We start from the raw sequence: 111,771 nt of genomic DNA on the forward strand, positions 1-111,771 counted from the left end.
GCCCACCTTGCCCTTGGAAGGGTCCCCAAGTGTAAGGGGTTGATTGAATGGGAAAGAGCAGGAACCCCAGGATCTCCAAGGAAGACGGGGGATGGGGAGGAGGGGGAGTTAAGGAAATCTGCGAGCCCCTGCATAAGGTTGAATCTTGGAACTTTGAGGGTCTAAAAATCAGTAGGGATGGGGGGTGGGGAGTGAAAAGAAAGGGCTGGTTCTAAGCGGCGGATAAGGCCTGCGCCGGCACTCCCGGACGCTGCCGTGACCACCCAGAACAAGTGCAGACAAAAGCCTCAGCAAAAACGCCTGAGGAAGGCGCAGAAAGGCGCTTGCCAGCCAGAGGGAGAGAGCGAGGCTGGCGGAGTCCGCGGGGGGGGGGGGGGGTGAGGGGATTCAAAAGCGACGCGAGCTCTCTGGCCAATCAGAGCCGAGGATAGCGGCTCGCGTCGCGGAACAAGAAGTGGGCAGGACTCTAACCAATCGCTGCCGGGTTCCCTACAAACCGGAAGTCTCGCTCCCTCCACCTTACGCAGAAGTTGATTGGTCGGTTTTCAGAACTAACCTGTCAATTTTGGAGGCTGAGTAAAGGGCATTTCCTTAGCGACATAAGGTCCCGCCTCCTTTCTTTTAGCGCTGCGGGGGCATGGGATCGGGGCCGGGGCCGGGGCCTGAGTAGAAAGAGCCTTAAAGGGGGAAGTGCGTGGTGAGCAAAGAGGTCAGACCCTTGGTTTCCAGGTGGAGTCAGACCCTGATCTCAGTAATAGGAGACGCAATAAAAGAACAAGCTAGAACAATCCCATGACGCTGGACTTGAGCAGTGAGCGCCATCTGCCTCTTTGGGATCTAAAGTAACTGGAGCGATAGACCCAGACTTGAAATCTGGAAATCCAGGTTCTCATCCGTCTCCAGGAAAGAAAAGTAAGCCAGCTCTCTTGGCAAAAATTCTATTCCAACCAGTCGGTGCCAGCAACATCGTCCAGCATAGGGCAGTCCTGGTGCTAGGGATTTCTCCTCCTCAAAATGCAATGTTGTGGGCCAGGCACGGTGGCCCACCCCTGTAATCCCAGCACTCAAGGCGGCAGGATCACTTAAGGCCAGGAGTTCGAGACCAGCCTGGCCAACATGGGGAAACGCCATCTGTACTAAAAATACAAAAATTAGCTGGACATGGTGGTGCGTGCCTATAATCCCAGCTATCCGGGAGGCTGAGGCAGGAGAATTGCTTAAGCCAGGGAGGCGGAGGTTGCAGTGAACTGAAATTGTGCTACCGCACTCCAGCCTTGGCGACAGAACGAGACTATCTCTAAATAAGTAAATAAAAATTTAAAAATAGCCTGTAATCCTAGCACTTTGAAAGGCCGAGGTGGGAAGATTGCTTGAGGTCAGGAGTTTTAGAACAACCTAGTCAACACTGACAGACCTCTATTAAAATAAATAAATAATTCTTCTAAATGCGGGTTAAATGAGTTCAGATTATTCATTAAAATAGACATCCAGTCTGGTCAACATTGTGAAAGCCCGTCTTTACCAAAAATACAAAAATTAGCTGGACGTGGTGGGGGGCTTCTGTAATCCCAGCTACTAAGGGAGCTGAGGCAGAAGAATCACTTGAACTGGGGAGGTGGAGGTTGCAGTGAGCTAGCTGAGATAGTGCCACTGCACTCTAGCCTAGGTGACAGAGGGAGACCCTGTCTTAAAAAATAAAAACCCCTCCAGTTTACAAAATAACTTACATTCCCCAACACTCGAGGTTGTGAAAAACAAGGAAAGACTTAGAGAGGGCTGCAGATAGGAGGAGTCTGAGGAGAGAGGATGACTAAATCCAGTGTGGTAGTCCAGATTGGATGCAGGACCAGAAACAAAGGGCATTAGTGTAAAAACTGGTAAAATCCAAATAAAGCCTGCAGTTTGCCTAATAGTCCTGTCAGTTTCTTAGTTGTAATGTACCATGACAATGTAAGATGGCAACATTAGGGGAAGCTGAGTCAGGAGTAAATGGGAACTCTGTATTATCTTTGTAACTTTTCTGTAAATATAAAAGTATTCCAGGCCAAGCATGGTGGCTCATGCCTGTAATCCCTTGGCACTTTGGGAGGCCAAAGCAGGAGGATGTTTTGAACCCAGGAGTTTGAGACCAGCCTAAATAAGGCATCCCATGTGGTGGTGTGTGCCTGTGGTCCCAGCTACTTGGGAGGCTGAGGCAGGAGGATGGTTTGGGCCTGGGAGGTTGGGGCTGCAGTGAACCATGATCACGCCACTGTACTCCAATCTGCCTGGGTGACAGAGGAAGACCCTGTCTCAAAAAAAAACAAAAAAAACACAAAAGTATTACAAAATAAAGCATTTATTTAAAAATGTAAAGACCTATCCCTCTCCACTTAGCTGAATTTTTCCAGTCACTGAATCACTATGCTTGTTTTACTTTCAGAAGCTGTTCCCTCCCCAGGAATATTCAACTTCCAGTCTTCCTGTAACAGCCTTTCCTAAGCACCTTATCTACTTTTTTCTTTCTTTCTTTCTTTCTTTTTTGACACGAAGACTTGCTTTGTAGCCCAGGCTGCTTTGTAGTGCAATGGTGCGATCTCAGCTCACTACACCCTCTGCTTCCCAGGCTCCAGTGATTCTCCTGTCTCAGTCTCCCAAGTAGCTGGGACTACAGGCACTTGCCACCATGCCCGGCTAATTTTTGTATTTTTATTTATTTTATTTTATTATTATTATTATTTAGATGGGGTATCACTCTCTTGCCCAGGCTGGAGTACAATGGTGCGATCTCAGCTCACTACAACCTCTGCCTCCCGGGTTCAAGTGATTCTTCTGCCTCAACATCCAGAGTAGCTGGGATTACAGGCATGCACCACCACACCCAGCTAAGTTTTGTATTTTTAGTACAGATGGGGTTTCACCATATTGGCCAGGCTGGTCTCTAACTCCTGACCTCAAGTGATCCACCCACCTCGGCCTCCCAGAATGCTGGGATCACAGGTGTGAGCCACCGGGTCCCGCCCCTAACCACCTTATCTTCTGTATCTCCCTGCCTTGCTGCCTCTATGCCCCCTTGCCCTAATTTGACATCTTCAGGTACTTATTCGTCTTTCTTTCTTTTTTTTTTTTTTGAGACAGAGTTTCGCTCGTTACCCAGGCTGGAGTGCAATGGCGCAATCTCGGCTCACCGCAACCTCCGCCTCCTGGGTTCAGGCAATTCTCCTGCCTCAGCCTCCTGAGTAGCTGGGATTACAGGCACGCACTACCATGCCCAGCAAATTTTTTGTATTTTTAGTAGAGACGAGGTTTCACCATGTTGACCAGAATGGTCTCGATCTCTTGACCTTGTGATCCACCCGCCTCGGCCTCCCAAAGTGCTGGGATTACAGGCGTGAGCCACCGCGCCCGGCCCCCAGGTACTTATTCTTACAGAATATATGCTACAGATGTCTTCTATATCTCCCTTACAAGCATGCAAGTTTCCTAAGGGTAGGGACTGTATCTATTCTGTCCCCAGTGGGCAGCTTGGAGCCCTGAGCATGGCAGGCATTGAACAACTCTTTCTTAAAATGAATGCATGTAAGAATTATAGCTTCTCAGCAAAATACTGTCACAACTACCAGCAGTAACAGTTAAGTCTCATTTGTTCAGACTAATTGTCCAGATTCTGTGTTTACTAATTGACACATAATATCACAATAACCTGGACAGTAATATTAGCCCCATTTCTCAGATGGAGAAACTGAGGCATAGTGACTAGAAGGACCTAGAGTTACAAAGCAAGTTAGTGACATGGCACCTCGAATGGCTAAGACTCCCAGACCATCTACCATGCCCTCTGCCCTGGGGAGTGTCCACATGTCCAGATTTCCCTACCTAAAATGTCCCTTGAGTCCTAAAGAATGTGTCTTGAAGATATGGCAGGAATAAACAGAAACAGAGAGAGAGAGAGAGAGAGAGAGAGAGAGAGAGAGGAGGCGGCAGGGGTCTCAGGACTACTGGATCTGAGAGAGGAAGGGGGCTGAGGACCCAGAGTCCGGTGTCTGAGGGAAGAGGTGCTGGAGGAGCCTGGGCTCCCGGGTCTGACGGAGGAGGAGCTAGGGATCTGGACTCTGGGGTCTGAGGGGGGAGGAGCTGGGGATCTGGACTCCGGGTCTGAGTGGGGAGGAGCTGGGGATCTGGACTCCAGGGTCTGAGGGGGGAGGAGCTGGGGATCTGGACTCCCGGGTCTGAGGGAGGAGGAGCTGGGGATCTGGACTCCCGGGTCTGAGGGAGGAGGAGCTGGGGATCTGGACTCCCGGGTCTGAGGGAGGAGGAGCTGGGGATCTGGACTCCCGGGTCTTAGGAGGAGGAGCTGGGGATCTGGACTCCGGGGTCTTAGGAGGAGGAGCTGGGGATCAGGACTCCCGGGTCTTAGGAGGAGGAGCTGGGGATCTGGACTCCCGGGTCTGAGGGAGGAGGAGCTGGGATCTGGACTCAGGTCTGAGGGGGGAGGAGCTGGGATCTGGACACCCGGGTCTGAGCGGGGAGGAGCTGGGATCTGGACTCCCGGGTCTCAAGAGGAGGAGCTGGGGATCTGGACTCCCGGGTCTCAAGAGGAGGAGCTGGTATCTGGACTCCCGGGTCTCAAGAGGAGGAGCTGGGGATCTGGACTCCGGGGTCTGAGGAGGAGGAGCTGGGGATCTGGACTCCGGGGTCTGAGGAGGAGGGGCTGAGGAGGGCCTGCAGGCCTGATGTAGCGGTCCTGAGGAACTAGATCCAGGCCCCGGCCTGCGCTCTTTCTTTCGGGGTTCCGGAGCACTCCGCGAGCCACGCCCCATTTCGAACCGGGCCAAGCCCCGCCTCTCTCGGCCTGGGCCCCTCCCCAACCTTCCCGGGCCCTGGAAGGATCTCGGAGGCGAAGTTGCTAGAAGAGACTTCAGAGGACCGCAGTGGAGATGGAACAGCCAAAGGACGGGGCTGGGCCCGAAGGGTGAGACAAACGAAGACCTGAGAGGGGGACAGAGACCCAGAGAGAGGAGGAGACAGGGAAAACCCGAGAGAAATGGCGCGCTGAGCAGACCCGCGTAGAGAATCAGAAAAAACAAAAGGTCCAAGTACCGTCTCGTACAAACAGAATCTTAGAGGATCTTGGTGAAAGAGTTGAGCGAGATATTTAGAAACTGGCGGAGAGCTAGAAACGGATACTCATCGCACAGAAAAGTATTTTTGTTTATTTTGTTCCACGCCCCCGCAAGACGGAGTCTTGCACCCAGGCTGGAGGGCAGTGGCCTGATCTTGGCTCACTGCAACCTCCCGGGTTCAAGAGATTCTTCTGCCTCAGCCTGCCGAGTAGCTGGGATTACAGGCATGTGACACCAGGCCCGGCTGATTTTTCTATTTTGAGTAGAGACAGGGTTTCACCATCTTGGCCAGGCTGGTCTCGAACTCCTGACTTCAGGTGATCCTCCCACTTCGGCCTCCCAAAGTGCTAGGATTACAGGCGTGAGCCACTGCACCTGGCCCAGACAGACATTTTAAAGAATAAACCAAGAAATGTGAAGACTCCAGGGATCACCAGAGGGCTAGAGAAATCGTAGCTGTCCACTGTTTTAGCGCTTACCAGACCCAGCCCTGTCATACGCGCCTCTGATACCACCCAAAGCCATCTGTGGTGATAAACAAGGTTTGGAATAGGAAAACGACTTGTCCAAAGATACACCACCATAGCGAGGTGACCAGAAATTGGAACTGAGTTGTCTGATGCTGAAGTTAATGGCAGAGCTGTTAGTTTCTCTATAGAGAGACACGGATTAGAAACGAAAAGACAGAAGCGGGTGGGGAAGTCACAGGGGGACACTGAGGGTGGAGAGAGATGGATACTCTCAGCAGAGGTCCAGAGACAGCCCAGCAGCAAGAAGGAAGGAAGGAAGGAGATGCTGAGTCCCACTGACGTGTCTTTTTGTCGTTCTAGGAACAACCTGTCCCTGCCATCATCTGGGACTGAGCCATGGACCCCTTCGACTGTCCCAGCCCTGCCACCCTGGCTCCTGGGCGTCACAGACCCCACCCATCTGGGGCTCCCGGAGAGCGTGGCCTCTGTCACCGTGCCCATACGCCTGGACACCCTCTCCTGCCTCCTGCACAGTGCCCTGCTTGGGGTCTACACCCTCCAACAGTCCTTGCCCTCATGCCCCTGCTATCCCCAGCCAGGCCACACCCAGCCAGGCACAGTCAGGAGGCCTCCAAGGGGACGTGGGGGCTGGGAAGTCAGGCACAGGCCAGGCTGGGGCCGGGGCCCACATCGATGGGGTCCCGGGAGAGCTGAGCAGCCAGAGAGGGGCTGGGCGGGGGGCCTTGGGGCTGGCCCCAGGACCCCACCAATGACGCTGCCCTCACCACCAACACTACCTGCCCAGGATGGGAAGAAGGAAGCTAAAGGTCCGGAGCCACCCCTGGAAACACCACCGGCTGCTGAGGACTGGGAGACAGAGTACTAGGATCCCGGAGGGTCCAGCACCTGGGATCACAGTCACCCAGGAGGCTTTCCCTGGGGCCCGGAGTGACCTCAGCTCTGTCAAAAGAACCCCAAGAAACATCTTGTTCCCATCCTCCCCTGTCCCCCAAACCATGGTCCCAGGAGTAGTTCCTGTGAGCCACTTGGTGAACCTGACCTAAGTCACTTGACTTAGAATCCCAAGCCAGAAGAAAACCCTGAACGCCATGCCAGGCCTGTCTCCTTCATGGCCTCAACCCCATGCCCCACGCCATCCCCAACCACCATCACAATCCTTGCCTGATTCTCGACCCCCAGGGCTCCTCCAACCCGTCCCCTACCCTCTTCCTAAGCCCAAAGTCACTCTCTGCCTCTCTTCCCCACTCTCAACGCCCTATTCCCAAGGCCATTCATTCCCATCCCTGCCCCCGATCCCAGCTCCACTTCTGCGCCTCAACCCTAACCCACCCTCTTTACCAACCCCTTTCTCATCAGCCCATCTTTAATGTCCTCTGAAACTACAGCCCCAAAGAGCCCCATCCTCAATCTCAACCACAGCTCTGTGTCCATCCTCACCTTCCTTCCTGTCCCACCCCCCAACTGTGATAGCCCCATGATGCCACCCCACAAAGAAGCCCACTGGTCCAACACATCCAGACACCTGTGACTCCCCGCACCCCACTGCCTGCTCTTCAGGTGGGAAGCCCTGGTTTAACAATAAACACGTGATTCTCCCTGTATCTTGTGTGTCTGTGTCTGTGTGTGCATGCGCACTTAACACAGCTCGGCCAAAGCCAGGATTGCTATGAGCAAGGCTGGTGGTAATGTAGTGTGTCGAGGGGAGGGTCACAGAGGTCAGTGAGCGGTGGTTGGGGGCAGGGAACCCCCTGGATGCCTGCTTCAGCGAATTCCATTTGAGGCCTCTGCCACCGCTGCATTTCTGCCTGCTGGAAGCTGCTGGGTCGTGGGACCATTGTGTAGGGAGGCTTAAGGGATTTGGAGAACCTAAGGGGGCCAAGAGGCCAGTGCCCAGGCTCAGCTCAGTCTGCACAGAGGGGCTGTGGCAGAAGGAGGGCTCGGCAGGCTCTGCCACTCAGGTAGGCACCAGGCATGGGACCTGTAGCTCCCTCTTCCCCAAGTCCCAGGAGTCCCAGCTCTTTCTCCCAGGACCTGATGTCCCACCCGCTATCCCCTAGCTCCTTCCTTAACCAGCACCCAGGAACCCAGGCCCCTGGGCCCCTCCTCCCCTAGGACTCAGGAATCTAGGCCTCCAGCCTATTCCTTGCTCAGAACCTGGAAGTCCAGGCCCCCGCCCTCTCCTTCCCAGGATGCAAGGCTCCAAGAATCCAGCCCCTCCTCCCTCGCGTCTTTCCAGGATCCCTACCATCCTCCTCCCTCAGACCCAGGAGTCCAGGACCCCAGTCCCCTCCTCCCCCAGGACCCAGGCGTCCAGGTATCCATGTCTTTCTCCCAGGCACCCGGCATTCCACCCCCGAGCCCTCTCTTCCCCCAGTTCCTTCCTCCATCAAGTCCCGGGAATCCAGCTCCCAACCCCATCTCTCCCTTTCCCCACAGATCACCATGTACAGCTTCATGGGTGGTGGCCTGTTCTGTGCCTGGGTGGGGACCATCCTCCTGGTGGTGGCCACGGCAACAGACCACTGGATGCAGTACCGGCTGTCAGGCTCCTTCGGCCACCAGGGCCTGTGGCGCTACTGCCTGGGCAGCAAGTGCTACGCGCAGACAGAGAGCATCGGTGAGCCCCCCGGCCAGGGTCCGGGCCGCGCCTGGGTAAAGAGCAGGGCGAGCCTCGGGGCCCAAGGACACCTGTATTCCAGATGGCGAACTCTGCGGCTCAAAGAGGGAAAGGGAGCAGTCCAAGGTCACTCAGCATGGAGGGGGGCAGGACTGGGACTTCAGGGTTGCTTTCTAGCTGCTGTTATAGGGGTGCTGGTTTAGAGGTTAAGTTGGGAGAGGTGGAATTTTTTGACGCCTCAAAGGTGTCATGTACAGCAGTTGGGGTTACTGTCACGGAACAGCATTTTCTAAGTATCTACTATGGACCAAGAACTATGTTAGGTACTGGGGGATACAGAAGAAATATGGGCCCCGAATTTGCTAAATACCGCATAAAGTGTTTTTTCCTACTTACAGTGCGCCAGACCATAGAGAGAGATACATAGAGATATATAGTATATTACATGCCAAATAGCATCTATAATATATTAATAAGTGAATATATACTACATTATGTATAATATATGCAATTTATATTATTACATATAACAATGTATAATATATGCAATATATTATGTAATTAATATATAATGTAGAGCATATTATATTGCACACTTATTACATATTATGTACATTAACAAATTAATATACAATATAGCATATTATGCATGCACCTATATTATATAATAAATTATAATACATAATATATTGTATATAATATGCTACATGTTATATAATAATGCATATATAATATATTGGGTATAATGTATAATGTAGAATCCATTATATTACACATTCATTAGCTGATAAATAGCATATATTATGCTATGTCCTGTATAATAAATTAATATGTATATATTATACAATATATTATATAATAAATTAATATATAATGTAGAGCATATTATATTGCACACTTGTTATATGATATGTTAATAAATTTGGCCGGGTGTGGTGGCTCACACCTATAATCCCAGCGCTCTGGGAGGCCAAGGTAGGCAGATCACCTGAGGTCAGGAGTTTGAAATCAGCCTGGCAAAAAAGGTGAAACTCTGTCTCTACTAAAAGCACAAAAATTAGCTGGGCATGGTGGTGCGCACCTGTAATCCCAGGAGAATTACAGGAGGCTGAGGCAGGAGAATTGATTGAACCTGGGAGGCGGAGGTTGCAGTGGGTTCAGTTGGCATCAAGAGAATTGCTTGATCCTGGCCGAGGCAGGAGAGAATTGCTTCAACCTGGGAGGCAGAGGCTGTGTGAGCTGAGATCTTGCCACTGCACTCTAACCTGGGCCACAGAGTGAGACTCTAACTCAGAATACATACATACATACATACATACATACCAGCAACTAATTCAGAAACTTTAAAAACACCAAGCAGACCCAATAAAACCCATCTGCACTTGGGTTTGGTCCCTGGGAAGCAAGTTAAGTCTCCTGCTCTGATTTTGGTGAGTGAATTACAGTTGGTGAGCAAATTAAGCCAGCTATTTTGACAAATACCCAAGAATCTATAGGACTGAGGCATGTTCCTGAAGTTTTCAGTTTTGTGGTTGTGATATTGTCAAACGGAAGGCCTTCATGGTGACTCATGCCTGTAATCCCAGCACTTTGGGAGGCCAAGGTGGGGATCACCTGAGTTCAGGAGTTCAAGACCAACCTGGCCAACGTGGTGAAACCCCGTCTCTATTAAAAATACAAAAATCAGCCGGGTGTGGTAGTGGGCGCCTGTTATCCCAGCTACTCGGGAGGGTGAGGCAGGGAGAATTGCTTGAACCCAGAAGGCAGAGATTGCAGTGAGCCGAGATCGCACCATTGCACTCTAGCCTGGACAATAGAGCAAGACTCTGTCGAAAGAAAGAGAGAAAGAGAGAAAGAAAGGAGGGAAGGAGGGAAGGAAGAAAGGAAGGAAGGGAGGGAGGGAGGGAAAGAAAGAACGAACAAACAAAAGAAAGAAAGAGAAAGAAAGAAAACAAAAAATGGAAGACCTTCACCAAGGCTCCCTGTCTCTGCATCCTGGGGAGAGAGAAGACAGGTGACTCAGGGCTGTCCCTCAGGGAATTCCCAGTGTGAGGCAGGAGAAATGCAGAAGTGTCACGAGTGAGACAGCCAGAAATGAAAAGGAAGTGTGCAGTCAGACCGGACTCTGAAGCTTGTGGCCCCAGGCAAGCCTTTCCACTTCTCCCTGCCTCAGTCTACCCCTCCAGGAAACAGGCATCATACTGCCTCTCTCTCAGGGCTTGCTTGGTGAGATGTGTGGGTGAAGTCTCCCGTGCCTGTCACATCCAGCACAGTGGGACTCAGCTCTTCCCCTCAACTACTCAAGAGGATGTGTGAGTTTTGAGGTCAAATCTCATGTCTCATTCTTTTTTCTTTTTTTTTTTGAGACAAAGTCTCACTCTGTCACCCAGGCTGGGGTGCAATGGCACAATCTCGGCTCATTGCAACCTCCACCTCCTGGGTTCAAGCGATTCTCCTGCCTCAGCCTCCTGAGTAATTGGGATTACATGTGCGTGTCACTGCGCCTGGCTAATTTTTGTATTTTTAGTAGAGATGGGGTTTCACCATCTTGGTCAGGCTGGTCTTAAACTCCCGACCTCGTGATCCACCTGCCTCGGCCTCCCAAAGTACTGGAATTACAGGCATGAGCCACGGTGCCTGGCCTCGTGTCTCATTCTTACATACAATTGAACTGCCCTTAGTATTGTTAGGAGATGGGGGGCCAGGCACGGTGGCTCATGCCTGTAATCCCAGCACTTTGGGAGGCTGAGGCGGGTGGATCACGAGGTCAAGAGATCGAGACCATACTGGTCAACATGGTGAAACCCCGTCTCTACTAAAAATACAAAAAATTAGCTGGGCATGGTGGCGCGTGCCTGTAATCCCAGCTACTCAGGAGGCTGAGGCAGGAGAATTGCCTGAACCCAGGAGTTGGAGGTTGCAGTGAGCCGAGATCGCGCCATTGCACTCCAGCCTGGGTAACAAGAGCAAAGCTCGGTCTCAAAAAAAAAAAAAAAGGAGATGGGAGGGAGATTATCCATGTAAAGTGCTTAGAATAGCACATAGGGCATAGTAAGCACTCAGTAAATGTAAATGCCAGTTATTATTATTACTAGTACTAGTGGTAATACTCAATGTATTATATATTATTAATTAATGAATGAATTAATATTTTTTATTTATTTATTTTTGAGACAGAGTCTTTCTCTGTCGTCCAGGCTGGAGTGCAGTGGCACGATCTCGGCTCACTGCAACCTCTGCCTCCCAGGTTCAAGCAATTCTCTCCTGCCTCGGCCTCCCAAGTAGCTGGAATTACAGGCGCTTCCCACCACTCCCAGCTAATTTCTGTATTTTTAGCAGAGACAGGGTTTCACCATGTTGGCCAAGATGATCTTGAACTCCTGACCTCAAGTGATCCACCCACCTCAGCCTCCCAAAGTGCTTGGATTGATTTTAGGAGTGAGCCACCATGCCTGGCCAGTTGCTGGTATTTAAAAATCTGGAGTTTTTAACCTAAAAATCTGGATTTGCAGCTCTTTTCGGAAAGAAAAAATCCAAACTTTCATGCCACCAGGACCACAAGTCAACTGGGTATGAGCAGCAGCTACGCCTTTAAATGACCAGTCATAGTTCCTTCAAGAAACAGAAACCGGGCCGGGCGTGGTGGCTCAAGCCTGTAATCCCAGCACTTTGGGAGGCCGAGGCGGGTGGATCACAAGGTCAAGAGATCGAGACCATCCTGGTCAACATGGTGAAACCCCGTCTCTACTAATACAAAAAATTAGCTGGGCACGGTGGCGCGTGCCTGTAATCCCAGCTACTCAGGAGGCTGAGGCAGGAGGATTGCCTGAACCCAGGAGGCAGAGGTTGCGGTGAGCCAAGATCACGCCATTGCACTCCAGCCTGGGTAACAAGAGTGAAACTCTGCCTCAAAAAAAAAAAAAGAAAAAAGAAACAGAAACCACATGACAATGTGAACAGGAAAGGTTTTCTGTGATGATTGACTGACAGGCAATACACTGGAAATCAATATATGAGGCACACATGGCCAGTTCATCCCACCCTCCACCCCAGCTGGTTGTGACCCCCAAGATCCCCTGCCCTGATGGCAACTGAAGCCCGGCCTCAAAGCCGTTTGCATTTTCCACTCTTAGCATAACTATGGGAAACAAATAATGTGTGATGTGCCCCATACGTCCCCAGACTCTTCAATACCCAGAGATATCTGTATTCAGTATTTCTTTTTCTGTTTGTTTTGAGATGGAGTTTCACTATTGTCACCCTGGCTGGAGTGCAATGGTGTGATTTTGGCTCACCGCAACCTCTGCCTCCTGGGTTCAAGCGATTTTCCTGCCTCCGCCTCCTGAGTAGCTGGGACTATAGGCACGTGCCACCGTGCCCAGCTAATTTTTATATTTTTAGTAGAGATGAGGTTTCACCATGTTGTCCACGATGGTCTCGATCTCTTTACCTCGTGATCGCCCCGCCTTGGCCTCCCAAAGTGCTGGGATTACAGGCATGAGCCACTGTGCCCAGCCTCTTTTTTTTTGTTAATTTAGATGGAATTTCGCTATTGTCATCCAGGCTGGAGTGCAATGGTGCAATTCTGGCTCACTGCAACCTCCTCCTTCTGGGTTTAAGTGATTCTCCTGCCTCAGCATCTTGAGTAGCTGGGACTACAGACATGTGCCACCTCACCCAGCTAATTTTTGTATTTTTAGTAAAGACAGGGTTTCATCATGTTAGCCAGGCTGGTCTTGAACTGCTGACCTCAGGTGATCTGCCTGCCTCAGCCTTCCAAAGTGCTGGGATTTCAGGCGTGGGCCACCACACTCGGCCTCATTATTTCATTTGATTTGATTTTTGTAGGGACAGCATCTCGCCGTATTGCCAATCTTGTTTCAAACTCCTGGCTTTGGGTGGACATGGTGGCTCAGCCTGTAATGCCAGCACGTCGGGAGGCTGAGGTAGGAGGATCACTTGAGCCCGGGAGTTTGAGATCGAGACCATCGTGGCCAACATGGTGAAACCTCATCCTGGCCTCAAGCAATCCTCCTGCCTCGGCCTCCCACAGTGCTGGGATTCCAGGCCTCAACCACCATGACCAGCCTGAATTAGTGTGCTAGGGCTGCCATTACAAAGCCCCACAGACTGGGTGGCTTGAAAACAGAAATGTGTTGTCCCACAGTTCTGGAGGCCAAAAGTCCAAGATGAAGATGTGGGCAGAATCAGTTCCTTCTGAGGGTTGCGAGGGACCATCTGTTCCATGTCCCTCCCTCCCTGGCTACTGGTGGTTTTCTGGGAATCTTTGGTGTTCCTTGGTTTGGAATGCACCATCCCGATTCCAACCTTCCTCACACATGGCATTTTTCCTGAGAGCACGTCTGTGTCCAAATTCCCCTTTTTATAAGGACATCAGTCTTTGTTTTATGTTTTGTTTTTTTTTTTTTTTTGAGACGGAGTCTTTCTCTGTTGCCCAGGCTGGAGTGTAGTGGCACAATCTTGACTCACTGCAACCTCCACCTCATGGGTTCAAGTGATTCTCCTGCCTCAGCTTCCCTAGTAGCTGGGATTACAGGTGCCTGCCATCACACCTGGCTAATTTTGTATTTTTAGTAGAGACAAGGTTTCACCATGTTGGCCAGGCTGGTCTTGAACTCCTGACCTCAGGTGATCCGCCTGACCAGAGGTGAAACCCTGTCTCTACTAAAAACACAAAAAATATCCGGGCATGGTGGCACACACCTGTACTCCCAGCTACTTGGGACCTGAGGCAGGAGAATCGCTTGAACTCCAGAGGCGGAGGCTGCAGTGAGCAGAGATTGTGCCGCTGCATTTCAGCTTGGGTGACAGAGGGAGACTCAGTCTCTCTTTTATTTTTATTTATTTGTTTATTTTATTTTTTTAATTTAAAAAATTTTTTTTAAAAATATGGAACACTTCACGAATTTGCATGTCATCCTTGCGCAGGGGCCATGCTAATCTTGTCTGTATCATTCCAATTTTAGTATATGTGCTACCCAAGCGAGCACAAGACTCAGTCTCTAAAAAACAAAAAACAAAAAACAAAAAAAAGAGAGAAATGTGAGAGAGAATAGTAATTAGCAGGAAAACATAGGGAATCAGCATTCATGCATTCATTCAACAAACATTTCCTGAGGCCAGAATGCAAACCAAATGTGTGGTGGGTTGTTTGTGACACAGAACCAACCCAGTACCTGTCCTCAAGGAACAATCAGGCTGGAGGGAGAGACAGACAGACAGAGTCACAACCCTTAGCCGTGGGTGAAGATAATGACTGATGGGTGGGCAGATCCTTCCTAGAGGAGGGGTCTTGGCAGCTGGGCTTTGGAGTATGAGTAGGAGTTTGCCAGGTGAAGAAGAGGGCATTTGCAAAGAAGGAATATAAAAAGGGGCAAGGCATTTTCATCTTAGAGGTAGCAGCAGATCTCACTTAGAGCAGGGGAGGCATGGGAGTGACCATGGGGTGCCCTCACAGCATACTGGAATGCCACCCGGGCCTTCATGATCCTGTCCGCCCTATGCGCCACCTCTGGCATCATCATAGGCATCATGGCCTTCGCTCAGCAGCCCACCTTCTCCCGAATCTCCCGGCCCTTCTCTGCTGGCATCGTGTTTTTTGCCTCAAGTAAGTAAGCCCGCCCTCTCCCTACCCCTCTCCTCACTCTCATCTCAAACCCCAATCTGTCCCCACCTCCAACACCATTCTCACCCCTGACTCCTCCTCACACTCAGTCCCACCCCACCCTAATCCCAACCCCACACCCAAAACCAACTTCATGACTATTCCTAGTTCCAGTCTATTCCGACACCAGCTGGTGTACTACAGTTCAGTTCTGGCACTATTCACCTAAAATTAGTGTCAGACTCCACAAGTTAAGAGCACAGTCCCTAGCCAGACTCCCCCACCTCAGATACAAGCTGCCAGTGGGGTCCCTGGGCCGCCTATGTTTTTGATCCATTGGCTACAAACTAGGAGGCTCCCAAGACTCACTCAGATTCGAAAATTTGCTGGAATAACTCATAGAATGCAGTCAAGTGCTATACTTACAATGATAGTTTCATTATAGAGGACACAACTCAGGCCCAGGCAGATGAAGAGACACAGAGGGCAGAGTCCAGGAAAGCCCAAAATGCAGAACTTCCAAGTCCTCTTCCTGTGGAACCAGGGGTCACCCTCCCAGCACACAGATGGTTTCACCAATAGGGAGCTCCACTGAGCTTCAGTATCCAGAGGCTTTTATTGGAGTCTTGTTAAACAGGCATGACTGATTGAATCATTAGCCATTGACTGAACGCAGTTTCCAGCTTCCTTTCTTCCCCGATATCAAGTGATTCAGAGTCCCAACCCTCTGATATCATGGCTGGCCTCCCTCCCTCCCTGCCTCCTTCCTTCCCTTCCCCTTCCTTCCTTTCTTCCTTCCTGCCTGCCTTCCTGCCTCCCTCCCTCCCCCACTCCCTCCCACCCTCCTTCCTTCCCTTCCCCTTCCCTCCTTTCTTCTTTCCTGCCTGCCTTCCTTTTCTTTTTTTGAGATGGGGTCTCGATCTGTCACCCAGGCCGGAGTGCAGTGCCATGATCTCAGCTCACTGAAACATCCACCTCCCAGGTTCAAGTGATTCTCCTGCCTCGGTCTCCCAAATAGCTGGGACTACAGGCACCTGCCACCACTCAAGGCCAATTTTTGTATTTTTGGTAGAGATGGGGTTTCACCATGTTGGCCAGGCTGGTCTCGAACTCCTGACCTTGGGATCCGCCCGACTCAGCCTCCCAGAGTGCTGGGATTACAGGTATTAGCCACTGTGCCCGGCCTGGTTGGTCTTTCTGAAGACCACACCCAATGCTGAGTCATCTTGTTCATTACATAAATTCAGGTTGGGCCCAAGAGGCTCAAGAATAACAAAGACGCTCCTATTATTCAGGAAGTTCCAAATATGGATTCTCCCTCCCAGGAACCGGAGACAATGGCCAGTTATAATACAAAGCAGAACCATGTCCAACCCCATCCCAACCCTATCCCCCAATCATCTTTACCCCTACTTTCAACTCAACCCCCATCCTCACTCTTATCCCCACCCACAACCTACTTTGACCCCTTTCCCCAATCTTACTCCCCACCGCCATCATCAGCTCCCTGCCCATCTCCAAAACCACACCCAGCCTTAGTCCCACCTGCGTCCTACCGCCCTCTCTCCCCAGCCCTTTTTGTCTTGTTGGCCTTGGGCATCTACACTGGAGTCACCGTCAGCTTCCTGGGCCGCCGCTTTGGGGACTGGCGCTTTTCCTGGTCCTACATCCTGGGCTGGGTGGCAGTGCTCATGACCTTCTTTGCAGGTACTGGGGACAAGGGGCAGGAGGGTCAGCGTCCGGGGCAGGGTGGGCAGCAGATCCAGTAGCAAGATGATAGGGTGTCTCACCTGGGTCCCACGGCACTGGGTCAGGAGGGAGGCTCCAGGCCTCTGGAGTCTGGGGGCTGTGGATACCCAGGGAGAAAGGGAGTAGACTGTTGGGCTCTCTTGGGGTGGAAATGGGGCTGGGAGGAGTTTTGGGGGTCAACTGTAGCTTCTTCTCATGCAGGGATTTTCTACATGTGCGCCTACCGGATGCATGAATGTCGGCGCCTGTCCACACCCCACTAAGCCCAAATGTGTCCCCCAGCTTCATCTGGAAGTTAAAGTGAGGCCACTGAAGAGGAGGAGGAGGGTCTAGAGGCCTGAAATCCTGGTTCCTAGGGGAATGAGGGGGGTCAGTTCTGGACTCTGGGTTGGGTGGGAGGCTGACTCCTGGTCCTAAGCTAGAAGGAGGAGGAAAGGGGCCTGTGGGAGGGGGCTGAGAAGACTCAAGTCCCCACCTGCCTGGCAGGTTGTTAGAAACATGGAATATCCATTAGAGCAACTTTCTGGGGTCTAATAAAACTGATGTGAAACTACTGAAGTGTTCATCCTTGAGGGGCTGGGATGGGGAGGAGCAGCTGTGAGAGTGGTGGGTGTGGGCAGGGGCGCTGTTTTTTTGTGTGTTGTTGTCTTCATTGTTTTGAGACAGAGTTTTACTCTTGTCGCCCAGGCTGGAGTCCAATGCTGTGATCTCAGCTCACTGCAACCTCCGCCTCCTGGGTTCAAGTGATTCTCCTGCCTCAGCCTCCCAAGTAGCTGGGATTACAGGGGCCTACGCCTACACCTGGCTAATTTTTGTATTTTTAGTAGAGATGGGATTTAACCATGTTGGCCGGGATGGTCTCGAATTCCTGACCTCAGGTGACCCACCCACCTCGGCCTCCCAAAGTGCTGGGTTTACAGGCGTGAGCCACCGTGCCCAGCCAAGGGGTGCCGTATTATGGAGGTCTGACCTTCTCAGTTTCTCCAGGGAGGGAAACAGAGAGAATTCACACAGTCCCTGCCCAGACGCTAACCACACTTCAACTTCAGGAAATGAATGTGTAAGATAATTGGACAAATGAAAAGATCTCTGAAAAAAACTCCCTGCCTACCCCACCTCCAGTTGGCTCTCCCCAGCCTCCTCTCTCCTCCCCGCATGGGCCCCCCAAAGGAAACACCAGAACCCTGAGCCTTCGCCTCCTGCACCTACTCTTCACACACTATTCCTTACCGTGATCTTCTCTTCATTCACTCATTAGTGGTTCATTCTATTGATTGATGCTGGCTGGGTTCGGTGTCTCACACCTGTAATCCCAGCACTTTGGAAAACCATGGCAGGCGGATTAATCAAGCCGAGAAGTTCCCCAGGCAACGTGACAAAACCCCATCTCTATGAAAAAAAAAATTAGCTGGGCATGTTGGTGTGTGCCTGTCCCAGCTACTCAGGAAGCTGAGGTGGGAGGGTTGCTTGAGCCGAGAAGGTTGAGGTTGCAGTGAGCTGTGATTGCGCCATTGCACTCCAGCCTGAGTGAGAGTAAAACTGTCTCAAAATAAAAAAATTAAAAAGCAAAGTAAAATAAATGGTTGCCAACTGCCATGAGATTTACTGATATCTATCATAAAATAAGACTGTTTCACAAGGCCGATTCTAATAATGACTATTTACTACAGCTATGCTAATAAATGTTATATTTATAGAGGCTTATTCCCTAAAAATATTTACTGGAGCATCCTCAAATAAAAATATTACCGTATTTATAGAAGCTTTCTCTAATAATAAAGGTATTGAGGCCTATTTAAATAGAAATATTTACTGAGCCTTATTCTAGTAATCATATTTATAGGGGCTTACTCTAGCAATAATGATATAATTATAACTCCAGACTCAGGTTTCCAACTTACCTACTCAACATTTCCACTTGAAAAGAAGAGGCATCTCAAATCTCACATATCCAAAAATAGGTTCTGATGTCACGCACACCCCGTGTGCACCTCCCACGGTCTTCCCCATCTTAGGAAATGACAACCCATTTTTATCCAGCTGCTCAAGCCACCAACTTTGGGATTCAATGTCAGCTCTTTTTTTTTTTCTTTTGAAACAGGTTTTCACTCTCACCCAGGCTACAGTGCAGTGGTGTAATCACAGCTCACTGCAGCCTCCACCTCCCAGGCTCAAGGGAGCCTCCCACCTTAGCCTCCTGAGCAGCTGGGACTATAGGCATGCACCACTATGCTTGGGTAACTTTTTTACTTTTTTGTAGAGACGAGTATCCTTATGTTGCCCAGACTGGTCTTGATCTTCTGGTCTCAAGTGATCCTCCCACCTCAGCCTCCCAAAGTGCTGGGACCACAGGCATGAGCCACCCCAGCCAAACTGTGTCTGCTTTTGCTTTCCTGTAGATCCTCAGAGACAGCACCTGGCACAGGGGAATCACTCAAAAGGACATTTGTGGAACAACAAATATTTATTCAGGCCAATTGATAGTGCTGTTTGTTGGCTTACATAAAGTATTATTCATTGGGATGTACTCTAGTGATACTGAGATTTAATATCTTTTTATCATTATAGTAATAGCCACTAAATATTATGACTAGAGTGGGCCTCAATAGAAATGATGATGCCTTCCGTAATAACTGCTTACCATTATCATTCATTTCTTCAATAGAATGTAGGTTAATTGAGAATTAGTCTTTTATTTTTTTGAGCTGGAGTCTTGCTCTGTCACCCAGGCTTGAATACAGTGGTGCAATCTCGGCTCACTACAACCTCCACCTCCTGGGTTCAAGCAATTCTCCTGCCTCAGCCTCCTGAGTAACTGGGATTACAGGTGCATGCCACCACACCCAGCTAATTTTTTTTTTTTTTTTTTGTATTTTTGGTAGAGATAGGGTTTCACCATGTTGGTCAGGCTGGTCTCGAACTCCTGACCTCAAGTGATCCACCCACCTCGACCTCCCAAAGTGGTGGGATTACAGGTGTGAACCACCACACCTGGCTGAGGATGAACGTCTTATCTGATTTGTGTAATGCTCTATACTCAGATTTGGGGGGACCCAAATTAATCAGATCTTGTTTCTGCCTTAAAGTTCTTGAGGTCAGAAAGAACACAAGGGAAGTGGTAGAAGGAGAGAAAGTTTGGATCAGGCCAAGAAAAGGAGGGCCTAAGAAATAATCATTGGGGTACAGGTGTGGACAGAGGGTCAAAGACTGGTGTGGAGTCCTGGGACTGCAGGGTGAAGACAGCAACACTGAAGACAGAACCAGCAGCAACAGAATGTAGACCTGCTCTCTGGGTGTTCAGGGTGGGCCTCAGGGCCCGGCAGATCCTCAGAAGCGGCAGAGTCCCTTGGAGTGACCCCCACAGGGGTCTTCCGTGGCTGACGGGGACTACTAAGGAGCTTTCAAGCCCAGGAGAGGTTGGAAGGGGCTGGAGAAAGTTGGAAGAGACCTGGGGTGATTCAAAAAAACTGACAGTGCTTAGACAAGACTGATAGAGACCTAAGAAAACCAACATTTTGAACTGTGTGGCCAAGCAGGTGACATGAGCTGTGAACCCCAAAAATCTGAGGCAGGTCTCAGTTAATTAGAAAGCTTAGGCTGGGTGGGGTGGCTCACATCTGTAATCCCAATACTTTGGGAAGGTGAGGCTGGCGGATCACGAGGTCAAGAGATCAAGACCATCCTGGCCAAGATGGTGAAACCCCGTCTCTACTAAAAATACAAAAATTAGCCGGGCGTGGCGGCATGCACCTGTAATCCCAGCTACTCAGGAGGCTGAGGCAGGAGAATTGCTTGAACCCAGGAGGCGGAGGTTGCAGTGGGCTGAGATCGAGCCACTCCACTCCAGCCTGGCAACAGAGTGAGACTCTGTAAAAAAAAAAAAAAAAGAAAGTTTATTTTGCCAAGGTTGAAGACTTTCGTCCATGACACAGCCTCAGGAGGTCCTGATGACATGTGCCCAATGTGGTCGGGGCATAGCTTGGTTTTATACATTTTAGGGAGACATGAGACATCAATCAATATATGTAAGAAGTACATTGCTTTGTCCAAAAAGGCAAGGACAACTCCAAGCAGGGAGGGGCTTCCAGGTCACAGGTAGGTGAGAGACAAATACTTGCATTCTTTTGAGTTTTTCTTTCTTTCTTTCTTTCTTTCTTTTGTTTTTTTAGATGGAGTCTAACTCTGTTGCCCAGGCTGGAGTGCAGTGGTGTGATCTCAGCTCACTGCAACTGCCACCTCCTGGGTTCAACTGATTCTCCTGCCTCAGCCTTCTGAGTAGCTGGGATTATAGGCATGTGCCGCCAGGCCCAGCTAATTTTTGTATTTTTAATAGAGAGGGGGTTTTCACTATGTTGGCCAGGCTGGTCTTGAACTCATGACCTCAGGTGATCCACCTGCCTAGGCCTCCCAAAGTGTTGAATTTGGAGTAGGGGCTGGGGTTAATAATGGAGAGGGGTTGGGTTTGGAGATGGGGTGGGGTTTGAGAATGAGAATGGAGTTAGATTTGAGGGTGGGAAGGGCTTAAGGGTTGGAGCTGGGATTAAGGATGGTGTTGAGTTTTGGAATTAGAATGGCATCAGGTTTGGGAATGGGGACAAATTGGGGGATGGGGTTGAGTGTGTAGTTGGGACTGAGAATGGAGTTCTATTTGAGGATGGGGATGGGCTTAAATTAGGGGTTAAAGCTGGGGTGGAGATTACAAATAGGGATGGGATTGGGTTTGGAGTTGTGTTCGGGAATGGGAATAGGGTTAACTTTGGGAATAGGGATGGTTTGAATTTGTGCTTGGAACTGAGCTTGAGACTGAGTTTGGGGATGGAGTTGGGTTTGGGGTTAAAGCTGGGGTTAAGGATGGCTTTGGGTTTGGGAGGGGGTCAGGGTCACAGATGAGCTGTGTGCTCTGACCCACTACTCACTGCATACCATGGGAGATTTCTGGAAGGCTTTCCAGAGACCTGGCCTGCTCATGGCCTCTGCCACCTCTGGGAGTTTGTGCTCATTAATATGTTCTCAGAGTGGTGCAGATCTGAGTGAGGGATGGAGGCTGCCAATTGGAGTCTCTCTAATAAGGGAGAGGGCCCGGCCTCCCAGGTCATTTCCCATTCTCCTCATTTGCCGGCTGTCCTGGGACTGCTGGCCCAGTTCATCTTCACCACAGAGGTCTTCCTCCAGGCTACTCCCTGTATTAGTCCATTCTCACACTGATATCAAGAACTGCCTGGGTGGGTGCGGTGGCTCACGCCTGTAATCCCAGCACTTTGGGAGGCCAAGGCGGGCAGATCACGAGGTCAGGAGTTCAAGACCAGACTAGCCAACATGGTGAAACCCTGTCTCTACTAAAAAATACAAAAATTAGCTGGGCATGGTGGCTTGTGCCTGTAATCCCAGCTACCTGGGAGGCTGAGGTAGGAGAATTGCTTGAACCGGGACCCAGGAGGCAGAGGTTGCAGTGAGCCAAGATTGTGCCACTGCACTCTAGCCTGGGCTACAGAGCAAGACTCCATCCCCGCCTCAAAAAAAAAGAACTGCCAACATGGAGAAACCCCGTCTCTACTAAAAATACAAAATTAGCCGGGCATGGTGGCACACACAAAAAAACCTGCCTGAGACTGGATAATTTGTAAAGGAAAGAGGTTTAATTGATTCACAGTTCTACATGGCTGGGGAGGCCTCAGGAAACTTACAGTCATGGTGGGAGGCGAAGGGGAAGCAAGGCACCTTCTTCATAGGGTGGCAGGAAGACGTGCCAAGCGAAGGCAGGAGGAGCCCCTTATAAAACCATCATAGCCTGTGAGAACTCACTCACTAGCACGAGAACAGCATGGGGAAAGTGGTCCCCATGATTCAATTACCTCCACGTGGTCTCCACCTAGACACACATGAATTATGGGGATACAATTCAAGATGAGATTTGGGTATGCACACAAAGCCTGACCGTATCACCCTGTTTCACAGACGTCAGGTCTTCCTGGGCCTTCTTCCTGGGCTGAGGCACCTTCACCTTATACCTGCTCACAGGTCAAGTGTTGCCAGGACCTGATGTTGGTGTGGATGAAAGAAGCTAGCGTTTCGAGGGGTGGAGATCCTTGGACTGAAGTCCTTATGTCCCCCAACACCCCCTAAGCCCCCAGTCCTGGTGATAAAGGCCACCAGGCTGGAGCCGCCACCCAAGCAGAGATGCCACTGAATTCATTAATCAGATGAGGATGTGGGCGTGTCTGCATCTCTGCAAACCTTTCAGAATTGTGATTCTCTGCTGTTTACCTGCCCTTAGCATATGTTCCAAACTGGGGCCCAGGATTCTGAGCTTCTGCCCGCCCCTTCCTCTCTCAGGACCTGGAGTTCAGGTCCCCAGTTCCTTCCTCCTTAAGCCCCAGGAGTTCTAACCCCCAAGCCCCCTCCTTTAGCAGAGACCCTAGACTTGGGGCCTTCCCCTCCCAGAATGGAAGACTGCAGAACCCACAGGAAAGCATGACACATCCCCAACTGTCCCCTCTGGCCACATCTCCCCACCCACTTAATGCACACCCTAGCCTGGCTGGCTTCCTTCCACCTCAGGGCCCCCAAGCCTCTCTCTCTCTCTCACCTCTTCCTGGAAGCCCCCACTTGGTGTTGAGGGCTCCGCGGGTGGGAGCCATAGAACCTGTGACAGAGGCAAGTTCTAAACCACCACCCAAACCACTGACACCCTCCGTGTCCTCCCCCACCACACATGAAGGAGGGAACCGGACCCCGGGGAGGGGAGGGAGGACGTTGCCTGTGCAATCCAGGAAGGGAGGGTATGTGAAAAGAGTCAGCTACCGGGAACTGTGTGAAACCAAACCAGCCTCATTTGACAAAGCACAGGACCCTCGCTGCCCCAAGACTGCTTCCTGGTCTCTCTTTCTTGAGCTCAGAGGACCCAGGAGTCCAGGTGCACAGCCTCCAGGGGCACAGCCTTCTCCTCTCTTAGATTCAAGAGTCTGATCAGCAGCCTCTTCCTCCCCCAGGACCCAGAAGCCCCGAGCTTACCCCCATGGAGCCCTTCCGGTCCCTGGCCCTGCTTACGGGCTCCCTGGGCCTGATTTTCTGCCTGATTGCTTTGAGCACCGATTTCTGGTTTGTGGCTGAGGGTCCCACCTCCTCAGCTCACTCGGGCCTCTGGCCAAATGAGCATGGGTATCCCATAGCAGGTAAGGGGAGTGGGTGTCCTGGGGTGGGGGAGGGTTGCCAGAGGAGATGGGTGCTCAGTGGTCTCTCCTGATCAGGCTACATCCACGTGACGCAGAGCTTCAGCATCCTGGCTGCCCTGTGGGCCCTGGTGTCCGTGAGCTTCCTGGTCCTGTCCTGCATCCCCTCATTGTCTGCCCCCGGCCGAGGCCCCCTTATCTCAACCATCACAGCGTTTGTTGCAGGTAAGGACTCTGAAGTGCACTGGGGCATCGGGAGCCAGCGAATTCCTGCTGAGGGACTGAGCCATCTTCCTTGTCCTTGTCTCCAGCCCTCTCCATGGCGGTGGCCATGGCGGTGTATACCAGCGAGCGGTGGGGTCAGCCTCCAAACCCCCAGATCCAGACCTTCTTCTCCTGGTCCTTCTACCTGGGCTGGGTCTCAACTATCTTTTTGCTCTGCACAGGTGACTATCCTGCCCACTGCCCTGGGGAGCTTGGGAGGGCCCAGTTGGGGGCACTGCGGACGGAGGGCAGGGGGCAAGTGCTTAAACTCTTTCTGACCACCCAGGTTCCCTGAGTCTAAGTGCTCACTGTGGCGGCCCCAGGCCTGGCTATGAAACCCTGTGAGTGGAAGGCAAGAACAGCAAGATGAGTTTTGAGCGCTGTATTCCAAAGGCCTCATCTGGAGCCTCGGCAAAGTCTGGTCCCACATCCGTCCCACCCTTCCCCAGCCACTCCTCCTGTTTCTTCATTCATTCAACAAAATTTGGCTGGACAAAATTTGGCTGGAATCTGGTTATTCTGAGATTAATTCTGCTAAGTTATAAGCCAACCGTCTGCCAGTCCATGGTGGGTGATGCCAGGCACCCAGGGAAGGTGAGGGCCCACCAGGCTGACCACCTGCCAGGGTGCTCCTGCCCAGCAAGAGGGCCGGGCCTGTGTGGACACAGGCTCTGACCCGTGTCTGTCTCCCCTTCTCCAGCGCTTTTCTTTCTCCCTTTAGCCGGCTCTCTTTCCTTCTCTCTCCCTCTCTGATTTCATCCCCCTTGCCAGAACTTGGTCCTTCCTTGCACTCAGTTCTCTGTGCATTTCCCCACGCTGGGGACACTGGCACGGGCCAGACCCAGACCCTGCCCACCACGGGCTCAGTCTGTGAGGCGGTGGGGAGGAGGCACTTACAGACCAGAAGCAGCTGATACAGGCCAGACAGCAGGCCCAGTGCAGGCAGGACGCTGGAACAAGACTGACCATATTGTGGAGGGATGGAGATGACTTTTCTGGAGAGAGAATGTTTAGGGGCTTCTTAAGGGCCAGGAAAAGGAAATATCCAGGCAGAGGGACCCAAAGATGGATGCACAGAAAGATCAAGAATCTTGTGGGGATGAAGAATGGTAATTTATGGCCAGGATATAGAATGTAGGGGGCACGGGATGGAAAAGGAAGAGGGAGAGGCAGGTGGGGGCTGTGTCCTCTAATGTCACACTGGACTGTCTCCTGAGCGTGATGGGGAGTTCGGAGAAAACTGGGCAGGGGAGAGACAGTGTCAGCTCTGGGTGCCAGAAAGACCCCCCTGTAGACATGGAGGGGAGGCCAGAAGGCCAGGGAGGAACCTGGCAATGTAGTAGGTGAGACCGGACAAGGCCTGACCTGGGACCAGGAAAGGAGGGAATGAGCCAGAGAGATTCAAGGGCAGGAGGAGCAGGACTTGGGGACCCAAGTCTTTTCAGGGTGAGAGGCAAGAAGAGGGCAAGGACAGTGCCCAAGGGTCTGGCTCGATGAACTGGATGGGACGGCCAGGCCGTCGTATGGTGGAAGACACCAAGCTCAGTTGGGATATGGTTGACTGTTAAGGCCCTGAGGGGCAGCCAGGAGCAGAACTTGAGTCTGGGGCTCAGGGGAGAGACCTTGGGTTGGAGATGGAGTTTGGGAGGCTGTGAGAGCATCAAGCAGCACTGAAGCTTTGGCGGTGAGGAGGCTTCCCTGGCAAGGGAGTGCAGGGTGGAGCTTCAAGGCATACCCAGATTTACAAGTGAAGGGGAGAAGGCAGAGGAACAGAAGTCTGCAGTGAGACAGCTGGGGACCTGGAGAGCTTCTGGGGTGCCTGGTATGCCAAGGGAAGAGAAGTTTCTTTTTTTTGTTGTTGTTGTTGGAGTTCAGTGGTGTGATCTCAGCTCACTGCAACCTCCGTCTCCTGGGTTCAAGCAAATCTCCTGCCTCAGCCTGCTGAGTAGCTGAGATTACAGACATGTGCCACCATGCTGGCTAATTTTATTTTGTTTTAGTATTTTTGAGATGGAGTCTTGCTCTGTCACCCAGGCTGGAATGCAATGGCGCAATCTCGGCTAACTGCAACCTCCACCTCCTGGGTTCAAGTGATTCTCCTGCCTCGGCTTCCCAAGTAGCTGGGATTACAGGCACCCGCCATCATGCCTGGCTAGCCTGACTAATTTTTGTATATTTTTTCTTTTTTTTGAAACAGAGTCTCACTCTTGTTGCCCAGGCTGGAGTGCAATGGCATGATCTTGGCTCGCCGCAACCTCTGCCTCCCAGGTTCAAGCAATTCTCCTGCCTCAGCCTCCCAAGTAGCTGGGATTGTAGGCATATACCACCACGCCTGGCTAATTTTGTAATTTTAGTAGAGACAGGGTTTTACCATGTTGGTCAGGCTGGTCTTGAATTCCCAACCTCAGGTGATCTGCCCGCCTTGTCCTCCCAAAGTGCTGGGATTACAGGCGTGAGCCACAGTGTGCCTGACCAAGGGAAGAGAAGTTTCTAAGAAAGGGCTGGGAGTGGTGGCTCAAACCCATAATGTCAGCATTTTGGGAGGCTGAGGTAGGAGGATTGCTTGAGCCCAGGACTTTGAGACCAGCTTGGTCAACATAGCAAGACCCTATCTATCTCAACAAAAAATCTTAAGAAAATTAGCCAGGTGTGGTGGCACATGTCTGAAGTCCCAGCTACTCATGAGGCTGAGGCAGGAGGATTCCTTGAACCCAGGAGTTCAAAGCTGCAGTGAGCTGTAATGGTGCCACTGTACTCCAGCCTGGGAGAGAGAGACACTCTCTCTAAAAAAAATAATAAAGGAAGACTTGGCCTACCATGTAAGGGCCCTCAAGCTGCCCCCAGAGCTGCTGTCTGATTCTGAGCTGTCACTCAGCTGAGAGTTGCTGGGGTGTATGTGTACTGATGGTGGGGGGAGTGATTATCCCTTTAAACAATCACTGGGGGAGGGAGTTTTGGAATCCCCTGCCTCACAGAGACCCAGCCTCCCTCCCCCCCATCTCTCGGGGCTCTGTTTGTCTAAGGAGCCCTGGGGCCCTCGGTGTGAGTCACTTAGGTGGGTGTATGTGGAGGGGTGTCTGGGGAGGGTACTGAACAGGCTGAAGGGGCATTCTGCTGTGTGGGAGGGTCTCTGGGAAGACAGGTTGCTCACAGCAAAGCCTGTGGTGAAGGTCTCAGAGGTCTCTCAAGGTAAGTCTCAGGGTCCCCAGTAAGGAGAACAAGGGAGGAGGTTGTGGGTCCCCAGGCAGGGTTGTTGAGGGAGGGGCCTGGGGCACCCGTGGAACTGAAGGAGGGGGTCTTCACGTCCCCAGAAGCAGGGGCCTCAGGCAGGAGTGCTAGAGGAGAAGCGTGGAGAAGGCGGGCTCCTAAGCTGGGGGCCTGGGGTGGGAAGGGCCTCGGCCCATCCTGCCCTTGTGGCCCCCGGCTGCAGCCTCAGTGGCATGGGGGTGAAGCGGAGCCTCCAGAGCGGGGGCATTCTGCTCAGCCTCTTGGCGGACGTCCTCATGGTGCTCTCCACGGCCACCAACTACTGGACTCGCCAACACGAGGGCCACAGTGGCCTGTGGCAGGAATGCAACCACGGCATTTGCTCCAACATCCCCTCCCAGAGTGAGGAGGCTCGGCCCTCCCTGATGTCAGGCGGCACTTCAGACCCCCAGGGCTCAGGACACAGAGCTGGGCCCACGGCAAGGCGCCCGCCCCTTCCACCTCATGCTCAGATGCAGCTGTCCCTCCTCGACCGAGGCAGCCACGAACCCCTCCCCCAGGCTTGTGGGCTTATCCCCGAACCCCGCCCCGTCCAAACACCTGACTCCAGGTCGGGGAAGCCATACTCCTGGCAAAGTACCGGGTTGGGGGAGGAGCCAAGAGAGCTTCCGGTTGCGGCCGAAGCCGTCGCGGCTGGGGGCGATGCCCGCGGGGGCTGAGGCGCCCGCTCTCCTCAGCCACGCTAGCCATGACAGCGGCGTGCATGGTGCTGGCGGCGGGCTTCGGCGTCGTGGGCATGGTGTTGGGACTGTGGATTCGGTGCCACGAGGGCGAGTCGCGGCGGGGCCAGACCACGAGCGCCTTCCTCTTCCTCGGCGGTGAGGGGGCAGCCCGCCCCAGGCCTGCAGGCAGGGGTGGGCCCGGGGTGATGGAGGGGCCTGGGTACCAGGGGCGGGGCTTGAGGAATGCGGCCGGGATTCAAGGGGCGGGGCTGGAAGAAGCCGGGCGATGGGGGCGGGGCGGGAGATGGAGTTCAGAAGCGGGAGGCGCCGGAAGGGGCCGGGGCCAGAGGCGGGGCTGACAGGGAATAGGCGTGGCCTGACAGAAGGGGGTGGGTCTGAATGGGAATGGCTTGGGTGCAGCCCCACTTGGCCCAGCTCACACGGCGGCTGGGCGGGGCCCAGGTCTGCTACTGCTGACAGCCTTGATAGGCTACACTGTGAAGAACGCGTGGAAGAACAACGTCTTCTTCTTCTGGTCCTATTTTTCTGGGTGGCTGGCCTTACCCTTCTCAATTCTCGCGGGTAACCTGGACAGCGGGAAGAGGGTGGAGGAGACTACCTAGAAGGCTCCCCAGCTGCCCTTCCAGGAAACCCCGGGGACCTCTCAGGGACTCCCCAACACACTCCCGACTCCCACAGACCCGGCAGAGACCCCCTTGGAGCCCCAAAACCCCAGTTCCCGGGGCCCGCCTGGCCATCCGCCCCAGGGCCCACCTTCCTCTCCCCGCCCCGCGCTCCCGTCCTCCCAGGCGTCTGCTTTCTACTGGCAGACATGATCATGCAGAGCACCGACACCGTCAGTGGATTCCCCGTGTGTCTGTGACCGCAGCCTGCCTGGGGCAGAATAAAGGAACGGCTTTTTTTGTGTTTTAGTGCCGCGGTTCCGCCTGCTTTTCTGGGAGTCGTGGGGACGCAGGCACGGAGTTGCGTAGAGGCTCAGGGAGGACTCAAGGACATGAACCTATAGGGAACGTGTTGACACGAGTGACGTGGATTGGGATGGGAACAGGGACATCGGGGAGGGGAGGGGCCAGGAGGGGACGTGGGCTTTTGGAGAGGTTGTGGAGAGGCTGTGGGGACGACATGAAGATGAAGTGGAGACACGAACAGGGAAGGATACGGATATGGAAGGGACAAGGAACACGGGGATGGAGAGTGGAGAGACCGACACGAGAGGATTCAGAGGAGTGGGAACACGAGCACCGCGACTTGGAGAGGTCGGGAAGAAGTGGGGGATCTAGAGGGAGACAGTAGATCCGGGGACACTGGGAAACGTTTATAGGACCAGGAGGATCCCCACTCCGGGCGCGCTTCCCTCCAGTGCACGACCTTTGCCCTAGTTCCCTGCCCCGCCCCCTCCGCCGGGCCTTTCCCTCCCGCTCCGGGTCCCGTGGACTCCCTAAGATCCGCTTCCCATTGGTTTACGTTGCTTGCCACACCGCCCTTCCTTCCGGCCTCTCGATTGGTCCTCTGTCGGGGGACGGGCTCTGCAGCGGTTGACTGGCTGACCGTGATGCGCGCAGGCGCAGAGAGGGGCAGGGGGCGGGGCGTCTGGACCGAGCGGCGGAGGGTGCGGGTTAACCCTGCAGGTGGCTGTGGCTGGAAGATGGCGGAGCTGCGCGCGCTTGTTGCTGTCAAGAGGGTCATCGACTACGCTGTGAAGGTGACCGGGACCCCCTCTCCCACATCCCTGAGTCCCGCAGCCGTGTGCTTCCGGGGCCACGAGCGCACACTGGGTGGGGGTCTTCTCGTAACCTCCGACTTCTGCCACTCTAACCCCCAAACGCCAAAGTCACACCTAGGGGCAAAGATCAAAGACTGAAGTTCCCTCCGGGGTCACGGCCCTGTTCTCTTTTCCCTAGTTCTGGACTCACTTTCTTGATAACTGTTCAGAGCGAGTTGCTTTCTCCATTTCTTACCCACTGGAAGAAGTCATGGTCCCTGTTTAACGCACGGAGAAACTGAGGCACAGAGCGGTCAGCCAGCTAAAGTAGGGCAGAGCCGAGAGTTCTATCCAGGTTTCTCTTACTGCTTTCACCACCCACTGGGCTGCATTGCCTACCATTGAGCTATTACCCGAAGTGTTCTATAGTGGGAGTCAGAGAAGGCACTGTGGGGTGGGGCCCCAGAAGCTGCCTTCCACCCTCCATACCCACAGCGTGAGCCAGGAGGCTCTAGCTAGGGAGAGAGAAGTGTGTTTGCTAGAGATGAAAGTTCAAAGAGCCAACCTGACTGAGCTGAGGGAGTAGCGCACATTCTCCATGAAAGAGGTGGGGAAGGGCACCTTCTGAGCGCCTGGCTTGTCCCCAGAGGGAAGCTGGTGTGGGCAGAGGTGAATCAGACACGGTCTCTCGGTCCCGTTTCTCTCAATGCTTGGCCTGAACTGGGCTGAAGGTGGTGACCATCCGTCCATGTCTGTCCTTCCCGTAATCCTGGGCACTTACCTCCGTGTTCCCAGCATTGCCTAGTACTGGGCCTGGCACCCTGGAGGCCTCAGGGTGGGTGAAACCAGGGTCACAAAGTTGACACTGATACTTCCTCTGCCTGTCTGGGGAGTGGGCTGGGGAAGAGGGTACAGGAGCCAGACTTGGACGTGAAAGCGTCAGTGATCATAGCAGATAGCATTTAGTGGGTACTTATGTGCCAGGCATCGTTCCAGGTCCTTTGCAGAGATTAACTCATTCAGTCCTTTCAGCACCCTCTGCATTATTAATCCCATTGGATAGATGAGGAAACAGCCCTGTGGAGGTTGTTACTTGCCAGATCTCCCAGCCAGTAAGTGGCAGTTAGGATCAAAACCTGGGTAAGTCTGGCTCTAGACTGCTCTCCCATCTCCACTCAATGCCCCCTGTCCTAATACACCTCTGGCAGCACATGACAGGGATGTCACCTTCAGCCCTTTTGAGACACATTCCTCTTGGGGTCCTGGGACCCGACACTTGGTTTCCTCCCCGCTCTGACTGTTCATTACTGTCACATCTTTGGACTCCCACAGCTCCCTGGGCCTCCTCTCTCTATCCCAGCCCTGGCCTTCCCTGCCTGGCATGTCTGGGATTGGATCTGTCTCCCCTACCATGCAGGCCCACGTTTGATTCAGCTCTGGTCCCAGTGTCACTCAGCACAGAGCCTGGCACATGGCTGTCTCTGGTGTACTCAGGGAAGCATGAAGGCAGCGTTGAATCAGCTCCTGTCCTTTCCAGAGTGGGGTGCTGCCTTCTTCTCTCGCAGTGCCCCAGGGCTCCGTGACTCGCTGGATGTGTCTGTTGATGTCCTTTTCAGAACAAATAAATGATTCAGACCCTGCCAGCTTCCTCAACACCAGATTCGAACTGGGCATTGTCCCATCCCCTTTCCCTTCTCCTCCCAAAGCTGTCAGTTCTCCACCCCCGACCCTTCCGGCCCTATAGTCTCTTGGTCTCATTGTCTCGCTGGTTCTCCCTGGCTCCCAGTCTCTCCCTCTCAGCCCACCTCTACCCAGCCGTAGGGGTCTTTCTGCACCTAGAGCTGACCTTGCCCTCCCCTGATCCCAGCTTGCCCCCAGCACGCTCAGGACAGAGTCCCAGCCCCTCTGCCTGGCATTTGGGACCCTTTGTGGTTTGGCCTCCTAATCATAGTCTGCTTCAGCCATCCATGTCCCTCCTTGGACCCTCCCTTACCCCTTGTGTTTCCGCCACTGCGACATGCTCCTCCTGTCTTGACAGAGGAGTCTGTGGCTCACCCATTCCATGCCTTATTCCAGCACCACCCTCCTATCTCTGCTGCCTGTCCTTTGTCCTGCCCAACTCCAACTCATGGATTATATCAAAATCTAGTGATTCTCGGCTGGGCATGGTGGCTTATACCTGTAATCCCTGCATTTTGGGAGGCCGAGGTGAGTGGATCAGTAGAGGTCAGGAGTTCAAGACCAGCCTGGCCAACATGGTGAAACCCTCTCTCTACTAAAAATAAAAAAATTAGCCAGGCATGGTAGTGTACCTGTGATCCCAGCTACTCGGGAGTCTGAGGCAGGAGAATCGCTTGAACCTACTCTTATACTGCAGTGGCATTTGTGAAACAGGTCAAGGTCACTGGTCATGTTGTCTAAGGTGTTATCTGAGTTCATTATCTCACAACCAAGAGAATTAAAGAGCCTGAACCACCCAAAGCATGAGTTTGGAGCGAAAGTTTAATAAGCAAAAGAAGAACGGAGGGTAGCCCAAGCGGGTTGCAGTTTTTACAGTTGAATCCAAAAGCTTTTGTAAGAAACTCCTCTCATCTCTGCAGCTGTTTGAGTATCTCATCTGTAAAGCTGTCTGTATAGACAGCAGATCCTGCCTGCTTATCTGTGCGGCTGCAGCCTGAGTTTTCTCCAAGCTGCTCCACTGTTGCCTGTAGCTATGATTTTTCAGGCAGGCTGCTTCTCCCAGTACCAGGCTTTACTGTCCACCTAACTGATTTTTCCTTTTCTTCTCCTCATTTGTATTTATGTATCAGTGGTGTTACGTCTTTATATACACTTGGGGATATGGTAAAGTACACCTCTCACTGTGGGTTACCGTAAATACTGTAAATTTGAGAACCACTCTTTAGGCCTGATAAGGAGCAGTGACAGAGTAGGGATGATCATGTCAGATATCCCTGGTACCCAGGAATGGCTGGATGAGAGAAGGAGAGAGGGTGACCTGCCCCTGCCTACAAGCTCTAACCCAGCTTGTCCCTGAAGCTGTGTGACCCTGGACAAGGCCCTGCCCCTTTCCAGACTGTTGTCCCCCTCCAGCCTGGGAGAGGATTGGCACTGAGGCCCCCACCTTCTGGCCTGTTTCCTCCTGACCCCGCCTTCTCCCCTCCTGCTGAGCAGATCCGAGTGAAGCCTGACAGGACGGGTGTGGTCACAGATGGTGTGAAGCACTCCATGAACCCCTTCTGCGAGATCGCAGTGGAGGAGGCTGTGCGGCTCAAGGAGAAGAAGCTGTTGAAGGAGGTCATCGCCGTCAGCTGTGGGCCTGCACAGTGCCAGGTGCTCGGAGTCTCGGGGAGGGTGCTGGGCTCCTGGGTCTGAGGGAGGAGGGGCTGGAAGCTACATTCCTGGGTCTGAGGGAGGAGGGGCTGGGGGCCTGGACTTCTGGGTCTGAGGGAGGAGGGGATGGGGGCCTGGACTCCTGGGTCTGAGGGAGGAGGGCCTAGGGGCCTGGACTCCTGGGTCTGAGGGAGGAGGGCCTAGGGGCCTGGACTCCTGGGTCTGAGGGAGGAGGGGCTGGGGGCCTGGACTCCTGGGTCTGAGGGAGGAAGGGCTGGGGGCCTGGACTCCTGGGTCTGAGGGAGGAGGGGATGGGGGCCTGGACTCCTGGGTCTGAGGGAGGAGGGGCTGGAAGCTAGACTCCTGGGTCTGAGGGAGGAGGGGATGGGGGCCAGACTCCTGGGTCTGAGGGAGGAGGGGATGGGGGCCAGACTCCTGGGTCTGAGGGAGGAGGGGATGGGGGCCTGGACTCCTGGGTCTGAGGGAGGAGGGGATGGGGGCCAGACTCCTGGGTCTGAGGGAGGAGGGCCTGGGGGCCTGGACTCCTGGGTCTGAGGGAGGAGGGGATGGGGTCCAGATTCCTGGGTCCCTCTGGGGATAGTAGCCAAGTCAAGGCTCCTCTGTCCTTGGCAGGAGACCATTCGTACAGCCCTGGCCATGGGTGCAGACCGAGGTATCCATGTGGAGGTGCCCCCAGCAGAAGCAGAATGCTTGGGTCCCCTGCAGGTGGCTCGGGTCCTGGCCAAGCTGGCAGAGAAGGAGAAGGTGGACCTGGTGCTGCTGGGCAAGCAGGTAGCTGTGGTCAGCCCCTCCGTGCGCCCCTGCTCATCCCTGCTCAGGAGGAGGGTGGCAGGGATGTGGGGTGGGACAGCAGGTGGCCAGGCCCAGGGCATTCAGCCACTCCAGGCTGAGCAGCTTGGGACTTTGCTGTCCCTCCTGATAGAGAGTTTGAGCAGGGAGGACAGAGTCCCTCTAGGTGTTAGATCCTCCTGGGCCAGGCACAATGGCTCATGCCTGTAATCCCGGCACTTTGGGTGGCCGAGGTGGGCAGATCACTTGAGGTCAGGAGTTTGAAATCAGCGTGGCCAACATGGCGAAACCTTGTCTCTTCTAAAAATAGAAAAATTATCCAGGCGTGGTGGCAGGCGCCTATAATCCCAGGTACTTGGGAGCCGAGGTGTGAGAATCACTTGAACCTGGCAGCCAGAGGTTGCAACGATACAAGATCACCTGAGGGCAGAGTGAGACTCTGTCTCAAAAACAAAAAAAAAGAAAGAAAGATCCTTTGGGTGAGTTTAGAGACTGGGAGACTGAGGTGATAGTCACTTGGGGAGAATGAGGCCTGGGCCAGAGCTGAAGGGACAGAGCGGAGACATGACGTGGCAGGAGAGACTGGGCTTGGCCATGGGGAGGGAGGGCAGGGAGAAGGCAAGGACAGTGCCTGGGTCTGCCTCAGTAACACAGGTAGGAAACCCGGGAAGAACAGGACATTACAGGCAGATCCTACATGGGGCATGTGAAGAGCCCAGGAGACATTGATACAGGTTCAGGAGACAGGCCTGGGCTTGAAACAGAGACTTGAGAATTTTGGAGGGCACTGGGGAGCTATGGGAGGTCTATGAGCAGAAAAGGGATGGGATCAGCACTAGATGCAGAAAGAGCCACCTTGGGCTTCGAGAATGGACTGGAAGCAGAGATTGGAGGCCAGGAGTTAGGGAAGAAGGTTAGGGCTGGATGAAGACCCGACCAGAACCTCCTCTGCCACACTGTGCTCTCCACTGGGGCAGAGGTACATGGGACTCATCTGTTCCCCCAGGAGACCCTGGGACACCATCCCTCCTCAGGGGTAGCTCATCTTGAGGACAAACCTTATGGCCTCGACCAGGGGAGGGGCAGGAGAGGGACGTCGGAAGAGCCCCAGGCAGGGGAGTGAGAAGAGGCAGGGGATTAGGGATGGCGGCTGAGAAGGAAGGTATGTCAAGCAGAGCACGGAGACAGCAGGGCACAGCAGGCTCAGGTAGAGCTGGGTTCCCGGGGAGAGGTGGGGATCCCAGGGCCAGGTCAGTCTGGGACAAAGAGGAGGCTGGTGGGTCCAGGTAGGTCATTGGGTATCCTGCCCAGCCCTGAAAAAGTCAGAAGAAAACAGAGATTACCAACAGCAGGGGCATCAGAGTACAGATCAGTCAACTGTGGCAGAAGGGCCTACCCAGAGAACGGGCCAAAAAGGCAGGGCCTGGGTGGGGCTGCAGGGGCCCAGGTGTTGGCAACATGACCTTTGCAGCCCCCTGCATTTCCTGTGGGTCTCCTGTCCCACTTTGTCCTACCCGTCCTGGGCCAGGGACAGTTCCTGGGTCCAGGGCCTCCAGTTGGGGAAATGCCAGATGAACTGGTCAGGATGCTATTTGTTCTAGGAAGCAGATTCAAAGCTCAAACTGGCTTAAGCCAGAAAACGAATTTATTATCTCATCAGGTGCTTCAGGCACAGCTTGATCCAGAGTCCCACATGAGCTCTAGGCTCCGCTCTACCTTGGCTTCAATGTCTGCATCTCTAGGCTCAGATCCCACCAGCCTAGTGACCCCAGCAGAAAGAAAGGAGCCTCTTTGCCAAGGGCTCCAGCAAAGCTCCCAGGGTTGACTCTTCTTTGGTGCAGCTTGAGTAATGTGCCCCTCCCTGAATCAATCACTAGGATTAGGACTGGGATGTCCTCGCCGGCCCAGATCCTGTTCATCCAGCTGTCCAGGGGCCACATAGGGCAGGACTCCTGAGAGGCTTTATACAGAGGGCAGAGATTTGATGACAGGGATGCCAGGTGGTCCCACATGCCCCTGGACAAGTGGCTGCTTATCTCTGGGCCCAAGTGAGGGGATTGTTCTAGACATAAGTCAGTGAACTATGGCCCATAGCTATCACTGATTTGTAAATAAAGCTTTATTGGAACATCACCACATACGTTCATTTACATATTATTTATGGCTGCCTGTGTGCCACAGCAGCAGAGCTGAGTCATTGTGACAGAGACTGTATGACCTGCAAAGCCTAAAATGTATACTACATCTGTTCCACCATAGAAAATGTTTACCAACCCGCTGGGTGTGGTGGCTCATGCCTGTAATCCCAGCACTTTGGGATGCCAAGGGGGTGCGGATCATCCGAGGTCAGGAGTTTGCGACTAGCCTGGCCAACATGGTAAAACGCAGTCTCTATTGAAAATACAAACATTAGCTGGGCATGGTGGTGAATGCCTGTAATCCCAACTATTCAGGTAGCTGAGGCAGGAAAATTGCTTGAATCTGGAGGCAGAGGTTGAAGTAAGCCGAGATTGCACCATTGCACTCCAGACTGGGCAATAGAACAAGACTCAAAAAGAAAAAAAAGAAAGAAAAACTAGACAAAGACCCGAATGGTCCATGAGCTCCATCCATCGTCATACAGTCTTCTGTCTCTCCACATTCAGGCCATCGATGACGACTGTAACCAGACAGGGCAGATGACAGCTGGATTTCTTGACTGGCCACAGGTGAGGCTGGAGTGGGGAGCACTTGCCGAGGGCCAGGCCCTGATCCCTGCAACTTCATTTCTGCCTCAGGCCCTTTGCATTTGCTGTTCTTTCCTTCCCTCAGATTGCCTTGCGGCTTTCTTGTTCCTCTCCTTGAGGTCTCTCCTGAGGTATCACTTCTTCAAAGGGGCCTTTCTTGCCACCCTACATGAAATACTCATGCCGACCCCCTCAACTCCGGGTTCCCCAATTCCCATCTATGCCAGTCCAATAGAAATGCAGGCTAGAGCCGGGCACCGTGACTCACGCCTGTAATCACTGCACTTTGGGAGGCCGAGGCAGGCGGATCACTTGAGGCCAGGAGATCGAGACTGCAGTGAGTCATGATCATGCCAGTGGACTCCATCCTGGGCGAAAGAGGGAAACTGTCTCAAAAAAAACAAAACAAAACATGCAAGGCATATAGGCAAATTTAAAATTTTTCACAGCCACATAAAAAAGTAAAAAGAAACAGACAAAATTACTTTTAATAATATTTTATTTCACCCTATTATGTCTAAAATATTATCATTTTAACAGGTAATCAACATAAAAAGTATCAAGATCCATATGCTCCACCAGCAATGGGGTTATGTCCTGACAAACCCATCATAAATTGAAAGTATTATAACCCAAAGAATGCATTTAATATACTTAATCTCCCAAACATCATAACTGAGCCTAGTCTGCCTTAAACATGTCACAACACTTAACGTTAGCCTACAGGGGGGTAAAATAATCCAACGTAAAGTCTGCTTTCTAATAAAGTGCTAAATATCCCATGTAATTTATCAAATACTGTGCTGGAACTAAAAAATGGAATGGTTGGATGGGTACTGGAAGTATGGTTTCTACTGAATGTTTACCATTGCCATGCCATTTGAAAACTGAAAAGTCTTAATTCACACCATCGTAAGTCAGGGACCACCTGTATTTTACGTATTTTGGATTTTCTTTGTATTAAGTCTTCAAAATTCAGCATATATTTTATATTTACAGCAAATCTCAATTCGTGTGCTAAATTTCCTTTTTTTTTTTTTTTTTTTTTGAGACGGAGTCTTGCTCTGTCGCCCAGGCTGGAGTGTAGTGGCACGATCTTGGCTCACCATAACCTCTTCCTCCCAGGTTCAAGCGATTCTCCTGCCTCAGCCTCCTGAGTAGCTGGGATTACAGGTGTGTGCCACCATGCCCAGCTAATTTTTGTATTTTTAGTAGAGATGGGGTTTCACCATGTTGGTCAGGCTAGTCTCAAACTCCTGACCTCATGATCCGCCTGCCTCAGCCTCCCGAAGTGCAGGGACTGTAATTCCATGAGCCACATGCCTGGCCAGGTGCTAAATTTCCATGAGAAACATGTTCCTAAAGATGACAGTTGAAATAGATTCATACACCCAAATTGTTCAAAGCAAACTTAAAATTTTCCAGTAACTGCATTGGGTATCAGTTTTTTGTTCTATGTTTTAAAACAGCTTTATTGAGTTATCATTGACCTATAATAAACTGCACATATCTATGTTCTACAATTTGTTAAGTTTGCTTTTCTTAAAAACGTTTATTTAGAGATGGGGTGTACTATGTTTTCCAGGCTGGTTTTGATTCTCTGGGCTCAAGCAATCTACTCATCTCAGCCCTCCAAAATTTGATAAGTTTTGATATGTGTTACATCCGTAAAATCATGACCACAGTCATGATCGTATATCTTGAATTATCAGTATGCATTCATTTATTTATTTATTTTTATTTTTTTGAGATGGAGTCTTATTCTGTCCCCAGGCTGGAGTACAGTGGCATGATCTTGACTCACTGCAGCCTCCACCTCCTGAGTTCAAGTGATTCTCTTGCTTCAGCCTCCTGAGTAGCTTGGATTACAAGTGTGCCTCACCATGCCTGGATAATTTTTTTTTTTTTTTTGAGATGGAGTCTAGCTCTGTCGCTCAGGCTGGAGTGCAGTGGCACAATCTCAGCTCACTGCAACCTCCACCTCCCGGGTTCAAGTGATTCTCCTGCCTCAGCCTCCCAAGTAGCTGGGATTACAGGTGCTCACCACCATGCCCAGCTAATTTTTTTGTACTTTTAGTAGAGACAGGGTTTCACTGTGTTGGACAGGTTGGTCTTGAACTCCTGACCTCATGATCTGCCCGCCTCGGCCTCCCAAAGTGGTGGGATTACAAACATGAGCTACTGCGCCCAGCCAATTTTTGTATTTTTAGTAGAGACAGGGTTCGCCATGTTGGTCAGGCTGATCTCGAACTCCTGACCTCAAGTGATCTGCCTGCCTCGCCTCTCAAAGTGCTGGGATTACAGGCATGAGCCACTGCACCTGGCCTAATTATCAGTATTTAAATATAAATAACATTTAAAAATCCATTCCTCAGCTGCACTGGCCCCATTTCAAGTGCTGGGCAGCCACACGCGGCCAGTGGCTACTGGATGGGACAACACATTCCAGACCATTATCCTGTTTCATCTTCAAAGCATTTATCACTGTTGGACCAGCGTCTCCAAAGTTGCCCCCTTCTTGATCTCATGTGTGTTATTTTCTTCTCCTTCCTTCTGATCTGAACTGATCTCATTTGTGTGTATGTATTTCCCTGGTGACTGGTTGTCTTCCTTGGCAGAATATGAGCCTGCCCAAGCTGATGCTTCACTGGTCATGTTCATAGTGCGTCTCCAGGGGCAGGCTCATAAGGGCACTAGGAGGAGGCTCTGAGTGAAGAAATGTGATGTTCACACTAAGACCTTAAAGATGTGTCCAGTTAATAAGTGGACAGGGAGAACAGGTCGTTAGACAAAGAGGAGTGTAGCTGATGTCAGTTACCAGGGGAGGAAATGTTGATTCAGGACTGAGAGGCAAAGGGACCTGGCCAGAGGATGGGGTCCCAGAAGGTGGTTTAAGGCTCAATGTGGGCACACACAGTTGTGTTGTCGGCCCAGTGGAGGGGCCTCACGGGGCGCTGTTGGGAGCCAGATTGTCAGCTTTTGGATTTATCAGCTGTGGGTGGCAGTGGGTATGTAACTCAGCATCTTGCTACCTCAGTTTTCTTCATCTGTAGAGTGGGGATAATAGTTACCTCATAGAGTTCCTATGAGGATTTGATGACTTGACAGGTCAGTTGCTTAGCATAGGCCCTGGAACTCAGAACATGTCCACTGTTAGGAAGGCTGGGGGGCCTGACTGGCACATCAGGACATAGGACATCAGGACGTACATCGTGGGTCCCAGGGAAAGGAAAGATACCTCCAGGTGTTTGAGATCAATTCTGAACCTTGTGGGACCCTGCATTGTTCGCTCCCTCATTCATTCACTTGTCCGTTCATGTATTCAGCAGTGGCATAAGCGGACTGCTCGGGCCACACCTGAATTAGCCTCACCCACTCTCCTCCTACACTGTCCCTCCCCAGGGCACGTTCGCCTCCCAGGTGACACTGGAGGGGGACAAGTTGAAAGTGGAGCGAGAGATTGACGGGGGCCTGGAGACCCTGCGCCTGAAGCTGCCGGCTGTGGTGACGGCCGACCTGAGGCTCAACGAGCCCCGCTATGCCACGCTGCCCAACATCATGGTGAGCCCCTGGCTGGTGGGCACTGAGGGCCTGGGGGTGGCAAGCACGTTGCAAGTTCAATGCCCCCTGGTGGTTGGATGCGAGGAGGGAAGGATCCACGGGAGGTCTTGTGCAAAGGAAGCCGTCACCTGGTCATTTGGCTGATAGAGAGGGTTTGTTGGGTCATGTCTGCCAATACTGAGAGCTCATGGGTGCTGCTTTGGCTAACAGGGAGGGCTTGCTGGTATCTAGGCCAGTAGAAAGGCTTCACTGGGCGGCAGAAAGCGTTCCCTTTGTCATTCCCGCCAGTGGAAGAAGTTCATTGGGTCATCTTGGCAAATAAAGAGGATTCACTGGGTCATCTTGGTTCATTAGGGAGGGACCTCTTAGTAATCTTTGCTGATGTGAAGTTATCATCTTGGCTAATTAGGAAGGATGCATGGGATCCCTTGGCTAACAAGGAGAGATCACTAATCATGGCCAGTAGGCTGGGTTCACTGGATCATCTTGACCAATATTAAGAGTTTAGTGGGTCATCTCAGTCAATAGAGAGCATTCAGTGGGTCATCCCAGCCAACAGGGAGGGTTCCCTAGATCATCTCAGCCAATGGGGAGAGTGCAATGAGTCATTTCAGCCATTACAGAGTGTTCACTACATCATCTCAGCGTATAGGGAGTGTTTACTGCATCATCTCAGCCTGTAGGGAGTGTTCACTGCATCATCTCAGCCTGTAGGGAGTGTTCACTGCATCATCTCAGCATGTAGGGAGTGTTCACTGCATCATCTCAGCCTGTAGGGAGTGTTCACTGCATCATCTCAGCCTGTAGGGAGTGTTCACTGCATCATCTCAGCATGTAGGGAGTGTTCACTGCATCATCTCAGCCTGTAGGGAGTGTTCACTGCATCATCTCAGCCTATAGGGAGAGTTCACTGCATCATCTCCGCCTATAGGGAGAGTTCACTGCATCATCTCAGCCTGTAGGGAGTGTTCACTGCATCATCTCAGCCTGTAGGGAGTGTTCACTGCATCATCTCAGCCTATAGGGAGAGTTCACTGCATCATCTCAGCCTGTAGGGAGGGTTCACTGCATCATCTCAGCCTATAAGGAGAGTTCACTGCATCATCTCAGCCTATAGGGAGGGTTCAGTGCATCATCTCAGCTTGTAGGGAGTGTTCACTACATCATGTCAGCCTATAGGGAGTGTTCACTGCATCATCTCAGCATATAGGGAGTGTTCACTGCATCATCTCAGCCTATAGGGAGGGTTCCGTGCATCATCTCAGCCTATAGGAAGTGTTCACTACATCATGTCAGCCTGTAGGGAGGGTTCACTGCATCATCTCAGTCTATAGGGAGAGTTCACTGCATCATCTCAGCATATAGCGACTGTTCACTGCATCATCTCAGCCTGTAGGGAGTGTTCACTGCATCATCTCAGCCTGTAGGAAGTGTTCACTGCATCATCTCAGCCTATAGGGAGTGTTCACTGCATCATCTCAGCCTGTAGGGAGTGTTCACTGCATCATCTCAGCCTGTAGGGAGTGTTCACTGCATCATCTCAGCCTATAGGGAGTGTTCACTGCATCATCTCAGCATATAGGGAGGGTTCACTACATCATCTCAGTCTATAGGGAGGGTTCACTGCATCATCTCAGCCTATAGAAAGGGTTCATTGTATCATCTCAGCCTATAGGCAGGGTTCACTGCATCATCTCAGCCTATAGGGAGGGTTCAGTGCATCATCTGAGCCTATTGGGAGCTTTCAGCATGTCATTTCAACCAAAAGTCCACTGAGTCATTACTACCAAAAGGATGGGTTTGCCAGTCTGCTGCAGCCAGTGAAGGGCTTCCTGAGTTGGTTACCTAAAGGAAGGCTGCCGCAGTAGTTGGGCCTCCCAGCCAGCATGAGTTATCCACACCAGGTGTGGCCCTGTGAGAAGTTTCGTGTGTCCTGGCCAATGGGTGGGTCCAGAGGGTTCAGCCCATGGGACTGGTCTGCAGGCATGGCACCCATGGGAAGGAGGTGGCAGGAGGGTGGCAGGGCTTCCGAATCCCTGTGAACAGTGGCTTCCCATGTGCAGAAAGCCAAGAAGAAGAAGATCGAGGTGATCAAGCCTGGGGACCTGGGCGTGGACCTGACCTCCAAGCTCTCTGTGATAAGCGTGGAGGACCCGCCGCAGCGCACAGCCGGCGTCAAAGTGGAGACCACTGAGGACCTGGTAGCCAAGCTGAGGGAGATCGGGCGGATTTGAGCCCCTCCCAGAGATGGCAATAAAACTGACTGTCCACATCTGTCTCTGTTTACTCATTTCCTAGAGACACATTATTTGGTTCATTCAACATTTACTTGAGTCTTTTGTGTGCCAGGCCCTGTGGATCCAATCCCTGCCCATGAGGAGTTGATGCGGGGGAGAATGAAGACAAGGGCAGCTGTAATTCGGGTGAAGTATGCTAGGCGCGGAGGCACACTGGGCCCTTGGCTTGTGGGGGCAGAGATTTCCCAGGGAGATGACATCCGAGTTGAGTGTTGGAACACAAATATCTGAGGTGAGTGAGAAGAAGGGCTTTTATTCAGTGTTTGCAGGACACTCATTCTCTCTTGTATCCCCAGTCTCAGCAGGGACGCAGGATGAGGCCAGAAGCTTTGGTTCTAGTCTGAGACACAGACAAGGCACAGACAATCAAAACCTAGTGTGGCAATGAACAGCCTGGGTCTAGAGCCAGATTAATTTTTTTTTTCCAAGATAAGGTTTCAGCATATTGGTCAGGCTGGTCTCAAACTCCTAACCTCAGGTGACCCACCCACCTCAGCCTCCCAAAATGCTGAGATTACAAGCGTGAGCCACCACGCCCGACCAGATTAATTTTTTTTTAATTATTTTTTTTGAGACAGAGTCTTGCTGTGTTGCCAACACGCACACCACCATGCCTGGCTAAGTTTTGTATTTTTAGTAGAAATGGGGTTTCACTGTGTTGCCCAGGCTTGTCTTGAACTCCTGACCTCAAGTGATCCGCCCACCTCAGCCTCCCAAAGTGCTGGGATTACAGGTGTGAGCCACAACACCTGGCCTAATTTTTTATTTTAAAAATCGTGTTCCATTCCTCTGGCCTTCGATAGAGTCAGATATATTGATTTCATATCCTCACTCTCAGCTTTGCCAGCTAGGTCTTGGGTGATTCCTTCCTGTCTTCAAGCTTCCGTTGCCTCATCTGCAGATCAAAATAGTAACGGCATCATGTAGGGGTTAAGGGCATGGGTTCTGGGTCCCAGGGCCCTGGATCAAATCCCACTTGACCCATTCCTGGCTCTAGGAGGGTCTTAGGCAGGCAACTACTCCCTGAGCCTCAGTTTCTTCCTCTATCAGATGGAATTAGTGATACCTACATTCTGGTTGTCTGTTCTGGCATAACCACCCCAAAACTTGATGGCTTAAAATAACACTTATTTATTGTGCTCTAAGTCTGGAATCTGGGCAGGGCTCAGCAGGGACAGCTTGTCTCTCCTCCATGCAGGATCAGTTCCGGTGGCTCAAATGGGGTCAGGGGATTGACTTCAATAGGGCTCACCCACACGGCCAGCAAGCTGGCTGGGCTGCTGACCAGGGGCCATGATTCCCTCCACGGTGCTGCTGGAGTTTCCTCACAGTGTGGGCGCTGGGTTCCATGAGGGAATGTCCTATGATACAGAAAGTGGCATGTGCCGGCCTAGATGCAGACCCTGGCACAGGGTCCCTTCCATGCTAGACTCTTGGTCTAGCAGTCACAGAGCCTACTCAGATCCAAGGAGTGGGGACATAGACCCCGCATCTTAATAGGAGGAGGCTCAAATTTGCGGCCTCTTTAAGCTACATAATCTACTCCATGGAGTTTTGAAAGGTTAATTTATGTAGCACCCCCAGAACCACACCTGCTATCCAAAAAATGATAAATATATATTATAACCAGTATTAGGTCTGGCATGGTGGCTCATACCTGTAATCCCAGCGCTTTGGGAGGCTCAGGGGAGCAGATCACCTGAGGTCAGGAATTTAAGATCAGCCTGGCCAACATGGTGAAATCCCATCTCTACTAAAAATACAAAGATTAGCCATGTGTGTTGGTGCACGCCTGTTATCCCAGCTGTTCCAGAGATTGAGGCAGGAGAATCACTTGAACCCAGGCAATGAAGGCTGCAGTGAGCCGAAATTGTGCCACTGCACTCCAGCCTGGGTGACAGAGCAAGACTCCATCTCAAGAAATATATATGTTATTACTGGTATTATTACCCCAGCATAGTGAGAACTGTGCCAGGGTAAGCTCAGAGGACTGGGAGCTGAGCAGAGACCCTAAGCTCAGCATGAGATGGTAGGAAAAGCTATCGGGAGTCAATGGTCTGACCGTCCTTGTCCCAAGTCCAGCTTCTCCCTCTGGCCGTGAAACCTCCTGCAGGTCCCTTAACTTCTCTGAGCCTAAGTCACTTGGCCTGTAAAGTGAGGATAATGACACTCAGCTCATAGGGTATTTAGAAGGGTTGAGCCTGATGATGCATACGAAACATTTAGCGTAGTTCCTGGCTGAAACTAAGTGGTAATTATCATGGTTCTTAATAAAGTGAGACCTGAAGGACAAGTTGTGGTTTAGCCAGGTTGGAGGGAGGTGGAGAGTGGGAGACAGCATTCCAGGTAGAGGACTGGGAGGTGAGATGGGAGGCAGGATAAGAACGTCAGGATGTTTAAGTGCTGGGGTGGGTGAGTGGGTGGGTTTGCTTTGGAGCTTGGATGTCTCCAGAGGGCGCTGAGGAGCCAGGAGAGGGCTGTGAGCAGAGGAAGGCAGGTTCAGCTCCGGGTGATGGACCCTGGCAGGGAATGGAAGAGACTGGGCAGAGGGCAACGGGGCAGGGAGAGAGGACACGGCCTGGGCAGTGAGAACTAAGAGGAGGAGAAAGGACAGAGGTTCAGGAGGTAGGAGGGGTGGGACTCAGATCGACAGTGGTGAGGGGGAGGGGGGAGATGGGAATGTTTCCCAGCATTTTCGAAGATGGTGAAGCCATTCTAGAGGTAGGGGGAATATTGGGTTAGAGGAAAGATTCTGAGTTTAGCAGGACACAGGCCATGTGAAGGCCTCGGGGATGCAGAAATGCAGCTCTGGTCTCAGGATAGAGGCCCTGGCAGGAGATAACACCTGGCGACTTGGTTCTGAGGGCAACAGAGAGCCATGGGAGGGTTTGGAGCAGAGGAAGAGCAGGATTAGATGTGGGTATCTTAGGCTGCAGGCAAGACAGAGTGGAAGGGGCCAGGAGGCTGGGGACAAGGAAGCCTGCTCTGAGGCTGTGGCCCTCAGAGGTGGGGCTCTGAGAAAGGTCACCTCACCCTCCTCCAGGAAGTCTTCCTGGCTTTGTCCCACAAATTCGCTACCACATTTTTAGCTAGGAATTTTTACTTCAGTTTCCACCTGGGGGTGGGGAGTGCAGTGTTCAGGCTGAGCATCCCTGCAGGTGGGACCAGCTAATGAAGAGAGGGAGTAGGGTGGGCAGCTCAGCCACTGAATCGGGGTTGGGGATCCTGGCACCTCCCTCTGGGTCTGGCTCCCTTCCCCTCCCAGGAAGCTAAGCTACCAGTCCTGTTGGACTCGTCTCACCCGGGGGGAGGGAGAGGTGCAGTCCTGGGTCTCGCTCCAGTGTCCTTTCAGTAAGGCCAGCACCATGGACACCCCACAGGCTCTGCCACTCTTCCTTCTCCTGGGTAAGTTTCCTGCTCAGTCCCCTCCCAGCCAGTCCCCCTGAGCAGCCTCCCCCAATGCCTTCCCCTCTTCTCTGCAGCCTCGTTGGTAGGGGTCCTCACCCTCAGATCCTCTTCTGGACTTCAGCAAACCAACTTCTCCTCTTCCTTCTCTTCGGATTCAAAGAGCTCTTCTCAGGTGCTGGGTGCAGAAGTTCCCTCCATCAAACCTCCCAGCTGGAAATTTCCAGATCAGTCCCTGGATTCAAAAGGCTCTGCTGGAATCTCTGATTCCAGCTGGTTTCCTGAGGCATTGAGTTCCGACAACATGTCTGGATCCTTCTGGTCAAATGTTTCTGCTGACGGCCAAGATTTGAGCCTGGATTCCCCCTTCTCTGAAACCCCTGGTTCTGAAGTATTTCCTGGTATTTCGGATCCTCAAGTTCCTGCCAAAGACCCCAAGCCTCCCTTCTCTGTTAAGACCCCACCTTCAAACATTTCTATTCAAGTCCCCAGTACCAAAGTGTCTGTTGAGGCCCCGGATTCAAAATTCTCCCCTGATGACATGGATCTTAAACTCTCTGCCCAGAGCCCTGAATCCAGTTTTTCTGCAGAGACCCACTCAGCTGCAAGCGTCCCCCAGCAGGTGGGGAGCCCACTCTCTGTGCTGGTGGGGACCACCATCCAGCTTCCCCTGGTCCCAGTCCCCAGCCCTGGGCCCCCTGCTCCTCTGGTGGTCTGGCGCCGGGGCTCTAAGGTGCTGGCAGCTGGTGGCCTGGGGCCAGGGGCAGCTCTGATCAGCCTGGACCCTGCTCACCGAGACCGCCTGCGATTTGACCAGGCCCGGGGGGTTCTGGAGCTCTCCTCTGCCCAGCTGGATGATGCAGGGGTCTACACGGCTGAGGTCATCCGGGCAGGGGTCTCCCGGCAGACTCAGGAGTTCACGGTGGGTGTGTATGGTAAGTGGGCCCTGGGGTCCAAAGTGCAGGAGGCAGGGGTTGCTCTGCTCTGCTAGGCCTTGGGCAAGTGCTGTTCTGAGGACGTTTCCTTCCTAGAGAAAGGGGTCCCCGAATGGGAGAAGAGGACTCCTGGCTTGAGGAAGTGAGGAAAAGAGCTAGGGGTCAAGGCAGGGGTGTTTGTGCAAAGTTGGACCTGGGATCGAGACTCCAGTGGGCATGGACTCCTGGGTCTGAGGGAGGAGGAGGAGGCTGGGGGCCTCCTCTGGCAGAATCCTGGGTCCTGGATAGGAGAGGGCTGGGGGCTCACTCATGGGTTTGTGAGAAGAGAGGGATGGGGCTCGGGACTCCAGGCGCTTAGAGGGAGCAGCTGCTGGGGCCGGAAGTCTTAGGTGTATGAGAGGAGGGGACCAAAGATGGGCTCCCGGACTGGGTCCTGAGCCCGTTCTCCCTCTCCCAGAGCCCCTACCCCAGCTGTCGGTTCAGCCCAAGGCCCCAGAAACAGAAGAGGGGGCGGCCGAGCTCCGGCTGCGCTGCCTGGGGTGGGGGCCTGGTCGTGGGGAGCTGAGCTGGAGCCAGGACGGACGAGCCCTTGAGGCGGCGGACCCCGAGGGAGCCGAGCCGCCCCGGATCCGCTCAGAGGGAGACCAGCTGGTCATCACGCGCCCTGTGCGCAGCGACCACGCCCGGTACACTTGCCGCGTCCGCAGCCCCTTCGGCCACCGGGAGGCTGCCGCCGACGTCAGCGTCTTCTGTAAGTGGGGGTGCCTGGGGTCGGGGACAGGGGGTCCCGGGGGCCGAGTCTCCGGGAGTCCTAGCGGAGTCCCAGGTGACCCCGACCCTCGCGGTCCCGACCCCTCCTCCCTCCAGACGGCCCGGACCCGCCGATCATCACGGTCTCCTCGGACCGCGACGCCGCACCTGCCCTCTTTGTCACTGCGGGCAGCAACGTGACCTTGCGCTGCGCCGCCGCCTCGCGGCCGCCCGCCGACATAGCGTGGAACCTGGCGGACCCGGCCGAGGCCGCGGTGCCCGCTGGGCCGCGCCTCCTGCTGCCCGCGGTCGGACCGGGCCACGCAGGCACCTACGCCTGCCTGGCTGCAAACCCGCGCACCAGCCGCCGCCGCCGCTCGCTGCTTAACCTCACCGTGGCAGGTGGGAGCCAGGGGCGGGGGGAAATCCCTGGGAGGGGGTGAGGCCGGAACGGGGGCGGGGCTAAACAAAAGAGGCGGGGCCAGCGAGGAGCAGGATACCGGTGGGTGGGGCAGGGCCAGCGTGGGGGCGGGGTCACCAAGAAGGAGGGAGGATACGTGCGGTGGGCGGGGCCAGCGAGAAGGGGCGGAGATACCTAGTGTAAGGGGCGGGGCCAGAAAGAGGACAAGGATAGGAACCAAATGGAGTGGCAGGTATGACCAGGACAGAGGGACCGGCCCAGCACTGAGGGGGCGGACATTCCTAGGCAAGGAGCACTCTCAACAAAGTCGACAGCGGAGTTAAATGGCAAAGAGTGGGAGTTAGAAAGGGAAAGAACTAAGTTGCCTGGGCCGGTAAGTGGGATCAGCAAAGGGAGAAGGTACCTGAGAAGAGGGGCGGAGTCACAAGGGAAAGGGGCGAGATCATTTGGAAAGCGGGCAGAATTATCTTAGAAAGGGGACGGGGTCCACAAGGAAGGGCGAGATATCTAGGAAAAGAGGAGGCTTCTCGGAGAGCAATCCAGGAGGCGGCGAAGAAACCTGGCAGGAGTGGAGCTGGAAAGGAAAAGGCTGAGTTACGTTTAGGAAGAAAAAAATCATTTTCTGAAGATGCAGTTTTCTTAAGAAAGTTGAGCAGTCAGCGGGGCTTCGGGTTACCCACTTAGCGGAGAAGTTAACGGGGAAAGGGAACGGGATCGCAGGTGGGAGGTGTTAGCAACTATGGGGCGAGGCTAGTGAAGAAGGGTGGGGTCACCACGGGGAGAGGCGGGGCTGGAGAAGAGACGCGAGAGGGACTCCATCTTCGTTCTCTCCCTTCCCTCCGCAGACCTGCCCCCTGGGGCCCCACAGTGCTCCGTCGAAGGGGGTCCCGGGGACCGCAGCCTCCGCTTCCGCTGCTCGTGGCCCGGCGGGGTCCCTGCCGCCTCTTTGCAGTTCCAGGGTCTTCCTGAAGGCATCCGCGCCGGGCCGGTGTCCTCCGTGCTGCTGGCGGCCGTCCCCGCCCACCCCCGGCTCAACGGCGTCCCCATCACCTGCCTTGCTCGCCACCTGGTGGCCACGCGTACCTGCACAGTCATCCCGGGTGAGAGGGCGCGGGGCTTTTGTGCTGTTTGTTTCTCGAGAAGGAGAGAGACTTTTTCTTTAGTCCTTTGGAAATTCTGGAGGGGTATGGGGTACCTCCTTAGTCCAAGAAAGAGGCAGGACTAAACTGTCTTCAAACTAGAAAAGGGACAAAGTTTTTTCTATACCTCATGGTGGGGGGGTGCAGGGACGGGTGTAGAAGGCCATCACTTTCCCACGTGTTCAGAGAGAGAAAGCAGTGATGGTTTTGTTTTTTATTTTGTTTGTTTGTTTGTTTTGATTTGTTTTGAGAGAGAGTCTTGCTCTGACGCCCAGGCTGGAGTGCAGTGGCTCAATCTCGGCTCACTGCAACCTCTACCTCCCAGGTTCAAGTGATTCTCCTGCTTCAGTCTCCCTGGTAGCTGGGATTACAGACATGCCATGACGCCCAGCTAAGTTTTTTTTGTATTTTTAGTAGAGACGGGGTTTCACCATGTTGGTCAAGGCTGGTTTCAAACTCCTGACCGCAGGTGATCCGCCCGCCTCGGCCACCTGAAGTGCTGGGATTACAGGCATGAGGGCCCAGCCAAAGCAGTGATGTTTTAGAGAGTAACGAGGCCGGGGGCAATAATCGAAGCACTTTGGTAGTCAGGGGCGGGGGGATCGCTTGAGCCTCGGATTTCAAGACCAGCCTGGGCAGTGCGGCAAGACCAGGTCTTGTGGTTATTATTACTATAAAATAATAATAATAAAGAAGAATGAATAGCTGAGAAGAATATTAGTTTCCCAGTACAGGGCCTGCCCCTATGGTGTGTGTTCAATGAGGAAATTAGATAATGAATAAATGAGCTAATGAGTGAGTGAATTGGCAATTCTTTCTCAGGTGGCCAAAGCGCCAGGGGTTACCACCATCTGATTTAAAATAGGGCATAGGACCTGTTCTTTGAATCCAAGGTAAAGTCTTGACTTTCTTGACTCGGCTTCTCCCACCTGCAGAGGCCCCTCGAGAGGTGCTGCTGCATCCGCTGGTGGCAGAGACACGGTCAGGGGAGGCAGAGGTGGCACTGGAGGCCTCTGGTTGTCCCCCACCCTCACGGGCATCCTGGGCCCGGGAAGGGCGGCCCCTTGCTCCAGGAGGTGGGAGTCGCCTGCGGCTCAGTCAAGATGGGCGGAAGCTCCTTATCGGCAACTTCAGCCTGGATTGGGACCTGGGAAATTACTCTGTGCTGTGCAGTGGGGCGCTGGGTGCTGGCGGTGACCAGATCACCCTGATTGGTGAGCCACATTATTTCCAAGAACCCAGAAGTCCAGGCCCCTCTAGCCCTCAGACCCAGAAGTTCAGGCCCCAGACCTTTCCTCCCTCAGACCTCGGATCCAGGCCTGCAGTCCCTCCTCCCTCAGACCCTGGAATCCAGGCCCCAGCCTCTTCTCCCTCAGACTCAGGGATCCAGGCCCGCCGTCCCTCCTCCCTCAGACCCTGGAGTCTAGGCCCCAGCCTCTTCTCCCTCACACCCAGGAGTCCAGGCCCCCAGCCCTCCTCCTTCAGACCCAGGACCACAGCTCCCTACCTCCCTTGGGACCCTCTCCCCTCTGGGACCCACGAATCCAGCCTCCCCTACATCTCTCTAGGACCCTCCATATCCTCGTGGAGGCTTCAGAGAGCCCGAGATGCAGCCGTGCTGACTTGGGATGTGGAACGAGGGGCCCTGATCAGCAGTTTTGAGATCCAGGCATGGCCAGATGGGCCTGATCTGGGCAGAACTTCCACCTACAAGGACTGGGTCTCCCTGCTCATCCTGGGTCCTCAGGAGCGGTCAGCCGTGGTGCCCCTTTCATCTCGGAACCCAGGGACCTGGACTTTTCGGATCCTGCCCATGCTGGGGGACCAGCCAGGGACTCCATCGCAAAGCCGGGTCTACCGGGCCGGTGAGTGAGTTGGGGCTGTCAGCACTTTCTCCTGGGCTTCCTGGTAGTCCAATTAGCCATTCTCAGTCTGTTGTGCCAGATCCTCCCTCTCTCCCTGTTGTAGTGTCCTGGGGCCTGCCCTAACAAAGTACCATGAACTGCATGGCTTGAGACGACAGGAATTTCTTCTCTCCCAGGTCTGGAGGTCAGAGGTCTAAAATCAAGGTGTTGACAGGGCCCTGCTCCCTCTGAGATGCTGTGTAGAATCCTCCTTTGTCTCATTTTAGCTCCTGGTGGCAGCCATTTTGTCCTTGACATTCCTTGGCTTACATTTCCCTGTGTGTGTCTCTGTCCTCTTTTTTTTTTTTTTTTTGAGGTGGAGTTTCACTCTTGTTGCCCAGGCTGGAGTGCAATGGCACAATCTCAGCTCACTGCAGCCTCCGCCTCCTGGGTTCAAGCGATTCTCCTGCCTCAGCCTCCCTAGAAGCTGGGATTACAGACATGTGCTACCATACCCAGCTAATTTTTGTATTATTAGTAGAGATGAGGTTTTCACCATATTGGCCAGGCTGGTCTCAAACTCCTGACCTCAGGTGACCCACCCACCTCAGCCTCCCAAAGTGTTGGGATTACAGGCGTGAGCCACCGAGCCCAGCCTCTGTCCTCTCTTCTTCTTCTAAAGACACCAGTTATGTTGGATTAGGGTCCACCGTCATGACTTCAAATTGACTTGGTTACATCTTCAGAGACCTTATTCCAAAATAAAGTCACATTAACAGGAACAGGGGTTAGGACTTCAACATATGTTTTTCTTTTGGGGTGGGCACAATTCAGTTGATAACACGCCTCCATTGGAGTATCTCAGGATTTAGTCCTCACTCCCCGAAGTGATTGTGCTCACTCTCATGGCCTTCAATACTCAGATGACTCGCAAATGTCTTATCCTCAGCCCTGACTTCTCTCTTGAAAAGGATGCTCCCTACTTAAGATCTTCACAGTTTTTTGTTTGTTTGTTTTCTGGGACAGAGTCTCACTGTCACCCAGGCTGGAGTGCAATGGCGTGATCTCAGCTCACTGCAACCTCTGCCTCCTGGGTTCAAGCAATTCTCCTGCCTTAGCCTCCCAAGTAGCTGGGATTATAGGTGTGAGCTACCATGCCCAGCTAATTTTTTTGTATTTTTAGTAGAGACAGGGTTTTGCCATGTTGGCCAGACTGGTCTTGAGCTCCTGACCTCAAGTGATCCACCTGCCTCGGCCTCCCAAAGTGCTGGGATTACAGGCGTGAACCACCGCGCCCAGCCAAGATCTTCACTTTGATGTCCAACTATCATCCCAAATGTCATGTGTCCAAAACAGACCTTTTGATGTTTTCCCTCAAAACTGCATCTCCCAACCCTCTGGTCTTCCCCATCCTCATAAATGTCACTACTCACAGGCCAAATCGCCCCCAACATCCCAATTGCCAGCAAGTTCAGTCCATTTTCCTTCCAAAATATTTTTCATCTTCACTCCAAGCCTCTGGTCAAAGACAGCATCCTCTCTTGCTTGGACTGCAACAGCTGTTTATCTGGTCTCTTTATATTCCCTCTTGCTTGCCTATAATCCATTCTCCATGTAGAAGCCAAAGTTATGGAAATCAGATCATGCGGCTGCCCTACATAAAAGCCTTCCATTAATTTCTGCAGGACCCTCTCAGGATCTGGTTCCTGGAAACCTTTTCTACTTCACCCTCCACCTCCAGCCCCCTCCTTCCTTATCACCCACCCACACTGGCCTTCGTTGAACAGAGAAAGCTCTTTCCTAGTTCTGGGCCTTTGCATTTTACACCCTTTCCCCAGGTTTAGTATGACTGCCTCTGGTCTTTATTCTTAAGTCTCTTTCAAATGTTACTGTCTCAGGGACCTTAGCTCATCCCTCTTTCTAAATGTCACATCCCTTCCCACTATTTCTTTTTTGTTTTTTCGTTGTTTGTTTTCTTTCTTTGAGACAGGCCTCACTTTGTGGCCCAGGCTGGAGTGCAGTGACGTGATCTGGGCTCACTGCAGCCTCGACCTCCCCAAACTCAGGTGATCCTCTTACCTCTGTCTCCTGAGTAACTAGGGCTACAGGCCCGGCCACCTCACCTGACTAATTTTTCTATTTTTGCAGAGACAGGGTCTTGCTATGTTGCCCAGGCTGGTCTCCAACTCCTGGGCTCAAGTGATCCGCCCGCCTTGACCTCCCACAGTGTTGGGAATCACAGGTGTGAGCCACCACGCCCGACCCCCATTATCTCTATCACATCACTTTTTCTTTCTTGGCACAATCTGTGATTACGTTATGTGTTACTCATTTATTTCTGACTTCTCCTAGAATTAAGCCCACAAAGGTAGGTATCTTTCCCCTTTGGCCCACTAATGAATCCTCATTACCTGGCTGAGAGCCAGGCACACCATGGTCACTCAGTAACTGTTAAATGAGAGTGCTGGGGTCCCACATTCCTGGGTTCTGGGAGGGGAGGGGCAGGGGGGCTGGACTAGGGGGCTTAGGAAACTTGGGTCTAACCTTGGTTCCTGCTCCCCTCTCTCCCTTCTCTTTGTCTCTTCCAGGCCCCACGTTGAGCCACGGGGCCATCGCTGGCATTGTTCTGGGCTCCCTACTGGGCCTGGCGCTGCTGGCCATACTCCTCCTCCTTTGCATCTGCTGCCTGTGCCGCTTTCGGGGTGAGCTAGGGGACCGGGGAAAGGGCAGTCACAGTCAACCAGGAGGGACCCTAGAAAGAGGCCCATAGAAGACCTGGCTGAGCCAATCAGCGCCGCCATAGGTCATCCATCCTGCCTTCCTACCCCCAAATTAGCCAGCTAGCATAAGGCTCCACTTCTCAGATCAGCTTCCCTTGCTATTGGCTGGGTTGGCATGTTGGGGCAGCCAATCACGTGTTCCTGCTTTTCCTCCTCCTCTCAATCAGGAAAGACTCCTGAGAAAAAGAAGCATCCCTCTACCTTGGTCCCCGTGGTCACCCCCTCAGAAAAGAAGACGCACAGTGTGACCCCAGTGGAGATTTCATGGCCTCTGGACTTCAAAGTCCCACTGGAGGACCACAGCCCAATTAGGGCTCATCAAGTGAGTGTGGGTGCTCCCATTTCCTTCTGGAATCAGGGCGGGACTTCTTGTATTATAATCAGGGAGATGAGAGGGTCTCAATTATCTAACTCCAGTTTTACTTGTTAGCTTACAGTCTGTATAACTTCATCCTTTTTAAAAATGCATCATGGTTGGACAGAGCTTCCTGCCCAACTTTGATGTATATTAAAATAAGCAAATTCCAGTTTCTTTCTCTTCCAAAGGAGGATGAGGTAGGATATCCTTTTTTTTTTTTTTGAGATGGAGTCTCACTCTGTCACCCAGACTAGAGTACAATGGCACGATCTCGGCTCACTGCAACCTCTGCCTACCGGGTTCAAGTGATTCTCCTGCCTCAGCCTCACGAGTAGCTGGGATTACAGGCTCGCATCACCATGCCCAGCTCATTTTTTGTACTTTTTAGTAGAGATGGGGTTTCACCACGTTGGCCAGGGATGGTCTCGATCTCCTGACCTTGTGATCTGCTCGTCTTGGCCTCCAAAAGTGCTGGGATTACAGGCGTGAGCCACCTCGCCTAGCTTTTTTTTTCTTTTCTTTTTTTTTTTTTTAGAGAGAGTCAGGCTCTGTTGCCCAGGCTGGAGTACAGTGGTGCCATCTCCACTCACTGCAGCCCTCGCCTCCAGGTTCAAGCAATTTTCCTGCCTCAGCCACCTGAATAGTTGGGATTACAGGCATGTACCACCACATGCGACTAATTTTTGTACTTTTAGTAGAGATGGGGTTTCACCATGGTAGGTAGCCTGGTCCCGAACTCCTGACCTCAAGTGATCTGCCCACCTCGGCCTCCCAAAGTGCTGGGATTACAGGCCTGAGCCAGTATTCCTGGCCCCTCCTTTTTTCTTTTCCGTAAAAGTTGGGCAAGGCCGATTTTTCTCTATGAAGTGGGGTGGAGTTTTCTTGTTTCCCCATAAAAGTGGGATTGTTGGCCGGGCGCGGTGGCTCAAGCCTGTAATCCCAGCACTTTGGGAGGCCGAGGCGGGTGGATCACGAGGTCAAGAGATCGAGACCATCCTGGTCAACATGGTGAAACCCCGTCTCTACTAATACAAAAAATTAGCTGGGCACAGTGGCGCGTGCCTGTAATCCCAGCTACTCAGGAGGCTGAGACAGGAGAATTGCCTGAACCCAGGAAGCGGAGATTGCGGTGAGCCGAGATCGCGCCATTGCGCTCCAGCCTGGGTATCAAGAGTGAAACTCCGTCTCAAAAAAAAAAAAAAAAAAAAAAAAGTGGGATTGTTGTGACTGGGCGTGGTAGCTCATGCCTGTAATCCCAGCGCTTCAGGAGGTTGAGGTGGGAGAATCGCTTGAGCCTAGGAGTTTGAGACCAGCCTGGGCAACATAGGGAGACCCCATCTCTTTGAAAAATTTTAAAAGTAGTCGGGCATGGTGACACCTGCCTGTAGTCCCAGCTACTAGGGAGACTGAGGTGGGAGGATTGCTTGGGCTTTAGAGGTCAAGGCTGCAGTGAGCTATATTGGTACCACTGCACTCCAGCCTGGATGACAGAGTGAGACCCTGTCTCAAAAAAAAAAAACAACTGAGTTGCTGCCTGGCTTAGCTCCACCAAAGATAAAATAGCCAAAGATTTTTTTCCTTCTGCAAATGGAGGGTGCTCAGATAATTTCTAAAAAGTTCAAGCAAGAGCTGGAAAAAGTTAGGTGGGTGAATCACGTCACATCAAGGGCACCTACTGAGTTATCCCCCCACCCCACCTCTCTCTTCCAGGCCATAGACCCCAGTGCAGTTGTCTCTGTAGGTGAAGGCCCAAAGACTGTTCGGGCAGCCACGCAGGTGTGATCAGAGCCAGTGGCCTGCCCTGCACAGGGCATTTTGGGCCAGAACTTCCTATGTCACTCCAGCAGCAGGCAGGGCCTGCTATGACTGACGGTTGGACCCTGAAAGTGGGACTTTCTGTCTCCCTCTCATGCTGCAGAAGAGGAGTCTTCCTGTATTTGTGCAAGTAAGGAGATGTGACTGCTTGGCTGGGAGAGTCCTGCTGATCTAACAGTGTGGTTTGCACAGCCTCCAAGGCTCTGCAGCAGACAGGCAGGGCTTGCTGTGTTGCTCTGAACTAGAGAGGGAGCTTGGCCTCGTTCTCTGAAAATGTCCCCCTACATTCACTTTGCCACCTGTAGGCCACACCCCATCCAGCTCCCAGCATCTTCACCTTAAAAACAGATCAGATCATGTCCCTCTTCTCTTTAAACGCTTCTGTGGCCTGTGCATTTCCCTTCAGATACTACCCAAAGTCTTCGTTGTGACCTTCAAAGCCTTGTGGTCTGGCTTTTGTCAGCCTCCCTGACCTCCCTTCCCAAGATGTTCTCTGCGCACTGACTCCAGTATCACAGGCTGTCTCTCAGCCGCAGTTGCTTTTGCCCCTAGAATTTGCTGTGCTTAGAACACTTCTTTTTCCCGTATGTTATTCATTTCTCAAGTCTAAGGGTAACAATTGCCATCTCAGATGACAATTCCCTTACCCCTCCCTTTGTCTTGGGTTAAGTCCCAGAATCCTTGAATTTGCCGTTCCTGATACATAAATATGTAATTACTTGTGTGGCCTCAGACTCTCTCTCTAAACTAAGGGCTTCACGAAAGCAGAGACCACATCATTATCTCAGCGCTTAACCCAGAGCCTGGCACATAGCAGGCAATCAATAAATATTTGTTGACTGATCAAATGTTTTGATGCCAGTGAAGAGCTGAGCTTGCTACTGCTGTCTTCAGCATAAGTTACGCTTTTTCAGCTGAGTTTCTAATTGAGAATTTAGAGAGTGCATTGGTGAGGATTCTTTTGACTGCAAGGAACAAAATCAAATGCTGGCAAGGAATATGGAGGTGGGTGGTTTCAGGCTCGCTCAGCAACTCCGTGATGCCTTTAAAGACATGGGCCCTTTGTATCCATCTGCTCTGCCACCCTCAGTGGGTTGGCACATTGTCTCCAAGCATGTTGCCTCATGTAGCAAGATGGTTGCTGCAGCTCCAGTCATCACATCTTCATACAACTGTATCCAAAGATAAACTGAAGGAGGCAGAACTTCCTTCCTATATATCTTCCCCACCCCTCTACCTCCCCCTATCACTGCCTTCTTCCCTCTCATGGGGTGGAAGGAGGGCGTTCCTGGAAACCTACAAGCAAACTTCCCTTTATGTCTCTTTGACCCATATTGATAGCTGCAAAGGAGGCTGGGAAACCAAATATCTAGCCTGTATCATAACAGGTGGATCTGCCAGCAAAGAACAAGGAACCAAACAACTCAAATGTGGGCACCCAGCATCTGTCTCAGGGAAGGAAAGCATGTGAGAGAACTTCTGTTCAATGATTGGGGTAGAAAAGGCCATTGGGAAATAGAACCCCTGGGTCCTTTTGGAAAGGCGAGGGCTGGAGTTCTGGGCCCCTACACCTCTTCTGTATCTATTTCGTTTTCATTTTCCCTTTTGTTACTAGAGATAGAAAACCCAATGCAAATTGGTTTAAATATACAGGGGACTTTATTGCTTAGATAAATGAAGATATGGGCATCAGTTAAGTTTTGATCCAGCTGCTCAAATGATACCATCATGGACTCAGTTCCTCTAAGGTCTCCACTCTGCACTTCTTAGTGTTCCTATTATTCTCGGGCTCTATATGCTGTCTTCTTTACCACTGCTATCCCCACAGACCCAAGATGTCTCCATGTGATGGAGAAAAGCAGCCCTACAGATGTAGAACTCACATCACAGAGCCACAGTATCCAGCGGAAAAGCATCTCTTCTCAGGAACGCATTCACCTTCTCATTAGCCTTACGGGGTCATGTGCCCATCTCTGAGCCAATCACGGTGGGAAATGGGATAGGCTGAGTGGCTTAGGCCAATCACAGGGCATCTCTGTAATGAGTCAATTCCAAGCCTACCGATGAGAAAATAGGTGATAGGAAGGATGCTGGAGAGGCACCAGTTGACTGCTACCCTTTGCCCTTCATTAACTTAAATCCTTAATGACATTGACACCTGCAGGCAGACTTTGGAAAAAGGCGTTTATTGGTGTGGTGGTCTTAACACTCCCCATGAATTGGAACACACGGCCCCCAGGGCCCCCCACCCCCTCCCTGGCATCCCTCCCCAGTCCCACCCCATCCCCTGGACCCTGGGAATGGAAGACAATGTGGGATGGGGCCCGTGCCCCCGTCTGAGGTACAGTCACTGCGCCTTGCCCTCTCCTCTTCTCCACCAGCCTCTGGGTGGTGTGGTTTGGGGTGGGTGTTTATATAGAGGGTCTCCTGGGAGTCGGAGCTGTTGACATGGCATCTGTGTCTGGGCTCAGGATGTCTGTGTGATGCGTCTCTGTCCCCCGCTTGGTGTGGTGTGGTGTGGTGTGTGGTGTGGTGTACCAGGGTGGAGTATTCCTACAGTCAGAGCTGAGGCTGCAGCCTCTCAGCGTCGCTTCCTGACAACAGATGCCTACCCAGGGGGAACTACAGCTAGTCACCAGCTACAGGACAGCTGGAGCCAGGGGGCTATTGCTGGTCACAGTCGCTGGTGTGTGTGTGTGTGTGTGTGTGTGTGTGTGTGTGTGTGTGAGGGTGGTCAGGTAGCCTTTGGGAGGTACAGTTGGTGGAGAGGCCAGGGAGCGATAGATCAGCAAGCCCACACCTGTGGGCCGGCTGCAAGGCCCCAAGGGCAGCTGGCTGGTGCCGCAGGTGGGGAAGTCAAGGCCAAGGGGAGTGGTGGCGGGGGTAGGGCAAAGCACTGAAACAGACAGGCGACTCCTGCCACCAGTCTGACAGTTGGATGGAAGCACCGATTGGCCCAGGAGGGGGCCAGAAAATCCAGGGTGGGGAGGGACAAGGAAAGTGGGAAGGTCTCAGGCTACTGAGCCAGCAATGGGGCCTCTGGCTACAGGAAGCTGGTGGTTGACAGCAGGGAAGCCCAGAGCCCAGATGGAGGTCCCCCGCTTACTCACAAAGGCTGAATGACAGCTTGACAGGTGAATGCGACACCTCTCCCCACTCCCAACCTGCCAGGAGATGCCCTTTCAACAGGGGGAGGGTCAGTATGCGTGCATATATTGGGGAAGCAGGGAGTCTGATAAGCCTCTCTTCACAGCTTCCACTGCAGAGCCCCACACCTACCTCCAGCCAGAGGTGAGAGGCAGTAGGGTTGGGGACAGTGGACATGGGGGTGTCGGGGGTGGGAGGATGGCTGAGTCCCCTCCCCCAGCCCACCCACCCACACACACAGAGACACAGACACCTACACACGCATGCAGGCTCACACTCACACAATCACACCCACACGAGCCAGTTGACAGCCTGAGCTAAGAGAGAGGGGTATGGGGTGGCGGGAGTGGGTCACAATCGGAAACGTGAACGGGTGGCGAGAATGGCTGTAGAAAGATGCATAATTTTTCGTTATCCCTCACAGTGATGGGTTCTCTAAAGATCTTTCTTCCTCTGCCTCCTCCTCTTCCTCCTCTCCTCTTCTTCTTCGGTGGCCGAGAGCTCTTCTGCCCCCACGAGACCCATGGCTCCTGCTCCCCCTCTTCTCACTCTTGGCCTGAGGCCCCCTGCAGGGGGAGGCGAGCTCCACGGGGTTGCGCCTACATTCTCCACCACAGCCAGCCCAGGGCGGAGAGGAGGGCCAGGGGCCCCGGGGGCCTCGGAGCTGAGTTCTCCAGGGATCCTGGGCCTGTGGGAAGAGAGGGGGTCATGGAGGGAGGCCTGAGAGTGGGGGACCCCTTGTGTGTTTCTCCAGGGGGCCTGTCTCTTCTGAACCCACCTCTTTAGGGGCCTTTCTGGATCTCTCACTAGGTGTGCCTGCTTTTCTGACTCTTTATTTTTTAATTTTATTATTTTTTTGAGATGGAGTCTTGCTCTGTTGCCAGGTTGGAGTGCAGTGGAGTGCGGTCCTGGCTCACTGCAAGCTCCGTCTCTCCGGTTCAAGCAATTTCCCTGCCTCAGCCTCCTAAGTAGCTGGGATTACAGGCGCACACCACCACACCTGGCTACGTTTTTGTATTTTAGTAGAGATGTGGTTTCACCATGTAGGCCAGGATGGTCTCAATCTCCTGACCTCGTCATCCACCTGCTTCAGCCTCCCAAAGTGCTGGGATTACAGGTGTGAGCCACTGAGCCTGGCTTTTATTATTATTTTTTTTATTTTTTTTATTTTGAGACAGTCTTGCTCTGTCACCTAGGCTGGAGTGCAGTGGCACAATCTCGGGTCACTGCAACCTCTGCCTCCTGGATTCAAGCAATCCTTCTGCCTCAGCATCCTGAATAGCTAGGACTACAGGTGCCCACTACCACACCTGACTAATTTTTGTGTTTTTTTTAGTAAAGACGGGGTTTCACCATATTGGCCAGGCTGATCTCAAACTCCCAACCTCAAGTGATCAGCCTGCCTTGGCCTCCCAAAGTGCTAAGATTACAGGTGTGAGCCACTGCGCCCAGAATGTTTCTAGAAGATACTCTCAGATCTTCACTTCTTTTTCACTGTCTTAGCCTGGGACTCTCAGCGTCTGCCTTTCTATCTTGCAGAGTCTGTCTATCTGGTATTTCTGCCAGTCATCTTATACTCAGTATGCCCCAAACTGCTGCCTCCCACACTTTCCTCCCCACACACTGGCTTCCAGCCTCCCTCCTAATCACTTCTCTGTATCAGTACTTCAGTGTACAGCCCCATCCACCCAGCTCCTCAAGCCAAAACCTCAGAACCACCTTTGACTCGACTTTCCTCTTCCATCAGCCCTCCACATCCAGTCCAATGACTGGTCCTAGGAGCATCACCTCCAAAAGTCTCTCAATACAGAGACTTGGTGCCACTCACTGCCATCCCTTACCTGATGACTACAGCAGCCTCCTCCCTCGTCTCCCTGCCTGCATCTTGCCACCACCCTATTCCTCTATTTTATTGAGACAAGGTCTTGCTCTGTCCCCCAGGCTAGAGTGTAGTGGTGCAATCATAATACCTCACTGCAGCCTCGACCTCCCAGGCTCAAGCAATCCTCCCACCTCAGCCTCCTGAGGAGCTGGGACTATAGGCGTGCAACACCTAGTTAGGTTGATTTTTAATTTTTTTTGTAGAGATGGGGTCTCACTATGTTGCCAAGGCAGGTTTCAAACTCCTGGGCTCAAGTGATCCTCCCTTCTTGGTCTCCCAAAGTGCGAGGATTACAGGCGTGAGCCACCACGCCTGGCCTCCAAAACTGTTTTTTGTTTATATATGTGTTTGCTTATTTATCTACATGTCCACTCGTTTGTCTATTGCTTTTCTACTCCTACTAACCATAAGCTCTGCGAATGCACAAACTTTGTTTCTTTTGTGCACAGCTGTGTCCCCCACGCCCAACCCTTAGCTGGCGCTCAAGGAATACTGATTGCGTGGATCGGTTTCTTACTGGCAGTGCTTTTCAGTCTCAGAGTCGGTCTCCTAAGCTCAGAGTCAGCCTGAGGGGCGGTCTCGGCGTCTCCACCTTCCTAGCCCCGCCCGTGCCCCGCCCACCTGCCCGGCCCCGCCCCGCCCCCAGACGCACGCAACAGCCGCATGGAGGCGCTGGAGGCTCCCAACCGGTTGGCGGCGCGACACGTGTAGTTGCCGTAATGCCGGGCGCTCACGTTGGCGAAAAGAAGCATCGAGCGGGTGCGCTCCGTCTGCACCTTCAGGCCCTCGGCCGTGCCGCTGCTCAGCCTGTCGGGGATCCGGGTCAGGGGCCGGGCTGCAGCGCCCAGCCAGGCCCGCCCCCTGCCTCTCAGGCTCCTCGGTTTCCCGGTTTCCCGGAGACCCAGCATTCTGTCCCCTACCCCAGTTGTCTCTCGCCTCGGGTTCTAGCGCCTCATGGACCCCGGATCACTCCCACCGCTGCCTCTCTCCAGGCACCCTGGACTCTCCCATGGTGCACCCCCAGCCGCTAGGGACTCCCGAACTCTGCAGCTCCCCTAAACCTTGCCCGACAGATCCTCAGCATTGACCCCCGACCCCTGACCAGCTCCCTGAAAAGTCCGGGGAGACGGGGCTCCAGCATTCATCACCCTGGGACCCAAGCTTGTCTCCCTGGGGCTGTACCGATCCCATCACCTAGAAGCTGGACGCACCAATTCCCGGAACCCAGAGCTCTGCTGCCTTCCCCCGCCCTCCTCCATCCCCCCGCCCCACAACCCAAGGGACTAAAGACCTCCCCCTGCCTCTCCCACGGCCCCCGTCAGTGCCGTCCTCACAGTCTGTCGTCCTTGTACCACTGGAAATCCGCGGGGGGCACCGCCATGGCTTCGCAGCGCAGGAGGGCGGCCCGGCCCAGAGCTGTGCGGGCGCTGGTCACGTCCGTGATGGTCGGAGGATCTGGCGAGGGGCAAGGGTCAGCGAATTCTCTTAGCCGCGTGGGGACGGAAGGAGTCCTGCCCCCAGCCCCGCCTCCCTCAGGCCGGGAAGCCTTGCTCCGGGCTTCCTCCTCCCTCAGACCCCACCTCCCCAGGGACTCGGGGTCCCTCCACCCTTTCGTGCCCAGTGTGGGGGGCGGGGAGCTCACAGTTGACTGTGACCAGCACGCGGCGGCTGTCGGGCGCCGAGTTAACCCCGTTGTGAGTCACACACTCATACTCCCCGGCCTGGCCCCGCTGGATGTCAGAGATCTCCAGGATCTCTCCCTCCGAGGTGAAGCCGTCTGTGGGGGGAAGGAGGAGGAGGGGGCAGGGCCGGACACAAACACTTAACACGGGACAACACGGGCACAACACGGACACACATCAGCGGGGCGGGCACGGCAAGGCCTGGAGTGCCCGGGTCAATGGGGGTGGGGTGGGGGAGGGGTTGCGGGGCCGGGGATTCGGGATCTCTCCAGGTCGGGGTGGGGGAAGGAATGAGGGTCTGGGATTCAGTATCTGGAACCCAGTGGGGTGGGTCAGAGAATCTGAGGGTTCAGGAGATCCCTCCAGGAATCTGACTCAGATCATGGGGCTCTATGGGGAGGACCCCAATGGGGAGGGTGATCTCAGGGTCTTAGGTCTCAGAAGGATCTAGTAAATACAGATCCAGTGGAGCAGGGTCCTCATTCTGGGATCCGGTTCATGGGGTCTAGGGAATCAGGATCTGGTGATTGGGATCAGCAATCCGAATACAACAGAGCAGCAGTCTCAGAAGACCCTCTGGGACTTAGAGCACCCAGAGATCCCGGATCTCGAGACCAGGATCATGGGACTCAAATGACCCAGTGGGGCAGGATCCAGGGATTCAGAGAATGGAATCTAGTGATCGGCACCATGGGTCTTCGAAGACCCCGAGAATGAGGACCCAGGGGTCTGGGATCTGCTGGTGGAGATCCACATAAAAGGGCTGGTGGGTGATGTCTAAGACCTGGACTGTCATGTATGGGCACCCTGGCACTGTCTGTGGGTAGCCTTGAGCACTGGTTCTTGGGGCTTGTTGAGGGGGAGGGAGCTTTGGATTCAGCAGGTCTTGGCTGGAGCCTGGGAAAGTGCATTCCTGGCAAGTTCCCAAGGGATGCTGATGCTTCAAATCTGGGGTCCATACCATGAGGCCCACTGGGCTAGAGTATCCAGCAGAAGAGAGGCAGAGATGTATGCAGGACTGCTAGTGCAGCCTGGCTTAGGGCATCTAGGGGCAGGGGACTTTAGCCTGAGTGGAGAGACGGGGGACACTGGGGTTGGGGAAGTGGAGCAGGCTGGGGTTTGGCAAGTGATGCAGAAGCAGTGCCCCAGGCCTGGGATGGCAGGTGGCAGGCCAGTGGTGAAGCCTCTTAGGTCTGGGGTCTGTGGATGAGATAACTGGAAGCAGGCTGGGAGGGGAAGCCAAGGGGCCAGGGATAAGCGGGCTTGGGAAACTAGCTAGGGATATGGGGAATGGAGGGGCCCAGACTGCGCAGTAGGGGACGGGGCTTTCGGCCTGGGATGGGGTCCTCACCTCGGAGCTGTCTCCAGGTGACCGTGGGCTCCGGCCGCCCCACAGCCAGGCAAAGCAGGTTCACATTGCCCCCCTCATTCACCGTCACAGGCGACGAGATGTTCACAATGCGGGCAGGGACTGAGGGCAGGGGGAGAGGCTGAACGTGGACGCCTAGGAATCCATACCCCCAGCCCTTTCTCCTTCAGCCCCAGGAGTCCAGGGCCCCAGCCCCTCCTCCCTCAGACCCAGGAATCCAGGACCCCAGCCCCTCCTCCCTCAGACCCAGGAATCCAGGACCCCAGCCCCTCCTCCCTCAGACCCAGGAATCCGGGACCCCAGCCCCTCCTCCCTCAGACCCAGGAATCTGGGACCCCAGCCCCTCCTCCCTCAGACCCATGAGTCTCTGCTATCTTCTTTGAAACCTCTGTTTGGGGCTGGCTTCTTCTTGTCTAATTGCTGGTCTTGTCTCTTTTCTCTCTCCACCTTCATCCTAACTTGATTTCTCCATCTCGGGGTCTGAATTCCTTTCTCTGTCTCTATTTGTATTTATTATTATTTTAAATTAATTTATTTAACAAATACCCACATGGAACTTTCTGTGTGACAGATTCTATTCTGATTGCTTTGCCAAAATCCACTGATTGGATGCTCACTACCAGCCTCTGGGGTGAATGTTACCATATTTCATCAATTTTAAGACATGTCTGTGCTTCCCTGCCCCTCCCCCTCATTTGACCATTTCTCCAAGCAGGATGGCCCTTCGAGATAAGATGCCAGGGTATCATCAGTAGGGCTTTTTTTCTTTTCTTTTCTAGCAGGGCATAAAATAAAAATGGCTCTTCTAATTGACGACGTCTGGGATTTGACATATGACAGCACCATCCCCATTTTGCGGAGGAGGAGTCCAGGGCCTCTCCTCCTGCTCAGGGTCCCTGGGCTGGTGGACAGTGTGCTGAGGTTGGAACCCAGGCAGTCTGGCTCCAGAGCTGGAGCCTGCCGGGATCCCCCTGGGTTCTCCCTGTCTCCAGGTCCTGTCTCTCCAGGTGCTCCCTGTCCTCCCCCATTTCAGATGCCCCAAGAGCTGGGTCCTGACCGCTCTCTGCACCTCTCCCTCTGCCTCCCGCCTTGCTGTGGAACTTTCCAGCCCCATCTCTCCTGCTCTGGATCTGGCACTTCCAGCCTCAGCCTCGTGGGACTTCCCTTCACGCCCTTGGCTCATTTTCTCGCCTGGCCCCTGCACACCCTGTTGCTTTTCTGGTCTTAGCCCTGTGCCCAGCCAAAGGCATCAGCTCAGATGTCACATCTGGGAAGCCCCCTCCCCCTCCCCCGCCACCAGCCTCTCCTTGGAAAATCAGCTCCCAAGGCACAGGGACAGCCTGCCTTGCTCTGTAGCCCTGGTGCCTAGATCAGTGCTTGCACAGAGTAGGCACTCCAGGAATGGGGCAGAACTAATGAACGTGTTCTTCCCCCAAGCACCCTGTCATCCTGTAGCTCTCCTGCCCTAGAAGCGATCAAGCAGACGTGTCACTGTCTGTGTGACCAGCCTCCTTCTGTTGTGCTGAAATCCCCAAGGGCAAGGCTGCATCTGTCTTCCTGGCCATGTACCCGCGGGGTTGGAGAACACTTGGTGAGTATCTGTCATCATGACTCGTCTCCCCCACGCTCTCCACCCCTTCACCCAGCTGAGTCCCGGCCGAGGGCTCACCGTGGACGATGAGGTAGACCTGAGTGGTGTACGGCTGGTGGCGGGTCTGGAAGGAGCAGGTGTAGAGGCCCTCGTCGCTGAGTCCCACCTCGGTGATGAGGATGGAGAACTCCTCGGGGGTGTTGATGAGCAGCCGCACCCGAGGGTCGCTGGTCCAGCGGTCGTTGCCAGCGTACAGGATGTTGGAGCGGTTTAGCCAGGCCACGCGGGTCACATGCTCATCAATGAAGCAGCTGCAGGGAGCATGAGCGTGGGAAGGTTCTTCTCCACTCACCCTGCCTGAGCCTTCCCCAGCTGAAGGGGTGGGAGGGAGAAGGAGGCTACCACATCCCCAGGTCCCACCACAGCCCTGTGGGATGGATGCTGCTGTGCCCACCACACAGCCAGGGTAAGCTGAGCCTCAGGGAGGAAACTGTGAGCCCAAGTGCAGAATGGAAGGATAGCTTGTGGTTATTGAATGATCGTGTGTGTCAGAGACACAGAAAGGGGAGAAGAGATGATCTGGGAGAGAGGAAGAGAGAGGCAGAAGGAAGGAGACAGAGACCCAGAGAGAGGGGTCAGAGAGCCACAGAGAGAGGGACAGAGACTCAGAGAGAGAGGGGGGACAGAGACCCAGAGAGAGGGGGACAGAGACCCAGAGAAAGGTACAGAGACCTAGAAAGAGAGGGAGACAGAGACCCAGAGAGAGAAACGGGGGACAGAGACCCAGAAAGAGAGGGAGACAGAGACCCAGAGACAGAGAGGGATAGAGACCCAGAGACAGAGAGGGATAGAGACCCAGAGAGAGGACAGAGACCCACAGAGAGAGGGACAGAGACCCAGAGACAAAGGGGGATGGAGACCCAGAGAGAGAGAGAGAGAGACCCAGAGAGAAAGCTACAGAGACCCAGAGAGAGGGGGACAGAGACCCAGAGAGAGAGGACAGAGACACACACACATACACACATACACAGAGACAGAGACCCAGATAGAAAGAGACAGAGACCTAGAGAAAGGGGGACAGAGACCCAGAAAGAGAAAAACAGACACCCAGAGAAAGGGGGACAGAGACCCAGAGAAAGGGACAGAGCCCCAGAGAGAGGGGAACAGAGGCCCACAGAGAGAGGGACAGAGACCCAGAGAGAAAGACAGAGACCCAGAGAGAGACACACACAGAGAGAGGCGGACAGAGACCCAGAAAGAGAGGGCAGAAACACACATACACACAGAGACTGAGACCCAGAGAGAGAGAGACAGAGACTCAGAGACAAAGGGGGACGGAGACCCAGAGAGGCGGAGCAGGAGCAGGGTGAGGAGAGGGGGAGACCTGGGAAGGGGTGTCCCGGCTGCCGTGTTTGAAGAGCCATCCTGCTCTCTAAGCGTAGTGTGTGCGTAAATTCTTGAATCCTCATAATAACTCAGTGGTAGTTAACATCTCTCTGTCCCTTTGACAGATGGGGACACTGAAGCCGAGGGGGAGCCAGCTCAGAGTGTGTCGCTCCTGAGGGGAATGTGGAGCCCAAATCTTCCCATCCCAGGCTGTCCCTGTAACCAGGATCCCACCCAGGAAGGTGAAGCTTCGAAGGTAAAGGGGCAGGACCGTGTGGCTCCAGGAGATCCGCGTCCCCACCCACCGAGGAGGTACCTGAGGGTAGCGTTGTCGCCTTCACACACCGTGTAGTTGTCTGCAGGAGAGTTGAACTCCAGGCTCTGGGAGAGCAGCCCTGTGGAAGGTGGGGTGACTCAGCCGTGGCAGCTCAGGCAAAGCCCGGGCATGGTGGCATCTGCACACATGCACACGCACATCCTTGCAGGCACAGACACCGCCTACACTCACTGCCACACACATGCACTGATGTTTCCAGAGATATACACGCAGTAGACACAATCAGAGCAGACACAGGCTAAGAGAGAGACAGAGACCCAGAGAGAGCAGCAGAGACCCAGAGACAGAGGGGGACATAGACTCAGAGAGAGAGGGGGGCAGAGACCCACAGAAAGGGGGACAGAGATCCAGAGAGAGGGGACAGAGACACACACACACAAAGAGAGAGACAGAGACCCAGAGAGAAAGAGACAGAGACCCTGAGAGAGGAAGACAGAGACCCAGAGAGAATATCTTCCCATGAGCCCACATGACTCAGATGGATAGGCTCCCATGGACACACAAACCTACACACCTCCAGAGATGCAGAGACAATCACAGCACACAAACACAGATGCGTGTGTACACAGACACATATATACAGAGACACATATGCAAACATATACATGTAGACACTTGTACATAGACACATGTACACATAAGACATACACAGACAGAGATACCTCTGTACATAGAACACATAAATTCACAGATACAGAGTACAGCGACACACATGCCAATTTGAGCAGATTAACAATTACATAGATACGGCTGGGCGCGGTGGCTCACACCTGTAATCCTGGCACTTTGGGAGGCCAAGGCGGGTGGATCACCTGAGATCAGGAGTTCGAGACCAGCCTGGTCAACATGGTGACACCCTGTCTCTACTAAAAATACAAAAATTAGCCAGGCTTGGTGGCGGGTGCCTGTAATCCCAGCTACTCAGGAGGCTGAGGTAGGAGAATCACTCCAACCCGGGAGGTGGAGGTTGCAGTGAGCCAAGACCATGCCATGGCACTCCAGCCTGGGCAAGAAGAGCAAAACTCATCTCAAAAAAAACACAATTACATAGATACATATACATATGCAGAGATATACATATACATATGCACAGACATATGTACACAGGTAAATCAGCACACAGATACGTGCACAGAATACATGTATACACACATACATACACACAAATACATGTACATGGGCACATGAATATTCTCAGGTACAATATGCAGACATACGTGTACCTATGCACAGATGAGAGCATAGTATATATGCATACAAACAGAAACACACATATATACGTGAATACACACAGATATATACACACAGGCCCATAAGTACACAGATGCACACATACATCAACTCAGAAATGCACTGAAAGACATAACACCAGATGCATGTAGACACTCAGCACATATGTGTACACAGACATGCAGACACAGATATGAACATGTGCACACAGAGATGCACACATGTACATACTCAGACACACATCCTTACACACACACAAGAACCTTCACAGACACACACATCTACGCAGGCACAGGCACACTGTGTGCCCAAGCTCTCCAGGGCACGCTTGCAGGTGTGTGCCCACGCCCGCTCGCACACTTCAGCAGGCAGGCAGGCCCCATCACCCCCACGCAGTCATCTCTCTGTAGACCGTGGCCAGCGGGCTGGACCAGGGCCAGGGAGTGGGGGGTGGGCATGCGGAGGCGGTGGAGCCGGCACCAGGCGGAGAGGGAGGAAGGCTGGCTGGATGACCTTGGACTCCTGGAGCGGGAGGGGCCTATGCGGGGCTCCCCTGCCCCCAGCCAGGGCAAGAAGCTAATTAATCTAATGAATTAATGGCCCGTGCTGCCCCAATGACTCCCAGGGGCCCTCTCCATCCGCAACCCCACAGGATGGGGCCAGGACGGAGCCAGGTGCAGTGGGTTGGCCAGGTTCTGGGGCTTGGGGCTGGGCCCTGCAGCCCCTTACCCTGGGCTCCCTCATGCCAGAGTCACTGCTGGGATTTGAAGACGATGGAGGGAGGGGGCTCACCGTCCCCGAGATAAACAGTGGGCACTGCTACATACGGCCCTGGGAACAACAGGAGACAGCTCGGGGGTGGATGATGAATGCACACACACACACACACAAACTGGCTTGGACAAGGCAGCGACCTCTCCAGGCCTAGAAACAGTCCCCACACTTGCTATGCCCTTACCCAGACAGAGAGGTACACACACAGTCATACAGACACAAACAGCTCCAGCTACACCCATACACACACAGACACACACACACAGTCACATGCATACAAACACAGGAGACGGTCCCACTCTCTCAGACACGCATGGCTATGGCCCTGCTCAGAGGGACAGGTGCGAACACATAGTGATGCTGACACGCCCAGCTCCGCACAGACACCCAGCAGTAGGTCAGCTGGAAAGAAGGCTCTGCCCCAGGAGCGCTCATATTGTCACATTCAGCCCAATGTCACATTCAGACAGACAAAAGGGTCAGTCCCAGGCCAAGCAACTGCTGCACCCTGAGTCACTCCACCATATACAATATTTCCCACATGGCGCTACCGACATCAACAGCCCCATGCATGGCTGCAAAGTCCACACACAATTACATTCCTACACCACGCACAAATACACACACACACATACACACACGTGTGCGCGTGCTTACTAACATAACTGGTTACAGAGACACCACTGGCCCGGGCACCACAATTTCCCCAACTTTCCACCTTGCAAGGCCCTGGGTCAGATGCACACAAAGCTACAACCCATGTAACAAGGCAGCGACACTGTCACATCCCCTCAAGCACAAAGGGGCCACGCTGGGCCGAGAATTGGGTCACGTTGTCACCTGTGATCAGATCACACACGGCTGGACGCACACACACACATGCAGATGCAGGGAATTGGAAAGTCAGCAAGAAAAACCTGGACTGAAAGGCAGTCATGGGTAGTGCTGCCAGTCACACGTACACACCAAGATCCCTTCCCAGGCTGGTGAAGACAGACACATACCCTGCCCTATACCCCAGACACACACAGGATTTGCCATGCTCCTGCTGAGACACCGACTGGGCCAGGGTTCCTAAACCCCAGCGCTGCTGCCGTTTGGGGCCAGACTGTCCTGTGCAACCTAGGATGTCGGCAGCGTCTCATCTCCGGTCTGAATCCACTTGATGCCAATTGCTCCCCCTACCCCACCAAAAATCCCTCCAGACATTGCCAGATGCCCCGTAGGGGGCAAAATCACACCCTACTTTCCGTCCTACAGGAACCAAGAAAGGGAAAAGAGGGAGCTGTCCAAGGTGCCTCCCCTAAGGTTCTGGGGCTCCAGGGCTCCTGAACTCAGATGCTGACTGAAGCAGGCACTGCCCCCATGAATTGAGCCTACATACCATTCCAGGCTTCTTGGGGCTTTATTTTTTATTTGTATTTTTATTTTGAGGCAGAGTCTCGCTCTGTTGCCCGGGCTGGCATGCATTGGCATGATCATGGCTCACTGCAGCCTCAACCTTCTGGGCACAAGCAATCCTCCCACCTCAGCCTCCCAAGTAGCTTGGACTACAGGCACACACCACCACACCTGGCTATTTTTTTTTTTTAAGAGCTGAAGTCTTGCTATGTTGCCCAAGCTGGTCTGGAACTCCTGGGCTCAAGCCATTTTCCCACCTCAGCCTCCCAAAATGTTGGGATTACAGGCATGAGTCACAGTGCCTGGCCAGGGCTTTATTATCCGGTCACTTGGGTGGGGAGTGGACTCTGCAGGGAAGACAGGACTCTCGGCGCCTCAGGACTTTACTATCTGGTCTCTGGGGATTGTCCATTGCACTGTGGTGACCGCCTGTGTCTGGATTCCCTATCAGACTAGAAGTTTCTTGGGGGTAAAGCCTGGTGTGTCCCCAGCATCTCCCAGCACAGGCCCTGGCCCACCAGAGGCCTTGGGAAATATTTGTTGAATAAATGAATATAAATGGATGCCTGCAACACTCAACTCTTGAACTCCTACTCATTCTTCAAGACCCCAGTGCAAATGTCCCTTGCTCCAGGAGGACCTTTCTGCCTGTTCAATGCAGAGTCCCCACTCCTTCTTCTGGGCACTGTTTGACTTAGCTGAGACAGTGATGAGGACTTTTGTAAGAGCCTGAATCCTAGCTGTGTCCTCTACAGGGTTGAGCCAACCTGAGAACTGGGAAGTGTTTGTGGAAGGGGCATGGACGGTCCCCAGAGACCAGATAATAAATCCCTGAGGAGCTTGCGCTGGAAGATCAAATGTCTGTCCCACCACTTCCTAGCTGAATGACCCTCACTCCCGGCCAGTGTGAGCTTCAGTTTCTCCACTGTATAAGGTGAGAAATAGGATTTCTTCCCTGCAAGGGTTTTTGTGAGGGATTCCGTGAGAATATGCAAGCCAGGTGTTTAGCTCAGCTGTTGGCATGCGGAAAGAACCCAATAAATGCTAGCGGTTCCTAACAGCACCTTCTTTTTTAGGAACCATCTATTGCTATCCCTGGCTTGGCTTAGGTCTCCCTAAATGCTCTGCTCAGGAGAGCTGGGTGGCTGGGGGAGGGCAGGGCTGTGTCTGGGCTGTCAATTGCTCTGAGTCAGTGACTCCCAGACAGACACCCTGGTAAGCATCTACTGATAAAGCCAACCCTGTGTAACTAGGGGGCTCAGGGGACGCAGTGTAGCAGCCAGGCAGCTGGGTTTAAGTCCCAGCTCTGCCGCTGAGCACACAACTTACTTCGCCTCTCTGGGACTCAGTTTCCCCACCTGTAACGGAAATTATAATCGCACCTTCCTCATCGGCTTGTGGGGAGGATTACAAGACGTAATCCAAGTAAAGGTTCTAGTACAGTGCCTGACAGTTAAGTGCTGCAAACAGCCATCTGTGAGTTGGCTGTCGGGATGATTATGTGGTAGGTACCAGCCTGTGGCAAGGGAGGTGTCTGGTGACGATCAGAGGGCTCACTTGGTCCCTGCCCTCGTGGGATTTACAGTCCAGACTCACAGGCCTCATACCTGTGGTGGTAGGCAGGTGACTTTTCCTAAGAGAGAAAGAGATCTCTAACAAGTGGAGTGACCTTGGGTTGGGGGTAAGAATCTCCTGCTGCCCTGCCAAGGAACTTAGGCAAAGCTGGTTGGCAGGGGTCAGGAGAGTGACACTCCGATTCCAAAGTCCCAGAAGACACAGGTGGGAAACCTGGGATGCAGGGAGTGGAGGAAGGGGTGGGTGCATGAGACTGGGGCAGGGAGGAGGGGGTGCGGCTCTGGCTGGGAAAGGCTGTGAGAAGGGGCTGGCCCTGGCGTGTCTGGCACCCAGGAGCCCCCAGGAGGCTCCTTCTCCCTCCTTTGCTGACCTTAGAAGTCTGAGGGCATTGGTGCCGGTGACACCCAGGGAGTCCAGACCCTGCGCCAAGAATCCTGGAACTAGATGCATCTTTCCTTCTTTTTTTTTTGTTTTGAGATGAGGTACCACTCTGTCACCCAGGCTGGAGTGCAGTGGCACCATCTCTGCTCACTGCAGCCTCCCCCTTCCAGGCTCAAGCGATTCTCCTGCCTCAGCCTCCTGAGCAGCTGGGACTACAGGCACGTGTCACCACACCTGGCTAATCTTTGTATTTTTTCTTTTTTTTGTAGAGATGAGTTTCCCCATGTTGCCCAGGCTAGTCTTGAACTCCTGAGCTCAAGTGATTCGCCCTCCTCGGCCTCCGGAAGTGCTGGGGTTACAGGTGCGAGCCACCACGCCCAGCCTGGACCCTCCTTCCTGCTGGTCCCGCCTCAAGGTATTTGCCTCTGCCGTCGACTTTGAAAGGTTGACTTCCCCTCTTCCCTCGGGTCTTAACTCCATTCTTCTCTGCGCAGAGACGGTTTCCTCAACCACCTGAGCTCAAAAGCCAAGTCACTTCCATCTTCTTAACATTACTCATCACTCTCTGAAATTACCTTTTATTTGTTTATTTTTGGGTTTGGGTTTTGGTCTTTGATCTCTCTCTGTCCCGCTATGATCTAAGCTCCGTGAGGGCAGTGACTTTGCCTGGTTCTCTCGCTGTCATGTGTACATATCCAGTGCCTAAAATAGCGACCCTGGTCCCCATGAGCATTTGCCGTAGGAACCAATCAAGCACAGCCCACAAGTCAGACGAACCCAGAGCCCGGAGGTCCTGGGGAGAGCTAGCTGGTCAGGGGCAGTGCAGGGACTAAAATCAGGGGCTCCTGCCCCCTCCTGGCCACCATCATCACTCTGCCAGCTGCCCCAGAAGCAAAGGAAACACCCACCTCATTTGCTGTTGCAGAAACTGCCACTTGATTTTGTTGAATTGTTTTAAAATACCACAATGTAGCTACTTTTGTAAAAAAAAAAAAAAAAAAAAAAAATGTGTAGGTGTGAGGGGGTGCGTGTGTGTTGACATAAAAGATTTAGAAAAAAATTAAAGATAGACGAATATTTATGGATGCAAGGGAGATATGGTTAAGTGGGAAAAGGCCGATTGCAGAGAAACGGGCTTATTTTGCTTCTATTTTGAGGAAAAAAAAAATCAACAAACCAACCAATCCATCACTTATGTTGACCTTTGTGTGTTGTGTCTGAGTCTGCAGAAGTGAGAGAAAGCTATGGAAGGATGTGCTCCAGCCACAGACCAGTTCTTTCAAGACAGTGGTTGTGAGAAAGGGTGGGTGGCAGGGCAGGAGCACAGTGGGGTTCGCCCTTATCAGAGGTGGACTCTTTTGCAATGCATTCCTCTTGCAACTTGGACAAGATCATGAATAAAAGAAGAGAGGAGATGCTAGTTTCTTCTCTTAGATCTTGCCATGAGCTTTTTTTCCCCCAGACAGCTCAAACTGTCCTTGGGTGGGTGGGGGTGTCTTTCTGGCATCTCATTCTGTCTCAACTCAACCCCACCCGATCCCCTCTCACCCCCAGTTCTTAAATGGGGAGCCTAAGACTAGAGGTGGGGAAAGACTTGACCAAGGTCACAGGCCACATCCTGGCTCCGCCACAGCTTCCTGCCCCAGTCTAGCCCCAAAATAATTTGTTGTGACTTTAAGAGTGAATGTGGGGGCAGGATGTGGTGGCTCCTGCCTGTAATCCCAGCACTTTGGGAGGCCGAAGTGGGCAGATTACCTGAGGTCAGGAGTTTGAGACCAGCCTGGCCAACATGGTGAAACCCTGTATCTACTAAAAATACAAAAATTTGCCCAGTGTGGTGGCAGGCACCTGTAGTCCCAGCTACTTGGGAGGCTGAGGCAGGAGAATCACTTGAACCCAGGAGGCGGAGGTTGCAGTGAGCCAAGATTATGCCACTACACTCCAGCCTGGGCAACAAGAGGGAAACTCCATCTAAAAAAAAAAATGAATGTGGTGAATATGAAAAGTGGGAAGTTAAAAGGAGAGAGAGAAGGGGAGGGAGACAGAAGAAACAGGAAAGTGGGGAAAGTCCACAAAGGGTACAAGGAGTGGGGAAAGAAAAGGAGGAGGAAGGAGAAGGCAAGAGACAAGGCAAAGAGAGAAAGGAGGAAGAGGTGGCTGGCACGGTGGCTCCTGCCTGTAATCCCAGCACTTCGGGAGGCCCAGGTGGGAGGATCACTTGAAGCCAGGAGTTTGAGACTAGTCTGGGCAATGTAAGTGAGACCCCCATCTCTATAAAAAAAATTTTTAAATTAGCCAGGTGTGGTAGCGTGCATCTGTGGTCCCAGCTACTCCAGAGGCTAAGGAGGCAGGATCCCTTGAGGTCAGGAGGTTGAGGCTGCAGTGAGCTGTGTGTACGATTGCACCACTGCACTCCAGCCTAGGTGAGAAAGTGAGACCCTGTCTCAAAAAGAAGGGAAGAAAGAAAGACAGAAAGGGAGAGAGGGAGGGAGGGAGGGAGAAAGAAAGAGAGAGGGAGAGAGAGAAAGACAGAGAAAGAGGAAAAAAGGAAGGAAGGAGAACAGGAAATAAATGAGAAGGAAATGAAATGAGAGAAGTGAATGAGGATTAAGGAACAAGTGAGGGATCAAGCAAGACTCAAGCGGGGTGCCAGTGGGCAACAGTCTGAAAAGCAGAGACAGACAGATGTGGAACTGTGCTGTCAGCAGCAGGGTTGGAGGGACAATTACGCAGAGACAGAGGCAGGTGGAAAGTTCCCAGTGGATAACAGATGTGAAAGGATGGGTGCTTCCAGAAATGGCAGAGACACAGAGACCTAAAGAGATGCATGACAGAGACAGAGACAGGTGGTCAGAAAGTCAGAAGGCGATTCAGACTGGTCAGATAGGGGGAGGGCCAGCGAGGCACTGAGGCTCTGGCCCGCCGGGTCCCTGCGTCCTTCGTGGATGGGGCTGTGTTGTGTTTGCGTAACTGGTGTCTGCAGGTGCTGCTTTGTGTGGGACGCTGTGACGGGGTTTCTGTGCGAGAGACTCGGTCTGTGTGGGCGGCGTCCCTGAGACTTGTCGGGGCTCTCGGTTGTCCCCAGGACTCTGTTCGAGGGAGGGCCTGGGGGAATCCTCCAGAAAGTCTGAATTAACCCAGCTCCCTGCCTGCTGAGCACCCACCTTCCGGCCTCCTGCCTCCTTGCACTCTCCTCCCTTTTCTTAGGGGGGATCTGAGAATCTCCTTGACCACCGCCTGCCTGCCAGGCCCTACTGGGGAGACTCAAGGTCCAGCTATCTAACCTCAGTGCAGAAACCTGCCCCAGGCCCTCTCCCCGACTGAGAGGACCAGGGTTAACCCTCTGACCCTGCCTTAACCCTTCCCTTCCCTCTCCCTCATCCGCCCGTGCCGATCGCTCTTCCTCTGTCCAGCCCCAGGAACCCAGACATTCAGTCAGAGCTTCGGAATCCAAGACCCCAGCCCAGCACCCCAACTTCCTGCATCTCCAGCTCCCTTCTCCCCCACATAACTGCAGCCCCCCAAGTATCAACACTTTCTCTCAACCTAGATGACCCCGCTGGGGGATTTCAGCCCCTTCCCCTCTTTTTCTGACCCTGAGACGTAGGTCTGTGGACACTCTTGTACCCTCCTCTTGACCCTGGGAAGACATCCATGCCCCGACCTCTGTCCGCAGATGTCTACCCTAGCCCCCGGCAAGGACCTCTTCAGGGGCCCTCTCCACGTACAGATGAAGAGCCCTGACAGGGCATCATCCCCTGCCCCTCACCCCAACTCAGTTTAGAGATCCGGCCCGGGGACCCCGACTCCAGTGTCTGCCCCCTCCTCACAGGAGCCGCAGACTCTCGCCCCCAGGCCGGGCTAGGTGTCTGCGACCCTCTTGCCCGCCCGGGGAAGCAGACCTCCGCCCCTGGGCCCGGCTTCGGCCCCGGGACGCCGACCCCTGCCCCAGGGCGCGGACCCCCACGTCCGAGGTCCCCCTGCCCAGCCAGGGGATGCAGACCTTGCCCCCGGGCCCAGACCTCGGCGTCCCGGGGCCTCCCCTCCCCGGCCCAGGGATGCAGCCCCCCGACCCCCACCCCTGATCCCCCGATCCCCCGCCCAAGACCCTGGCGTCCCGGTCGAGCCCCCCGCCCCCGGCGCTGCGGTACCTCGGCTGATGACGGCCAAGCCGGCCAGGGCGGCGGCGGCGAGAAGCCGGAGCCGGGCCCCGGGCGCAGGGGGGGGCATCGCGGCAGAGGCGGCGCGGAGGGGGAGGGGAAAGGGGGGGCCGGTCCGGGGCGCGCGAGGCCTAGGGGGAGAGGGGGGGAGGGGGAGGGGGACCCCGCCTGCGGCTGCACCGGCCCGGGGGGCGGCGGGGGCGGGGGGAGGGGGCTGGGGGGGCGCGACGAGGCGGCCGGAGCTGCTGCAGACCCGGGGAGGGGGGCGGCGCTGACGGGCAGGGAGACCGGCCAATCAGGAGAGGCGGGGGGCCGGGGAGGCGGGGTCGAGGGGGGGTTGCTTGTTGGAGGGAGAGGCCTTTGTTACTGCGGCCCGGCCCCTACCCCCTCCCGCCCCAGGCGTCCCCACGTCTTTCCACCCCGTCCGCAGAACCCGGAGTCTGAGATACTTCCTAAAACCCAGCTCCCTCCTCCAGGTCCCTATCCTCCCTCAGACCTAGGAGACTAGCCCCATCCTCTCCACTCTCAGACCCAGGAGTCCAGGTCCCAGTCCCTCCTCTCTCAGACCCAGGAGTCCAGGCCCCCAGCTCCATCCACCCTCAGACCCAGGAGTCCAGGTCCCCGGCCCCCTCCACCCTCAGACCCAGGAGTCCAGGTCCCAGGCCCTCCTCTCTCAGACCCAGGAGTCGAGGCCCCCAGCCCCCTCCTCCTTCAGACCCAGGAGTCCAGGCCCCCAGCCCCCTCCACCCTCAGACCCAGGAGTCCAGGTCCCAGCCCCTCTTCTCTCAGACCCTGGAGTCCAGGTCCCCAGCCCCCTCCACCCTCAGACCCAGGAGTCCAGGCCTCCGGCCCCCTCCACCCTCAGACCCAGGAGTCCAGGCCCCCAGCCTTCTCCACCCTCAGACCCAGGAGTCCAGGTCCCAGCCCCTCCTCTCTCAGACCCTGGAGTCCAGGTCCCCAGCCCCCTCCACCCTCAGACCCAGGAGTCCAGGCCCCCGGCCCCCTCCACCCTCAGACCCAGGAGTCCAGGCCCCCGGCCTCCTCCTCCCTCAGACTGGGGAGTCCAGGCCCCCAGCCCCTCCTCCCTCTGACCCAGGAGTCCAGGCCCCCAGGCCCCTCTTCCTGTGGGACACAGTTCAGCTCTTCCCTCTATTTTCATAGATAACGAACACTGATTTTTGGAGTGAAATTTGCTTTTTGTCTCCACCCCAATCCTCATCCCCAGTATAATAGGGCAATGAGAAGAGACTGGGGGACTTATCTTGGGGGAGCAGGTGGGGAGGAAACCATAATCCAGGGTTTAGGTGCAAAACATCCTGGCTCCCTGTTCTTTCACTGACTTGGCTGTGTGACCTTGGACAAGCCACTTCTCTTCCCAGAACCTCAGCATCTTCCCCTGCAAGATGGAAAAATCCTTATTGCCCAAGGTTATTGAGAAGAAAGATCCTGGAGCAGCTCCCGGCTCCACCCAGCACCTCGACCACCTGTAGTCAGCTTCTTCCTCCCCTTTCCACTTTGCACCTCTTTATTAGCTGTATTCCACCCTTCTGTTCCTGTCCCCTTGGCATAGGCAGGAGCAAAATTATCTCTGAGTCTACGTTATTTCTGTAGCAGTTCAAGGCAGGAGCTTTTGAAGTTACTCAGTAGGGGCTGTTCTGCCTCAAAAACATATCTATCCTCAATTCTTTCCCCTTCCCCTCACATCCAATCTGTCTGCAAGAGCCTCCGGCTCTGCCTCCAAAACAAATCTCTGCCTTGTCCTTTTCTTTTCTTTGACAGACTTTTGCTCTTGTTCCCCAGGTTGGAGTGCAATGGCACGGTCTTGGCTCACCGCAATCTCCGCCTCTTGGGTTCAAGTGATTCTCCTGCCTCAGCCTCCCGAGTAGCTGGGATTACAGGCATGCGCCACTATGCCCAGCTAATTTTGTATTTTTAGTAGAGACGGGCTTTCTCCATGTTGGTCAGGCTGGTCTTGAACTCTGGACCTCAGGTGATCCGCCCACCTCACCTCTCAAAGTGCTGGGATTACAGGCGTGAGCCACCGTGCCCGGCTGCTCTGTCCTTTTCTTATTCTCCCATCCTGGTCTGAGCTTTCGCCATCTCTCCCTGTAGGGCTCTGGCTGTAGCAGCCTTTGCTCTGCTCTCTTGGCCTCTGTCTTTGCCTCCACCTTCAGAACAACAAGCGTTAAACACCTGGACCAGCTGCGGCCACGCCCTGCCTCAATCACTCAGCCCGTTGTGGCCTTCTTTCCGTCCCTTACACAAACCAAACAATTCCAGCCCCAGGGTTCTTTGCACTTGTTCTTTTTTTTTTTTTTTTTTTTGAGACGGAGTCTCGCTCTTGTTACCCAGGCTGGAGTGCAATGGCGCGATCTCGGCTCACCGCAACCTCCGCCTCCTGGGTTCAGGCAATTCTCCTGCCTCAGCCTCCTGAGTAGCTGGGATTACAGGCACGCGCCACCGTGCCCAGCTAATTTTTTTGTATTAATAGAGACGGGGTTTCACAATGTTGACCAGGATGGTCTCGATCTCTCGACCTCATGATCCACCCGCCTCGGCCTCCCAAAGTGCTGGGATTACAGGCTTGAGCCACCGGCCCGGCCTTGCACTTGTTCTTTATGCTGGAATGCTCTTCCCACCACACTGGCACATGGCTCTTTCTTAAGTCTCACTTTCTCCCCTTTAAGAAGCCTTCATTGGGCTGGGCACAGTGGCTCAGGCCTGTAATCCCAGCACTTTGGGAGGCTGAGGTGGGCGGATCACTTGAGGTCAGGAGTTCAAGACTAGCCTGGCCAACATGGCAAAACACTGTATCTACTAAAAATACAAAAAACTAGCCAGGCGTGGTGGCAGGCACCTGTAATCCCAAGCTACCTGGGGGGCTGAGGCAGGAGAATTGCTTGAACCTAGGAGGCAGAGGTTACAATGAACCAAGATCGCGCCATTGCACTCCAGCCTGGGCGACAGAGTGAGACACCGTCTCAAAAAACACAAAACAAACAACAAAAAAACCTGAAGGCTTTACTGATCATATCATCCAAAGTAGCTCCTACTCCCAACATGATAACTCTGTGTCACACGTCTTCATGACATTAACGATTTTCTTCTTTCACTGTTACTTTGAGTTGCTCTCCCCCGCTCCCACTTCCAGAACGTAAGCTTCATGGGGGTTTTGGTCTTGGTTTTGTCTGCTTTTGTTCAAGGCTGCATTTCCAGAGCCCAGCTCACCCTAGTGACTGACATGTAGCAGGTACTCAAATAAATACGTACTGCGTGAATGAGTTGGATGGCTTAGCTCCATTTGGAGAGATGGAGGGAAGTAAAATACAGAGGGAAGAAGAGACCCGCCCGTGTTCACAAAACTGGATGATGCAAAAGCTGATGGTGTTCTGGAGGTGGCTTGCATTGGCTCAAAAGAGCAAATTATTAACTTTTCAGAAATTGTGCAAGCCAGATGTTAAACCATTGTTAGCTTGAAATTGGCCATGTTGGGAGGATTTACACCATAGCAATGGTGAACACTACAAATCAGGACTTTCTGCTTTTTGGAGAATCAGCTTACCAGCCCACCACTCTACAAAATCCACTGTGATCCTGGTGAAAGGCCATTTATTGATCCTCTTTGAATTCTGGGCCATTCAGACTTAGGAAGAGAACAGGAGCTCCCTCTTCCTGAAATGACCCATCCCATGCCTGATAACATATGAGTGCCCACTCGTGTAGGCATCTTTCTAAGCGCTTTGTACATATTATCTCCTTGAAGCATTATGACATCCTTCTGAAGCAGAATTTATCTCTATCCCTATTTCACAGGTCAGGAAAAAGAGACATGGAGAATTTTTTAAATGCCAAGAGCTATAAATGTGTGATATTGTGAAGGATATATTTGGTCTTTGTAACACCCTTCACCTCCACTGGCAGGCCTCAGGTCGCTTCAGTATAGGAGCTGAAAGTTAAGTGGATCACCAATGCCCAGTGATTTAATCAATCATGCCTATGTAATGAATGTTCCATTTAAAAACCCTAAAAGACTGAGTTTAGGGAGCTTCTGGATAGTTGAACACATGGAGGTTCCTGGAAGGTGGCATGCCTGGAGAGGGCATGGCAAGTCCATTCTCCTTCCCCTACACCTCATTCTGTGCATCTCTTCATCTGTATCCTTCGTAATCTCCTTTATAATAGACTGGGAAACATAAGTATGTGTTTCCTAAGTTCTTTGAGCTGCTCTAAAAAATTAATTGGGCCAGGCGTGGTGGCTTACATCTGAACTCCGGTACTTTCAGAGGCCGAGATGGATGGATCATGAAGTCAAGAGATCCAGACCATCCTGGCCAACATGGTGAAACCCCGTCTCTACTGAAAATACAAAAATTAGCTGGGTGTGGTGGCACATGCCTGTAGTCCCAGCTACTCAAGAGGCTGAGGCAGGAGAATCACTTGAACCTAGGAGGTGGAGGTTGAAGTGAGCCAAGATCGTGCCACTGCACTCCAGCCTGGTGACAGAGCGAGGCTCTGTCTCAAACAAACAAACAAACACCCAAAACCCCCCAAAACACACAAAAAACCAACAACAAAAATTAACTGAAGAGAAGGGGGTTATGAGAACCCCAGTTCGTAGCTGGTCAGTCAGAAGCACAGGTGAAGAACCTGAGGCCTACAAGTGGCGTTGGAAGTGGGGGACAGTCTTGTGGGACCAAGCCCTTAACTTGTGGGATCTGCTGTGAGGTCCAGGTAGATAGTGTGAGGACTGAATTGGAGTACAATCAATTGGTGTCCACTGCAGAACTGATTAATTGGTTGCTGGCGAGGAGAAATCCCTACACAATTCTTGGTGACACCAATCAACACATAAGTGTTGATTGTTGAGTGAAATGACAGAAAAAAACACTTTGGTTGTTTTCCCTATAGCCTCAGATTTGGTGTCAGAAGTGGGATGAGTAAAAATGGAAATTGATGGAGTTAGAACAAAAGTCTTAATATAATACTATTGACGGTTGGGTGAGCCAAAGGGAGTCCTTGCTGGTTCCCTAACATTAAAGGGTTCCAAAAACGTTTGCTATATTTACCCTAGTTTGGAGAAATTTTAAAAGTCAGAAAGCAAAGATTATAATAAGAAATCTGACCTGAAATTTCCTGGGACAATAGTCTGGCAGTTTAATCAAGATTAAGATTAACCAACGAACAAGGGTTCCTTCACTCAATCCCCTGATGGGAACATAAAGAAAGCTTTATACACACAAGTGGATAAAATGATCAGGGATGGTGAAGAGAAATTCCTGGGACTCCTTGATATGGGAGGTCCACTGATGATGGTACCAACATCCATTGGTGAAGTTCTGACTTGGGGTATAATTAGATTGAGAAAACATAAAAATTTAAGAGTTGATAGACTTATGAAAGTTGGAATGCTTGAGCAAGATTCATGTAAAGAAGTTGTGTCTCCTTTACCTAAATGTTTAATGAGAGTGGATAGCATATCTGGCTAGGGAACACTTCTCCTACCTAGTCTTGTAAAACTAAAACCCATTAATAAAGTTCTAATAGAGGCTACAGTTAGGAAAGTGAGTGTTGGTGGAATTAAGATAAACCTTTATAGGCGAGTTGGTATATTTGAACACACTTTCTCTGAAGTGATTTTACCTGATTGTTTTAGGGGGTTGGACATTGTATGACTGGAAATGTTTCCCATACCTAGCATTATAAAACAAAAGCCATGTAAATCTGCCTTTAAACAATACTAACTGGACATGCTAAATAGGAACCAGTCAGATCTCTGGAGCCCACACCGTGTAGAATAGAAGATGGAGTGATGCTATGGACAGATTCCCTGGGACAGAGCCCTGTATGGAACCTAGACTGGGGCCCATGGGAAAAGCTTATAAGCACCTTCCGATGACAACTACTGGGATTCTGGACTAGAGAATTTCAATTTGAAGAGCACAATACTACTTTGTTTCTTTCTTTCTTTTTTGAGATGGAGTGTTGCTCTTGTCACCCAGGCTAGAGTGCAGTGGCACAATCTTGGCTCACTGCAACCTCCGCCTCCTGGTTTAAGTGATTCTCCTGTCTCAGCCTCTGGAATAGGTGGTTGCCACCATAACTGACTAATTTTTTGTATTTTTAGTAGCGATAGGTTTTCACCGTGTTAGCCAGGATGGTCTCGATCTCCTGACTTCATGATCCACCTGCCTCGGCCTCCCAAAGTGTTAGGATTACATGCATGAGCCACTGTGCCCGGCTCATAATACTACTTTCTATGGGATATTAATTCAAGCTACCCCACAACTGAGGACATAAAGTGATCTTGAAACCTGAAATACCAATAATATCTTGACTTACATTAAAAAACACTCTAATGGAGATGAAAATGCCCAGAAGAGTCCCCTAATAGATTAGAAATGAGGCTGGGCATGGTGGCTCACACCTGTAACCCCAGTATTTTCCGAGGTGGGTGGTTCACGAGCTCAGGAGATTGAGACCATCCTGGTCAACATGGTGAAACCCCATCTCTTAAAAAAAAAAATGATTTATACAGGATCCTGCTACCTGGGGAAAGCAAGGAGATACTAATGAGAAGGAGCCTTTTCCTCCCTTGGACTGACTCTGGAACCGTATGGGGAGCAGCTGGATTCTATTGTCACTTGGACAGTGCCCTATAAACAGCTCTCAACTAACTAACAAAGAACTGCTTGGTATGCAGATGACAGTTCCAAGATGAAAAGACCACGTCCTATTTAGAAGAATGCCATTCTGATCAAAGAAGATAAAAACAAATCCATTTGGCGAGCTGAATTGCATGCTGAAGAACTGAACACTGGTAAATGCCCCTCTGTTTGGGTTTTTGCTGGCTCACAGGCAGTGGCCGATGGCTTGGCCATATAGTCAAGCATGTGGGTAATAGAAACCTAGCCTATTAAAAGATTGCCCATATGGGGCACACACAGCCCTTTGGAAATTTGAGGGGTCCCTAAAGTAGGACATATCAATGCCCATCAGAAGAACTCCCTTCCAGGTTTGGAAGGTGATTGAAATTGATTGAAATTGAAATCAACAAGCAGATATCCCTGTATGCTCAGGGATATGTAAGGTGATTGAAATCGACAAGCAGATATCCTGTATGCTCAGGGATATGTAAGAACTCCCTTCCAGGTGTGGAAAGTGGTTAAATCGTCAAGCAGATATCCCTGTATGCTCAGGGATATGTAAGGTGGCTACCTGGGTCCATGAGGGCACTGCAGCAGTGCAGAGATGGGCTGAAACTAAACACATTCCTATTGCACCCTCTCAGGCATGTAATGCCAATAAGAACTGTTCTGTCTGCCAGCAAGAGAGACCGAAACTGCAGATGGCTAAGGGGCAGATTCCCTGGTGGAAGGTCCCCAGCACAGCTGGCAAATGAGGCTGATGCTGGTAGCCCTCGGGGGGCTACAAATGGGTCTTGACAGGAATAGACGCTAACTCTGGACTGGCCTTTGCTTACCTAGCAGAAGATGTAAATGCTCAGAGTGCTGTAAAAGAATCAGAACAGAATATATTACACAGATTTGTACAGGCTGCCATCATGTCTTCCGACCAAGGAACAGACTGTACAGCCCATAATGTCCAGCAATGGGCAGAGAGATGTCCTCCTTTGAGTAATAGTTTGATCAAGAGGTGGAATGAGCCATTAAAACATTGGTTGTCTAAAGCAGGGGAGATAAAAGCATGAAGGATGTACCCATAAATTTTTTAAAATGTACCCATAAAAATTAAAAATTAAAAAAGGCAGGAAGAGCTGGCTTACATGCCTTCTTGAGTGTGTGCTCGCACTTAACCTGATGAGACTAAAGGAGTGCCACCACTAGACTTTCCTGTTTTCTGGTTGACCTGGGAAAGTGGGGGTGGGGAAGATGCTACTGTGGCTATGCAATTCTTGCCAGTGTTGCTATAATGACTACAACTTTTTTTTTCTTTCTTCCCCATGTAACTTCATTTTTTTTTTTTTTCCTACCTGATGCAGTGGTCCGAGTGAAACCAACCCAATTGTCCCACAGAAGTAGTATTTGCTGGCCAGGCGTGGTGGCTCATGCCTGTAATCCCAGCACTTTGGGAGGCTGAGGTGGGCGGATCATGAGGTCAGGAAATCAAGCCCATCCCAGCTAACATAGTGAAACCCTGTCTCTACTAAAAATACAAAAATTAGCTGGGCGTGATGGTACCTTTCTGTAATCCCAGCTACTCGGGAGGCTGAGGCAGGAGAATCACTTGAACCTGTGAGGTAGAGCTTGCAGTGAGCCGAGATTGTGCCACTGCACTCCAGCCTGGCAACACAGCTAGACTCCATCTCAAAAAAAAAAAAACAAAAAACATAGAAGTGGTGTTTACCGTTTTGTTTTTTTGAGACAGGGTCTGGCTCTGTCACCCAGGCTGGAGTGCAGTGATGCAAACTTGGCTCGTTTCAGCCTCCATCTCCTGGGCTCAAGTGATCCTCCTACTTTAGCTTCCCAAGTATTCTACAGGTGTGTGCCACCGTGCCTGGCAAGTTTTAAACTTTTTTTTGTGGAGACAGGGTCTTGCCATGTCGGCCAGGCTGATCTCGAACTCCTGGCCTCAAGCAATCCTCCTGTCTCAGCTTCCTGAAGTGCTAGGATTACAGGTGTGAGTGAGCCACCTCACCCGCCGAGTTTTTGAATAAACCTAGAAATTGACCCTTTTGGCCTTAAAACTTGAAATTCACATTTGTCTCACTTGAGTTCTTTCCTTAGGAAACTGACCTTCAGACAAGGGACTGAAACTCACCAGATTACGCCACCCAGACAATGAGAGGCCGAATCCCTCATTTCTCCTGATTGCTTCCATACTCCTCCCTAATTCCTGTTTTACATTCCTTCCCCAATATTTAAACCCCCCAGTTTTAGTCAGTCAGTGGTGGACTTGAGACTGATTTCCCATTCTCCTTGGCTTCAGCACCTGATTAACATCTTCTTCTCCAGCAACCCTTATTGTCTTAGTGGTTGGTTTTCTGTGCATCTAGCAATGGGACCTAGAATGAACCCCTGGCATCTTGGTAACACTAGGATAAGAACCAGGTCTTGAAACTACAAGTGCTGGAAGCGGGGATGATTCCTAAGCCAAAAACTGCAGCTATGCTCTTTTGCTTATTATTTGTTTTACTTGACATATAATAATTGCATATATTTACAGGATACATGGTGATGTTTTGATACACACAATATATAGTGATCAAATCAGGGTAATTCGCATATCCATCGTCTCAAAAATGTTTCACTTCTTTGTGTTGGGAGCATTCACTATCCCCCGTCTAGCGATTTGAAGCTGTGTATTATTGTTAACTGAAGTCATCCTACAGTGCTATAGAACACTAGAACTCATTCCTCCTATCTAGCTGTAATTTTGGATCCTTTAACAAATCTCTCCATATCCCTTTTTTGTCAGAATTCCCTAAAGCCTGATAGAGGCAGATTGTACCTCCATCCTGTCTGGCAAAACCGGGCTAATAGTGGATGCAGCTATATTGTCTGGTAGTAAAACTAGCCCACTAGCTCTGCACCTGTGTAACCTTACCTTGTCTGAATGGGAGTGGATTGGGAGGCGGCAGGCACTTGCTAGACTAGTATTGCTGCCTGCGGTCTAGACAAGCACAGTGTTCCTTGCAAAGGTGGAAAAGTTTGGATCTAAATGAAGGGCAGGAAGAATGGTAGCTGAAGGTAAAGGAATGAATAAATGGGTTATATAATGAAGAAAGTCTAATATTACATTAACACCTTGAAAGATGCTCAGAACGTGGGATGACATTGTCTCTTAGCTCAATTATACCAGATGCCTGAGAGGGTGAAATTGTATGCTTGCAGAGACCACTCCTGCTTTTAGAACCTGACAAGATAGAATGGAAGCCTGCAAACCTGAGTGGCCTCACCCTGGGAGACACGCATACAATATGATGGACTGAACTAATTGGTAATGGTTGAATGGGATTCTAGTAATGTGGCAGTATCTTTTGAGTTGTATATCCTTTTGGTGTAAGGGAACCATGTTCAAACCACGGGTGAATGGTGTGATAGTGTGAAATATATATTTGGTCTTCATTCCTCCCGTCCCTTTCCTGGCATACAACTCCTAAATGCTTGGAACCTCCAAGGTGATGTCTTTTGTAGGCTAGTGAGTTGACTAATGGGTGGTCGCTTCAGGATAGGGGTCTGGTCACAAGAAAGATCAAGGCAGGATTATAGGGTAGGGATTTTCAGCCCACCTCCCAATTTCTCGGAAGGAGGGAGGGGCTGAAGGTTAAGTTCGTCACCAGTGGCCAGTGGTTTGATTAGGCATGCCTCTGTAATGAAGTCTCCTTAAGAACTCAAAAGGACTGGGTTCAGAGAGCTTCTGGAGAGCTGAACACACGGAGGCTCCTAGAGGGTGGTGCACCTGCTGAGGGCTGGCAGCTCTACCCAGCTGTTTGGGAGGCCAAGGTGGGCGGATCACTTGAGGCCAGGAGTCCGAGACCAGCCTGGTTAACATGATGAAATTCATCTCTATTAAAGATACAAAAACGAGCCAGGTGTGGTGGTACACGTCTGTAATCCCAGCCACTCGGGAGGCTGAGGTGGGAGAATTGTTTGAACCCAGGAGGCGGAGGTTGCAGTGACCAGAGATCGCACCACTGTGCTCTAGCCTGGATGACAGAGGGAAACCCTGTCTTAAAACCAAACAATCAAAACCCAGTTATCATAAGTATGTGTTTCCCTGAATTCTGTAAGCTGCTCTAGCAAATTGAAATGAACCCAAAGAGAGGGTCATGGAAGTCCTGATTTATAGCCAGTGGGTCAGAAACAATCCTAGGTAAAACAAACTGGGGCCTGCAATTGGCATGACAAGTGGGGGGCAGCCTTGTGGCACTGAGACCTCGGTCTGTGGGATCTGATACTATCTCCAGGTTGATAGTGTCATAATTCGATTGAATTAGAGGACACATAACTGGTGTTGGCTGCAAAACTGATTGATTGGTTGCTGATGGAGATAAATCCCCACACACTTCTTGGTGATAAGAGGTCACAGAAGTCTTCAGTATTGATTGTGGAGTAAGAGCATCAGAAAAACACTTTGGTTTTCTTCCTATATCCTCAGAATATGGCAGAAGATATGTGTCATTTGTGTACCTGATGACAAACTTGTATTCAGAATATATAAAGAATTCTGACAAATCAACAAAAAGAAGACATCTCAATTTTTAAAATGGGCAAAAGACATGGACAAGCACTTAACAAAAAAAAGGATATTCAGGCCAGGCGCAGTGGCTCACACCTGTTATCCCAGCACTTTGGGAGGCTGAGGGGATGGATCGCCTGAGGTCAGGAGTTTGAGACCAGCCTGGCCAACATGGTGAAACTCTGTCTCTACTAAAAATACAAAAATTAGACAGGTGTAGTGACATGTGCCTGTAGTCCCAGCAATTCGGGAGGCTGAGGCAGGAGAATCACTTGAACCCGGGAGGCAGAGGCTGCAAGGAGCTGAGATCACGCCATTGCATTACAGCCTGGGTGACTAAGCAAGATTCTGGCTCAAAAATTGATAGTAATAATAATCACATGAAAAAGAACTCAGCATCAGTTATCAGGGAAATCAAATAAAAACTTTAAGGAGATCCTCTTAGTCTGCTGCCAGAATGACTAAAATGAAAAGGGTTGACAATAGCAAGTGTTAGTGAGGATGTGGAGCACCTGGAACTCTCTTGTACCCTTGGTAGGAGTGTAAATGGGTACAATTGTTTTGGGGAATGTTTTGTCAGTGTCTACAAAAGCTGAGGATTTTTATGACCCAGCAATTTCACCTCAGCTATTTATCCATGAGAAGTGAAAACTACATGTCCTCAAAGACTGGCAAATGAATGTTCACTGCAGCTTCATTTATGAAAGTCTCAAACTGAAGATTACGAAATATCCAGCAATAAGTGAATGAGTAAATTAATATATATTCATACCATGGAATATAATTCATCAATAAAATGGAATTAATTCATTGTATGTGCTAAAACGCGGTAGAAACTCACAGGCATAATATAGAGTGAGAAATGCCAGATACAAGAGAGTACATACTTGCTGGAGACAGATGCTCATTGCTGCAAAGAAAAATCAGTACTGAGACAAAGGATCTCTTAGCAAGGCAATTTTACTTTCTGCAGAAAGGGTGCTGTTTGTCAGCAATCTTGCCATGAAAGCACCCTGAACAAAGGAAAGGCAGGCATATTTATTCCTTATGCATTGGGTTTTCACTGCTGTGTCTGATCTCTGTTGGTTGGAGCTGGACCTTGCAATCTATACTAAACCTGATTGGCTAACAACTTAAAACTTTTCTAAATAGGTAAAGGCAATGGAGAACAAAGGAAAAGAGGAAGTTGCTTGCAAAAGGACTTAGAAAAGTGATAACATTTCTAAATGAGGAAGGGGCGTAGGCTGTGAGCTGGGACGTGCCTGTGAGCATGTCTGGCACAAATAAAGTACAAGGACATGGAATGTACTTATTTATATCTAACAATACTGTATGGTTCAATTTATGTGAAGTCTAATACCTGGCAAAAACGATCCTTGGCAATAGATGTGAGAACTGTGATTACTCTGGTTGGGGAGAGTCCAGGAGGAAACGTGGTGGCGATGCAGCAGGAGATGTGCGGAAGGGAGCCTTCTGCAGTGGGCACGTTCGACTTCTTGGTCTGGATGGTAGTTGAATGGACAGAGATGTAGTCTATCTGCATTATTCCCAGATTCTGTGTTTACAAATTCGCTTATTCCCTGACATTTATTTCTAAGCCTAAAATCAATACTCTCAGGGCTTTCAGGACTATTCACAGTCATGCACAGAGGGGCTAAAATTTCAAGTTGCTGCACACAGGTTCCTAGCAGAAGTACAGACAGGCAGTGCTCTGCTTCTTGTCTCAGCTCTCATACAGATATGTGGAGAGGATGGGGATTGCAGGGGGTGGTTCAGTGTAAGAAGCTCTAGCTCTGGGGCCAGTTGGAGAAGTTTGACTCCCAACCCTGGCAACTGTTTGGGGGGTAGACTCAGACAAGCTACTTAATTAACACTTCTGGGGACCTTGTTTGTAAAATAAAGAAAATAGGGCTGCCCCAAGTGGCTCACACCTGTAATCCCAACAATTTGGGAGGCCAAGGCAGGAGGATCACTAGAGGCCAGGAGTTTGAGATCAGCCTGGGCAACATATCAAGATACTGTCTCTACAGATAATAATTTAAAAAAATGGTGGCTGGGCACAATGGCTCACATCTGTAATCCCAGCACTTTGAGAGGCCAAGGTGGGCAGATCACTTGAGATCAGGAGTTTGAGACCAGCCTGGTCAACATGGCACAACCCCATCTCTACTAAAAATACAAAAATTAGCCAGGGAAGGGGTGGTGGTGGCACGTGTCTGTAGTTCCACATACTCAGGAGGCTGAGTCGTAACGATCACTTGAACCCAGGAGGCGAAGGTTGCAGTGAGCCAAGATTGCACCATGGCACTCCAGCCTGGGTGATGGAGTGAGATCCTGTCTTAAAAAAAAAAATTAACATGTCAGGCTGGATGTGGGGGTTCATGCTTCTAATCTCAGCAATTTGGGAGGCTGAGGTGGAAGGGTGCCTTGAGCCCAGGAGGTAGTCACCAGCCTGGACAACATAGTGAGACCCCATCTGTAAAAAAAAAATTTTTTTTTTAAATTAGCATGGCAAAACCCTGTCTCTACAAAAAATAGCCAGGCATGGTGATGTGCACTTGTAATCCCTACTACCCTGGAGGCTGACATGGGAGGGTCACCGGAGCCTGGAAGGTTGAGGCAGCAGTGAACCATCATCATGCCGCTGCACTCCAGTATGGGCTATGGAACAAGACCCCATCTCAAAAAAAAATAAAAATAAAATAAAATAAAATCTACCAGGAAGTGTCAGTTTTAGGATTTAAGATTATAATCAGCTGGGCGCAGTGGTTCACGCCTGTAATCCCAGCACTTTGGGAGGCTGAGACGGGCAGATCACATGAGGTTGGGAGTTCGAGACCAGCTTGACCATGGAAAAACCCCATGTCTACTAAAAATACAAAGTTAGCTGGGCATGGTGGTGCATGCCTGTAATCCCAGGTACTCGGGAGGCTGAGGCAGGAGAATCGCTTGAATCTGGGAGGTGGAGGTTGCAGTGGGCCAAGATCATGCCATTGCACTCCAGCCTGGGCAATGGGAGTGAAATTCCATCTCAAAAAAAAAAAAAAAAAAAAAAGATTATAATCTATCTGAGATATTTATCTATGTGTACATATTACCTCTCAGAGCAATGGTTTAGATTTTACTAATTTAGTGTTTGTGCAATGCTACAGAACAGATATCCACTATTTGTAGTGGCTATAGTAGTATATGTTCCATACATATTTACACACGTATATTCTATATGTGTTCTCTATAGATACTTGTATAAATGCCGTATATAATGTATATGTGTATGTATATATGTTTTTGTTTGAACTTATATATATCCTTCAAGCTATAACACTTAACCTATGTGACCATTACCAAGTATATTTTAAATTTATCTTTATTTATTTATTTATTTAAAAAATTGATTCTCGCTACGTTGCCCAGACTGGTCTTGAACTCCTGGGCTCAAGCAATCTTTCCACCTTGGCCTCTTAAAGTGCTGGGATGACAGGTGTGAGCCACTGCGCCCAGCCACCACGTGTATTTTAAACACCAGTACAAAGGAGATAGGTAAGCTGTCCGAGCTGGCCACCTCGCATTTAAAGGACCCTTCCGTCCTCGAGTCCTGTGCTGCTACCTCTCAGTATTGGTTGCTGTCCTTTGTTGAGCGTAAACTATGTTCTAAGCCATTTACCTGTATTAATAACTGACTGAATTCTCATATAACCCACACCAAGAATCCTGAGCCCTGGGATGGGAGGAGGCTGGTGGCCTGGATCCTGAGCTCTAAAATGAGAAACATTATTCTCTTCACTCTCCAGGTTCAGAGACAGGCACAGCGTGGCCACAATCACAAGCCAAGAAGCAGCCGATCTGATCCTCCAAGCCCAGGCTGCATGGCTCCACGCCTCTGATTTGTCCTTCACAGTCTGACTGTGGCCAAATCACTCCATTCTCTGCCTTTGTCTTCACGTGGCCTTTCCCTCTTCTGTCTGTGGTCACATCTCTTTCTGACTCCCACCAACCCCCACCCCGGCCTTTTTTTTAAAAAAAAAAAAGCAAGGTCTCGCTTTGTCGCCCAGGCTGGAGTGCAGTGGCATGATCATAGCTCACTGCCGCCTTAACCTTTCAGGCTCACACAATCCTCCTGCCTCTGCCACCCAAAGTGCTGAGATTACAGGTACGAGCCACCATGCCCAGCCTGACTCCCTCTTACAAGGATACCTGTGTGCCCGGCTATGTGGCTCACACCTGTAATCCCAACAATTTGGGAGGCCAAAGTGGGAGGATAGCTTGAGCCCAGGAGTTTGAGATCAGCCTGGCCAACATGGTGAAACCCCATCTCTACAAAAAATACAAACATTAGCTGGGTGTTGGTGGCTTAGGCCTGTAGTCCCAGCCACACAGGAGGCTGAGGCTGGAGAATCACTTGAACCCCAGGAGGCAGGGGTTGCAGTGCAGTGAGCTGAGATCCTGGCACTGCACTCCAGCCTGGGTGACAGAGTGAAACCCTGTTTCAAAGAAAAAAAAAAAGGGCTGGGCACAGTGGCTCATGCCTGTAATCCCAGCACTTTGGGAGGCCAAGGCAGGCGGATCACCCGAGGTCGGGAGTTTGAGACCAGCCTGACCAACACGGAGAAACCCCGTTTCTACTAAAAATACAAAATTAGCTGGGCAAGGTGGCTCATGCCTGTAATCCCAGCTACGCACGAGGCTGAGGCAGGAGAATCGCTTGAACCTGGGAGGCGGAGGTTGCATTGAGCCAAGATTGTGCCATTGCACTGCAGCCTGGGCAACAAGAGCAAAACTCCATCTCAAAAAGGAAGGAAGGAAGGGAGGGAGGAACACTGGTGATTGCATTTAAGGACCAGCTGGATAAACCAGAGTAATCTCATCTCAAGAGCCTTAACTTCATCACATCTGCCATGTTTTCCTTATCAGGTAACACGAGCAGGTTCCAGGCACTAAGACGGACGTCTCTGAGGGCCATTACTCAGTCCATCCACCACACCATCCCTCCTCCATCCCCTGTGCCTATGAGGCTGACCTCTACTGACTCCATCAGCAAGCTCCCTTGCCCTTCAACTTCGAGGTAGGTTTGGCCAAAGGGAGGCGCAGACAGAACACTAGAGGGGGCTGGAGGATCCTCTCCTGCCTGCCTGCTGCGCACATTGGGAGCCTCAACGCCAAGAGCAGCCCCTCCTCCATGATCCCAGTTCTCGCTAAGGCCTGAGTTACACCGTTCCTCCCCTTGTTCCTCCAGGACTCAGCAGAATCTGGCATGAACCCTTTCCTCCTGTTGCTGGCACCTGAGATCCTTACCATCCCCACATCCCTAACCCTGCTCGCACCTCTGCAAATGGTACCTTTATTAGAGAGTCTGTTTAAGAAATCCCACTGGAGGGGGCTGTCTCTTTCAGGCCAGGACCTCGCTGAACTAGCACCATCATTGGCTTTTATCTTTATTCATTGCGAGCATTCCATTCTGCTAGGGGGCTTTGCAGGGCACGAGTCAAGGCCTGAAACCCACTGAACACAGTGCTTAGAAAGCTCAGGGGTGTAAAAGAGTCATACCTTATTCATGCAAAGCCTCCCCAAAACAATTCATTCTTTTTAAAAATTTTTAAAACTTTTTTTTTTTCTGAGACAGAGTTTCACTCGTTTCCAAGGCTGGAGTGCAATGGCACAATTTTGGTTCACTGCAACCTCTGCCTCCCAGGTTTAAACAATTCTCCTGCCTCAGCTTCCTGAGTAGCTGGGGCTTACCAGCACCCACCACCACGCTGGGCTAATTTTTGTATTTTTAGTAGAGGTGGGGTTTTGCCATATTGGCCAGGTTGGTCTCGAACTCATGACCTCAGATGATCCACCTGCCTCGGACTCCCAAAATGTTGCTGGGATTACAGGCATGAGCCATTGCACCTGGCTGCATGCTAATTTTAAAAACTTTTATAGAGGTGGAGGGTCTCACTATGTTGCCCAGGCTGGTTTCAAACTCCTGGGCTCAAGTGATCATCCTGCCTCAGTTTCCCAAAGTGCTGGGATTACAGGTGTGCATTACTGTGCTTGGCCTCAAGCTATCATCTTGTCTCAGCCTCCAAAGTAGCTGGGACTATAGGTGTACACCACCATACCCAGCTATTATTTTTATTTTTTGTAGAGATGGGGTCTTGCTATGTTGTCCAGGTTGGTCTCAAATTCCTGGCTTCAAACGATCCTCCCACCTTGGCCTCCTGAGTAGCTGGGGCTACAGGCAAATACCATCACACCCAGCCTCGGTATATATTTAGATGGAGTCTCGCTCTCTCACCTAGGCTGGAGTGCAGTGGCATGATCTTGGCTCAGCTGCAACCTCCGTCTCCCAGGTTCAAGCAATTCTCCTGCCTCAGCCTCTAGGGTAGGGGATTACAGGTGCATGCCTCCACACCCAGCTAACTTTTTGTATTTTTAGTAGAGACGGGTTTTCACCATGTTGACAAGTGATCCGCCCATCTTGGCCTCCCAAACTGCTGGGATTAGAGGCATGAGCCACCGCACCCAGACCTCAGTATATTTTTGAGAGAATAAATTGGTTCCTATCCTTTTCATTGACTGAACTCTCCTCATCTTCAAAGACTTCCCTCCCGACTCTGTGTTTCCTAGGACAAGGTCAGGTATGGTTACCCACTTTGAGATGTGCTTTCCTTCTTTGTGCCATGTCCCTGGAGCCCTGCAAGATGCTAATAATAGCAGCTAAAGACACTCCCTGAGCAAGGTTGGAGGGGACGTGGTGGGCGGGGTGAGGAAGGGGCGGTCCGAGCCCGGGCTCAGGTGTCTCCACCATTTCTTCAGTCAGGCAGGCTGCTTACCCTCTATGAGTCTCCTCATCTTTTCTATAGGCTGGGGTTAATCTCAGAACCCACCTCACAGAGCTGTGGTGGGGACCCAGTGGTGTGATGATGTGTTTATGTGCCGACCTAGCTGAGCCACAGTCCCCAGCTGCTCAACCAAACACCAAGACGTGTCGCCCTGGAAGGATTTTGTAGCTGTGACTGACGTCTCTAATCAGTCGACTTTGCTGTATATATTTAAGGTATGCAACGTGATGTTTTGATATATGTATTCAGAGCGAGATGATTACTACTGTCAAGCAAATTAACGTATCTGACACGTCTCATAGTTACGTCGTCGTTGTTGTTCTAATCAGTTACTTTAAGTGAAGGACATTATCCTCAATAATGTAGGTGGGTCTGATTCAATCAGTTGAAAGGCAGAATGGAGGTTTCCAGGAGAAGAAATAATTCCGCTTCAGCTGCTGCTGGAGTTTCCAGCCTGCCCCTCCTGCCTGCCTGCCCTACAGACTTCGGACCTGCTGTCTTATGCGATGTGTACTGCTGCAACAAAATGCCATAGACTGGGTGGCTTAGAAACACAAGAAATGCATTTCTCACAGTCGGGGGAGCTGGGAAGTCCAAGATCAAGGCACCAGCAGATTCAGTGTCTGGTGAGGGCCGGCATCCTGGTTCAAAGACAGCGTCTTATGCAATGTCCTCACATGGCAGAAGAGGAAACATCTTTTTTTTTTTTTTTTTTTTGAGGCAGGGTTTGGCTCTGTCTCCCAGATTGGAGTGCAGTGGCACAATCTCCACCTCCCAGGCTCAAGTGATCTTCCCGCTTCAGCCTCTTAGTAGCTGGGACTATAGGTGTGTGCCACCATGTCTGGCTAATTTTTGTATTTTTAGTAGAGACAGGGTTTCACCGTGTTTCCCACATTGGTCTCAAACTCCTGAGCTTAAGTGATCCTCCTGCCTCAGCCTCCCAAAGTGCTAGGATTACAGGTGTGAGCCACTCTCCCTGGCCAGAGTCACACTCTGTCACCCAGGCTGGAGTGATTCTCCTACCTCAGCCTCCTGAGTAGCTGGGCTCACAGGCGCATGCCACCACACCTGGCTAATTTTTGTATTTTTAGTAGAAACGGCGTTTCATCATGTTGGCCAGGCTGGTCTCAAACTCCTGACCTCGTGATCCACCCACCTCAGCCTCGCAAAGTGCTGGGATTACAGGTGTGAGCCACCATGCCCAGCTATCTTACGTCTCTTATAAGGGCATGAATCCCATTTATGAAGGTTCCACTCACATAACCGAATCATATACCAAAAGCCCCACCTCCAGATCCCATCATAGTTGGCGCTGAGTTTCAACGTAAAAATTTTGGTAAGACACAGACATTCAGTCCGTAGCACCTGCCTAGCCAGCTCTCAGAATCACATAAGCCACTTCCTTGCAATAAACCTTCGTATACTCATTCCATTTCCCTGTGGAACCCTAACAGATACAAACAGGAGGACCCATGTAACGTGCTTAGAACATGGCCTGGCATGGACACAGTGTGCAACAGACACAGGCTGCCATCACTGTGCCCTTGATCCTGAGCTGGTTACTGAATAAACGTTAACTCATCTGCACCTCACAGTGACGCACAGTCTGTTATGCCCCCATTTTGCTGATGAAAGCTGGGGTTAGGGAACACGGGAGTGGTCCGCACTCAGGGCCAGAGCTGGGATCTAAACACAGGTGGCTCAGCTCCATTGTCCAAGTGGTCAGCACAGGCGTTCATGATCCCACGGCCCCCACCCTCTGCAATGGCCCTCGCCATCTGGGAGAGAAAGGGATGGCGGCAGCCCTATCCACGGCCATTTTCCAAACACAGCAGGGTACGGGGCACACAGAGGGTTAACCATCTGTGCATGGAACTGAGAGGGAGGGAGAGAGAGGAACAGAGATGGAGAGACTAGACTTTGAGGTGAATGGAAGGGACAGTCTGGACCTGCTCCTTGAGCCAGCAAAGCCTGAGTGACTGCGTGGCCCCAGACAGTCTGCACTCTAGAATGGGGAGAAGTGATCCTGATGGTGTGATCCTTGCTCCTAGGAGCAGGCAAGAGCGGGCAGGGGCACCCCAGATCTGGCTTTGTCCCCAGGCTGTGAGATTCTGGAAGGACCCTCCCCTTTCTGAACCTGAATTTCCTTGTGGGTAAGGGCAGGGGGATAGCATCTGTCTCAGAAGGTAGGAATGTAACCCTAGGGAGGCTTCTCAGCCTCTCTAGACCTCAGTTTCCTCCTCTATAAAATGGGCATGGTAATGGGACTGATTCCGCAAAGTCTCTGGCTTAAGTGAATGAAGGCCTGTGAGGGCTTGGAACACCCTCAGCCCTGGCCAGGACCATCACCACGGTTGCTTCCATCATCTCCTGAGGGAACAGAGGTTTATACAGAGCCGCCTGCCGTGGTCTCCTCCTTGGAACCTCTCCTTGTAGACGTACAAGTGCACACAACTGACCACTGACTGAGGAGCAGTTTGCTCCAGGTACTTAGCCTGCTCTGGTGCCCACGGGGGATCTCGAGGGGCCAGCAGTGACCTCAGCCTAGACGGGGACACAGAACGTGGCATTAGGGCCCATCTGTCTGTCTGGCCTGGAGTGCCCTCTTCTATCTTTCCCGACTCTGGGGAAAGAGTTCAGCCCAATATCCACTTCCTGGAGATGATTCCACTTTCTAATCTCATCTTTATTTTTGGAGCTGCTGCTGGTTCCCGGCTACGCTCACCCCTCAGCCCGCCCATAGGGACGCCACATTTTTCCTGACGTCAGCCTCCTAGTCCCCAACTGGTGGGGCATCAGGACTGAAGTCAAACTCAGGGACACTGTCACCATTGTGCATGTCCTGCAGAGAGGAGGGGAAGCTGACCACCACCAGGTATCTGCTCCTCCCTCGCTTCTCCTGAGGGTGAGCTGGGTGACAGTTGAGGTCTGTTTGCAGGGGAGCTTTACCCAGGTCCAGACTGTGGCTCCTTGCCCGGCTCGGTTCTCACTGTCGTCTGCCTCCTGCCCTGGAAATGCTGCTTGCTCTGCCCTAGCTGGAGTGCTCTGCCCCCCATCCCCCTCCTAGCCCCAAGCCTCCTGCCTTCAGTCTTGCAGCTTCCTGTGCCTGGCAGTGCCATCACCTCTGCTGGCTGGGCTTAGGTAGCAACCCTCAGCTCCCACGTGGGGTCAAGCCCTCCCTCCCTCAATGCCAGCTGCTCCTCCCCTCCCCTCTCCCCACGCTTCTTGGGTCACAGCCCTGACCATGCTCGCAGTACTGTATCAACCTGGAGGTCCGTATGGGCAGAACCTAGGTCCGACTTCTCCTGGTCTCTGGCCCAGGGCCTGGCACATGGGAGGCTTCTGGGATTTGTGGCCACACGAGTGAACACCTGGAATGTTTTTCTCTACTTAGAAACCCCTCCTTACCGTTCCAGACCCACGCTTCCTCCCAGAACCTGGGGATTCTGGCTGCCCTTGACAAAGCGTCTGCGTTCTGAAAAACCCCACCTGCTTTGGGCTCTTCAGACAGTGGGAGTCCCCTCCACATCTGTGCCTCTGATTGGAGTTTGCAAATGAGAGGCCCCTTTGGGGGGATTTTCTTTGACCCACACGGTGCTGCCTTTTAAAAAACCTGTTCTCAATTACTACTGTGCCGGAGTCAAGACATTTCACACTGAAATCGAGATCTCTGGGTTCTCCTCAAAAAAAAAACAACAAAAAAATGTGAAGAGCTAGCAGTGGTCACCCAGCATTCCTGACCTGGGTGGGGAGGGGGTGGGGAGGAGGTGGAGGGAGTTTCACCACTGTGAACCGCTGCCTTCAGGAGGGGCAGCTGCTCTCAAGACAGACGCCGCCCCTATTAGGCCAGCTGTGCCCATCTTGTTCCCTGCCAGGAGGCTGTGAGCATTTGAGTTTGCAGCCTCTGCACTAGAGTCTCATAAAGTCAGGGGAAAATGTCCAGGGACAGGGTCAGCTACTGCAGGGGACAGGGGACCGGGATTCAGGAGTCCTGAGCAACCCACAGCCTTGCAGTGTGGCCGGAGGCACAGTGAGCCTCAGTTTCCCTGTTTGCAATGCAGAGGTGCAGAGGCTGGGCCTCATGCTCCCCAGTGTCCCTGTGGATGTGCTCTTGGGGGTTCTTCAGTGTTTCCGCCACTTCCCATCATGCTGAGCATGTTTCAGTTTCTCTCTGAAGAAGGCTGAGGCTGGGTTGGATCCACGCTGGGCTCGCAGTGGCCCCTGTGACAGTGGCAGCCTGTTTCCGGTGCTGCCTGCCTGGCATGTCCTTGTGCGTTTTGTTTCTGCTCCTGGCAGCCTGCCTGCTGGGGTGGCATGTCCCTCAGGCAGGTGTCAGACGTGAGGCGTGTTCCCTACATTGGGTAACATGAGGGCTGGTGCAGGGGAGGCCTCTGGGGATGTTCCCTGAGGAAATGGGTGAGAGCCGGGCCAGGGCCTCCGGGTCTGGAGTCTGAGATGGAGTTGCCGCTGGTGTCTGCAGGTCTGCGCAGCTCTGCCTGGGCCAGGATTCCACGTCCCGGGCCGCGTGCCATGATCTGTCTCGGAGTCTACGCTCTTCTTTCTCTCCAGAGCCCTAGACTGTGGGAGAACCAGACTCTTGCTCCACTGTCTTGGGCGAGCCCCTGCCCCTCTAAGTACCCAACACAGAGGGATCCTTAAAGCAGCCTCTTTAAGCCTCTGTTATGGGCGGAAGTGTGAATCCTCCCCACCCCCCCCAACCACATGTTAACTCCCAATGACTCAGAATGTGACTGTATTTGGAGCCAGGCCCTTTACATAGGTAATTAAGGTTAAATGATGTCCCATGGTGGGCCTGAATTCAACGACTGGTGTTCTTTTTTTTTTTTTTTTGTAATTTTAGTAGAGATGGGGTTTCACCATGTCAGCCAGGATGGTCTTGATCTCTTGACCTCGTGATCTGCCCACCTCGGCCTCCCAAAATGCTGTGATTACAGGCATGAGCCACCGCGCCTGGCCTTGGTGTTCTTACAAGGAAAGGACGTTAGGACCCAGGTTCATGCAGAGGGACAACCGCGTGAAGACACAGGGAGAAGACGGCATCTACGGGCCAAGGAGAGAGGCCTCAGAAGGAAGCCCCACTGCCCACGCCTTGACCTGCAACTTCCAGCCTCTAGAGGGTGAGAAGATCAGTATCAGTGGTTCAAGCCAGCCAGTGTGTGGGACTTGGTTTTGGCAAACATAGCATCTGGTGTGTGGGGGCGAGGGGGTCAGGGACTCTGTCCTGAAGGAATGCCTCCTGATGGTTCTGCCAGGTGATGGAGTGGGGGCCCTGGCCTGCAGCCCTGTTGCTTGATGGCCTGCCTGTGACTGGCCCAGGGACTTACCTCCAGCCTGGTCTGGTGGGGTGTTAGCTTCACACATTTTGGGTACTTCTGGTTCCTCCAGCAGCTCTGGCTTCTTAAGGGTCAGGCCTTCTTTGGTCTTGGGAATCTGATGCTCCTCCCACCAGGTAAGCATCTTCGTTCTAAGGCAGGAAACCCTGTGAACGATGTGCTCAGCCCCTGCCCCCGTCCAGTTCCCAGAAGGAACCCTGCGCTGTGCCCAGAACACCAGCTTTCTCCGCTTGCTGGTTCTGTGACCAGCACAGCCCCACCGCACCCCGTCAAATGGGGATAAGAGCCTCTATTCTCTTGGTGTGGACCCTCTCCCAAGCCTCTTTCTGGGCCTCCTGGAATTCACTGTCCCCCAGAGCTGCCCAGCTCCTCTCCTGCTCACAGCCCCTCCGTGGCTCCCCAGTTCACCCAGGACACAGCCCAACCCTTCAGCCTGGAGGCCCTTCGTGTCTAGTCCATTCCTCTGCTTCTCTTGCTGCCCTGTGATGTCTCAATATATATTTTTTAGTTTTGGACAGGTCTTTTTTTTTTTTTTTTTTTGCACCTTTCTTCCTCCTCCTAATATTTCTGGCTCATGCCTGCATGTCCGAGTCTGGCACACTGCCTTGGTCTTTCTGACAGCTGTGTTGTTCTGTGGTGTGGACATCCCGTGGATTATATAACTGGTCCCCTTCCTTTCTTGCTGTAGCAGCTGCAGGGGCCACCCGCTGGTCCCGGGCTGGCGGCTCTGTCCTTCTGCTCTGTGTCCCCTGCAGAGCAGCCTGAGTGAGCTTTAAAGACCCGACCTGTTCCTCCCCAGATGGAGATCCTTCCGTTGTTTCTTTCTGCATTCAGACAATAAGATTCAGACATCCATTTCCTGTCTGAAAACCCTCGCTCTACAAAAACATCTGAAAACACTAATGGGGCTGAGGTCGTAAGGACACGGGGGACTGAAGATCAGAGGCCACGCCATCAATTGAGGGCTGGCTGCACATGGCTGGGCTGCAGGGCAGGGAGGGTCTGTTGTGCTAATAACCCAGGGACTTGATTTAAATGGTCCAGTGACAGCAGACAACAGGGCCTTCAGTCCACACTATGCAGGGACCTGGGTCTGACACCCCTACATCAAGGGGGCGCTAGAAAAAGAATCTAATAATTGGTCAAGGGAATGACAAGGAAGCATGTCTATTTCAGCCTGGGCTTTAGGTTGCAAAAAATATATATATTTTTTTCTCTTAGAAACTGACGCCTCCATTTGCAGAGGTTTGCATCAGAGAGCGGCAAGGTAAGCAGTGAACACAAATAGTCCCGGGTTTGTTACGCTGTGGGGCAACTCACACAAAACTCATTTTGGAGAAACTCACCCACCACATTGTCCACATACGATTCTCACAGATAAAGTCCCCACTAAAGAGCAGCTCACCTTCCGGGATGACCAAGCATGGGAGGAAATAACCCTCCACAGGGAAGATGAAACCCAAACTTCTCACCAGAGCCCTTGAGGCTCTGCCCGCAGGTTGGCCTCTCCCAAGCTCTCTCTAAGCTCTGAGCTCATCAGGCCCTGCTGGGCTCTTGGACTCGATAAACCTCTGCAATCTCAGAGCCTGGAACTGCGGCTACCTCCGTCTGGGCGGCTCCCCCCTATTTCTTTAGGTCTCAGACCAAGTTCCTAAAGGCTTCTCCCCACCCCCTCCCCTTGCTACACTCTCTCCCAGCTCCCTGTTTTCCTCCAGGCACTTCCCAACATTTATCCCTACACATCTGCATATGTCTTCCTTCAGGGTCCACGTCCCCAGCCTGGTTTGCTCTATGATAATGTCAGAGGTATTTGAACCAGAGCAACTCCATCTGGAATAGGAGCTGGGTAAAATAAGGCTGAGACCTACTGGGCTGCATTCCCAGCTGGTTAAGGCATTCTAAGTCACAGGATAAGATAGGAGGTCAGCAAAAAATGCAGGTCATAAAGACCTTGCTGATAAAACAGGTTGCAGTAAAGAAGCTGGCCAAACTCCACGAAAACCAAAAGGGTCACGAGAGTGACCACTAGTCGTCCTCACTGCTCCACTCCCACCAGCACCATGCTGGTTTACAGCTGCCATAGCAACATCAGGAAGTTACCCTATGGTCTAAAAAGGGGAGGCGTAAATAATCAACCCCTTGTTTAGCATGTCATCAAGAAATAACCATAAAAATGGGCAACCCGCAGCCCGCGGGGCTGCTCCGTCTATGGAGTAGCCATGCTTTCATTCCTTGACTTTCTCAATAAACTTACTTACACTTTGCGGACTCACCCTGAATTCCTTCTTGTGTGACATCTAAGAACCCTCTCTTGGGGTCTGGATCTGGACCCCTTTCCTGTGACAGTATGACCTGGCATGTAGAATTTGCTCAATGTATTTCTGTGATTTAACTTACAGAGAAAGGTTTTGCATCACACATCTTTGTTGAGTCAGTGTGCAGCATGTGCACTGTTTTAAAGGTCATTTGCATGTTTTGCACACTCTAAAAAAATTATGAATGAGGTCAAAGCATACAAATCCAGACATGCAGGAAAATGGCAAAATATTGGCAAATTATTGTTCACTTTTCTTTTCTTTTTTGAGAGACAGGGTCTCACTCTGTCATCCAGGCTGAAGTGCAGTAGGGGGATCACAAGTCACTGCAGCCTCCACCTCCTGGGCTCAAGCTCTCCTCCCACCTCAGCCTCCTGAACAGCTGGGACTATATGCATGTGCCACCACGCTCAGCTAATTTTTGTACTTTTTGCAGAGATGGGGCTCACTATGTTGCCCAGGCTGGTCTCAAACTCCTAGGCTCAAGTGATTCTCCTGCCTTGGCCCCTCAAAGTGCTAGGAATACAAGCGTGAGTCCGTGCACCCAACGCCCCTCAAAGTGCTAGGAATACAAGCGTGAGTCTGTGCACCCAACCCCATTTTGTTTTATGGTAGGTTTTCTTCATCATTCACAACCTGCTCCCATGCTCGTACTGGATTTGCTTGGACACACCAATATGGAATTGGTATTTCATTGATAATAAAATGCCACTAATAGTAAGATGCATAATTTATGTATCACTGAGGGAAAAAAAATTTGCCGATTAAACTGTTAAGAACTAATATAGTCCTGAACAGCACATGAATCATCCCGTCATGTTAATTTAAATTTTAAAAATCTCTTCTAAAGGATTAAGCAATTTCTTCTGATTTCATTTGCACTGGCAGTTTATGAGATAAATTACCCTTTTGCTTTTTATCTTATAAGAAAAAGTAACATGGCTTTATCCACATGTGGCTATCTCTCTTTTCTAGGTTCTATAACGCACCAGATTGTTGCTTTACAAAAAATATGGAATTCTGGTCCTTCCTCAAACAAATGTTACAGATGTCCCAAAAATGAAAGGTATGCTGACTCTTTTACTTCTGTGTCCTTCTGGATACACAATAACTTTGTTTCAGTACCAGCTAATAATGTAGCACTTTTGCAAATGTTTGAAAAGGCAGTAAATTAAACATGTATCAATGACCAAATAATTCAATTAAAGAGATTTAATATGAACAGCAGTGACGGAGTTCATTCGCCTGCAGGCAGTGACAACTTTATCAGGACTGCCACCTGGGACCAGCAGCAACTGTAAATCACCATCAATCGTAAGACATATGTCTATTTCAGAGATGTTTGAATGTGAAATAACATGTATATTGGAATTGATAAAATGCCACAAAGCATGTTATAAAAATAGCATGTAAGTTGTGAGGAGAAAAAATAGAGTTAAACTGTTCTAAGGTCTTTACATTATCTGGAGGAGGGTAAAGGTTTTATACTTTGAAATTATCAAATATGTATTTTGATAACTGAAGTATAGATGTTGTGATTTTTGGGTAACCAGTACAAGAATATTTAAAAAATGTGTAATCGCATACTTTTCAACTAGTAGAAAGAAAATAATGGATTGGTAAAAATACCCAGCCAATCCAAAAGAAGACAAGGAAAGGGAAGAAGGAAGCCTATACTGAAACGCCGTCAGTATTTAAATACACCAGTAGTTACATCGAGCAAATTAATTTAAATCCAATTTAAAAATTACAAGACTAAAAAAAGTCAAAATTATATGCTGATTATGAAACACATATCTAAACCTTAAGATCACAGATTGAGGGTAGATGTGAAAAAAAAGAGCTGCTGGAGCCCTGCTAATATCTGACAGAATAGACTTTAATACAAAGGTGAAGAAAAAAAATGGTGTTTGATAGAAGGAAGATACTTTATGCACTTCCTTTTTTCTTTTCTTTTCTTTTCTTTTCTTTTCTTTTTTTTTGAGACAGAGTCTCTCACTCTGTTACCCAGGCTGGACTGAAGCAGCATGATCTTGGCTCACTGCAGCCTCCACTTCCTGGGTTCAAGCTATTCTCCTGCCTCAGTCTCCTGAGTAGCTGGGATTACAGGCATGTGCCACCATGCTTGGATAATTTTTTTATTTTTAGTATAGACGGGTTTTCACCATGTTGGCCAGGCTGGTCTCAAACTCCTGATCTCAAGTGATCCACCTGCCACGGCCTCCCAAAGTGCTGGGATTACAGGTATGAGCCACCATGCCTGGCCTTGTATGCATATTTTAAAATAGACTTGAAGCTAATGACATGACCTCAAGATTTATAAAGCAAAAACTGACAGAGTTTCAAGAAGAAACAAACAAATCCACAATTATTGTGGGAGACTTAAAAATACATATCTCTTATCATTAGAACAGGCAGGCAATGAAGTCAGTACAAATAAAGAAGATTTAAACAACACGATTAATGAATTTGATTTAAAGGGTATATATGTATATGTATGTGTTTGTGTACACGCACACAGACATACACACAGACATATATACTGCATTCAACAGGCATAGAATATACATTCTTTTCAAGTTCACATGGAATATTTATAAAAATTAAACAAAAAAATGTGTCACAAAGAAAAGAATTGAAATGATGTATAACGTATTTTCTGACCTTATTGGATTTAAGCTAGAAATTTAAAAAGAGAGTAATATGCCTAAGAAACTCATGGGTCAAGAAATCATAATGGAAATTAGAAATATTTTAACCAAATGATAATGAAATATTTATATTAAAATTTGTGAGATGCAGCTAAAGTCAAGCTTACAGGGAAACTTACAGCCCTAAATACAAATATTGAAAAAGAAGAATAGCTGAAAGTTAACAATATAAAAATCCATTTTTTAAAGGTAGACAAAACCAGTGGCAGTGGGCCATGCCTGTAATCCCAGCAGCACTTTGGGAGGCCGAGGTGGGTCAATTACGTGAGCTCAGGAGTTCGAGACCTGCCTGGGCAACGTGGTGAAATCCCATTTCTACAAAAAACACAAAAATTAACCAGGCGTGGTGGCACACACCTGTAGTCCCAGCTACTGAGGAGGTTGAGGTGGGAGGATCATGTGAGCCCAGGGAGGTCGAGGCTGCAGTGAACTGTGAGAGACTGAGATCCTGTCTCAAAAATAAAATAAAAACGGCGAAGCGAAATTAACTGGAAGAAAGTATGAGGAAGGAAATGGAGAACATAAATAAAGGTAGTAGGCTTTGGGAAAGGCTGCTGATGAATTTAAACTTTGATACAACAAGAGGACAAGGCACATGAAGAGCAGCGCGAATGCAATGGCTCCATACACATTACCCTGGATTAATCCTTTCATGAACACACTGGAAACTGATTTCTCATCTGGAATCGGAGGAAAGTGAGACTGACTTTTCTCCAAAGGCCTTAAAGTCTGAGCTAAAACTCTCTGCCCATTCCTCTGGCCCCATGCCCATCCGCATCTGGCCCTTAGTGTTCTTTCCAGCTCAGTCACTAGGCTCCTGGATACTCACCTGGTATCAGGAAGATGCTGGAAGTGTGAAGTCTATATTGGTTCTTCCCCTCACAGCGAAGTCTCATGACTATTTCTGGCTCCCCGATGAGGTGGATGGTGCTGTTGGCCCAGGGGACATGTGTGGAAGAAGTCACCTGGAGGATGTTATCCATGCTGTTCACACCCACAGGGACACCTCCCATCCACCACTGCACGGAGGGTGTGGGGATCCCGCGGAAGGAACAGCTGCACTGAACTGTCTTCTCCAAGGAACAAGAGGAATTGAACAGCCTGGCAGGTGCTGTGTGGAGGAAGAATCAGGAATCATCAAGATGTCCTGACTTTGCTTCTCTACTTTCCCTAAGACCCAGTCTTCTCTTTACTCGCTATTCACAGGGAGCTTCAGAAAGACTTTCTGGCAACCCAGAGTGGGGCTGGGACTTGAAACAGTTCCCCATGATCCTCTCTCCACATCTGCCTCACACTCAGGCTCAGTTCCTCCCTCTGGCCTTTCAAAGGTCGGGGGAAGATGTGACAGCTCCCAAGACTTCTTTCCCTCTGGGGCTCAGGTCTTTCCTTAAGCCCACTAACTCTCAGGATCTGCCTGTGCCCACCAGCACTCACAGATCACGTGGAGCTTGACCAAGCTACTTCTGGTCATGTTGGCTAAGGAGAAGTTCAAGTGACATCCGAGGGTGGTGCCATGGTCCTCAGGCTTCAGGGTAAAGTGCAGCACCGAGGAGGAGTTGCTGGAGATGGCTGAGTTCTTCCAGGACCGGAAGAGGGCTTTGGTTTCTTTGTAGGTGGCTTTGAGGGTACAGTTCAAGGTCATAGGCTTCCCAGCCAAAAGAATCTCTGTGATGTGGAGCTCTGGCTTTTGAGTTAGGTCTGGAGAAAAGAGAAGTAGACCCAAACCTTGGGGAAAAGGGACCCTCATGGACACCTGACTGATGCAGTGTTTCCAGGTTAAAGAGTGCCCCCCCCCCATGAGCTCATCTGCAACCCCCCACCTCTCCAACAGCCTAGTGAAACCTAGAATTGTTGTGGTTGAATGGTTTTTTCACAAATAGATTTCCTTTCTCCGTGTGGAAGGGAACACCCCAGTGTCCAGGTGATGAAACAGAAGAGAATTACTCAAGGTGGTAGAGCTCGAACCTGAACTCTGGTCTTCAAAGACTGAGGGTGAGTAGTTTTCTGAGGATCTACATTGTAGAATGAGGATTCTACATTCTGACCCCTTACCTGAGTCACAGACTAGATGTGCTAGTGGTAGCTCCTACTCTGCCTCCCTTCCTCCAGCCCGATTCTCCTCCTAGACTCTGCCCCTTCCCAGCCCAATCTGTGATCATTTCCTTTCTGTTTTGTGTTGGTTGAATGACACAGAGCCAGTTGCTTCTCTCTTTGCCATTTCTATTTGGAAAAGGAAAGTTACCTTTTATATTGATCTCACTGCATTATCGTAAAAATCAAATACCTAAGGTTTTGGTAAAGCCCAGTACCCATCAAGTAAACACTACATTTTCACCAGAACCACTTTTCGATTTCCTTCTTTCCAAACCATTTATTGCCTGAGATTGAACTTCACCGGACACAAAGAGTTTGATGTTCTCCCCCAGGAAAGCATGTTTTTGTTCTCCTAGATCTGTACGGGATAAATATGTCATGCTGTCCCTTTGAGTATATTGTGGATGAGTAGGGTACAGTCTTGTTCATCAAGATTCCCAGTCATGTAAAATCTGTCCTTGGTGTTATCACCAATGGTAGCATTGGGTTTATTTGTAGCTGCAAGGGAGCTGATATTTTTGTTGAGCCTGTAACCCATGATCATGGAAGTGCTTGGGAGTTCTTTGGGAAATTGAAATGCACAACACAGCCCCTCTTCTACTGGTATCTTCTTGACTTCCATCAAAACATGAGAAAGTAACCCTGTAAGAAGAGATCCAGGTTGAAAAACAAACCTACCTAGCATTTTCCTGTATTACATCTGTGCATTAAAAGAGTCACCTGGTTGGGCATGGTGGCTTACGCCTTTAATCCCAACACTTGGGGAGGCTGAGGTGGGCAGATCACGAGGTCAAGAGATCAAGACCATCCTGGTCAACGTAGTAAAACCCGGTCTCTACTAAAAATACAAAAATTAGCTGGCCGTGGTGGCACAGGCCTGTAGTCCCAGCTACTTGGGAGGCCGAGGCAGAAGAATCACCTGAACCTGGGAGGTGGAGGTTGCCGTGAGCCGAGATCACGCCACTGCACTCCAGCCTGGCAACAGAGTGAAAACTCAGTCTCACAAAAAAAAAAAAAAAAAAAAAAAAAGTAAGAATGTCTTGACACTTGTCCAGCTCCTATGAGGTGACCTCTAAACCCTTGGACTATCCCGCCTGATAAGAGTGTCTTTGTTTACCTGGGGCCTTGGACTATATCAGTCGATGCTAACACTGTGATTTATGGTGGGGGCCCTGGGTCCTGGGGCATCAGCTTGACCTCTGGAGGGGCTGAAGACTAAGATAAGTCGGTGACCAGACCCACAGTAAAAACCCTGGACACCGAGGCTTGGGTGCACTTCCCTTCTTGGCATGTCTGTGAATGTCACCGCACGTCGTTGCTGGAAGAAGCGAGCTCTGTTGGTGCAATGCCGCCGGGCGAGGTCAGCTGAACGCTCACGCCTGCTGTCTCCCGAACTCTGCCCTCTGCTGATTTTCATCTGTATTCTTGTGCTGTAATCAACCGCCATCATGAGTAAAACAGTCCTTCTTGTGGATCACTGAATCAGAGGAGTCTTGGGGACCCCTAAAATGCACCACCCCAATCTAGTCTGCTGGATTTTTTTTTGGGGGGGACAGAGTCTCGCTCTGTCACCCAGGCTGGAATGCAGTGGTGCAAACTTGGCTCACTGCAACCTCCGCCTCTAAGGTTCAAGCAATTCTCCTGCCTCAGCTTCCCGAGTAGCTGTGACTACAGTTGTGTGCCACCATGCTTGGCTAACTTTTTTTTTGTGTGTGTATTTTTAGTAGAAACAGTGTTTCACCATGTTAGCCAGGATGTCTCGATCTGCTGATCTCGTGATCTGCCCACCTCAGTCTCCCAGCGTGTTGGGATTACAGACGTGAGTCACCGTGCCCGGCCTGGATTTTTATTGCTCTTCTTGTTGGTATTAATTGCATCTTGTGGTTCTGGCCACATTGCATCATTTCTGAATCTGTTTCTCAATCAGGAAAATGGGTGCAATAATACCAATGCTACAGTATTATGAGAATTAAGGACAATAACTACAGACACACTTGGCACTCTAATGATAACTGCAGGTTGTCACTTAAGTCACATTACATGACGGGACCACGTAATAGTGAACAGTTAGTGAATAATTGCACTCCCTACCCATTAGCTCATTTGGAACCCCCTCCCTTCCCCAACAGCCTTGTGAAAACTGGGATTGTTATGGTTGAATGGTTTCCACAAATAAATTTCCTTTTGCTGTGTAGAAGGGGACTACCTCATTGTCCAGGTGAACAAACTGAAGAGAATTACTCAAGGTGATATAGCTTGAACCTGAACTCTGGTCTTCAAAGACTGAGGGTAAGTTTTTTGAGGATCTACATTGTAGAATGAGGATTCTACATTTTCTTTTCTTTTCTTTCTTTCTTTTTTTTTTTTTTTAGACAGAGTCTTGCTGTCACCCAGGCTGGAGTGCAGTGGCACGATCCCGGCTCACTGCAACACCTCCTCCCATGTTCAAGCGATTCTTCCAATTCAGCCTCCCCAGTAGCTGGGATTACAGGTGCCCACCACCACAGCTGGTTAATTTTTCTATTTTTAGTAGAGACAGGGTTTCACCATGTTGGCCAGGCTGGTCTCCAACTCCTGACCTCAGGTGATCTGCCCATCTTGGCCTCCCAAAGTGCTGACATTACAGGTGTGAGCCACTGTGCTCAGCCAAGTACCTAATTTTTCAATGTCCTCACCTCTTCATCTTACCTCAGCCCTGTCCACCTTCCACCCCCACCCACCCTTACCTCCCCCAGACACCCCCACGCTGCCTCTCCTTCCACTTACCCATCAGTGGCAGTGCCATCAGTCCCAGCGAGATCTCAGGGGCAAGAGGGGACCAGGATGTATCCTGCTGCTAACTCTGACCTCAGATCGGTCTGTCCTGGAGGGCAGGATTTGGAATGGATGAGGAGAGGGCCAGCAGTAAGAGGCATGGGGTGAGGCTGGAAAGAAGTCCACTGCTTGCTAGGGGCTCTTGTCTCTTCAATCCACCCTTAAGGTCTGTTAATTTTGTGAATTAGGGGCCTGATGGGACCAGATGCTAAGAAGCTTCAAGAACAGAGGTTGGGCTGGGCACAGTTGCTCATGCCTATAATCCCAGCACTTTGAGAGGCTGAGGTGGGAGGACTGCTTGAGGAATTTCAGACCAGCCTGGGCAATGTAGGGAGACCCTCTCCCTACAAAAAAATAAAAATTAAAAAAAAAAATTAGCTGGGTGTAATGGTACATGCCTGTAGTTCAAACCACTCAGGAAGCTGAGGTGGGAGGATCTCTTGTGCCTGGGAGGTAGAGGCTGTAATGCGCTGTGGTCACACGACTGTACTCCAGCCGGGGCAACAGAGTGAGACCCTGCCTCAAAAACAAAAAACAGGGATTGTCCCTATGCTCTTTGTGAAGCCTCAACACCATGTCTGCCTTCCTCTCTGTAGTCTCCATTCCTGCTCCATTTCCTTTTCAAAGAGCCTCAAATGTCAGGCTGAGGAGCTTGGACTCCCTCCCACATCAATGGGGGAAGTCGTGGAAATTGTGGAACAGTTGTGAACCATGGGAGAATGGGCTTGGGTGTTCTAAGGGTCTCTTTGGGTCTGCACTGAGGAGGAAGCAACAGTCCAGGAGAAAGATGATGAAGTCTGAGCTGCAGCAGTAGCTATGGAGGACAAAGAGAAGGTGATCTATTTAAGAGAGATATTTGAGAAATAAACAACATTTCAGCGGCTGACAGGATACGCTCCAAACTCCCTTGCCTTGCATTCGAGTTCTCCCTGATTTTGCCCCATACTTCCCTTCCCTCTATAGCCCCCATCCCTGCACCCTGTCCTTCTTTACATACCAAAAACAAACAAAAACAAAAAACAGACATCTTTTTTTTTCTTTTGAGACGGAGTCTTGCTCTGTTGCCCAGGCTGGAGTGCAATGGCGCGATCTTGGCTCACCGCAACCTCCGCCTCCTGGGTTCAAGCGATTCTCCCGCCTCAGCCTCTCAAGTAGCTGGGAGTAGAGATGAGGTTTCACCATGGTGGCCGGGCTGGTCTCAAACTCCTGACCTCAGGTGATCTGCCCACCTTCGCCTCCCTAAGTTCTGGGATTACAGGCGGGAGCCACCACGCCGCCCGGCAGAAATGGGTATCCTTTCTACAGATGCTCTGCACATCCTTCTTCCGCCTGTTTGCTCAGGCCACTCCCCTTGTCACAGCATCCTTCTGGAACTCTGTTCTCTGCCCACATTCAAACCCTCCCTCTCTCTCCAAGTCAAGGTCAAATGTAACCTCCTCCTGGAAGTTCTCTTCTGGATCTCATAACCAGAAAGAAACCTCTTCTCTGAGACTCTCTTCAGCAGCCCTAGCTATCCATCTTCTCTAGGGCGACGTCTCAGGTAGACCCGGAGAGTTGCCTACCTGATATCCAACCTCTGTTTCCTCCTTATTATTTCAAATTTGTTCAGGTGATCAAGTCACCAATTTGAAAAATAGTATCTCCGTTTTCCTGCCTGCTTTTCATCTGGGGTGGCCATATGGCAGAGTTCTGGCCAGTG

The 111,771-nt window shown here is 51.6% G+C and overlaps 8 protein-coding genes, 1 long non-coding RNA gene and 1 other non-coding gene across 12 annotated transcripts; 7 read left to right on the forward strand and 3 right to left on the reverse strand.

The window, feature by feature from the left end:
• Positions 1 to 4,632: 4,632 nt before the first annotated feature.
• Positions 4,633 to 7,183, forward strand: CUNH19orf84 (chromosome unknown C19orf84 homolog). Its single transcript, XM_012461890.2, has 2 exons — positions 4,633 to 4,951; positions 5,933 to 7,183. Exons 1-2 carry the CDS (start codon positions 4,917 to 4,919, stop codon positions 6,456 to 6,458), a joined length of 561 nt encoding a protein of 186 aa, XP_012317313.1. The 5' UTR covers positions 4,633 to 4,916; the 3' UTR covers positions 6,459 to 7,183.
• Positions 7,184 to 7,496: 313 nt separating this feature from the next.
• LIM2 (lens intrinsic membrane protein 2) lies at positions 7,497 to 17,137 on the forward strand. Of its 2 annotated transcripts, none has more exons than XM_012462898.2 (5): positions 7,497 to 7,551; positions 8,030 to 8,336; positions 14,689 to 14,838; positions 16,408 to 16,542; positions 16,786 to 17,137. In XM_012462898.2, exons 2-5 carry the CDS (start codon positions 8,036 to 8,038, stop codon positions 16,845 to 16,847), a joined length of 648 nt encoding a protein of 215 aa, XP_012318321.1. In that variant the 5' UTR covers positions 7,497 to 7,551; positions 8,030 to 8,035; the 3' UTR covers positions 16,848 to 17,137. The 2 variants fall into 2 exon arrangements, with proteins under 2 accessions (XP_012318321.1, XP_012318327.1); XM_012462904.2 differs by having other exon boundaries at positions 8,030 to 8,210.
• Positions 14,115 to 14,221, reverse strand: LOC135276919 (U6 spliceosomal RNA). The gene has a single exon (XR_010344468.1). It is a non-coding gene; the product is annotated as a U6 spliceosomal RNA (small nuclear RNA).
• A 6,239-nt stretch (positions 17,138 to 23,376) lies between the features above and the next one.
• NKG7 (natural killer cell granule protein 7) lies at positions 23,377 to 24,526 on the forward strand. The gene is made up of 4 exons (XM_012461878.2): positions 23,377 to 23,756; positions 23,832 to 23,978; positions 24,065 to 24,199; positions 24,304 to 24,526. The coding sequence occupies exons 1-4, from the start codon at positions 23,600 to 23,602 to the stop codon at positions 24,360 to 24,362; spliced, it is 498 nt and encodes a 165-aa protein (XP_012317301.1). The 5' UTR covers positions 23,377 to 23,599; the 3' UTR covers positions 24,363 to 24,526.
• Positions 24,527 to 27,457: 2,931 nt separating this feature from the next.
• Positions 27,458 to 28,889, forward strand: CLDND2 (claudin domain containing 2). The gene is made up of 4 exons (XM_012461863.3): positions 27,458 to 27,626; positions 27,962 to 28,102; positions 28,409 to 28,528; positions 28,756 to 28,889. The coding sequence occupies exons 1-4, from the start codon at positions 27,458 to 27,460 to the stop codon at positions 28,827 to 28,829; spliced, it is 504 nt and encodes a 167-aa protein (XP_012317286.2). The 3' UTR covers positions 28,830 to 28,889.
• A 138-nt stretch (positions 28,890 to 29,027) lies between these two features.
• ETFB (electron transfer flavoprotein subunit beta) lies at positions 29,028 to 42,369 on the forward strand. Of its 2 annotated transcripts, XM_012461850.3 has the most exons (7): positions 29,157 to 29,223; positions 29,596 to 29,669; positions 32,844 to 33,002; positions 33,636 to 33,794; positions 36,458 to 36,520; positions 39,941 to 40,099; positions 42,163 to 42,369. In XM_012461850.3, the coding sequence occupies exons 2-7, from the start codon at positions 29,613 to 29,615 to the stop codon at positions 42,331 to 42,333; spliced, it is 768 nt and encodes a 255-aa protein (XP_012317273.1). In that variant the 5' UTR covers positions 29,157 to 29,223; positions 29,596 to 29,612; the 3' UTR covers positions 42,334 to 42,369. The 2 variants fall into 2 exon arrangements, with proteins under 2 accessions (XP_012317265.1, XP_012317273.1); XM_012461842.3 differs by lacking the exon at positions 29,596 to 29,669 and having other exon boundaries at positions 29,028 to 29,223.
• A 105-nt stretch (positions 42,370 to 42,474) lies between these two features.
• Positions 42,475 to 56,563, forward strand: VSIG10L (V-set and immunoglobulin domain containing 10 like). The gene is made up of 10 exons (XM_021668608.2): positions 42,475 to 45,801; positions 45,879 to 46,736; positions 47,194 to 47,487; positions 47,604 to 47,888; positions 48,753 to 49,007; positions 49,982 to 50,260; positions 50,615 to 50,911; positions 53,479 to 53,592; positions 53,838 to 53,992; positions 55,739 to 56,563. The coding sequence occupies exons 1-10, from the start codon at positions 45,762 to 45,764 to the stop codon at positions 55,808 to 55,810; spliced, it is 2,649 nt and encodes an 882-aa protein (XP_021524283.2). The 5' UTR covers positions 42,475 to 45,761; the 3' UTR covers positions 55,811 to 56,563.
• Positions 56,564 to 57,496: 933 nt separating this feature from the next.
• On the reverse strand, positions 57,497 to 76,828 carry IGLON5 (IgLON family member 5). Its single transcript, XM_064380980.1, has 8 exons — positions 76,750 to 76,828; positions 67,217 to 67,295; positions 65,593 to 65,825; positions 63,906 to 64,025; positions 62,515 to 62,649; positions 62,207 to 62,327; positions 61,525 to 61,679; positions 57,497 to 59,678 (listed from the first exon to the last, which is right to left on the reverse strand). Exons 1-8 carry the CDS (start codon positions 76,826 to 76,828, stop codon positions 59,590 to 59,592), a joined length of 1,011 nt encoding a protein of 336 aa, XP_064237050.1. The 3' UTR covers positions 57,497 to 59,589.
• Positions 65,258 to 73,009, forward strand: LOC135276727 (uncharacterized). Its single transcript, XR_010344217.1, has 4 exons — positions 65,258 to 65,514; positions 67,026 to 67,156; positions 71,398 to 71,576; positions 72,868 to 73,009. It is a non-coding gene; the product is annotated as an uncharacterized LOC135276727 (long non-coding RNA).
• A 19,623-nt stretch (positions 76,829 to 96,451) lies between the features above and the next one.
• Positions 96,452 to 107,785, reverse strand: LOC105724361 (sialic acid-binding Ig-like lectin 10). Its single transcript, XM_021668593.2, is given in 8 exon segments — positions 96,452 to 96,562; positions 97,570 to 97,712; positions 100,130 to 100,269; positions 105,742 to 105,844; positions 105,994 to 106,275; positions 106,599 to 106,862; positions 107,560 to 107,643; positions 107,646 to 107,785. Coding segments are annotated over 8 exon segments (1,185 nt in total). The 5' UTR covers positions 107,704 to 107,785.
• Positions 107,786 to 111,771: the final 3,986 nt, after the last annotated feature.

This window comes from Aotus nancymaae, unplaced genomic scaffold, assembly GCF_030222135.1.
Source record: "Aotus nancymaae isolate 86718 unplaced genomic scaffold, 86718_ANA_hifiasm-v0.15.2.pri h1tg000028l, whole genome shotgun sequence".
In the NCBI taxonomy this organism is placed as follows: domain Eukaryota; kingdom Metazoa; phylum Chordata; class Mammalia; order Primates; family Aotidae; genus Aotus; species Aotus nancymaae.

Excerpts from the sequence above, each read along its gene's own strand:
- VSIG10L (XM_021668608.2), top strand. The coding sequence starts at position 45,762 with ATGGACACCCCACAGGCTCTGCCACTCTTCCTTCTCCTGG. Across the intron at positions 50,912-53,478 it reads AAGCCGGGTCTACCGGGCCG|GCCCCACGTTGAGCCACGGG; the intron begins GTGAGTGAGTTG and ends TGTCTCTTCCAG. Across the intron at positions 53,593-53,837 it reads CTGCCTGTGCCGCTTTCGGG|GAAAGACTCCTGAGAAAAAG; the intron begins GTGAGCTAGGGG and ends CCTCTCAATCAG.
- ETFB (XM_012461842.3), top strand. The coding sequence starts at position 29,131 with ATGGAAGGGACAAGGAACACGGGGATGGAGAGTGGAGAGACCGACACG. Across the intron at positions 33,795-36,457 it reads TGGTGCTGCTGGGCAAGCAG|GCCATCGATGACGACTGTAA; the intron begins GTAGCTGTGGTC and ends CTCCACATTCAG. Across the intron at positions 36,521-39,940 it reads GATTTCTTGACTGGCCACAG|GGCACGTTCGCCTCCCAGGT; the intron begins GTGAGGCTGGAG and ends GTCCCTCCCCAG.
- IGLON5 (XM_064380980.1), bottom strand. The coding sequence starts at position 76,828 with ATGCCCCCCCCTGCGCCCGGGGCCCGGCTCCGGCTTCTCGCCGCCGCC. Across the intron at positions 64,026-65,592 it reads GGTCTACCTCATCGTCCACG|TCCCTGCCCGCATTGTGAAC; the intron begins GTGAGCCCTCGG and ends CCCTGCCCTCAG. Across the intron at positions 62,650-63,905 it reads CACCTGGAGACAGCTCCGAG|ACGGCTTCACCTCGGAGGGA; the intron begins GTGAGGACCCCA and ends TTCCCCCCACAG.
- NKG7 (XM_012461878.2), top strand. The coding sequence starts at position 23,600 with ATGGAGCCCTTCCGGTCCCTGGCCCTGCTTACGGGCTCCCTGGGCCTG. Across the intron at positions 23,757-23,831 it reads GCATGGGTATCCCATAGCAG|GCTACATCCACGTGACGCAG; the intron begins GTAAGGGGAGTG and ends TCTCCTGATCAG. Across the intron at positions 23,979-24,064 it reads CATCACAGCGTTTGTTGCAG|CCCTCTCCATGGCGGTGGCC; the intron begins GTAAGGACTCTG and ends CCTTGTCTCCAG.
- CLDND2 (XM_012461863.3), top strand. The coding sequence starts at position 27,458 with ATGGGGGTGAAGCGGAGCCTCCAGAGCGGGGGCATTCTGCTCAGCCTC. Across the intron at positions 28,103-28,408 it reads CGCCTTCCTCTTCCTCGGCG|GTCTGCTACTGCTGACAGCC; the intron begins GTGAGGGGGCAG and ends GGCGGGGCCCAG. Across the intron at positions 28,529-28,755 it reads ACCCTTCTCAATTCTCGCGG|GCGTCTGCTTTCTACTGGCA; the intron begins GTAACCTGGACA and ends CCGTCCTCCCAG.
- CUNH19orf84 (XM_012461890.2), top strand. The coding sequence starts at position 4,917 with ATGGAACAGCCAAAGGACGGGGCTGGGCCCGAAGG. Across the intron at positions 4,952-5,932 it reads GACGGGGCTGGGCCCGAAGG|GAACAACCTGTCCCTGCCAT; the intron begins GTGAGACAAACG and ends TTGTCGTTCTAG.
- LIM2 (XM_012462898.2), top strand. The coding sequence starts at position 8,036 with ATGTACAGCTTCATGGGTGGTGGCCTGTTCTGTGCCTGGGTGGGGACC. Across the intron at positions 14,839-16,407 it reads CATCGTGTTTTTTGCCTCAA|CCCTTTTTGTCTTGTTGGCC; the intron begins GTAAGTAAGCCC and ends CTCTCTCCCCAG. Across the intron at positions 16,543-16,785 it reads GCTCATGACCTTCTTTGCAG|GGATTTTCTACATGTGCGCC; the intron begins GTACTGGGGACA and ends CTTCTCATGCAG.